We start from the raw sequence: 144179 nt of genomic DNA on the forward strand, positions 1-144179 counted from the left end.
AACTCTGGAACAGTCGCCCTTCACATCAGGTCGTCACCAACACTGGACATTTTTAAAAGCCGGTTGGAAACACATTTGTACTCTGTAGCTTTCAATCCTGACCAGTCTTTATAGTCATTACTGTGTATGTTTCCTATTTTCTCTCTACTCTGTGCAGCACTTTGGCTCAAGCTGTTTTTAAATGTGCTGATAAATAAATGTAGATTTCTTTGAATAAAACAGTGGAGCCGAGCTTTGAGCTCAGTGTGTAACAGTGTGTGTGTGAGAGCCATGTAATGTCCATGTGTGCATGCTGACTGTGCTGCTCTGACCCCCCTCCTCCTTTCAGGGTGGAGCCTGCTGGAGTCCGATGGTTGAGACCAGGTCTGAGGAAGTGTAAGTGTGTTTTTAATGGGATTCATGAAAACAAAGCAGCACACATTCAACCATCTTCATCATGTCAGGAGTCATCATCAAAGTGTCAATCAATGAACAGATGATGGATCAATAACTGCAGCTGGATTGTGTTTGTTCTCTCCATCAGATTCCTGTCAACTCACAATCGACACAAACACAGTGAACACAAACCTCCAACTGTCTGACAACAACAGGAAGGTGACACGTGTGGAGGAGGTTCAGTCATATCCTGATCATCCAGACAGATTTGATTACTGGTCTCAGCTGCTGTGTAGAAATGGTCTGACTGGTCGCTGTTACTGGGAGGTCGAGTGGAGAGGAGACGTTTTTATATCAGTGAGTTACAGAAGCATCAGAAGGAAAGGAGGCAGTTATGACTGTGTGTTTGGATACAATGATCAGTCCTGGAGTCTGTACTGCTCTCATGATGGTCCTCGTTATGTCTGTCACAATAACAGAGTAACATCCATCTCCTCCTCCTCCTCTGTCTCTAACAGAGCAGCAGTGTATGTGGACTGTCCTGCTGGCACTCTGTCCTTCTACAGAGTCTCCTCTGACACTCTGATCCACCTCCACACCTTCAACACCACATTCACTCAAACTCTTTATCCTGGGTTTATGTTCTTGTCTCCTGGTGCCTCAGTGTCCCTGTGCTGAGTGGAGTGTAAAGAGTGTCTCCTGTTACAGAAACACTCTGACTGTTGAACAGATAGTTCAGTCTGTACATGTCTGTCTCTTTCACTCACAAACACGTTTTCAGATTCATGGATTCAATCAGTTGATGTTTGAAACTCTTCTAAATGATTCCTTGTAAACTTCTTCCTCTTCAGTCACAAACAAACAGGAAGTGATGTCACATGTGTTCCTGTCCACACAGCAGAATGAGTCTATTGCTGACAGTGATGTACAAACAGAGTGAGCATTTCTGAGGCCCAAAATAAACTGAGTAGTTCACTGAATGAACAATGGACTGTGAGCTCAGTTCCTTCATCATTAGTATGGATTATATATGTATATGTATTATATTAGTATCATATATATCAGGTGCTGCTGCTTTCAGTCATTGTGCAAATGTGCTGTTTGTAAGCTTGTAAAGCTGCAGTCAGCTGAGACTGAAGAAGTCACCTGATCAGTGAGCAAACGTTTCTGAAAACGTCCAGATGAACAGAATCAACCTTTTGGGATCAGCCAGCAATGCAGCATCATTGTTGTTCAGCTTCAGAGGTTTGCAGGAATGAACTGATGACCAGAAACAGCTGCAAAGTCCAAGAAAATACCAGCTGGAGTTCAGCTGCATTTGAAGAAGTCAAAGAAAAGTAAGGATGGCAAAGGGCGACGTTTTCTTCCAAAGAGCTGCAAACATGGTCGACGCCTCATTAGAAGAATCATCTGGACATTTGTGAGGAACTCTAACCAAGAAAGCAACGTCACACAGATCCAACAGACAGTTTCCATGACTGCAAGTGTTGAGTGGAAAAATGCTACATTGCATTATTGCATCCTCTCACCACAGGAGGCGCTGTTGGCACCACTGATTGCTGATCAGCTGTTCTCTGATGATCTGATTGATACTGTGAATAACGGGACTCACTGAACTCTGTGACACAGTGAAGATTACAGAGTTTAACTTCACCCTTTAAGACTGACCACAGAACCAAGTCCGCCAGAGCTTTTGTTATATTTTTACATGCTGTGGAGCCATTTGTGGGAGCATTTCAAGTTGCTATACATCAATACAACTGTTATAGCCCTAATTTTAATAATATGTATGCATTAAGTCCATAGTAACTACATAAACTGCAAAAAAACCTCTGCTCATCCATCTCTGTGTGTATCAGGATACATTTGGTTCATAATACACAGAAAAATCAGAGTTATTACCTGTAATAAATGTGAAAGATTCCTGCAGTGATAACCAGGCAGGACTGAAACACATCCAAGCTGTCACCACGGTAACAGCACCGCCCATCCACAGGTGAGGGGAGGAGCAAAAAGAGGGACTTTGACCATTTTATACTAAAAACACTGAACTAATGTTTCTAATATGAAACAAATAAGCCCACATTAATGTGAGCGTTTATTAAATAATAATAATGATGATTTCCTCCTGATCTCATTTCCACAGCAGAGAAAACTGTGGTGTATATTGAGGTGGAGGGTGTGGTCTGTGGCTCAGGTGTAGAGTGAGGGTGGGGTGCACCACAGCAGCATGCTGGGACTGCTGAGGGTGGAGGAGGGAGTGATGATGACATCAGAGCTGCAGCACAGAGACCAGTGAACACACAGTCTGTTCATCTTTGCATAGATACAATATACAGCACAATATTGAATGACAGACACGCTGTGGGAGCTTCCACAGATACACTGACGTCAGCATCCAGAGTCCTCCTGCTGCTCCCCCCTCAGAGCCCCGTGATCAGCACCAACACATTCAGTTAGATGACAGAGTCCAGCTGCAGCTAGAATCAGCTCCCCTCTGTGAACAACAGCACAGCGTCAGTGTTTCACACTCAGTGAAAGGAGGAAACAGCAGAAGAACACCATGTGTGCTACGTTTCCCAGGACACACTACAAACTGCACAAATACAGAGCAGCACGTGGAAGGACCTGGAGCTGCATTTACAGAGCTGCAGACAGCGTGATGTCCTGTATGGACAGGTGGAAGGAAGCAAGTCCTCAGCTGGAACACTCGTGTTTGTCCACAGACAGGAAACACAGCAGGAAACTTCCTCACAGAAGTGCAGCTCATGGATAACACACTTCCTGTCAGTCAGAATGAGGCTGCAGCCAAACACAGAAAGGTGTTTTTGTCCAGATGAGCCCAGAGAAGAAACACGAGTGTTCACAGACATCAGAAGCTCAGAGAGGTGAAACATGAGGTTGGAGTCCTCGTCAGCATCCAGAAGAGCTGCTGTGAAACCCTGAGTACTCATGACAGACTCTGATGGCACAAACACATCATGATTCAAACAGAAAGACAAACATGGAGCTCCTGATCCTCCTGCATGAGAACAAGCTGACATGAGCGCTGTGTCTGAGAGTGTCTCCCTGTCACAGTGACAATAACACAGCTGCTGCTCACAGTCATTAAACTGACCTGAGGTCAGCTGTGCTCCTTACATATGAACCATGTGACCTCACATCAGTGCTGTGGATGACTGTAGTCATAGAAGAGTAGAGCTGTAGCAGGTGGTGTGAGGAGGAGGTGGTGTATTCTAGTTAACGCAGTACTGAAACACTCCAGCAGAGGGCGCTGTTAAGTCCTTATTGTAACACAGTTACTGTGTGCAGTTAGACTTCATACATAATCTGCACTTATTTCCATCAGACATGCTGTCAGGAAATGATTGGTTTCTATTGATTCTACTTCCTGTTGACTCGTTTGATGACAGTGAAACAATCACAGCTGATTGTGTGATGATGTAAACTGTCACTGTTACATTCAGTGTGTGTGACATAATGTTAGTGCAGGCTGATAACAGCCTGGTTCTGTTAGAAACACATGAACGTGTCCATAGATCAGTGTGTGTTTAACATGAGAGCTTCAGCCCTGCTGATGTGTTAAATAAAGACATGCAGGAAAACTGATGAGACTCTGAAATAACTCTTTATATTTATAATGTAACTCTGCATCAAAAGAACAACAAAGGATCCCAGACAGGTTTCTGTGAACAAAGACCATTCTGATGTTTCTGTGTTTCTAACACTTTGACATTATTAGTAAACAGACTGCAGTGAGCAGCATTTATAAAGAGCTTCTATATAAAGATATGACAGCTGTTTGACAAGTTTATCACTCTGTGTTTGGACCTGATCAGTCCAGCTGTTTACTTGAAACATGTTCATTTACCTGTTCTGTTATATTCATGTTCTTGTCTCTGTTGAAAACACATTTTAATGTCCCTCAGATTTTTCTCCCAGATGAATAAATATAAAAATGACACAAACTGACTGCAGCTACTTTTTGTCCTTTCTGTCAAAAACCTTCATGTGACTCATGAGAGACACGTTTCAGCTGTTTGTGACAGATCAGAGGCCAACAAGTCATTTATAACACTTTCCATCATTGTTTAAAGTTCTCAGTGTTTCTGTGTTGCTGCGTATAGGATCTCCCAGCATCATCACTGTGCTGTCCAATCATTGTGTGCGAGGTTACCCTTATAGTGCGATGTGTGTTTGCACAAAGAGAAGCATGTGTGTCAAATATAAATAAGCACAGAACAGAAACAGCTGCTCGTTTCTTCTGTTTAGAGTCAAGTTAGTGTTTTGTGTCTTTGTTTGAGGCCTGATGTCGAGCAGAGGTGTGTGTAACTGCACTGGTCTGTTATATGTGTGAAGTGTGTGCTTCTCTTCAGCATCATCTTTGTCACTGCTGATTCCTTTGTGTCATCATGTGTTGAGAAGAGAGAACAGTTATAACGGAGGAGCAAAAGGAAGCCCTGAAATCTGCATCAACAAGGAAGTGTTGGCTCACCAGTGATCCCAGCAGAGCCACTGGTTTGGCTCCAGTTGTTCTAGATTCAATGATGTTGTTGCTACAGATACATGTCAGCATCTTTATTGAATTTTATATGAAGCAGAAATGGTGTCATTAGGAGAAGAAGAGGAGAACAAGTCCGGCGAGGAGGCAGCAGCTCTTAAAGATGAAACAGCAGCTCAGCCCTGAGCTCAGAGAGCTGCACATGAAAAAGCTCCTCAAGCAGATCCTGTCAGAGGTTTGTCATCAACAGGAGGAACTGTTCACATCATAGGATGAAGATGCTGTCAGCTGGATGAAGAAGGTTATTTAATGCAAACGTTCACACTGAAGTCAAATTGTTGTCGTGTTGAACAGATTCATGTACTGATCGTCTCCAGAATGTTAGAAGAGCTTCAATGAATCATTAGAAACAACTTACAGCTGCACAGCTGTGTCAAACACATCTGTGTGTCATTGTGGGATTGTTGTGTTTCTACATGTGACACACGTCTAAAACATGCACACAATCTGAACACAAACAGGGACTCATGTGTTCCCACAGCCAGATGCTGAGAGCCATTTCCTTGTAGTCCTGTGTCTACATACATGAACCATTAGATGTTATTGGAATGATTGTCAGCTCTGATAGTTTCATGTGTGTTTAGCTGGACGCTGTTTGATCCTCGACATGTTTAAAGGTGTCCAGTCCTGAGACACTGGGGCTGGAAACAGCTGTGATGTCATTGGACTGTCACACAGACAGAAGTGCATGAAGTGAGCAGCCGAGGAGCCGCTGATGTTTTGGATTCAACAGCATTTGAAAGGTCGACACAGACACATTTGCACACAGAAAGCTGAATCTGTCATATGCCACAGTGAACTCACTGTTCAGTGTTTTTCAGGAAGCTTCTTAACTGCCTCTGCTGCCAAACAAGCAGCTGATGTCCTTGAGAAGAAGCTGAAGAAGTCTTCAACAACAAATACAGGAAGTGGACTTTCAAATACTAGATTCACTTTAGACTCACAGAGAAATGACTCAACCAGCTGTGTTTGACTCTATGAAAGGTCAGTGTGTGTCTGCACACAGACTGTTGTGTTGGACTGTTATTCAGTTGTCTGCTGAATGTTTTCAAATGTCTGCATCTCAGCTGTGATGAGGCTGGGGGTCATGGGAGGCCACCGTAGCAGCCTCTTCAACATCATGACATCATCATAAATGCTGCTGGACTGTCTGATGGGCTGACGGTGAAAAAGCCGTCGGGAAGGAAACAGAAGACATTTCAGAGGCTGCAGCAGATTTCTTTGATTCGGGGCCTTTTTCAGCTTTATTGGACAGAGCAGTGAAGATAAGTGACAGCAAAGCAGAGAGAAAGGGGGCGTGGCCCGGGTCAAAGCCAGGCCAGCTGCTCTCCACCTCGTGGTCACCTGCTCATCCTAGTGAGCTCCACCAGCAGCCCTTTCACACACTTTACACTGTCAAACACTGTGTGTGGACCTCAGCTAACAACAGGCTACATTTAAGTCTGGACTACATGCTTTTATATTGTTTTTATTCCATCAGCAGCTCAACATCATGAGCAGCTTTGACATAAAGACATCAAACTCAAGCTGACTTTAAACTACTTTTAATACAGGGGCTCAAAAACAACAACATCTTTATTATATATCAGGACAGAAAGTCATTTCATCTCAAAGGGAAACAGCTTTATTTGGAATAACCAGCACTATCAACTGGTTTGGGATCTCCACCAGTTTCATGTCTTTGCAGCTTCTCCAACAAAGTTCCTGTAAAATCAGCATGTTTGTCTTTATTGGTTTGATAGTGATTGATTATTCAGTCCCAATCTGCTGTCATCGAAAGAACAAAATGATGTTTCTATGAGTCACAAAGCTCCAGATGTTGTCGGCTTCACAAAGAAAACAAAGAACTTAAACACAAAGTGTTTGGAGCCAAAATGTTCCCAAGCTGCTCTTTTTGAAATGGCAGAGGTACAGTGGTGTCTAACAGCACACTGTGGAAGGCAAACATGTTATTGTTGGATGAAACTTCATGAATCCTTTGTAGATTTGAGCTGTTGGAGCCTTTCTTTTCTCTTCAGGTGTACAGATGCTGAGGAGGCAGGTGAAGCAGGTGGAGCTGTTGTGATGCTGGCAGAGGGTGTGTCTTAGTAACTCTGTGAGGCAGAACTGGATCCAACATTGTGGATGTGTTGATGTTGGAGCCATTAAGAGTCTCTGGCCACACTGTAGGATTTCCCTTTGATCCACTGTGGGGGCATTTTGGAGTCTGTCAGTGAAACTCTTCATGTTTGTGTTTGACTCCAGTTTATAGAAACAGAGAAATGTGTCATGCTTTTGTTCGGCCTCCACAAATACACACATTTGTTCATTGGTTGGACTTTTTGGAAGGAGACACATTGAAAACCATGTTAATAAGATCTTGTTGTTTCCTGTGGATCCGACACAGAGAGTGGACTTCAGACAGAAAGCGTGGAAGAGATTTTAGAGGCCGTGTGTGGCAACAGGAAGTTTCTGTGTGTTTGCTGATCTTACATGTGGAAAACAACACGTGATGTTTGTGAAGTTCTACAATGATCATTGTTCTCACAGCATTTTGAGTGGGAACAGTTCAAACTGGGAGTAGTGGGAGTTATTTACTGATTGAAACAAGCTGAATGTTTCTGTGACGATGAAGATCAGCAGCTCAGCTGATCAATGAACTGACATCTATCAGTCGTTTCATGAGATGAAGTCATCAGCAGACATTTGTTCTGACTGTGTGATGAATGTCAGAACGTCAGGGCTCTGCTTTAGTCACTGCTTGATGATCATTGGCTCATTGTTGAATCCAGGGCCCAGTCTGACCTCTGACCTTTGCTGCAGGTCTTCTGTGTTATCTCCACTTTCATGTCTGATCTTCTGCTGTATCGTCCAAAATAAACATCTGGATCATTTCCAACACTTCAGCAGATCTTTAGTTTGGGCAGTGCAGCACAGAATAACACATATTGTACTATACTGCCCACTTCCTGATCTTATTGGATCTGTGTGTGAGGTTGGTGAAGGAAACACATGTTTACTGAGTGAGTCGCTGCCATTAGGAACTAGTTTTTATATCACAGCCTGGAAATCACACAGGACCATTTCTGCAAGTGAAAAGTCGTCATTGGAGGAAAATCATTGTGTAGTTTGTGCGACTGAAGAATTGTCCCAACTACATGTGCTGCTGACCTTTGCTTTAGGTGCACAGAGGAGTCTGTGGGAACATCCAGAACTGAGGCAGTGCTACAGATGCTTCAAATAAAGTGGTGTATTATCCATGTTTTCTATGGATCACATCCAGTATCCTGATCTAACGAGCCCCCTTTTTGTGGATTTTAGAGCCTCTGACTTTTGCTGCGTCTCATTTCAAGCACAAGAGCAAGAAGTGGATGAAGAAATGGGGCGAGTGGGGTCAGTGTGGTGCATGTCAGCTGTGCTCACACATGCTTTCACAAAGAACATGTGTGTTCATCGGCAGCATCAAGGTGCACTTTAGTCTTCATAATAATAAAGTATTCTGACTTTATTCTTCTGAATCCTCACAGTCATGTTGCAGCTCTGCTTTGCTTTAAGAAAATGTTCTACCAGGATGTTACTTTCCTAAACGTGTTCTCCAAATGTTCCAAAGACTTTGTTCTAAGTAGTTCTACATGATGAAACATCCACACTAAGTTTAAGAAGGACACACAAACACCATCTGTCCTTTCATCATGTGTACAAACGTGTTCAGATGTCAAATGTACCGTGAATGGATGTAAATGTGGATCGTTCCAATAAAATGAGACAGTTTTGTAAGTGGATCCCAGTTTGAAGTTCATTAAAACCTATAAGAACATGTTATTCAAACCAATTTTATCCAACAGGAAGAAGCATCAGGGGAACAGGAAACATTCAAACATGTTTACTGTAAGAACTGCACAAAGGAAGGAAACACAATCCTACACACGAGCACTTTAAAATGGACATTTAGCTTTTCAAACATCAGGGAGCTGCAATAACAACACTGTGCCCATTCTGATCAGACTGAAAGATTTATAGAGATTTATCCATGTGCTGGAAAAGGATTTGATATCAACATAGATGCAGATTAGCAGCAGCATTTTCTTCATATTGATTTAGAGTTCAGTACCAGGAATATGTAGAATTAACATCTGTGTGCATGACGAGTGATGAAAATTCAAAGTCAGGCTTTCAAAGGATGTCAGAATTGGTGTCTCTATCTGTGACTGTCCCAGAGGAACCTACCTGAGGGATTATTACAGATCTGTCTATATAGAAAGACTTGCATTGATTCACAGTGTACAATTCTTTCTAATCTATTAACATCTTCCTCCAAATCCTGTTTCTGCTGTTTAATGACATATGTCTGAATACAGACAGTGGAAAAATGTCAGTTTTAGTTTTACTGGATCTCAGTGCAGCATTTGATACAGTTGACCACAACATATTACTCAAACGACTGGAGAACTGGACAGGTCTTTCAGGAACTGTACTAAACTGGTTCAAAACATACTTAGAAAACAGGAAATACTTTGTATCAATAGGTAACTTCACATCTGAGCAGACAAGTATCACATGTGGAGTTCCCCAAGGTTCCATCTGGGGACCCTTTTTGTTTAACATTTACATGCTCCCACTGGCACAGATTATAAAGAACAACAAAATAAACTATCATAGCTATGCAGATGACACACAAATATATATCACAATGTCACCAGGAGACCAAGGCCCCGTACAATTTTCTCCAGCTAAACAAAACAAAACTGAGGTAATAGTCTTTGGCGCCAAAGAAAAACGATTACAGGTCACCAGAGAACTTCAATCTATACATCTAAAAACCACAAACCAGGCGAGACATGTGGGTGTAGTGATGGATGCAGACCTAAACTTAGAAAAACACATTAAGACAATAACAAAATCAGCTTACTATCGCCTCAAGAATATTTCAAGGATAAAAGATCTGATGTCTCAACAGGACCTGGAAAAACTAGTCCATGCATTCATCTTTAGTAGGCTTGATTACTGTAACAGCATCTTTACAGGTCTACCTAAAACATCAGTCAGACAACTACAGCTCATTCAGAACTCTGCTGCTCGAGTCCTCACTAAGACCAAAAAAGTGGACCACATCAGTCCAGCTCTGAGGTCCTTACACTGGCTGCCTGTCCGTCAGAGGATAGACTTTAAAGTTCTGATGCTGGTCTATAAAGCTCTGAATGGTTTAGGACCAAAATACATCAGTGACCTCCTGACCCAGTATGAACCTTCCAGATCCCTCAGGTCATCTGAATCCGGTCTTTTATCAGTTCCCAGAGTCAGAACCAGACACGGAGAAGCTGCATTCAGCTTTTGTGCTCCTTATATCTGGAACAAACTCCCAGAAAGCCTCAGATCAGCTGAAACACTCAGTTTATTTAAATCCAGGTTGAAGACTCACCTGTTCTCAGCTGCATTTGAATAAAGCACCAAATCCACACTTTAAGCTTAAATTTCAAAACTTACATTTAACTACTGATTTTATCTACTGTTCTGATTTTATCTGTTTTGATTTTATATACTGTTTTGTTTGTTTGTTTGTTAATTAGTTAGTTAGTTTATTTGCTTGTTTTAATCAATTTTAAATCATGCTTTTTATTTGTTTTTGTTTCTAATGTCTCTGTAAAGCACTTTGAATCACCTTGTTGTTGAATTGTGCTATACAAATAAACTTGCCTTGCCTTGCCATCAGAAGGGCTCAAACCTCCTGCTCTTTCTACTGGACCATAAATTCTACTTTATGATCATCTTCAAAAATAAAAACGTGAGTTTATTTGTGAACTCTGTGAAATGTGTCTGATGTTTAGTTTGAACCAATCCTGTGTCAGCTGCAGCCACATCATTGCCACACATACAAATGGGTGCGTTCCTGTTTAGACCTGCTAGCTGTCAATGGGCTTCATTCCATTTCAGACTGCCGGTGGTCGGCTGTGATCTAAACTCAACATGGCTCCTGTGTTAGAAGAGCCTCTGATTTTAAACTTTGCACATTTAATAGTTTCTTTCCAACACTGTGGAGCTACCAGCCCAGTATATGTAGCCACAGTAGATGGAGTTATCAAGCTGGACTGACAAACATCAGGACTCATGTGATCCCTACATGTGGACCTTTCACAGATGGATCCAAGTGCAGATTCAACTCTGCATTACATTTGACTTCAGCTGTTACACACTTTCTAGCTGTGTCACTTCCTGCTTTTTGGATCAGATAGTTTATTCATGTCCACAAATGTTTGGCTGCATGTTTTTATCATCTATATTTCCAGTCTTCATACAGCTGATATTTCATGTGAACTCCAACCTGCCAGCTGCCATCATGTTTTCAGGGTTCATTCAGTGTTGAAATGTAGGACAAACAGCAACACATGTTCTCTAAATGTTTGCTGCAGTCATTTTACATGAAGCTGATACTACATGAGACATTTTCCATATTTACTGTCTTTGAACAGAGAATAATAAAGCCATCAAACATATACAGGCTGTGCAAATACAAACTTCTGTGGTGCATTTGATGACCTGCAGAGGAGAACAAGTCGGGCTTTTCAGCCCTAACACAACCTCTTTGTTCTCAATACTACAAAACCTTCAAAGGCTGATATGCAAGTTTGCATGAATCACCAACACAGTTGTGTTTGTTTCTAGTATAATTATAAATAAACTGATCAAATATCTGCTGACTGATTAGATCCAGTATCTATTACAGATGAACTGGATATCACAGCATGTTGTTAATCCGTCATATCAAACTAAACCGTGTTGCTGGTGTAAATATCCTCCAATAAAGTCAGATGAGGGCTACTGTTGCCAGGTAACGATGATGTCACACTGGATCTTCTGATCTTTAGCATCGTAGCGCTCGGAGTCTGATGTTGGCTCATGTGTTGTTAAACACCAACATGACGTTCTACTAGTCAAGGCCTCACCTTCACCCACTGATGCTGATCACACAGACCCACTAATAGAACTGTTTTATCAGGTTTATGCAGCAACAGCATTAATGTCACATTTAATCAGACCACATTTACATTACAAGCCCACTACAACCATATGGAACTCCAAAGTGTTCAAAATTAAATAAATAAATAACTCATGATGAAATAAATAACTATGTGAATAAATAAGACACAGATATGTAATGTGAGAATGATATTGTGAAATAATTGAACACATTTTGAAAAAAAGCTCATTATTGTGAAATATATTGCATTCTGCTATTTACCGTATTTTCACGACCATAAGGCGCACTTAAAAGTCTTAGATTTTCTTCAAAAAGTACGGCGCGCCCTATAGCGCAGTGTGCCCTTTGTATTGTAAGGAGGACGTAGTAGAGAACACCATGAGAACGCTAAAGGGTGAAGTGTGTGCGTTGACTTTATTGCACATACCTGTATAAAAGAACAGGTATGTGCGTTATGCAGGACACCGTTGTTTTAACAACCCTGAAAATGGCAAAGAGACACGCTTACGAAGCACAGTTTAAACTGAAGGCCATCAGCTACGCGGAGGAACATGGAAATCGAGCAGCGGCGAGAGAATTTAAGATTAACGAATTGATGGTTCGCAAATGGAGGAAGCTGGAAAACAAGCTCCGGCAGGTCAAGAAAACGCAGCCGAGTTTCCGCGGACATAAGGCGATCATCGAGCAAAGAACGAGCGGGAGAAGCGTTTCGACGGTCACCATTCGGCTAAAAGCAGTTTCACTTTCACTTTTTATGAAATGGTGCCATTTTTCCATCCGGACCAGGACTACGGTAGCGCAGCAACTTCCAGCGGATTATAAGGAAAAGCTGGCCATCTTCCGCTCCTACTGCAGCAAACACATCGGCGACAAACACATCCAGCGATGGATGACCGATGGAGACCACAGTTTCACCAAGAGTGGAAGGCAGCGCCGGGCGAGTTACGCCACAATTTGCCAATGGATTGTAGATGCTTGGGCTAACATGTCTGCTGGCACTGTTGTTCGAGCTTTCGCAAAAGCCGGCATCATTTCCGAGGAGCCGTACGGCACGGAAAGTGACTCTGACAGTGAAGAAAGTGAACCTGGCATGTTTGATGGAGATTTAGCGCAGCTGTTCAATTCAGACACAGAGGATGAGGACTTCGATGGGTTTGATTGATGATAAAAATGTGAGTACCAAACTTTGTTTTGCTCCTGCTTTATTTTTAAATACGCACACTTGTATGCTTGTGTGTTGTTGATGATGACGATTACTGGTAATAGAAATGTGAGTAAGGTACCGAACTCAGGTTTGCTCCCGCTTTATTTTTAAATACGCATACGGTACTTGTATGCGGCCTATGATCCAATGCGCCTTATGTGTGTGTTAAATACAGTAATGGCACACATAACTGAGACTGCGCCTTTTAGCACAGTGCGTCTTATGGTCGTGAAAATACGGTAAATTTACTTATTATTGTGAAATATTATTTCATGATCATTATTTTTCACAATAACAGAGATTATTCCTGAGGCATTTTATTTATTCCCAGCCATTTTTAATCCAAAATGTCCTTTTTTTCAAAGTCAGTCTTTATTTCAAAATCCCGTTTTTCCCAATGGCCTATTTATTTCATTATTATTACACATTATTTGACCACGAGCAATCTTTTCTGGTTTGACGCCGTTTTTGTAGCCAGAAACCAGCTCTCTCCTCGGCTTCCTCCACTACACGCTTCCCCCACGCCAGTCTCCTCCGTCACTATAAAGGGGAGAGTCATGAGCTCCATCACCTGTGCCGTCCAATGTCCCGCCACCAGCCTCCACTGCAGCAGGCCAGAGACCACACCCCTGCCACAATAAGTAAAAGTATATCCTTGCTGTACCCTTAATGCTAAATATGCTAAATTAACCGCTGCCTTTGCCCCTTTGGGATTATTCTTATGTCACTGGGATGTTGACCTTTGACCTTCACATTAGAGAGATGGGCAGACATAATTAGTGTATGAATTTTAAAGTAACAGGTAATAAAGAGAGTGTAACAAATGTAGTCAGGTTTATTACTCTGTATCACACATGAGTGCCCGAGGGAGGCGGGGCTGACTGGGGAGACACAGGAAACAGAGAGACAGGGCTGACTCGACATGAAACGATGAAACGTGGGACACGGGAACAGAAACTAAACACAGGCTGAAATGAACACTGAGGGAGGGAGAACTAAGATTACTGAGAGCCTGATAAATAAGAAGAACAAAAACCAAGAAAAACAAGAGTCAAAGAAAACCAAAAACACAAAGCATTGGGCCAGGACCCACTGCTGTGACATTTATATGTGATAAAAACATTAAAAACTGCTCAGATGTTGAAATCTTTCTACGTATACTTTAGGTTCAGCTCTCCAGCCTGGCATTTGGTTAAGCATGATTCAAACATTTGATTTTGTTTAACTGGTTTTAATTATAGTTACTTTTTGTGAACATTTGTTGCAGCATTTAAAAATACATCATTTATTTTCAAACTTTTATTTGATTTAGAGCATCATATTTGACCAACGTAAATGTTTTAATTTCATATAAAATAACTGAAGCAGTGAACTAAATATCTGAAATCTTTCCTTCCTTAAAAGTTATAATCCTACTGTCACAGGCTGGGTCTCCGACCCAGCACTTTGAGCTTTCTTTGTATTGTTCTCATTTTTTGAGATGTTGTTAGTTTTGTGGTATTTCCTATTTGCCTTTAGTTTAGGCAGTTATTGTTCCTGGGTTTTCTGTTTGAGTTCTTGCATTATTCATCACGTATTTGGTATGTTAAGTTTGTATTGTCATGTCTAGTTTTAGTGTTTCCTGTTTTATTCTGACAGTGTCATGTGTTCTTTGGTCATTGTATTTAGTTTCACTCCTCCTGGTCCTGTCATTAGATTCATGTCAGTCAGCTGTTTCCTCATGTGTCGCCACTTCCCCTGATCACCTCATGTCTGTATTTAAGCCTTTTGTTTTCTTCATGCCATTGTCAGTTCGTCTGTTTATTCTCACCAGAGTCATAGTCATAGCCTGTTTATTTTTCCACCTCGGTCATAGTTATAGTTTTTGGTCTTAGTACCTTTAGTGTTTTGTTTCTTAGTGTTTTGTCAGTTCAGTGTTTTGTTTCTTAGTGTTTTGCCTGTTTGCTTTGGTCTCTTGGTTCATTTCCTGCCGTCATCGCAATAAAGGTTCACTTTTCTGTTAATCATTACTATTCCTCGTCATCATCTGCTTTTGGGTCCTGTTTCCGCACACATCGGCGCACCCCGCCGTGACAGAACGAACTGACCAGTCATGGACCCAGCGGATTCTGCTCTCACCGAGTGTCTGGAGGAGACTGCTCGGATCCAAGCGATCCTCGACCGCTTCTTTACAACGCCCGATTTGAAGAGCAAGCTAGTAATGATCAACGCTGCTGAAGCTATTATGGAGAGGGATCCCCGCCTTCTCCAGCTCCCGGACTCACCTGCCATCGTTGATGCCTTTACGAGGATAAAGGAGATGCTGCAGGCCCAGGGACTGTCGAGTCAGGAAATGGCTTCCAGCACCCACCAGTCACAACAACCCCACAATCAGTCATCTCCATTGCTGCCTCCGGAACCTGAGTGTGTTCGTGTCGGTTCGCTGAGATTCGCCGCAGCGTCACCACCTCTCAGCTCACCAGTTTCCACGCCCTCATCACAGTCTCGCCATACTCCTGTCACAGTTCAGCGCGAGGAAGCGCCGCACACCATAGACTTGGACGACGACGAGCGCCAGTCTATATTCTGCGCTCTCTTGGAGGAGGAGCTCCGGTGGAAGCCGTGGCTCATTCCGGAGCACGAGCACTCTTTCCGGGGAACTCGACTGGCTCTCGGGGGACCTCGGAGTTACCAGGGACTTCCACCCATCGCTCCGCCGTCTTCCACTCCTAAGAAAAAGCGGCGTGCGCGCCACCGACGCTCCGTATCACAAACGCAAGTGAGTGATTACATTTTGGCTCCTCATGTTTTCTCTCAGGAAGTTGTTGAAATTGACACTACTTTTCCGGTTAATGAGCCCGGCTATACAGAGACTGTTTGCCCTGGAAAAGCTAGCCATCAGGCTCAGCTAAGCTGCTGTGGTACTGCTATCCAGGCCGGTCTGGAGCCAGAGACGGAGGTACAGCTGGTGCGGCCAATTTCAGTGTCAGCCGGAGGGCCCGGGGAGCCCGTCCGGCCTCATGTTTCGTCTGCTGGAGGTTCAGGAGAACCCAGCCAGCTTCATGCTTCATTTGCTGGAGGTTCAGGAGAACCCAGCCAGCTTCATGTTCTGTCTGCTGGAGGTTCAGGAGAACCCAGCCAGCCTCATGTTTCGTCTGCTGGAGGTTCAGGAGAACCCAGCCAGCTTCATGCTTCGTCTGCTGGAGGTTCAGGAGAACCCAGCCAGCTTCATGCTTCATCTGCTGAAGGTTCAGGAGAACCCAGCCAGCCTCATGTTTCGTTTGCTGGAGGTTCAGGAGAACCCAGCCAGCTTCATGCTTCGTCTGCTGGAGGTTCAGAAGAATCCAGCCAGCTTCATGCTTCATTTGCTGGAGGTTCAGGAGAACCCAGCCAGCTTCATGTCTCGTCTGCTGGAGGTTCGGGAGAACCCAGCCAGCTTCATGTCTCGTCTGCTGGAGGTTCGGGAGAACCCAGCCAGCTTCATGTCTCGTCTGCTGGAGGTTCGGGAGAACCCAGCCAGCTTCATGTTTCGTCTGCTGAAGGTTCAGGAGAACCACATCAGCCTCGCCATGTCCAGCCTCACGCCACGTCTGCTGGCGGGCCCGAGGAGCCCGTCCAGCCTCACGCCACGTCTGCTGGCGGGCCCGAGGAGCCCGTTCAGCCTCATGCTTCGTCAGCTGGAGGGCCTGAGGAGCCCGTCTGGCCACCTTCTGCTTCACCACCTGTGGCTGCCTCACTGTCACCTGGTTCTGCCTCTGCTACGCCAGGACCAGCTCCAGCCTGTGCTTCGTCAGCCGCAGCTCCAGCCTGTGCTTCGTCAGCCGCAGCTCCAGCCTGTGCTTCGTCAGCCGCAGCCTCAGAGCCTTCGTCCTCACCTGGTCCGGCTTCAGCCTCAGAGTCTTCGTCCTCGCCTGGTCCGGCTTCTGCATCAGCTGCTCCTGCTCCACCTGGTCCGGCTCCGGCATCAGCTGCTCCTGCTCCACCTGGTCCGGCTCCGGCTTAAGCCTCAGAGTCTTCGTCCTCGCCTGGTCCGGCCTCGGCTTCAGCCTCGGAGTCTTCGTCCTCGCCTGGTCCGTCCTCGTCTTCAGCCTCGGAGTCTTCGTCCTCGCCTGGTCCGTCCTCGTCAGAGTCTTCAGCCTCGCCTGGTCTGTCCTTGTCAGAGTCTTCAGCCTCGCCTGGTCCGGCCTCTGCCTGTGCTTCTGCTACGCCTGGTCCGGCCTCTGCCTGTGCTTCAGCGTCACCTGGTCCGGCCTCAGCCTCTGCTTTAGCGTCACCTGGTCCTGTGCCCTCCAAGCCTCGGCCGGTACGCCTGACACTTGGGCGCCGCCGCCGCCTTCCGCACGGCCGGCCACCTGAACTGTTTCTACGCCGTTGCCGTCCGCACGGTCGGCCGCCTGAACTGTTTCTACGCCGTTGCCGTCCGCACGGTCGGCCCCCTGAACGGTTTCCATGTCGCCACCTTTGCCGTCCGCACGGTCGGCCCCCTGAACGGTTTCCATGTCGCCACCATTGCCGTCCGCACGGACGGCCCCCGGAACTGTCCGACCATGGACTTCTGTGCCGTCGGCCTCCGGGCCGGCCCCCTGATCACATGAACTATGATTTTCTGGACCGTCACCCTCCGGGTCGGCCCCCTGAGGAGTCATGAACTGTTCCCTGCGCTCCTGTGATTTTGATGGACGTTTTGTTTTTGGGTTTTTTTGGCCTTGTTTCTGGCCCTCCGTCCTGGACCCCCACCGCCCGCCCTTGGTGGGTTGTTTTTGGTTTTGTTTTTCGAGGTTTTAGGGCGTCTGGAATCCGCCCTTGAGGGGGGGGCTCTGTCACAGGCTGGGTCTCCGACCCAGCACTTTGAGCTTTCTTTGTATTGTTCTCATTTTTTGAGATGTTGTTAGTTTTGTGGTATTTCCTATTTGCCTTTAGTTTAGGCAGTTATTGTTCCTGGGTTTTCTGTTTGAGTTCTTGCATTATTCATCACGTATTTGGTATGTTAAGTTTGTATTGTCATGTCTAGTTTTAGTGTTTCCTGTTTTATTCTGACAGTGTCATGTGTTCTTTGGTCATTGTATTTAGTTTCACTCCTCCTGGTCCTGTCATTAGATTCATGTCAGTCAGCTGTTTCCTCATGTGTCGCCACTTCCCCTGATCACCTCATGTCTGTATTTAAGCCTTTTGTTTTCTTCATGCCATTGTCAGTTCGTCTGTTTATTCTCACCAGAGTCATAGTCATAGCCTGTTTATTTTTCCACCTCGGTCATAGTTATAGTTTTTGGTCTTAGTACCTTTAGTGTTTTGTTTCTTAGTGTTTTGTCAGTTCAGTGTTTTGTTTCTTAGTGTTTTGCCTGTTTGCTTTGGTCTCTTGGTTCATTTCCTGCCGTCATCGCAATAAAGGTTCACTTTTCTGTTAATCATTACTATTCCTCGTCATCATCTGCTTTTGGGTCCTGTTTCCGCACACATCGGCGCACCCCGCCGTGACACCTACTTAAGTTATAGTGCAAACGCTTAAGCAACAAATATACTTGATGCTAATTAATTAATATTTCCCTTTGATGTTGCAACTATGCGGTCACTTCTGTCTTTAAACAAAATAATATTTTCCAGTTACAGAAATCATAAAGTCCAAACTACACTGAAAAAAATATGTTGTTGGATTTACTTAATTCAATGGTGGACATTTGTTGCACACAGATGTTTTGCTTTGGCAGCAACTTAAACAATTGAGTTAAATTAACACAATTTATTCAAGTTCAATAAGCCTGTGAAATTTGTGTTGATAAAATGTGACTTAAACATGTTTTGATGAAGTAATTTGAGCTCTTGGAATATTTTAATCCTTCACAATTTTCTCACTTTATCCCAACACCATTCAATAACTTTTACCCAATACTACTTGGTCACTTAAATACTACATGTTATCTTCAAATTACATTTTGCTATTATATTCTAGTATCAAATACACAATTTTCAAATGGAGGCCTTATAACAGATTATATTGTTCTCTTCCAAGATGGTTGCTGGCATCCACCAGTAACCTTTCAAAACAAAATGTCTAATTTCACTGCATTGACAGTAGGTAAAGAATTAAACTGACATTACTCCTCCACTGAATCTACATAAATCAACAGTTAAATAATGTCAGTTCTTCCGTGTTCTCTGGAATCAATCACAGCAAAGAAATTAGACTGTTTCTTTTGAAAAATGTTGGGAAAGAACAAATCAAGATCAAAAATCAAGATTCAGTTAAACAACAATTATAACTAAACAATTTGAGATAATGTTAGTTTCCATTAACATTAAATTAGGTTACTGAATTGGCAAACACCTTCCTATTAACATTACCCATTTTACCCCAATAACTAAAGAAATTAGCACTTGCAGGTCAAAACCTTTATTCAAGAGATGCAAAAATAACATTGATACAGTGACTGTCAAAAATTACAGCACTGATCATACTGTGACATGTTGGTTCAAAACAGCACACTTAGAAATATTCAACGTTCTTTACTTCAACTGAATGAAACTGAAAACACCATTTCACACGACCCATATGGGATATTTAGACTGTATAACTGTTCACGCTACATCTCTTCACTAGTAAAAGAAAGAAAAAATACAAAGAGAAATTTAAAAATGCTGCCAAAATGCTGCACAGAGCAAAAGGAAAAACAAACAACAACAAAAAAATGGCCCTGTCCTCATGGCAGTTGCAGTGTATATAAAAATGAACCCTGCGATCTGTTCCTGGAATTGAGCTTCAAAAATGCAGCAGAACAAGTGTGAGATTTAAATGTCTTCTCACCTAGAGCTGATCACCTTGCATGCATAACAGTGAGCTTTCCTTGCAGGAGCAGTTTTGTCTTAGTTGTGAGCTTTTCTTGTACCGGACTCTGCGCCCCAATTTTAGTGTCAGACCACACCTTCAGAGTATTCCATCAACAACAACAACAACAACAATCTTTATTTATAGAGCACATTAAAAGCCAGGGGCATGCCAAAGTGCTTTACATGAAACAATAAAACAATAAAATGATTTACACTAAAACATCAGAGTCATATAAGTGTGGGATTATGTTCACAGGTAAAAACCACTAATAGGAATAATCTATAGCACACAGCTATAGCAAAGTAGAACTGTACCATCATACACAGTGATAGAGGACATAGGCTACGCAACAATAAAATAATAAAATAATTAGCACTATAACGTCAGAGTCATATAAGTGAGAGATTATGTTCACAGGTAAAACCACTAATAAAATAAACTATAGCACACAGCTATAGCAGAGTAAAGCTGTAAAGCTGTACCATCAAACACAGTGATAGAAAACATTGACAGTGCAGGACAACGCAAAACAACCAGACACATTAATAGAACAACTCACTAGAAGCAAGGCGAGAATTTAACTAGTAGAAAAAGCAAGTTCAAACAGATATGTTTTAAGCCGTGATTTAAAAGATTGAATAGAATCAGACGCCCGGATGCCAATCGGGAGACTGTTCCACAGCTCAGGTGCAGCTAGAGCGAACGCTCGATCACCTCTAGACTTCAAGCGAGATCTGGGCTGAACCAACAATAACTGTGAGGAAGATCTTAAGGCCCTCGTAGGAAGATATGAATTTAAGAGATCCTTAAGATAACTTGGCCCTGTGTTATTAGTAATTTTAAAAGTAAACAACAGAATTTTAAATTGAATACGAAATTTCACAGGCAACCAGTGCAGATCAGCAAGGACGGGAGTGATGTGAGCAAACTTCTTAGTTTTAGTTAGAATGCGTGCAGCGGCATTCTGGACTGTCTGTAATCTATGTAAAAGGGTAGAGTGGAGACCATAATAAAGTGAATTACAGTAATCTAGTCTTGACGTAACAAAGGCATGGATAAGCTTTTCCAAGTCATTGTGCGGGATGTAGTGTTTGGCCCTGGAAATAAGGCGAAGTTGGTAGAAACTAGATCTGACGACAGCAGATACTTGTTTATCAAGTTTAAATGAGCTGTCAAGTAGCACACCCAGATTCCTAACAGTGTCAGGGAAAGAACTAGTGAGAAAACCAAAAGCATCATGAAGTTTGGCACAAAGAGCGTCACTGCCAAAGATCATAATTTCAGTTTTCTTATCGTTAAGGATAAGAAAATTTGCCAGAAGCCATTGCTTGACCTCACACATGCACTCTCGAAAGTTACTCACGGACATAGCTAGATCATCATTCAGCTCAAAATAGATCTGGATGTCATCAGCATAATAGTGAAAGGCAATGTGGTATTTCTCAAAAATGACACTTAAAGGAAGCATATACAGTGAGAACAGGGTAGGGCCTAGCACAGATCCCTGGGGGACACCACAGCAAACAGGTACAGCGGAGGAGGAGGAGGTGGCCAAGTGAACCGAAGAGAGCCGATCGGAGAGGTAAGATTTAAACCAATCCAAGGCAGCGCCCTTGATGCCTACAGTGTGCTCTAGTCTCGCCAATAGTATGTTATGGTCAACCATGTCATCAGAACCAACCACGACGCAAGAGGAACACTGATGACGTGCAACCCTATGACCCAATCTGGGGCAGTGATGTACCAGCGGAGTTCAAGTTGTGGACCACCGGACAGAAGGTCCTGCACTCACTGTTCCCATGGGTCGGAACTGGAAAAAACACGTTAAGAATTGAGACTCTTGACTACCGATTTGGACTTTTCCTGAACAGCTCAACAAAGATAAATAAGGCTCAGAATGAGGAAATCGACGCGATCAGAATAGTGGTCATGCAACACAGGGTCGCCCTGGACATGATTCTCGCTGAGAGAGGGGGCCTCTGTGTCTTATTCAACACCACTTGTTGCACCTATATCCCGGACAACGTGCACTCCTTGACCATGACCACTGCCCTAGACAAGTTGCGACAACTGAGTAATGCGCAGCAACAAGACTATGTCACGAACAATGAGGACTGGCTGACCTGGCTGCTGAGTGGCAGCTGGAAGACCCTCGTGATAAAAGGACTCGTACTGATAGGAGTTCTGCTTCTATTATTGTGCTTGTTTTCTACATGTATCCTACCATGCATAAGATCCATGATTGACAAAATGGTACAGGCCACAGTAATTACCTATGTTGGACTGCCACTAGAAGATGAACCGGATGAAGAAGATTTAGTATAGAAACACACACACACATACTGAATGATGCTACAATTGAAAATGTTATAATCAAGTGATTGTTGGCTGATAATAAAGTATGATTAAGTGAAAAATATTAACATCAGGAGGGGATGTTAAAGAAGAAACGCTTTTATGAGTTTTATGTTGCATTAAAGTACATGTTCATATTTTACTCTTAATAGGAAAAGAACAAAATGTACTACTCGCTCTGTTTATAGAAAGAGGAAGTTCACCCTATGATATTTATACGAACTTAGAGACACACACACACATATGCAAAATTAGAGGAAACTGCTATGCTTGTTTCACCCTGCTATAAATAATAAACGACTACTGCAGCTCGGTGTGAGTCCTCTCTGAGCCCTCACCCGTGCAGCACGTTAACCATCTCCAAGTGTCTCAGTGTTGTTTATTCACCTAACTGTTTGATAACTGTAAATCTCTGACAACAGTTTATTTATACCATCTTCACGTGAACACATTCAAGAACATAACAGATGAAGAAACATTAAAAACTTCCACACTACATGAAGCAAGAAAAATAGTTTATTCCTTTATGTAGAAAAAACAGAAACATCAAACATCTCCAAGACTCTCTTTGAAAGAACTAAAATCCTTTGTTCTCATGGTCCAATCATGAGTGAACTCCCCGATGAAGCCTTGTGTGCTAAAACATGTCAGAGTTTTAAAGGTTAAACATGAGTTTCCAAAACGTTTTGCTGGAGAACAATGAACTATTTGACTGAGTTTCAATCATTTACAGACGAGCAAAACCAGGACAGAGAAAAAAGGACAAAACTGACTCAGTAAAAAACAGAAAAGAAGATCCCATGTAGATCTGTATTATGTAGAAGTTCAGCCCAGCAACCAGTTCAGTTCAACACAAGTTTAAATGATTCTATCTGAACTCTGTGGAGCCTGATCTCAAGCTTTTTGAGTCCGACACAGAAACCAGAGGATCTTTCTGTGTCTTCAGATTCACTGTGATCCAGTGATGGGAGTGATTTCAGCCCTGAGTGATCGCGCTGATGTTTGCACAGAGCAGACAATGAGGTGAATGTTTGGGCACACTGGTCACAGCTGTAGTTTCCTTCCATGTGTGCACGTTCATGAATGTTACGATGACCTGACTGTGAGAAGCTTCTCTCACAGTAGATGCACTTGTAGAGTCTCTTTCTGGTGTGGATCTGTTGGTGTCGTCTCAGGTGATGTGGAGCTTTAAAAGTCTTCTCACACAGGTCACATCGATAAGGTCTCTCCTCAGTGTGGGTAAACATGTGTTGTTGTAACTGTGCGTCTGTTGTAAAGTATTTGCCACACTGTTCACAGCAGTACACATCATGTCTGGTGTGAATGCGTAGGTGTGTATTTCGGCTCCCTCTCTGGCTGAAAGTTTTTCCACAGATGTCACAGCTGTACGCCTTAATTCCAGAGTGGGTAACTAGATGACTCTGTAAGTGGCTACTGCGAGTAAAAGCTCTGCCACACTGATCACAGCTGTACGCTTTAACTCCACTGTGGATGAGTTGGTGTGTTTTTAGGGAACCCTTTGAGGAAAAAGACTTTCCACACAAGTCACAGCTGAACGGACTCTCTCCAGTGTGGATGACCTGATGCTGTTTTAGTTTAGCCCTCACAGTAAAACCCTTCCCACACTCGTCACAGCTGTATGGCTTAATTCCAGAGTGGGTAACTAGATGCCTCTGTAAGTGGCTACTTTGAGTAAAAGCCTTCCCACACTGATCACAGGTGTATGGCTTAATTCCAGAGTGGGTAACTAGATGATTCTGTAAGCTGCTACTTTGAGTAAAAGCTCTGCCACACTGATCACAGCTGTACGCTTTAACTCCACTGTGGATGAGTTGGTGTCTTTTTAGGGAACGCTTGAAGGAAAAAGACTTTCCACACTCGTCACAGCTGAACGGTCTCTCTCCAGTGTGGATGACCTGATGCCGTTTTAGATTAGCCCTCACAGTAAAACCCTTCCCACACTCGTCACAGGTGTGTTTTTTCTCTCCCTTTCTTCTGTGAGGTTTGTCGGCCTCCTGAGAGCGCTGACTTCTGGCTCCATGTTGGTCCTGCAGTGACAGAGATACAAACAGAGGCAGTGAGTGAAATGCAGTCGTGGAACAAACTCAACCTTCAAACTCCATTAACACTAGTTTTAAACCTGAAGGTGGAGCGTGGCACCAAACACCACTTAAACCCCCGGAGAGCAGCCATTTGGCTTTTAGCTAGGCTTTAGCTTCAGACAAGTGGAAGCTAAATGGGCTAGTCATTCATATGTATATTAGGTTGTTACCTGGGAATTCTGGAGGGAGGGGAGTGGGGGTGTGTGATTGAGGGGGTGGGGGAGTGGAGTGTTTCAGTTTTCCATCTTAGGGAGAAATCAACACACATGGGTGTATGTCCTTTGTTGCTGACATTTATTGATAAAAACAGTACAAAAAACCAACCATTTGTACACATATTTACAAATAATAATAAAAAGTGAGTGAGTACATTTCAACATTTTCAGCAATCACTCACAATCCTAGCACTGCCATGGTATCTGTAGTCTGCATTTACCACATGTGTATCTGTTGCAGTGAACACATCGCACAGTGGCATGATTGTTCTTGCATTTGTGTTTGACCTGACACGTGGCTCTTTTTCCAGGGCTCGGTGTGGAGGGTTGTGTCCAAAGCAACTGTTCTTTTCTTGCCTTCTTCGCAGCTACATGAGAGTGAGCCAACTCTGTTGCAAGCTCCACCAGGAAGTCCACCCGTCTTTCCTTCATCCCGGTGCATGCTTGATACAGCACATGTGCATTCAGTGCTGCCATGTCAATCATGTTATAAAACACGGCAACTGGCCAGCGCCGTGTTCCTCTGCGGACAGTGTACTCCCGAACCATCTGGTCCATCACATCCACGCCACACTTTGTTTTGTTGTAAAGGGTGACTGTGTTTGGCTTCCTTTTGGTAGTGTTATCAGTCTGAACCACGCTGTGCATGCTGCTAAGAATATAGACTGTCTTCTTCCGTTTGGCCGCATACGCCGTCAGCGTGGCAGCAGAGGTTGAAAACACCTAAGAAATAAGATAAATTGTTTTTTCCATAGCCCTTTTACACACAATGAAACACATAAACATAGAACCACAAAAGACCTGCAACATACCTGAGTGGTGAATTCACCACTCAGGTATGTGTAAGTGTACACAGGTAAGTGTAAAAGGGCTATGGAAATAACAATTTATCTTATTTCTTAGGTGTTTTCAACCTGGCCAGTTGCCGTGTTTTATAACATGATTGACATGGCAGCACTGAATGCACATGTGCTGTATCAAGCATGCACCGGGATGAAGGAAAGACGGGTGGACTTCCTGGTGGAGCTTGCAAGAGAGTTGGCTCACTCTCATGTAGCTGCAAAGAAGGCAAGAAAAGAACAGTTGCTTTGGACACAACCCTCCACACCTAGTCCTGGAAAAAGAGCCATGTGTCAGGTCAAACACAATTGCAAGAACAATCATGCCACTGTGCGATGTGTTCACTGCTACAGATACACATGTGGTAAATGCAGACTACAGATACCATGGCAGTGCCAGGATTGTGAGTGATTGCTGAAAATGTTGAAATGTACTCACTCACTTTTTATTATTATTTGTAAATATGTGTACAAATGGTTGGTTTTTTGTACTGTTTTTATCAGTAAATCTCAGCAACAAAGGAAATACACCCATGTGTGTTGATTTCTCCCTAAGATGGCAAACTGAAACACTCCAAGTTGGTGACTTTTGGAGATTTATTTCCCTGGATGATTGAGAATGCATCAAGATGAAACACAAAAGGGAAGTTCACAGCTTTTAGCAGCTCCCCCACCCCCTCGTTCACACACCCCCACTCCGCTTCCCTCCAGAATTCCCAGGTAACAACCTAATATACATATGAATGACTAGCCAATTTAGCTTCCACTTGGCTGAAGCTAAAGCCTAGCTAAAAGCCATTTGGCTGCACTCCGGGTTTTAAAGGTAGAAAGGTAGAAGCCTGGGACTCCTAGTGTTTTAAAGGTCTCTTAACCCCACCTGCTGGTAGTTCTAACACATTACATCCAACCTGCTGTTAAAGATAATTCATGACTGTTCAAACACTAAAATCATGCCCATCCCTCCTGATTGTGTACACACACACACACACACACACACACACACACACACACACACACACACACACACACACACACACATTATTTTATAATTTAGATTATTTTGTTGTTTCCTATTACATATTTCTATAATTTGTATAGATTTATACAGAATTATTCAGTGATAATAAATCCTATGTTTGTTTATTCTAAAGGAACCCCGTTAGCTTCCACAACAGATGTTGCTCGTCTTCCGTCAAATACTCACATAAAATATTACACAATAAAGTGGATTCAAGATATCCACATAATTTCACTCTTACATCCACAGTGACGTTTCACAATTGTTCAAATATAAGCAATCAATAATAATAATAATAATATCAATAACATTGAGGCACATTACACAAATTTCAAAAACAAATCATGTCTTACAATATTTACAACAACTAAAAGCTCTGTAAATCGGCTTTTAAGTGTTCATTGAAGTTTTGAATAATTCTCTAATTTTTTAAGGCAACTTATTCCACTTAAAAGTTGCTCTAAATGTAACAGTTTTACAAAACGTTACTTTTAACTCGAGCATTAACTAAATTGCAGCTTGTTGAAAACTGTGTAATATGATGATGTATTTCATCTGGATACTGCAGCTGAGCAGAATAAATGTGGTGTGTTTAACAGAATTGCTTTCTTTAGAACTACAAGTAAGCCATAGAATATTTTAGCCTGTACAGGAAGCCAAGAAAGGTTATTATGCATTTTATCAATATTAGTATAGTATGAACATCTTCACACATCTGGACGCCTTATTCTGGACTAACTGAAGTCTGTTAAGATCTGTCTTATTAGCTGCTGACCAAATGATTGAACAATACTCCAGATGAGACATTACTAGTGCATTAATGACATCTTTCATAATGAAGAAGTGATACACAAAGAGCATTTCATAGCCATAGCTATGCCTTGTCGGCAGAGTTATGTGACATTAGTGATGTTTGTACTTTCAGCGTTAACTTGGTTTTAAAGCCTTTAAAATATACGCCGTTCAATAGTCGACCTTAATCTGACAGAGAATGTGATGATTTTGTGGATAATTAAAGTCAGTCATATATCCACAAACACAACAAGCTGAAAGTCAGTGATGCTGCTCGGTTTGCAGTCCTGAACATCACGGCACAAGCAGGATCCACTGCACTGTTAATGTTAGCTGTGTTATATTGCTGCCTCTGTTCGGTGGTGTCGAGCCAAACGCACTTTAACGTGTGTTTGAACGAGCTGACGGTTCACTCGTTAAGCTGAAAGAAAGATGCTTTAATCACAGCAGTCACACATGTGTCCACTGCACCATCTGGAACTCTTCTTGTTTACACTCGTAATAACACAAACACTAAATCCTGCTTCTCTGGTGCTGTTGTGTAGCAGTGTGTACACCTGAGACTGTCACCTGTCTGTCTGTCCTGCACTCTCTCTCTGTTTCTTTCTCTCTGATTGTGGAATAAAAGTATGAACATGTGTTTATAAGTTACACTTGTGTTTGAATCCTGCAGCTTATCACACATTTGATTTCCATGTGTGACGACTGCAAGTGTCCAGAGTGAGGACAGACTGAGGGACCCACTGCTGCACATCATCTGTGAGGCTTTGCAGCCCTGATGATCCACCAGGACAAACTCAGCAGTGTGTGAGGAAGAGGAGGAGGAAGAGCCAGCAGCAGCTGACAGATGGAGAGAATAGACAGACTGTTCCCTGTTTGTGAAGGACTGCTAGGAAAGTTTAACATGACTGTCTGTGCTGAATCAGTCTTATTAGGTAATGTTCAAATAATGTGATCATCCCAGTGTTTTCAGTGTGGGAGAAAGTACTCAGGGCCTTCAAGTTACACACTATGAAAGGCAGCAACAAGTTTAATGTTCAGAAACCTAAAGTCTGTATCAGCAGCAGGATGGAGCTAAAAATAAATGTTGGTTTCAGTTCTATGAAGCTTTGAGTCTGTGAAGGTTCTCAGTCATCCAGGTCATCGTAGTCAAAGGAGCTTGCAAAGAAAAGCGTCTGGACTTCTTTAAGTTACTTGAAGACGTTTCACCTCTCATCCGAGAAGCTTCTTCAGTTCTCTCTCTTCACTTGCATACCCACCATGGAGGCCGAGGAGACTGTCAGAAAATGACTACAAGAAGACAGCTCCTTGGAGGACAGGACCAACTTCACAGCCAATCAGATTTGCACCCTGTTAGACCTCTGCCTCACCACTACATATTTCAAATACAACGAAGGCTTTTACAGACAAAAACATGGCTGTGCCATGGGCTCCCCCGTGTCACCTATTGTAGCCAACCTTTACATGGAGGAAGTGGAAAGGAAGGCTCTTGGCTCTTTCAAAGGAAGAGTACCCAGTGTTACGTTTCGGTGTGTCAGTGTTTTGTTTTTGCGTGACTGTTATGTATTTCCTGCTTTACTTTGAAAGTCTGTGTTATCTTAGTGTGTTCAGTTTACATTTTCCCTGTCTCGTCAGTTCTAATTTGCCCCAGCTGTGTTTCCCTCCTGTGGTCCATTCCCTGATTGCTCCTTCTATGTATTTAAGCCTTGTGTTTCAGTATGTCATGGTCGCGATCTCCCCCGTGTTGTAAATAGTTTGGTGTTTTTGTTGTAAATAAATAGTCTGTTGTAAATAGTTGTGAATGGGTTTGTTAATATTTTCATTTGAGACACCTTCGTTTTGGGATTTTGGTGGAGGGCCTTCGTGGTTTTATTTTCCTTATTTTTATTTTCCTGCGTTGCACCCCGGTTGCCTAGGCCGGGGTGTAACATATGGGGGCTCGTCCAATCGCTGGAGGGTCCGAGGGCCGCTTCAGCCTCCGTCTGTCTTCGCTGGAGGGCCCGGGGACCGCTTCAGCCGTCCGCCGTCGCTGGAGGGTCCGAGGGAGGGACCGCTTCAGCCGTCTGTCTTCGCTGGTGGGTCCGAGGGGCCGCTCCAGCCTTCATCCGCCTTCGCTGGAGGGTCCGTGGGACCGCTCCAGCCTCCGTCTGTCTTCGCTGGAGGGTCCGTGGGACCGCTCCACACTTCATTCGCCTTCGCTGGAGGGTCGGTGGGACAGCTCCAGCCTTCATTCGCCTTCGCTGGAGGGTCGGTGGGACAGCTCCAGCCTTCATTCGCCTTCGCTGGAGGGTCCGAGGCACCGCTCCGGCCTTCGTCTGCCTTTGCTGGAGGGTCCGAGGCACCGCTTCAGTCTTCGTTTGTCTTCGCTGGAGGGTCCGAGGCACCGCTCCAGCCTTCGTCTGCCTTCGCTGGAGGGTCCGTGGGACCGCTCCAGACTTCATCCGTCTTCGCTGGAGGGTCCGTGGGACCGCTCCAGCCTCCACCAGCCTTCATCCGGTTTTGATCAAACATTTCACTTGGGGTTACATGTTTGATTTTTGGGTAGGGGGAAATGTTACGTTTCGGTGTGTCAGTGTTTTGTTTTTGCGTGACTGTTATGTATTTCCTGCTTTACTTTGAAAGTCTGTGTTATCTTAGTGTGTTCAGTTTACATTTTCCCTGTCTCGTCAGTTCTAATTTGCCCCAGCTGTGTTTCCCTCCTGTGGTCCATTCCCTGATTGCTCCTTCTATGTATTTAAGCCTTGTGTTTCAGTATGTCATGGTCGCGATCTCCCCCGTGTTGTAAATAGTTTGGTGTTTTTGTTGTAAATAAATAGTCTGTTGTAAATAGTTGTGAATGGGTTTGTTAATATTTTCGTTTGAGACACCTTCGTTTTGGGATTTTGGTGGAGGGCCTTCGTGGTTTTATTTTCCTTATTTTTATTTTCCTGCGTTGCACCCCGGTTGCCTAGGCCGGGGTGTAACACCAGCCACTGGTACAGATATCAGAATCAGAATCAGAATACTTTATTGATCCCTGGGGGAAATTATTTTTTGTTACAGTGCTCCATTTTAAACCAACATTAAGACAAGACAGACAATACACTAACTAAGAATAGTACAATATATACATATATATTCATACATACATACATAAGTCACTTATAAATAAATATTTGGAAAAGAAACATGTGTAGTTGTAGCAGCAAACTGTGTTAAGTGGATGCGTTGTACAGGGAGATGGCCACAGGCAGGAATGATTTCCTGTGTCGTTCAGTGGTGCTTTTCGGTAATCTCAGTCTCTCACTGAACGAGCTCCTGTGACTGACCAGCATGTCATGGAGTGGGTGGGAGGTGTTATCCAACATTGTCTTTATCTTGGACAGCATCCGCCTCTCCGACACCACCTTGAGGGAGTCCAGCTCCATCCCCACAACATTGCTGGCCTTACGGATCAGTTTATTAAGTCTGTTGGCATCTGCGACCCTCAGCCTGCTCCCCCAGCATGCAACAGCATAGAGGATCGCACTGGCCACCACAGACTCATAGAAAATCCTCAGCATTTTCTGGCAGATGTTGAAGGACCTCAGTCGCCTCAAAAAATAGAGACGACTCTGGCCCTTCCTGTAAAGTGCTGTGGTGTTTTTAGCCCAGTCCAGTTTATTGTCAATGTGTACTCCAAGGTATTTATAGTCCTCCACAATGTCAACACTGACCCCCTGAATTGAAACAGGGGTCAAGTGTTTCCTGGTCTTCCTGAAGTCCACGATCAGTTCCTTGGTCTTTGCCACGTTGAGCTGCAGATGATTCTGCTCACACCACGTGACAAAGGAGTCGATCACAGCCCGGTACTCTGTCTCATCATCCCTGCTGATGCATCCAACCACCGCAGAGTCATCAGAAAACTTCTGAAGATGGCAGGTCTCTGTGCAGTGGCTGAAGTCTGTGGTGTAGAGGGTGAAGAGGAAGGGGGAGAGGACAGTCCCCTGTGGTGCCCCTGTGTTGCTAATCACCTTGTCAGACACACACTGTGGGAGACGTACATATTGTGGTCTTCCTGTCAGGTAATCAACAATCCAGGACACCAGAGAAGCATCCACCTGCATCGCTGCTAACTTATCACCCAGGAGGGTCGGCCTGATGGTGTTGAAAGCACTGGAAAAGTCAAAAAACATGACCCTCACAGTGCTCGCCGGCTGGTCCAGATGGGTGTAGACACGATTGAGCAGGTAGATGATGGTGTCCTCTGTTCCGAGACGAGGCTGATAAGCGAACTGAAGGGGATCCAGATGTGGTCTTACTATGGGTCGCAGCTGGTCCAGGATGAGCCTTTCCAGGGTCTTCATGATGTGGGAGGTCAGTGCCACGGGCCTGTAATCCTGGGGGCCACTGGGACGAGGCGTCTTTGGTACAGGGACGAGGCATGATGTCTTCCACATCACCGGGACCCTCTGCAGACTCAGACTCAGCATAAACAGTTTATGAAAGACTCCACACAGCTGGGGGGCACAGGCCTTGAGGACAAGGGGACTCACTCCGTCTGGTCCAGCAGACTTGCCTGAGTGAAGTCTCCTCATTTGCATCTCAACCTGGTATTGAGTGAAGGTGATGGGTGGGGGAGGGGTGTCAGGAATCTCACAGGAGGCAACATGTGAAGAGAGAGGCTGGCACAGTGGTGTGGCTCTGGATTCCAGGCTGACTACAGGTGAGGTTGTGGGGGTGGGAGCAGACACTGTGGTGTCGAATCTATTGAAAAACAGATTCAACTCATTGGCTCTATTCTCACCTCCCTCAGCTCCCCTGCTGTTGGTTGGCCTGAATCCAGTGATGGTCTTCATGCCCCTCCACACCTCTCTCATGCTGTTCTGCTGGAGTTTCCACTCCAGCTTCCTCCTGTAATTGTCCTTAGCCTCTCTGATCTTGTCCTTTAGTAACACCTGGACCTTCCTCACCTCCTCTTTGTTGCCCCCTCTGAAAGCCCAGGTGTGGACGACACCTGGGTCAAAATCAAGACACAAGAAGTGGAATCCTTCACTGCGCACATTAACACTGTGGATAAAAACATCAAGTTCACCAGGGAAGACACAAAGGACAACTGTTTGCCCTTCCTGGACTGCACTGTGCACATTGAAGAGAACGGCAACCTCAACATCGAAGTTTACCGGAAGCCCACACACACAGACCAGTACCTCCTCTTTGACTCCCATCACCCTCTGGAACACAAACTTGGAGTAATTAGGACCCTACACCACCGGGCAGAACATGTTCCCTCTCAACCTGAAGGAAAAAAGAAGGAACACACACATGTAAAGGAAGCACTCAAAACGTGCGGCTATCCTAAATGGGCGTTCTTAAAGTCAGCAAAGAGGCACAGAAAAGAAGATCAGACACCAGCGAAGGAGGATAAGAAGGACAGACGCAACAACATTGTCATCCCCTATGTAGCCGGTGTATCAGAGAAACTCAGGAGAGTTTTCTCCAAGCATGACATCCCGGTGCATTTCAGACCCAGCAACACGCTCAGACAAAAACTGGTTCACCCAAAAGATAAAACGCCAAAACACAGACTTAACAATGTGGTGTTTGCTGTACAGTGCAGCGAGGAATGCCCAGACCTCTACATTGGAGAGACCAAACAGCCACTTCACAAGCGCATGGCACAACACAGAAGAGCCACCTCCACAGGACAAGACTCAGCTGTCCATCTGCATCTTAAGGATAAAGGACACTCTTTCGAGGATGCCAATGTTCACATTTTGGACAGAGAGGACAGATGGTTTGAAAGCGGAGTGAAAGAATCATCTATGTCCACTGTGAGCGACCATCTTTGAACAGAGGCGGGGTTTACGACACCAACTCTCTGCCATCTATAATCCAGTTTTGAGATCCCTTCCCAGACGCCTTAACGCCCACTCACATCCTGGGCCATCTGACCTCAGGAATTCGCATGATAAGGTGGGGCCAGGTTTCACAATGAACACACCTGAAAGTCTGGCTGATTGGGACCCACACCCAGTTTCACACCTTGGCTCAGGCGATTAGAGGAGGGGGGTCCTTTTGTCCCTCTGTGGGGGGTCACTCCCACTAGGTTTATATCTGGGACTCTCCACCATTTGACCTTAGAACTGAAGAAGCTTCTCGGATGAGAGGTGAAACGTCTTCAAGTAACTTAAAGAAGTCCAGACGCTTTTCTTTGCAAGCTCCTTTGACTATGAAGCTTTGAGTATTTTGGATCAGCAGCTGCTGTGTTTGTTGCATCATATTGCTGTAACTGTTTATATGCTTTATATATTCTGAGCTAAGTTGATCTATAGTGTTACATCATATTCTATAAGGATGTTATGTGTTTGTAGACCTTCTGCCCAGTTTGACCCATTTAGCAGAAGTCAGCCTGTTTAAGGCTCTGATATCTATTCTGTGTGACTTACAGCAGTTATGACATGGTCTGATTTTCTCACCCAATAAAGGAATATTTCATATATCAGTCTACTCTTCATTCTATCAGACACAGTTATCACAGCTCCTACATTTGCTTTTTACACATATATGTAAGCATTGAGCCAAATTTAGTAATGCCAACAATATAATAACTATAATATTGGCCATATTATATTTACATTACCACAGTGAGGTGACTTTAGTCTCATGAACAACATCAGCTAATTGTTATTTACAGCTAATCTTAAACGACTGTTCAGCACAGAAATGAAGCCCAACAATCATGTTTTACAGTCCTGTGGTCTCAGCCTCAGATACTCATCAAATCACACAGAGCTCATGTAGAAACAAATGAACTAAATATGTTCTCCTTCATTTCTGTCAAACACAGCTGTATGAAACGTTTCCAGCTGTTAGTACATAAACACATAAACAACAGCTGGTTGTTTCAGTGAAAATACATTGATGGGTTTTTAATAAAGTTGTGCAGCTGTAAAGTATTTTGTCTGGTGTCAATTCTATCGTCAGCTACATCGTTATGGCAAATGTTCAAATGTATATGGTGATAAATATCTTTGGTCATATGGTCCTGCTCTGTCTGTCACCTTCTGTGTTGAGCTCATTGTTTCCTCTGTAGTGGCTGAGCTGAGTCCAAGTAGCTGAAAATGTTCCTCTGCTGCTCCGTCAGACTCTCCTCCTCCTGCTGATCAGCTGGGACACAAAACAGATCTTTGTTAGGCCCCACACTGCACTGAAGAGTCAAAGTGTCTCATATGTTCATCTGACAAGTAAAAGAACACATTTTTGTTTCCCGAGGTGGGCAACTTGTTGGAAACAAACACAAAAGGTTTGAGCACTGATACCTCCCATTGCTGGCATTGAAAGATGCAACGCCAGCAATGTGGATTGGTTTGAGTCTTGACAATCCACATTGCTGGCATCTTTCAATATGTTTGAATGCACCAGTGTAAGTGCAGCCACTCAGACTCAATGTGTTCATAGAAACAGGTGCAGATGTGTCACGAGTTCATCCAGCAGTAGCTATGGCACTTGGCCACAGGGGGCAGCAGTGGACTGACCTGCATTCGAGACTGCTCCAGCTGCTCTGTGACAGTCAGTAGATCTGCTACAAATTGCAGATCATATGCAAGTTTTGGAAATGACATTATAAATATTCCTAACTTAGCCACGGCAGCCATGTTGATGTATTACCTATATTGGCTGAAAATGTTCATTTGCAGAGAAAAGACACAGGCAGACTGTGCTTACAGGACAACAACAACAACAATCTTTATTTATAGAGCACATTTAAAAACCAACGGCATGCCAAAGTGCTTAACATAGAACAAATTAACACAAGTATAATCAGAGTCATAAAAATAAAAGTGTAGAATTATGTTCACAGGAAAAAGCCACCAATAGAAAAAATATAACTATAGCACATAGCTATAGCACAATATAACTGTGCCATCAACACACAATGGGGATAAGACATACACAGTGCAAATAAAAAGCAAGATAGGAAAATTAGTAAAATAAATCACTGCAGACAAGGCCAGCATTTAACCAGTAGAAAACGCAAGATTAAACAAATACGTTTTAAGCCGTGATTTAAAAGATTGAATAGAGTCAGACGCCCGAATGCCAATGGGAAGGTTGTTCCACAACTCTGGTGCGGCCAGGGCAAACGCTCGATCACCTCTAGACTTCAGCCGAGATCTAGGCTGCACCAACAGTAACTGTGAGGATGATCTTAAAGCCCTAGCAGGACATATAAGCTTAAGAGTTCCTTAAGATAGCTCGGTGCTGTGTTATTAGTGATTTTAAAAGTAAACAGCAGAATTTTAAATTGGATACGGTATTTCACAGGCAACCAGTGCAAATCAGCTAGGACGGGAGTAATGTGGGCAAACTTCTTAGTTTTGGTTAGAATGCGTGCAGCAGCATTTTGGACTGTCTGTAATCTATGGAGGAGGGAGAGTGGAGTCCAAAATAGAGTGAATTGCAGTAATCCAGCCTCGAAGTTACAAAGACATGGATGAGTTTTTCCAGGTCTTTATGCGAGATATACTGCCTGGCCTTAGAAATAAGGCGGAGTTGGTATAAACTGGATCTAACAACAGCAGACACTTGTCTATCAAGTTTAAATGAGCTGTCAAGTAACACGCCCAAATTCCTAACAGTGTCGGAAAAGGAGCTAGTGAGAAAACCAAAAGCATCATGAAGTTTGGCACGAAGGACGTCACTGCCAAAGACCACAATTTCAGTTTTCTTATCATAAAGGATAAGAGTATTTGCCAGGAGCCATTGCCTGACCTCACACATGCACCCTCGAAAACTATTCAAGGACAAAGCTAGGTCATCATTTAACTCAAAGTAGATCTGAATGTCATCAGCATAATAATGAAAAGCGATGTGATATTTCTCAAAGATAGCGCTTAATGGAAGCATGTACAATGAGAGCAGAGTAGGGCCTAACACAGATCCCTGAGGGACACCACAACAGACAGGTACAGCGGAGGAAGAGGAAGTGACCAAGTGAACCGAGGAGAGCCGATTGGAGAAGTATGATTTAAACCAATCCAAGGCAACACCCTTGATGCCTACAGTGTGCTCAAGTCTTGCCAATAGGATTTTATGATCAACCATATCGAAAGCCGACGATAAATCCAATAGCACTAGGACCGAGGAGCGTCCATTGTCAGCTTTTAGTAGAAGGTCATTGAGAACTCGGAGCAGCGCTGACTCAGTGCTATGATGTGGTTTGAAGGCCGATTGGAATTTATCATTAATGCTATTCTCATCCAGGTAGGCCTGGAGTTGAAGCAACACTATCTTCTCAAGAATTTTGGCCAAGAACGGAAGCTTGGAAATCGGCCTATAGTTCGCATAATCATTATAATCGAGGTTCCTTTTTTTAAGAACAGGCTGAATTATAGCATGTTTAAAGGCTGATGGTACGCAACCAGAGAGCAAGGAAGAGTTCAAAAGGGACAATATACTAGGTCCAATTGTACTAAAACAGTCCTTAACTATACGAGATGGAAGAACATCATATACGAGATTAGTATTGTTCATTTGTTCAACCAGACGCTTAAGAGTAGGGAGTGAAACGGGTTCAAACTGATAGAAGGAAGAGGAACAGTCAGGGGTAAACGCAGGGCCTGTCATTAAAGGAAGAGCAGATTTAAGAGATGAGACTTTATCTAAAAAATAATTTAAAAATTGTTCGCAAAGAACCGTGGAGCACGGCAGCGGCATAGTGGGGCAGGGGTTGACCACAGAGTTAAAAATTTTAAATAAAATTCGAGGATTGTTACCATTGGTAGAGATAATTTTTGAAAGAAAAGCTGCTTTAGCCATTTTGGCAGCAGTTTGAAACTTCAAGCGACTAGTACGTAGGATGTCGTAAGATGCCTGGAGTTTATCTTTCCTCCACCTTCTCTCATCCCGCCGACACGCACGTCGTAGAGCGCGAACAGAGTCACTTAACCAACATTGTGAGTAAGTTCTGGGGCGCTTCATTTTAATAGGTGCCACAGTGTCGAGGATGGAGGAACATGTAGTTAACAGGGTATTGGCAAAATTCTCAACCATATGAGGGGTAAGACAATCTGACGTAATAGATGCAGAATACACAAAAGAAGCAGAGAATTTCACCACAGTATCAGCATTAACAGTACGCACATCACATAATAACGTTACATGTTATTATGTGATGTTACTGAAATCATCATGAATAACAGGAGTGGTGATTCCTGTAACTTTGTGTATATAATTTGGCATTTCTTACTGATGTAGGCCAAAAATAAATACATAAACTGAGCACCAGGGCCCTGTTTCAGGAAGCCGGTTTAGTGCAAACTCTGAGTAAGTATACCCTGAGTTAACGAAAACTCTGGGTTTTCGGTTTCACAAAGCGAGTTCAGCTGCAGCCTGAGTGAGTCACTATGATGACACACTCCGTGAAGCTAACCTGCCCTCTAGCAGGTTTACTACAACTAACCCTGACTGTCTCCGCCCCTTTGTCGGAAACCTGACAGTAGGAAGTGTCGGACATGGCGTGCCACTTCCTTGAAGAGCCAGTAGATCGTGAAGCCCAAATTCTCCGCAGAGCTCTCCGCCGGGAGAGAGTGATCAGAGCGCGTTTGGACATTTTATCATTTCCTGATGATTTTCTGTGCGAACGTTACCGTTTCTCAGCACAATCTATAATTTATTTGGATAACATCCTCAGGCCATATATTACGCATGTGACACATCGCGGACATGCTCTCAGTTCATTGCATATTATTTGTATTGCACTTCGGTTTCTTGCAAACGGGAGCTTTCTGTATAATATTGGTGACGCTGAGCACGTTTCCAAGGCTACCGTCTGTCGGGCAGTCAGGAATGTTACAGTTGCACTGAAACGTCTCCTGTACTCGTCTGTGGTGTTCCCCGGTCACAGACCCACAAGATTTATCAAAGAGGGATGCCACAAAATTGCAGGTATCAGGATGACCAAAACTTAATGTATGATGTGGTGATACTTGGACTACTACTTAAATATTACATTTATTTTCAGGGTTCCCAGGCGTGATTGGCTGTATAGATGGCACTCACATTCCAATCATTGCTCCTTCAGTAAATGAAGGAGACTATGTGAACAGGAAGTCTTTCCACAGCATTAATGTACAGGTACATAGTTCCCTGTAGCATGTCAAACTAACAAATTATTTCATTATAGTAATGGATGCTAATTTGTGTTCTCTGCACTGTGAAGATCATATGTGATGCTGCCAACATTATCACAAATGTGGAAGCCAAGTGGCCAGGCTCTGTCCATGACTCACAAATATTCCGTGAATGTACACTGAGCACAAAATTTGGACATGGTGAGTTGAGAATACTTTAAAATATATAAAGACCAATTGCTTCAGGGACATTTGAACTGAAGTGTATCCTTCTGTCTTAGGAGAGTTCACTGGCTACTTGCTTGGTGATAGGGGGTATCCATGTTTACCCTATTTGCTTACCCCTTACCCTGACCCTGAACCGGGCCCACAGCAGCGATATAATCTGGCTAATTGCAGGACAAGAGCCAGAATTGAAATGACTATCGGAATGCTTAAGGCCCGGTTCCAGTGCCTGCAAAGACTCAGGGTCACCCCAGAAAGGGCATGTGACATTATTGTGGCATGTGTGATTCTTCACAACATTGCCACAATTAGAGGAGAACACTGTCCTTCTGAACCAAACAGCAGTGATCCAAACCATGAACATCCTGACCCTCCCACGGACATACAAGATGGAAGCGCAGTCAGAGACACCATATGTCACAATCATTTCTTTTGACCCATCACCTCAACATGTTGAAAGAAGAATAAACTGATTTTTTGTTCAACTGGCTTTATTGGTCGCCTGTATTTCCTGTACACAAAGTATTAAAAGATGTAAACCTCATAAAGTGTCTCTGTTGCTTCCTCCTCTGTAACAGCTGTCAATGTTTCTTCATTATTTTCCTGTAGTAAAGAAATAAACAACATTGCTGTTCTACTGTAAACTCATATAATCTGTGGAGTATTACTCACAACTGCATGTTGGTCTGGCTCAACAGGAGGCTGCACCAGATGCAGTACACCATCACCATCAACTGATAGAATATGAGGTTTATACAGGTCACTTATAACTTACAAGGGACCAAATGGCAATTAACAAACATACCAAGCACCTTACACTTCATTGTCATTATGCTCTCAAAGACAACCAAGGCTGAGGGAAGGCAAAATCAGTAGGAAAATAACTTCACTACAAAATAATTCATTATGGTAAAGAGTTTATCAAATGAATGAGTAGCACTGCAAAGGTGACTGTGAAGAAAGGATGTATGCACATCATGTATTATTTTGAATTTACCCCCTATGTAGGCACTTGTGTCTTGCGGGGTTATTGACTCAGAGGATGTCCCCACAGAGATGCCTTCGGCCACAGGGCGCCCACTGTTTTGGCTGAGGGCCAACTGCTCAGCCTCTGTGAGTGGTGGTGGTGGAGGACCCCCACCTGTTTTTCGGGCCTCCGCTTTTTTCTGTTGGCTATAACGGGCCACATTTGAGCATACAGAGTAAGCAAATATGTACTTGTAATGTGCTCAGATAATTTCAATAAGTGCTTACAGAAAGAAAATTAATGTAGCCTCTAACTGCAATTGATTTACATGGGACAAACAGACCAAGCACTATGGCTCATAATACAATTACACCTTACCTGTTTGGACTATATTTTTATATTTCATTTTTACTTGCTGCCAGGCACGTTTGGGGCCTGTTGGGTTGCACCTGCGCTCACATCACATCACAAAATAAAATGTATAAAATAACATATAAAATAACATATGATAAAATAACGTGTTAAATGGGTGGAAATCCCTAGATCAATGTTTATATTAACACTCACGCATTGACTCTGTCGGCTATGTTTTGCCATGCATGCTTTTGCAGCTGTGGCTGTGTTACTTTTTTCCGCAGAATTTGCATGTTATCGGCATATGCTGCCATCAGAATTTCGGCCTCAAGCGCTGTGAAATACATTGACCGCGCCTTCTTTCCCTCCGTCTCCATGGTGACTCGCTTAATCTGTGCTCCGCTTATCAGGGCTTTATGTATCCTCGTCCGCGCGCTTCACTTGGGGTTAAAGCAACTCCGCGTTGACTGAACTAATTGTTATCAGCCTTTCTGAAACCGAATATTCCGAGTTGGACAGTTCGGGGTTACTCAACCGTGAGTGTCGTTTTTCACTCTGAGTTTTCCAAACCGGCTTCCTGAAACAGGGCCCTGATGGCTTTGAACTTTTGTTGTCCATCTTCCATTGGTTTGAATTTTGCGCTCCAGTACAAACACAAATCCCCCAACCCGAGGATCAGCACAATTAACCTAACAGACCTACACCTTAGTTCACAGATTCACTTTGTCTAAGGTTGATTTCTGGGATTTCACACAACCCAGGATTCAGATCGTGAATCCATGATGGGCTTGGATTTACATCATTATAAATGAAATGCGCTCTACTTGGAAGCAGCCGGCCCCGCCCCTTTTGACGGGTTGTGTGAGACTTTAAATCATCAAACTGTAAATTATAAATTTAAATTGTTATTGATCCTTTACCCCGAGTCCTAAAGTGTAGATTTATTTTCTTACTCTTCTTATATTTATTGTTTGTTTACTTGCACCGCTGTAACTGCAGCCTCGTCGTCTCGTCTCTCTATATGCTGGACTGTCTGTAGCGGAGATGACAATAAAGTTTCCTTTGACTTCAGCAGTGCGCAGGCGCACCGAGGGCTCTCGCACTCACTTTATAGAATTTAGAAAAAACATCGGTGCAGATTATAAGTCTGTATCATAATATCTGTTTGTTGTTTTTATTTTGTTTTGCGAGTTGGTTATTAGATGCCGCTCCAGCCAGCCAGAGACTCCCCGCCGCCCCGCCCTCTCCTCCCTGTGCCGCCAGCAGCAGGCGCACCTCGCAAATGGAGGGCGCCCTTACTCCCAGCAAATGGCTGATAGAAAACCGATCGGTGCCTACGAATTTCCCAATATGCGCTGGCATGACGTCGGGGAAGCATGGGTACGACCGATTATTTTATTTTTTTCTTGCCCGTGATGCCCCCCCCCACGATGCATTCTATTGGTTTGCACACTTACACACACCCAGCTGTGGTTTCCTGTTTTGCTGGACTCTGGAGAGCCCCGCCTTTAACGCTCTTCTCTCACAGAGAGCAACAGAAAACTTGGAAAAACTCCAGATTGACTGAACTCAGTTCAAAGTTACCTTGACACCTTTAGATGTGAGACGTAGTGATGGTCCGCTTGAAGCTGACGCTCCGGTGCGTGTGTCAGAAAGATCAACGCGCTGCTTCAGAAGCACCGTGTCGAGGCTTGATTCGTTTGGCCAGAGTCACGTGATCAGTGACGTCTGAAGCTTCGTTTAGAACGTACCTTTTTTTAAATCGAACTTTATTGAAACACAATGAGTATACAACATACAAACAGATGAAGTTTACAAAAGAACAGAACATGAACATACAGAACCAGGAGTAAAAAATGATGATATGAGTAGGCGAAAAAAAATCAACATATAAATATTGTTCTGAGAGGCTTTTTGTTGGTTGAGTCTGAAATTGATTGTATGTACAATTCATATCCTTATAAAACGGCAGAAATATGGTGTTTTATTAATAAACTTACATTTATGGATATAAAATAGCTAAAAGTATTAACAAATATTTTATAAAAAACATTTATCATTCTTCCTGGGGAACTTAAAGAAAAAGAATAAAACATTTTCCATCGTAAAGAAAACTCCCTTAAAATATGGACAATAACAAAACTGCTAAATTCTTCCAGAATCTCTGTGTAGAGGAACCAAAAGAGATGTGCCACAGTTTCTGGATGATCCCCACAGAAAGTTCAATTAGTATTTATGTCTCTTTTAAATGTTACCATATAGTGACTGGCTGGGTCACATTTATGAAGAATTTTATATGAGATTTCCTTCACCTTGTTCACAATTAGATATTTATGGGATCATCCAGACTGTCTTCCAGGTGATATCTGGAACATGTCGGTTCCAGTAAGATATTCTATATATGGGAGAGACATGATATCTTCTTGGAATAAACTACGTATTCTCTTATTGCTGTTACCAAGTTCCTGTGAAAAGCAGATTTTTCCCACTGCTGACTCAGCTGGATCAGGGAGAGTGACTGAGGCAGATATTGAGCTGTCAGTGTTTTTATATAACATTAAAGTCCCTGAGGGTATGGCACCAAGCACCATTGAGAATTCCCCAACACTGACGGGAAAATTATATAGTGTAAGGAATTCATTGTAAGTAAGTAGTGCTCCCTCGTTAAATTTTAAAACTTAGTAGCGGCCGCCATTGTTGGCAGCTGAAATTTGGCTGGGCCGCGCTATGAATTCTGGGATATGGTGGGCCACGAAGGACACACCCGACCCATCCTTCAAACTCGGGGGAATGAAGGACGCATTTGAAGGAGTCGAGGAATCGGGACAGCCTTCGTCGCCTGGCTGTGACGTCATCGGCCTTCAAATGCGGCCTCCGGAGGATGCAGCCGACGTTTTGGGACACAGCTTGTGTGTCTTTGTTGGTCATGTGACCTCCCAGGGACTACACATGGAAACGAGCAGTTTAGCTCAAATCTGGCAGGTTTCCATCGTCTGTTTTTGTCCTGATGTCCATGAACATGAACACTGTCCCTGTCAAACACGTCCAGATAATCTGATCCAGTGTTGTTCTTCTTCTGTGGTGTTTGTGATGGAGCAGCAGCTGCTGATCCTGATGTCCTCCACCAAGGGGGCAGCAAATTCAGCTGACTGTCATCATTTATTAAAAAGATGTAACAATGTGACATAATGCAATATAATAGTGTCAGTTACACATTGTGGGTTGCACTGTGGCCAGAATGGACATTACCTCCTGCCTAATGGAAGCTGTCAGCCATCCTGCAACCATGAATTAGATAAGCAGAAGTGAAGGGATTGTCAAAAACAATTTAATAATAAAATGTAATGTGATAGTTGCACTTTATTAGCTCCCCACAATCGTATGAATAATAACCATGAATGCACTGCATGCTCATAGCAAGTTCTTTAGGTTTAAAGTGAGATCCTGCTTTAAAGGGCGCTTCATCTGCTGGGAATGACATGTTTCTTCTAGTATGTAAGGCTCAGCCCATCTTACTGGGACTTACTTTTGTAGATCCACATGCTCTAAACCTGGTGCTCCATGATTGGTGCAGAAGCTTTAAGCTACTATTAACAAATAATGACCATGGACTTAGTTGTTACTACAATAACTTATCATTGAGCAACTTTTAATTTTACTTGTAAAACTATGCAAGTAGAATTGAATGGGGCACAGTGAGCTGAGCACAGGCCCACTCTGTGACACTCAGAGGTTTGTGGATATCATACTGAGAGTATTGGACACAGTGCAGCCAGCTTGCAGCCACTTTCCCACCACTTTAGCACAATGTTTACATGAGACTCAGCCACACTAATGTTCCTGGGCAGACATGTGGTGCAGCATGGCTGATGGCACTGTACCTGCAGCTGTCATGGACAAGAACCACTCAATACCTCACCCAAGCCAAGCCTGTGCTGATGTTGTGATCTGAGACCGAGACACTAACCCAGGATCATGATATGATGTTGTGAGAGTTTCACTAAGAATTAGCTCTGATTACAAGATTTCAATCTATCGTAACTCTAATTTGTATTTACTTCAGTTTGTTCATCTTGGAGCTGTGTGCAGCTGAGGACAGTCTTATTATTACCAGGTGAGGATATGTAACAGCCACAGTCTGTAGAGATGATGTCACCATGGAGTGGTGATGTCACTGGAGCTGCCAATATGTGCTCCAGCAAAAGCTACACCAGAGGGTTGTGCTGTGTAACAGGTTGGTGCAGGTGGTGTTATCTACATTTGAACATTAGGCAACAGTCTCATGAAGACACTTTCTATTGTTCACTAAAGACCAACAATAACAGAGACAAAGGGAGAGCAGCAGAACTAGTGCTAACAATTAGCACTGCTAGCCTGCCCACCAACACCAGCTAATGTTCTAAAAACGATGATCAATGATTTTGCTGTAACGGCTCCAGCTGTCTGTGTCAGGGACACGTTGGAGATGAAGTGAGTGATCCAGTGACAAAGGTTTGGAAAGCTGCAGTCAGCTGAGACTAAAGGAGTCACCTGACCGAGAGACCAAATGTTTCACTGAGAACGTCCAGATGAACAGAATCAACCTTTGGGATAATCTGTTCCACACATCCATGTTTCACTTACTGCATTATATTTCCTCATTGCTGTGCACACAGGCCTGTGGCTTATAACCAACTCCAAGTTCAGACTCAGAGGCTGCTGAAGCTGTTTTCTGGAACAGAGACGTGTTGGATATAAAAGCAACTCTTCTTTATGTGTCAGCACTGAGGAAAGGAGCAGCTTCGTTTCTAAGTGTATGAAGGACTGTAGCAGTGTGTGTGTGAGCTTTATTTCACAGACAGAACCATGTCAAAAACACAACTTCAGGTAAAAACAATACAAAATCAAAGAGTCTGATCAGAAGGATTAAACAGAGGAGTGTGGGACTGTTTTTAACAGACAGCAGGTTAAGCCAGGCTGGAGGAGTAAACTGAGCCTCGGTGTGAGCAGCAGTGTGTTTGACAGGAAGCTGAGATAAACAGTCTGGAGCCCATTTAGTGCTTCATATGAAAGTGTGAGGATTTGAAAGCAAATCTAAAATCAAGCAGGAGTCAGTGTGAGAATGATTTGTGCTTTTCCTCAGTCAGATGCTGGGAGTTTCAGTTCATCCATGTTCAGCGTGCTGTGCTTTGTGTAACAGGAGAATATGACAGTATAAATCAAGTCTTCATGTCACTGAAAGCCTCCACAGTCTGCTATGGAGGTGCATCAGTTTGGATTTACAAGAAGAACATTTCTTAAACCTGCCACAAGATGGCGCTCCAACAGAAGGGATGTCCACAGTGTAACACAGACACACACATACTGTGTGAATGTGTGAGTGAATGGGCTTTCAACACAAGGCTTCTGCTGCTACCTTTAATTACATAATTAGCTAACAAGAACAAACTGTTAATTACCAGCAAAGAACGGCTCCAGATTTTAGCTGCTGACCATTTTGTGAAACGTTGATTACATCAGCTTATTGTTGATTTTTCAACCTTAATATCAGCTGCTTTAAAGGAGCCTCGTTCTCTGGCAGTAACACTTTTCTTCACTAGATGCAGTGCAGGCACAGTCTGTGTTTCTAAACTACACACTAATGTTCATTGTTGTGCAGCTAAATCCTCCCTCTGGATGGGAAGAATCCCTGTCAGGCTTCAAACACCTGGCTTGGTGTTCTGGAGCTAATGTGTCACCTGTGAGGACTCTGAGATGAACACACAGCAGACACTTCAGTTCTCCGTCTGTGTGTCCTCAGTTTCCCAGCATGCCTTGGCTGTGGAGGTGAATGAGGGGGAACATGCTGCTCTGTCAGCACTCAGGTTTCATACCTGGTGATCTCAGAGGACAAAGCGGCGTTACAGCAGCGCACGTTGATGAGACCTGATGCTCTGAACAGTTCAGACTTCAGCCTCACTCTGAGAAAACAAACGACTGACTGTCAGCAGCAACTACACCTGCTCCATCAGTGACGGAGAGAAGAACTGAGACTGAGAGACATACAGCTGCAGGGCAAAGGTCAGAAACGCCCGCTCTTTGTACGGGTCAGGAGTTAGTACTGCAGAGGTCAGAGGTCAGCTTGCTGACAAACCATTTGAAACAGTTTGGAGCTAAAAGCACAACAGCAGAGGAAAGAAGAGACACTGCAGAGATGATGCAAAATATTGTGTTTTGTTCTCAGCTGTCAAAAAGTGTAACACACGTGTTCCAGCACAGCCTTTGTGTACTTTCACTTCTCCATACTGTCCATTGGAAATCCTGTTTGTTACTTTTTGATTTCAGTCCATGTGTCCAAAGCAAACTTCTGTCCCACACTTTCTCTGCTGACTCTTCACCGATGCTCAGATGATCTCAGATGATTTCACCAGAACTCATCAAAATTCGGGCTCCACAGAAACCCAGACGTCACTAAACAAGCGTAACAAGCAAAGTGAAAACTGGTCGTTCAGCTTTATTGACCAAAGATAAGCTCACATGTCACCTCATGACACAGACACTTATTTCCACAGCATGCACGAGGACTGACAATAAGTGTCTATAAAGCCACTTCTATCTGCCACACCTGTGCTTCTGTCATGGTTGCTCTCCTCTCACTCTGTCATTTATCCACAGTCTGCCTCCCTCTGCTCCGTCAGCTGACGTCCTCTCTACACCACCTGCTGTGTTTTATCCTGCAAAAACACATTTAAGAAGCGTTGCACCGAGTAACGGGAGGAACTGCTATAAAATACATTTAAAGGAGGTGGTGCTGAGTGCTGTGACTGGGGTCCCACCACTGACATCACGGGTGGAGGACATGTTGGAAAACTGCTACAAAGTGCTGTGCAGCCAGCAGAGCTTACAGTCTGTCCTGTGTGTCATACAGGCTCTCACACTTAGTGTTTCTGTGACACATTGAAGAGAAGTTTGTGTTGTTCACAGTTGTGCTTGTACTGAGTGACAGCTGACATGACCTAACAGGAATAATGTGTCTGTGCTGAATGAGAAGTAACACACAATGAAGTCTTGATGCATCTCAATCATCCAGGAAAGTGAGTCTGTTGCTTCTGTTCATCTGGACGCAGCGTTTTGTGGGAGAAACGTGTCGTCATCATCAGGTGACGTCTTCAGTCTCAGCTGCAGGTTTCAGTCTTACAAACAGGACATTTGCATAAAGACTGAAAGCAGCTGCAGGAACGATGGGCTGGGAGCTCCGTTCCTTCATCTTAATTATGCAGATTCTCAGGACCATTGATCAACAACCACTGATCCATGTCCATGAGTCCCATTCACAGAGATGTGGGAATGGCTGCAGTCACAGCATGTAAGATGGAAATAAATGAGAAGTATTTAGCTGAAGTGGATTTGATTTATGTTACTTCTTTTTTAACTTGTAGTTCTACATTGGAAGATTATTGTGATATTGAAATATAAAAATACATTTATATTCTATTATTTTCTCAAAATAAGCGTCACACTCGTGGAAGCCGGTGTAGCCGCCGAAACGCCTGCATTTATGGAGACTTTCAGCCCCAGGTAGGCCAGTTATGGATCTTGGGATCCACATTATGTCAGCAGCTGTTCTCCACCGTGAACTGTGTTCAAACAAACACGCTCACGCCTCACAGACGACAGCTTACAGTCCTGTAGAGATAAAGTGACTTCGTACAGCCCCGTCTTCAGTCTTGTGGAGATGATCTCGACGCTTTGGTGGATGTTACTAGCTCCTGTGCAGTATTTTGTAAAGACATGATTATACCCCGTAAGCGCGTTAAAATTTACGCTAACAATAAGCCATGGGTCACTAAAAGTGTCAAATCCTGTTTAAGGAAAAAGAGACAGGCCTTTAAAGAGGGGCTGTTACTGATTTTCAGACAGCTACCAAGGAAATGAAAATCGAGATCTTGAAAGCAAAACAGACAAAAACCTTCTTGAAAGCAAATTTGCTGCAAAAACTTTTGGGTCTGCCTGGACTTGTATGAAAACCATAGCAGGGTTTCAAAACCCCCAGAGCAGCAGTCAGGTCATTTTAGATGTTTTAATTCAGACAGAGATTTTCAAATGCTTTAAACATGTTTTATGCTCGTTTTAGTTCTTCTGATTTCAGCGAGGATATTTGGGAACTGAAACAGAAACTGAGAGATACTCAGCACTTTATCATTGAACTCAGCGATGTTAAAAAGGCCTTTCATACAGTCAATGTGAACAAGAGCCAGGTCCTGATAATATTAGTGGTCGCCTAATTAAATCTTGTGCTGATGAACTCAGGCCTATATTTCAGGTTATTTTTAACAAATCCTTGCAAACACAACATGTGCCCTCTCTTTGCAAAGAAGCAGTCGTGGTTCCTGTCCCTAAATCTAAACGACTTCAGGCCTGTTGCCTCACTTCAGTTGTCATGAAAGTCTTTGAAAAAATCCTCAGAAATGTGATTATGAAGAGACTGAAGGTCAGCTGGATCCAATGCAGTTTGCATACAGGCCCAACAGAGGAGTGGAGGACGCACTTTTGACTTTACTAAATCTGATTCTTAAACATGTAGAGAGTAAAGGGACTTTTGCAAGACTTCTTTTCATTGATTTTTCTTCGGCTTTTAATACAACACAGCCCCATATTTTAATTAAAAGACTTTTAGAACAGTTTGAAATCAGGAAAAACCTGGTGGGCTGGATTTTAGATTTTCTAACTGACAGGTCACACAGAGTGAGAATAAATGGGGTTCTGTCTGACCCAGTGTTCTCCTCCACAGGTTCTCCTCAAGGCTGCGTCCTATCGCCCTTATTATTCACTCTCTATACAAACATGTGTCAGGGCAGACATGAAAACAGGGTCATTATTAAATATGCAGATGACTCTGTTATTGTCAGCTTACTGAAAGAGGGTGAAACTAACCACGGCCCAGTCATTGATGACTTTGTTCAGTGGTGGGAGGAGTCTTATCTCCAGCTGAACATATCTAAAACAAAAGACATGGTTGTTGATTTTAGGAAACAACAAAATGGGCACGGAGTCACTTTAATTAAAGGTCAGAAAATAGAGCAAGTACAATCATATAAATATCTTGGGACCATAATCAATGAAAAACTGAACTTTGATCAAAATTGCAAATCAGTTTGTAAAAAGGGTCACCAGCACCTTTATTGCCTTAGGAAACTTGTTCATTTCCACATTGACCAAAAAATGTTAACTTTGTTTTATCGTTCTTTTATTGAGTCTGTTTTATCCTTTTGTTTGGTGGCATGGTTCGGTCAGACCTCTGTCACAGAGAAAAACTCTCTGAATCAGATAGTGAGATGGTCCAGCCGTCTGATAGGTGAGCCACAGTCTTGTTTAGCCTCCCTGTACTCTGAGCAGGTACAGAGGATGGCTTTATCAATCCTTAAAAATGCTTCCCATCCTCTAAGGGGTGAATTTCAGCTTCTTCCCTCAGGACGGAGGTTTCTATTTCCGAGATGCAGGACAAAGCGTTATAAAAATAGCTTTGTCCCCGTTGCTGTCACTGAATTAAATAAGAACTGTTTTTGATTCGAAATATTAAAGTATGTGTCACAGTGAGTTTTATATATTTACTAGGTATGTGTGTTTTTAAAGGGATGTCAAATGCTGTCATTTTTCTGTAAAGCAAATTTACCTTGCCTTTGGGTATAAATAAAGTTACCTTACCTGCAGACGCTGTGCGCAGAGGTTCAGGAGCAGAAGTCCCGTTGTAAACATATCACGGCAGACCCGACGATGTTTGCATGAACGCGCTTTTTTTAAAAGTCAGGTCAAGGCTCCAAAAGCCCAAAGGCGATATAACAGTTTGTGTTTGCTACATGGATCATTGTAGTTCAGCTTTCCTTTGTTATATTTCTTTAAGAGCTCAAAATGTGTTCATTACATAAATCAAATGTAATTTTCTCTGTAGCACTTCATGGATTTCATAAGCAACACACTGTAGTTGTTCACACAAAGCATAAAGGTAAAAACAATATACACAGTGTTATCTTCATTTTAGATGTCACAAAGTATTTGCGGCTCCCAGTGTTTTCCCGAACCCTGACCCTTTGCGTGGAAACCGGGTCCAAAAGGCTCTTTGGGTGTTAAAGGTTGCTGACCCCTGCACTAGGCCCAACTGACACATATATTTGATTCCAAATACAAAAAATAATGTGTAACCTGCTGGAAGAATGTAGGAGGTTGAGACAGGATCTCAACACTTGGTGTCTGCAACAAAAGACAACAATATGTGGGCCGATCGTGGCTCAAGAGTCGGCAGCTCGTCTTGTAATCGGAAGGTTGCCGGTTCGAGCCCCGGCTCGGACAGTCTCGGTCGTTGTGTCCTTGGGCAAAAAAGCACTTTGGGGTCCTTAGGGACGAGTAAAGCGCTCTACAAATACAGGCCATGTAATGGCAGAAACGTTCTCTAGTGTAAATCCTGACTAGTTCATTAACTACAGATCAGTTTCAGTGAACATTATTCACAGAGGGATCTGAGTTCCTTATACCAGACTCTACAGAAACTGTAACACTGTGCAGCTCTGCGACTCAACAATATGACAACAATGTAACACACACTAGAATCATCAAATAAAGCCCCACTAACCACTAGAACTAGAACTAACTAACTAGCACTGGACACTTGCATATTAGAGATTTCTACCACCATAGGAGGCAGGATATCATCCTTGAACCAGAGCATCCAGCCCTCAATTTCGGACATAAAAAGCGACGTGGCCAGGCATGATAACACTTTGACTGAACTGCAGGACTGTGCCTCGAACCACTCTGACACCATCGCCACTCTCCAGGCCACTGTGGAGCGTTTGTCTGCGGAGGTAAAGAAGTTAGATGAGAGATGTGGAGCTCTTGAGGCACTCCAGGAGGAATCATTTAAGAACTGCAGGAATACCAGAAGGCACAGAGGGACCCAAGATGACTGAGTTGGTTCACACCTGTTGGCGGAGGCGCTATCTCTCGAGGAGAAGCCACTCATCGATCGAGCACATAGAGTGAATCGCCAGCGTCCCAAACAAAGTCATCTTCCTCGGCCCATCATCTTGAGATTGCACTACTACCACATTGGTGAGGAAATTCTGCTGAAAGCTGCAGAGAACAAGAACCTGATGTATAAGGGTTTTTAAAATAAACATCCTCCCAGATTTCCCTCCCTCTGTTGGAAACGCAGAGCCGCATTTGCAAATATGAGAGGAAGACTACGTGGGATGACCGGCGTCAGGTACAGACTGCTATACCCTGCAAAGCTGTTAGTGACCCATGGTGATGTGAGGAAAAGCTTTACCGATCCCAAAGAGACCGTAGACTACGCGGAGAAGCACCTCTCCCACCCACCTTCAAATGTATTAAAAGCAAGGATATATCTATATGTCTAACGCTGACACAGCACTGTGTTTCTTCTTTTCCCTTTATATTCCATGTAAAGGTGAATATGGAGCGTTTATGGAGCTCGTTTATTGACCAGCTGTCAGTTAGAAGGTAAGAGTTACTAGGTTAACAGAGGTTAGCAGTAACAGTACGGGGAAGTATATTGTGTTGTTCTTTTGTTGTTTTTTATTTTATCGTACTTTACTTTGTTATTTTGATTTTACCTGTTGTGAGTGCTTCCCGTAATTCTCCTTTTTCTTGCGCCGCTGCGGCCAGAGTTCACAACATTACATATTTTTGTATCTATAAACAGGAAGCTGACACTCTCCAGACTTTATCAAAGGTGTGAGCGTCACAGCAGAGGCCTTTGTGTCAACGTAGCTGAAGACAAAACACAGAAACACATGAAGGAGATTTTCCTGGCCTGGATTTTATACAAATATTCTGCAGTACATCAAAAATGAAAGAAAACCATTAGTCAACATATGAACATCACCTCTGAAGTTACAGAGCTTTGATTGGAGACACAGCTGAGCGTTTTGCATTTTGTATAATTAATTACATAATTAATTATGTAACCATAATTAAATGGTTACATCATCTTTAAAGTCCCCAGAGATCAGGAAAAGGGCCTGAGGGTGCTGTGTTTGGAGTCTGCTGGTTACAGTGTGCAGGACCTCACAGGCTGCTGCAGCGTTAGCAGAGGGCGGGACATACACAGCTATCATAATCACGTGTGTAAACTCTCGTGGTAGATAGTACGGTCTCATGCTAACCGCTAGCAGCTCAATGTCCTTACAGCATAGCGTCTCTTTGATAGAGAAATGCCCAGAGTTACACCATCTATCGTTCACAAACACAGCCAGACCCCCTCCTCCCTTCTTACCACTCTCCGCTGTTCTGTCATAAGAGGCTCAGCAGCTAAAGCAGCACACCTGGGTCTCCCAGCCTATTAAAAGCAGCCCTTTGCTTCACCTGCTTCACTAAACATTATTATTTTAAGCAGAGTGGTGTGATTTATGTAGGCATTGCTGTGTGACAGGAGGACTTTTCTTGCACACCCACCAAATGAGGGCGCACATGCTTCCACGCCCACTGGTGACTGCACACATCCTTTCAAGGAAGCATTTCATTCATCCCTAACAAATGGAAGAAAACACTGTGCAGCGTGTTCAGGTTTGAACGTGGCCCTGGCCTCTCTCTGCATCCACCTGGCACATGCAACACACATCCACTCCCTGCTGAACTGCTTGTATTTGATGTGTTGAAGTTTTGGTAAAGTTTGAATAAATTCCACTTTATTTATAGGAACATTTCATCTGTGGACTCCTGCTTCCCCTCTCCTTGAGCCAGTTTGTGACGGGAACATGACATAAGAAAAGTAATTTATCCCTTTTTGATTCTGTGTATCTGGCGCTCATCCAGTGAGTTCACACTTGGCAGAAACAGACTGAATTTGTCTGGAGAACTTTGGCTTCAGCCAAGTTAGATAAACACACTGTGTCTCTGTCAAAACAGCAGTGTAGTTGTGGCACCCCTGTGAGGGAATGACCACATGAATATTATTTTGTGTAAAACACTCATGTAACGGGACATTTTTCATTGCTATATGTATTTATTTTCAGTTTCTTTAAGAGGATAGAAAATCCATGTAACAGGGATTCATTTTATGTTAGAAAGCAGTGAGGGCGGAACTTTGGTGCTTGCTCCGGGGTTTCGGGGAGCAGTAAGTGGAGCCCACCTTCCGCTGCTTCCTCAGACACGTTCTGGAGGAAAGCAGAGACGCATCGTGTCTTCCTTACTCTGCTCTTCACCTGCTTTTACAGGTCGGTACACGGTGCTCGCACCGAAAATGTTGTTTATTGTCACCATGGTTACCCACGTTAATGTGAATGGGAGAGTTAAGGCGGTCCGCCAAAGTTATTTATATGTAAACACGGGAGAAAACCAGAGGAGTGTCCCGCGCGACCGCACCGCGAGCCCGCTCGTTAGGTGGAGCGCTCGTGAAGCAGAGTCAGTGCGCTCCTATGCTCTGTGCAAACGTGTTGTAATGCTCCAATCAAATCAGTTCTGTGAGATGTGAATGTTAATAGTTCTGTTAAAGTGACTGAGTAGATTAGCTAGTGTAACACAAGCACTCTGAGCAACTCTGTGTAGCTAACAGAGGCATTCATGGGTTGATTCAACAAGCTGTGTTTCATGATGCACTAAATAGTGATTTTGCCAGTAAATTACTGGAGGGAACAAATGTAATGTATTTACCAATGCTGTTATTGAATAGAACTGTTTAGCCAGTAAGACACTGCAGAAGACAATGTGATGTGTTTATTGATATGATAAAAGGATGTAACTGTTATGGAAAGAAGTGTGAACTTGAGAAACTGAACCAGTTAAAAAGAGTATATTTCACTGATGTTGTGAAATAAGTAAATGTAATTGATGTGAATGAGGAACCAGCTGAACAGTATATTGAAAGCTCATGTTTAGTGTTTTATAGCATTTATTTGTGTGAAATAAATCAGACTCAGACACGTTCTGGAGGAAAGCAGAGACGCATCGTGTCTTCCTTACTCTGCTCTTCACCTGCTTTTACAGGTAACATATTTGTCATCGAGGTCTTCATCCTTGGGACCCGTAACATAATAACTTCTTCATTGTTATACTTCTATAGTTTTCCCATTTTGTGAGCTGTGGATGTGGAAAGTGTCTCAGTGACACATCCACATGAAAACGGCGTTACCTTCGTTCATTTGCACGTCAAATGAACGAGCTGTTTGGACTTTAACGTCACAGCTGATGCTTCGATACTCGAACTCAAGAGTTCAGCTTCCACTCAGAGGTACAAGTACACACAGCAAAGATAAACGTGTACACAAGGTGGAACCCACAAGTGCACAGCTCCAACCAGAGATGGGCAGTAATCCGATTACTTTTTTCAAGAAACGAGTAAAGTGAGGGATTACTATTGCAAAAAAGGTAATTAGATTACTGTTACTTTCCCATAAGCACGCTGCGTTACTGCGTTACTAAAACCGCAGCTGTGTGCAGATGAACAATGGATAATCTATCGAGTGTGGAGAGAGTGTGAGCGTGCAGCGTTTAAAGCGTGGAAGCACTGACCTTACTTTGAGTTTGACTCTGTAAAAAGTGACAAAAACATTAGCATCCGCTGTTCACTGCGTGGGAAGACAACATGCTCACTCACTATGTGTTAATGGGCATGCTTATTTATAACTTTGATAAAATGTCATAAAAATAATTCCATGCCAGCTCACCATTGGTGATCAGGTAGTTTCTGTTCCAGTTCCAGTCCCATAAATCATGAAGCTTGCTGCCAGAAAAGCTTCAAATCTCCTTTGAAAGCTGTTTGTGGTCTTGATTGTGGGAGCTTCAGTTGTCTGACTCCAGCTGCCACACAGTGCTCACTGATATCATTTGCAAAAACCCCAGTGTGACAATATTTATCAGTGAAGCAGAAATCAGGAAGTGACGACTTTTCTTTGAACATTTGCTGAGGCTAAGCTGTGCTTTCTACCACAGTTGGGAATTTCCTGGTTTACAACAAATTATTGTGTCAACACCGCATAAGATTTCAAACTACAGGAAAATCACTGGAGTTATAAGAGGCAGACAACGACACACACACACCACATGCATGCTGTTGCTATTTATTGTGGATTAACCTGTCAAGGGCCAGAACAAAATAATTCTGCCTCAAATACAGGAAATCATAGCTTTCCTGTATTTCCTCCATTGTTGGCATGCTGGTTAGTGCTGTTGCTCCACAGTAAGAAGGTCCTGGGCTAAATTATCCATGAATGTAAACGGCTGTGTGTTTCTATCTGATAGACTGGTGAGCTGTCCAGGGTGTACCCTGCCTGGTAACCTATCACTTCAGGGTTATTTCCCAGCCCTGCTGCAACCAGGATAGAGATAGGAGGATGGTAGTTGTTGTAGACCCATTCAATTTCAATTGAAGGATTAAAATGTTCCAGGAGCTCAACTTACTCCATCTGAACATGTTTCAATCGTGTTTTATGAACACAACATGCAGCTTTACTGAATATGAAAAGGTTGTGTTGATTTAACTCAGTTGTTTAAGTTTCTGCCAAAGCAAAACCTTTGTGTGCAACCAGTGTCCACTATTGAATCAAGTAAATCCAACATGTTTTTGTCAGTGCAAAAGGAGTTACGGTGCCTGTATTCCTGCACAATATTGTCCCGGGAGGGAGGAAAACTTTCTGGTGAAGTTTTGGTTGATTTTTGGGTTTTGCTTGACACTAGGTTGATTTTATCAGTGAGGTTTGGATTGTTTTCTTTCTCTAAGAGAGAGAAAGATGGTTTTATGCTTGGACATGTTTGCAATGGGCCCCAGTATTTGTTACTTTATTAGTATTTTATTGGTTGCGTTTGTTTGTGCTTTTGTTACAGTGCACTGAGATAAGAACATCTGAGAGGTGTGATCCACCGGTGGTGATATTTTGGTATTTTGTGAGTTCCCGATTTAACAAATCAGCTCTTTAATCCAGACCTGAGAGGTTGAACTTTAAAGCGCTATAAAATATTCTTACTGGAAACAGTGGCAAAGTGTTTTTCTCCATGATTATAATGGGCTTGGGAGAAATTCACTTATATGTGACATTGATCACATGAGAAGTCCTGAGCCTAAAAGGATTGCAGCGAGTCAATCCAGTCCAAAAACAAGGAGCTGTTTTCCTTTAAAATGATGACGTCATCTTGCTGGTGATGGAGGCTCGAATAGGCTGCGCGTGAGACTCCATTATCAGCAATATCTGGTATGAATGTGTGTGGATGTATGCATGTGACTGGACTGTGATGGACTGACGACTAAAAGTTTAACTGACTTGATACTGAGACAAAAACGGTGCCGACTTTAGGATTAGTGAATGTCCACAACAATTCACCCAGCCTGTAGAAGAAGGGTGGAGGTTTTGTCTTGCTTTGTTTGTGCAGGAGCAGAAGGATGACAGAGACTAAAGGGGGAGGCTGTAGCTTCACATGAGTGTGAGCTGCAGACTGAACCCTTTGGTTGCTAATGTTGAGTCACTGATGTTTGCATTAAGAAAATTGTGTTTTAATTAAGGTATCACATTATATTGTTGGGAATGTTAAATGCTAAAGTGAAGAAAAGCTTTGATTTCACTCATGACTGAACATGTTATTATTAACCATAGCAGGCCACTGTAAAGAGTCAATTAACTGTTATAGAGGAAAAAAAGGCCAAAAACTCTGTTAATACCTATGAATAACAGGCAATGATAGACTTGTCACATTCAAAATAGAGATATGTAATAACAAACACAGGTCCGTGTCATTTAGGTTCTCCATTGAAATAGTCAATCATTTAGAAAAGTAGAATATATATATATATATGTCTCAACGCTGTTTCTCAATAATATTAAAAACCTAAAAACTATTGTTGTGGAAGATAGAAGTCACTGTGACAGCCCTCTGACTGTGGAGGACGTTTGTAATCCTATTTCTGCACTTAAGGCCAACAAATCTCCCGGCACAGATGGTTTAACTGCAGAGTTTTATGAATCATTTTCTAATCTCCTGGCTCCGTTCTTACTGCAGCTTTTCATAGGAAGTGTAGAGAATAACATCCTCCCTCCTACTCTTACTCAGGGTCTCATAACACTTATTCCAAAGCCAAACAAAGACTTACTTCTTATTGATAATTGGAGACCCATCTGTCTGCTCAATGATGACTATGAGATTATGGCTTTAGTACTTGCTAACAGAATGAAAGAGTTCTTGGACACAATTATCGATGAGACACAATCAGGCTTTATGAGAAACAGACACCTTTCTAAGAACATGAGACTGGTTTTAGATCTACTTGATTACTCTGATTTGGTATCTGACTATAGCTTCATTCTCTTCCTGGATTTTTAAAAGGCTTTTGATACAATTGAACATCAATTTATTTTACACTCTTTGGAAAAATTTGGCATTTTTCTGTAAAGCTATCAAAACCTTGTACACGAATGGCAATAGCTCAATTAAAATGATTAAGACTCCACCCCGAGATTTGACCTGTTATACAAGGAATCAGCACAGCTGATAAGGAGCTCATCATCAGCCAGCTAGCTGATGACACCACACTCTTCTTGAAGAATGCAAATCAAATCCGTCCAGCCCTTAGTGTTATTAGTGATTTCTCTGAGGCATGTTAATACTTTTAGCTATTTTATATCCATAAATGTAAGTTTATTAATAAAACACCATATTTCTGCCGTTTTATAAGGATATGAATTGTACATACAATCAATTTCAGACTCAACCAACAAAAAGCCTCTCAGAACAATATTTATATTGTAACAGTTGCTATTGTAATGCAGTGTATCACCACATGGCGGCGCCTCCTGTCTCACGACTGGTGTCACCCCCTTTTTGTTCTTCTTCGCACTCCTCCTGTAATGGATGCTCCCGTGTGTACGCGGACTAGTGTGCTCTTTAGTAATGTGTGGTAGAGGTAGCACTTTTATTTTTGATATTGTAAATAAATGAGTACTTTTTGGAAAGTCAGAAGCTGTTGCTCATTCGCTATCCACCTGCACACCTCCGCGGCTGGCTTCATCTCCACTGCACGTTACAATATGTTGATTTTTTTCGCCTACTCGTATCATAATTTTTTTACTCCTGGTTCTGTATGTTCATGTTCTGTTCTTTTGTAAACTTCATCTGTTTGTATGTTGTATACTCATTGTGTTTCAATAAAGTTCGATTTAAAAAAAGGTACGTTCTAAACGAAGCTTCAGACGTCACTGATCACGTGACTCTGGCCAAACGAATCAAGCCTCGACACGGTGCTTCTGAAGCAGCGCGTTGATCTTTCTGACACACGCACCGGAGCGTCAGCTTCAAGCGGACCATCACTACGTCTCACATCTAAAGGTGTCAAGGTAACTTTGAACTGAGTTCAGTCAATCTGGAGTTTTTCCAAGTTTTCTGTTGCTCTCTGTGAGAGAAGAGCGTTAAAGGCGGGGCTCTCCAGAGTCCAGCAAAACCGGAAACCACAGCTGGGTGTGTGTAAGTGTGCAAACCAATAGAATGCATCGTGGTGGGGGGGGGGGGGGCATCACGGGCAAGAAAAAAATAAAAGAATCGGTCGTACCCATGCTTCCCCGACGTCATGCCAGCGCATATTGGGAAATTCGTAGGCACCGATCGGTTTTCTATCAGCCATTTGCTGGGAGTAAGGGCGCCCTCCGTTTGCGAGGTGTGCCTGCTGCTGGCGGCACAGGGAGGAGAGGGCGGGGCGGCGGGGAGTCTCTGGCTGGCTGGAGCGGCATCTAATAACCAACTCGCAAAACAAAATAAAAACAACAAACAGATATTATGATACAGACTTATAATCTGCACCGATGTTTTTTCTAAATTCTATAAAGTGAGCGCGAGAGCCCTCGGTGCGCCTGCGCGCTGCTGAAGTCAAAGTAAACTTTATTGTCATCTCCGCTACAGACAGTCCAGCATATAGAGAGACGAGACGACGAGGCTGCAGTTACAGCGGTGCAAGTAAACAAACAATAAATATAAGAAGAGTAAGAAAATAAATCTACACTTTAGGACTCGGGGTAAAGGATCAATAACAATTTAAATTTATAATTTACAGTTTGATGATTTAAAGTCTCACACAACCCGTCAAAAGGGGCGGGGCCGGCTGCTTCCAAGTAGAGCACATTTCATTTATAATGATGTAAATCCAAGCCCATCATGGATTCACGATCTGAATCCTGGGTTGTGTGAAATCCCAGAAATCAACCTTAGACAAAGTGAATCTGTGAACTAAGGTGTAGGTCTGTTAGGTTAATTGTGCTGATCCTCGGGTTGGGGGATTTCTGTTTGTACTGGAGCGCAAAATTCAAACCAATGGAAGATGGACAACAAAAGTTCAAAGCCATCAGGTGCTCAGGTTAGAAAAAAGAGAAAAGATGCAGGTAAGCAGACGTGTGATTGGATAATGGCAGCTCATCCTGAACCAATCAGACTAAACTCCAAACAATACATTATGTTACAGATTTTAATATTAATTAGTCATTGTTACTTGTTGATTTGTCCTTTTCTCATTGTGTGACGAATTATGACGACTGTTTGGTAGCTGTTATTGTCTCTCTCTCTCTCTTCATGTGTGTTTCTCTGGTGAAACAATAGTTTTGTGTTAATGTTAGGGCTGCACGAGTTTGCATAAAATGAGAATCACCATTTTTTGGCTTAGAATTGAGATCATGATTCTGTCATAACAATAAATAAACATAAAACAACAAATGTCTCACGTTTTGTTGTTGCAGCAAAATGTTGTCCTGCTTGAAATTCCGTCTCCACCGTTGCTCGACGCTGCGTGTACAGAGCAGGTAGTGCAACAATAGAAAAATAGTTGCGGGACGGCACTGTGTAGCGTTTGTCTAGGGTGTTGATCGTTTTCCTAAATCCCTCGTTTTGCACAGTGTTGATGGAGCCATATCTTTGGTCAGGTGATAAGTGATAGCCTCCGTAATGTCTTTGTGCCTGCGGGAGTTCGACGTGTATAGGGAAGCGCTGTATAAAGTTCCCGTTATTGATGTTTGGGTGGTTGACCGGGACGGATTTTCTCCTGTCACTTTCTCGTCATCCCTGACATGCTCTCCGTTGTTGTTTCCCTGCTAATTTTAGCATTACACGGCACAGCTTCTGTATCACGTGGTATAAGGCTCCGCCCTTGTCATTTGTTGAGCAGGAAGAGTGAGCGCTTGTTTTCATGCAGAGTACGTCCCGGATCAAAATGTGAAGTTTTACAAATCACCACTTCTTTAGTTAATATCATTTCAGTCTCAGACAATCTCGTTTCTCTTACAGAGGTTGAATGCACCTTCTGCGGATGGTGGTACCACACAGTGTGCGTGGACTTCCCCTGCACAGAAGGCAACTACAAATGCTGTGAATGCTAAATAAACAGAAACAAATGATCCCTGTTGTCTTTGCTTGATGATTGGTTTGAGTCTTGACAATCCACATTGCTGGCGTTGCATCTTTCAATGCCAGCAATGGCAGGTATCAGTGCTCAAACCTTTTGTGTTTGTTTCCAACAAGTTGCCCACCTCGGGAAACAAAAATGTGTTCTTTTACTTGTCAGATGAACATATGAGACACTTTGACTCTTCAGTGCAGTGTGGAGCCTAACAAAGATCTGTTTTGTGTCCCAGCTGATCAGCAGGAGGAGGAGAGTCTGACGGAGCAGCAGAGGAACATTTTCAGCTACTTGGACTCAGCTCAGCCACTACAGAGGAAACAATGAGCTCAACACAGAAGGTGACAGACAGAGCAGGACCATATGACCAAAGATACTTATCACCATATACATTTGAATATTTGCCATAACGATGTAGCTGACGATAGAATTGACAGCAGACAAAATACTTTACAGCTGCACAACTTTATTAAAAACCCATCAATGTATTTTCACTGAAACAAGCAGCTGTTGTTTATGTGCATTAAAGTTATATAAAAATGTAACAGTGCAAATGCAAATTCCTCGCTGACAGTTTAACCAAAAGGCGTTTCCAGTGGAAACTGGCCGACACATCCTGAGCATAACCATGTATAATATCCACTAAACTTCAGAAGAGGTTATACAGTCGTGGCCAAAAGGTTTGAGAATTGCATAAATATTGGAACCTGGAGAAGTTGCTGCTTAAGTTTTTATAATAGCATTTTGCCTGCACTCCAGAATGTTATGAGGAGTGATCAGATGAACTGCATCGTCCTTCTTTGCCATGAAAACGAACTTAATCCCCAAAAAGCCTTACCACTGCATTTCATTGCTGTCATCAAAGGACCTGCTGAGACCATTTCAGTGATCGTCTTCTTAACTCAGGTGAGAATGTTGGCGAGCACGAGGCTGGAGATCATCATGGCTGTATCCCGATTCAGGTTCTGCAGCTTTAAAGTCCTCAAGGGCCGCGTACTCAAAGACCGCTAAGGCCGAAGTGCGAGGCTCGTAGGCTCGTGAAATGGGACGTCTAGCCTCCGTCGCGCTGCCCAGGTTGCCTAGCAACCATGATACTAACAGCTGGAAACGTTTCATACAGCTTTGTTTGACAGAAATGAAGGAGAACATATTTAGTTCATTTGTTTCTACATGAGCTCTGTGTGATTTGATGAGTATCTGAGGCTGAGACCACAGGACTGTGAAACATGATTGTTGGGCTTCATTTCTGTGCTGAACAGTCGTTTAAGATTAGCTGTAAATAACAATTAGCTGATGTTGTTCATGAGACTAAAGTCATCTCACTGTGGTAATGTAAATATAATATGGCCAATATTATAGTTATTATATTAATCACTTCACTCACAGACAAGTATCTGTGACAGTGTGTATACAGATGTATCATATATAAGAGACAAATATTGTTACTTCAGTATGTTGGTACTAAATTTGGCTCAATGCTTACATATATGTGTAAAAAGCAAATGTAGGAGCTGTGATAACTGTGTCTGATAGAATGAAGAGTAGACTGATATATGAAATATTCCTTTATTGGGTGAGAAAATCAGACCATGTCATAACTGCTGTAAGTCACACAGAATAGATATCAGAGCCTTAAACAGGCTGACTTCTGCTAAATGGGTCAAACTGGGCAGAAGGTCTACAAACACATAACATCCTTATAGAATATGATGTAACACTATAGATCAACTTAGCTCAGAATATATAAAGCATATAAACAGTTACAGCAATATGATGCAACAAACACAGCAGCTACTGATCCAAAATACTCAAAGCTTCATAGTCAAAGGAGCTTGCAAAGAAAAGCGTCTGGACTTCTGTAAGTTGCTTGAAGACGTTTCACCTCTCATCCGAGAAGCTTCTTCAGTTCTAAGGTCAAATGGTGGAGAGTCCCAGATATAAACCTAGTGGGAGTGACCCCCCACAGAGGGACAAAAGGACCCCCCTCCTCTAATCGCCTGAGCCAAGGTGTGAAACTGGGTGTGGGTCCCAATCAGCCAGAGTTTCGGGTGAGTTCATTGTGAAACCTGGCCCCACCTTGTCATGCGAATTCCTGAGATCAGATGACCCAGGATGTGAGTGGGCGTTAAGGCGTCTGGGAAGGGATCTCAAAACTGGATTATAGATGGCAGAGAGTTGGTGTCGTAAACCCCGCCTCTGTTCAAAGATGGTCGCTCACAGTGGACATAGATGGATTCTTTCACTCCGCTTTCAAACCATCTGTCCTCTCTGTCCAAAATGTGAACATTGGCATCCTCGAAAGAGTGTCCTTTATCCTTAAGATGCAGATGGACTGCTGAGTCTTGTCCTGTGGAGGTGGCTCTTCTGTGTTGTGCCATGCGCTTGTGAAGTGGCTGTTTGGTCTCTCCAATGTAGAGGTCTGGGCATTCCTCGCTGCACTGTACAGCATACACCACGTTGTTGAGTCTGTGTTTTGGCGTTTTATCTTTCGGGTGAACCAGTTTGTGTCTGAGCGTGTTGCTGGGTCTGAAATGCACCGGGATGTCATGCTTGGAGAAAACTCTCCTGAGTTTCTCTGATACACCGGCTACATAGGGGATGACAATGTTGTTGCGTCTGTCCTTCTTATCCTCCCTCGCTGGTGTCTGGTCTTCTTTTCTGTGCCTCTTTGCTGACTTTAAAAACGCCCATTTAGGATAGCCGCACGTTTTGAGTGCTTCCTTTACATGTGTGTGTTCCTTCTTTTTTCCTTCAGGCTTAGAGGGAACATGTTCTGCCCGGTGGTGTAGGGTCCTAATTACTCCAAGTTTGTGTTCCAGAGGGTGATGGGAGTCAAAGAGGAGGTACTGGTCCGTGTGTGTGGGCTTCCGGTAAACTTCGATGTTGAGGTTGCCGTTCTCTTCAATGTGCACAGTGCAGTCCAGGAAGGGCAAACAGTTGTCCTTTGTGTCTTCCCTGGTGAACTTGATGTTTTTATCCACAGTGTTAATGTGCGCAGTGAAGGATTCCACTTCTTGTGTCTTGATTTTGACCCAGGTGTCGTCCACATATCTGTACCAGTGGCTGGGTACTCTTCCTTTGAAAGAGCCAAGAGCCTTCCTTTCCACTTCCTCCATGTAAAGGTTGGCTACAATAGGTGACACGGGGGAGCCCATGGCACAGCCATGTTTTTGTCTGTAAAAGCCTTCGTTGTATTTGAAATATGTAGTGGTGAGGCAGAGGTCTAACAGGGTGCAAATCTGATCGGCTGTGAAGTTGGTCCTGTCCTCCAAGGAGCTGTCTTCTTGTAGTCATTTTCTGACAGTCTCCTCGGCCTCCGTGGTGGGTATGCAAGTGAAGAGAGAGAACTGAAGAAGCTTCTCGGATGAGAGGTGAAACGTCTTCAATTAACTTAAAGAAGTCCAGACGCTTTTCTTTGCAAGCTCCTTTGACTACGATGACCTGGATGACTGAGAACCTTCACAGACTCAAAGCTTCATAGAACTGAAACCAACATTTATTTTAGCTCCATTCTGCTGCTGATACAGACTTTAGGTTTCTGAACATTAAACTTGTTGCTGCCTTTCATAGTGTGTAACTTGAAGGCCCTGAGTACTTTCTCCCACACTGAAAACACTGGGATGATCACATTATTTGAACATTAACTAATAAGACTGATTCAGCACAGACAGTTATGTTAAACTTTCCTAGCAGTGCTTCACAAACAGGGAACAGTCTGTCTATTCTCTCCATCTGTCAGCTGCTGCTGGCTCTTCCTCCTCCTCTTCCTCACACACTGCTGAGTTTGTCCTGGTGGATCATCAGGGCTGCAAAGCCTCACAGATGATGTGCAGCAGTGGCTCCCTCAGTCTGTCCTCACTCTGGACACTTGCAGTCGTCACACATGGAAATCAAATGTGTGATAAGCTGCAGGATTCAAACACAAGTGTAACTTATAAACACATGTTCATACTTTTATTCCACAATCAGAGAGAAAGAAACAGAGAGAGAGTGCAGGACAGACAGACAGGTGACAGTCTCAGGTGTACACACTGCTACACAACAGCACCAGAGAAGCAGGATTTAGTGTTTGTGTTATTACGAGTGTAAACAAGAAGAGTTCCAGATGGTGCAGTGGACACATGTGTGGCTGCTGTGATTAAAGCATCTTTCTTTCAGCTTAACGAGTGAACCGTCAGCTCGTTCAAACACACGTTAAAGTACGTTTGGCTCGACACCACCGAACAGAGGCAGCAATATAACACAGCTAACATTAACAGTGCAGTGAATCCTGCTTGTGCCGTGATGTTCAGGACTGCAAACCGAGCAGCATCACTGACTTTCAGCTTGTTGTGTTTGTGGATATATGACTGACTTTAATTATCCACAAAATCATCACATTCTCTGTCAGATTAAGGTCGACTATTGAACGGCGTATATTTTAAAGGCTTTAAAACCAAGTTAACGCTGAAAGTACAAACATCACTAATGTCACATAACTCTGCCGACAAGGCATAGCTATGGCTATGAAATGCTCTTTGTGTATCACTTCTTCATTATGAAAGATGTCATTAATGCACTAGTAATGTCTCATCTGGAGTATTGTTCAATCATTTGGTCAGCAGCTAATAAGACAGATCTTAACAGACTTCAGTTAGTCCAGAATAAGGCGTCCAGATTAGTGTGAAGATGTTCATACTATACTAATATTGATAAAATGCATAATAACCTTTCTTGGCTTCCTGTACAGGCTAAAATATTCTATGGCTTACTTGTAGTTCTAAAGAAAGCAATTCTGTTAAACACACCACATTTATTCTGCTCAGCTGCAGTATCCAGATGAAATACATCATCATATTACACAGTTTTCAACAAGCTGCAATTTAGTAAATGCTCGAGTTAAAAGTAACGTTTTGTAAAACTGTTACATTTAGAGCAACTTTTAAGTGGAATAAGTTGCCTTAAAAAATTAGAGAATTATTCAAAACTTCAATGAACACTTAAAAGCCGATTTACAGAGCTTTTAGTTGTTGTAAATATTGTAAGACATGATTTGTTTTTGAAATTTGTCTAATGTGCCTCAATGTTATTGATATTATTATTATTATTATTGATTGCTTATATTTGAACAATTGTGAAACCTCACTGTGGATGTAAGAGTGAAATTATGTGGATATCTTGAATCCACTTTATTGTGTAATATTTTATGTGAGTATTTGACGGAAGACGAGCAACATCTGTTGTGGAAGCTAACGGGGTTCCTTTAGAATAAACAAACATAGGATTTATTATCACTGAATAATTCTGTATAAATCTATACAAATTATAGAAATATGTAATAGGAAACAACAAAATAATCTAAATTATAAAATAATGTGTGTGTGTGTGTGTGTGTGTGTGTGTGTGTGTGTGTGTGTGCATGATTTTAGTGTTTGAACAGTCATGAATTATCTTTAACAGCAGGTTGGATGTAATGTGTTAGAACTACCAGCAGGTGGGGATAAGAGACCTTTAAGGTGTTTGGTGCCACGCTCCACCTTCAGGTTTAAAACTAGTGTTAATGGAGTTTGAAGGTTGAGTTTGTTCCACGACTGCATTTCACTCACTGCCTCTGTTTGTATCTCTGTCACTGCAGGACCAACATGGAGCCAGAAGTCAGCGCTCTCAGGAGGCCGACAAACCTCACAGAAGAAAGGGAGAGAAAAAACACACCTGTGACGAGTGTGGGAAGGGTTTTACTGTGAGGGCTTCACTAAAACAGCATCAGGTCATCCACACTGGAGAGAGACCGTTCAGCTGTGACTTGTGTGGAAAGTCTTTTTCCTTGAAGGGTTCCCTAAAAAAACACCAACTCATCCACAGTGGAGTTAAAGCGTACAGCTGTGATCAGTGTGGCAGAGCTTTTACTCACAGTAGCCACTTACAGAGGCATCTAGTTACCCACTCTGGAATTAAGGCATACAGCTGTGACATCTGTGGAAAAACTTTCAGCCAGAGAGGGTACCGAAATACACACCTACGCATTCACACCAGACATGATGTGTACTGCTGTGAACAGTGTGGCAAAGAGTTTACAACAGACGCACACTTACAACAGCACATGTTTACCCACACTGAGGAGAGACCTTATCAATGTGACCTGTGTGAGAAGACTTTTAAAGCTCCACATCACCTGAGACAACACCAACAGATCCACACCAGAAAGAGACTCTACAAGTGCAGCTACTGTGAGGTATGTATTTATATTGTTATCTTGTCATTTTAGCCTGACTGTTTGGAACAACTCTGCTCATTAAACTGTGTTAGCATGTTAGCAATTCTACTGCATGGAAAAGCAGCTCTGAGTGATTATTCAGATTTTCCTTTCAGTTATGATTTTAGTATTACTGTAGTATTATGGTGGTAGTATTGTAGTTATTGCAGCCCAGTAAACTGAGTGTGTTAACTGAAACAGTCAAATGTAGTTGGACGTCTGCAGAGATGCTCTTTATTTCAGGCGACGTTCAGGATACAAATGTTGAAGGACTGACTTACACTGTCTTTGTGTCTTTGTTTAGAAGCAGAGCGACACAGATGGATCCAGTTCTCAACCCTGTCATCACTGTGGTGGTGGGAAAGACTTTCATTGTGACCTCTGTGGAAAAACTTTCAGTTGGCAAGCTGCCCTTAAAACACATCAACGTAGACACACTGGAGACAAACTGAAATACTGCAAAGAATGTGGGAGAAGCTTCACCACACCAAGAGATTTAAAACAACATGAACTGATTCACAGTGGGGTTAAAAAGCACCTCTGTGATCAGTGTGGGTCATCCTTCACCACTGAAAGTCAGCTTAAATCACACAAACGAGTCCACACAGGAGAGAAACCACACAAGTGCAGACACTGTGAGAGAAGCTTCTCACAGTCAGGTAATCGTAACATTCATGAACGTGCACACATGGAAGGAAACTACAGCTGTGACCAGTGTGACAAGAGCTTCAGGAATCTCAGTTCATACTCTGCACACAAACGATCCCACGTTACTAATAAACTGTTTCACTGTTACCAATGTGCCCAAACATTCACCTCATTGTCTGCTCTGTGCAAACATCAGCGCGATCACTCAGGGCTGAAATCACTCCCATCACTGGATCACAGTGAATCTGAAGACACAGAAAGATCCTCTGGTTTCTGTGTCAGACTCAAAAAGCTTGAGATCAGGCTCCACAGAGTTCAGATAGAATCATTTAAACTTGTGTTGAACTGAACTGGTTGCTGGGCTGAACTTCTACATAATACAGATCTACATGGGATCTTCTTTTCTGTTGTTTTACTGGGTCAGTTTTGTCCTTTTTTCTCTGTCCTGGTTTTGCTCGTCTGTAAATGATTGAAACTCAGTCAAATAGTTCATTGTTCTCCAGCAAAACGTTTTGGAAACTCATGTTTAACCTTTAAAACTCTGACATGTTTTAGCACACAAGGCTTCATCGGGGAGTTCACTCATGATTGGACCATGAGAACAAAGGTTTTTAGTTCTTTCAAAGAGAGTCTTGGAGATGTTTGATGTTTCTGTTTTTCTGAAACCACCTGAAAGAAAAACTATTTTTCTTGCTTTATGTAGTGTGGAAGTTTTTAATGTTTCTTCATCTGTTATGTTCTTGAATGTGTTCACGTGAAGATGGTACAAATAAACTGTCCTTTCAGCTTTAGCTCCTAATTTATTCATTATTTATGGTTGTAGCACAGCAGCCGTCTCTTGATTAACACATGGAGGGCTCGGGATCTGATGGTGTCGTCTCCCTAATTTGCCCACTCAGTAAATCTCACTCATGGCCAAGAAATTGAAATAAACCTTGTTTCCCTGCTGGATAGTGATCCACTGTAACTCTGCTCCTCCTTCCTGTTTAGGATTTCTGTGGCTGAAGTAAAATTCCCTCCATCCATCACTTATCCCAGCTAACCCAAAGTGAAATAAAGTTTTGCTGGTCTTAAAAAAGCATTACAATAATGGGCATTACCAATGCAAACTGAATGATACAGAAGATGAAAGAAGAGACTTTGATCAGTTAATAAAGCTCATGATCTGGATTCATTGTGGCTGCTACACAGATACTTCTGGGTCACTTCTCTCAGTTAGGAACCTTCCTCACCAAACTGACTGTTGGACCACACCCCTGGTTTCATGAGAAATTGTTTCAGCCATGATTTCTCTTCCTGTATTTCAGAGTAAAGACTGAAGTGACAAATGGAAGCATGTTTAAAAAACACAATGTGAGAGAGACGTTGAGGTCCTTAGAAGTTACCCTGGGTTTTTCTGTCACCCTGCTAGATGTTACACACCTTGTTATTGGACTGATTTCTACTGCTGGACTACTCCTGCGGAGAGTAACAATACTCTTACTAATTAGCTCCCTTTCACACCTTTGGGGATATTTATTTTTGTGTTTGCAGCGCTGTGAGCCAGAACAGCGAGAGAAAAATCTGCAACAGCGACGAGCCGAATGCTTACGTGAATCGCAGCAGCTGCACATGTGCTACGCTGAATTAGAGGATATCTTTGCTCTGGATTTCTATTTCTACTCTTTCATTTCTATATGATTCTTCTTGCATCTAAACAAAGATGATTCAATTTGCTAAATGTTGATGGCTCTTCGTGCTCAGGTGTAAATGAGACGTAATATTTGCTCTTGGTTTGGTTCTCCTGTACAGAACCTTGCAGTACAACAGAAACCTAAAAACATTATTTGTAGTTGTTATTCTTAGTTGTTCTGCTGCCTAAATACCACAGGGTCTGATTATGAAGTTATTGAGCTGCACATACGTTACGACCTGCTTAAGTTCGAGGTCACAGCGTCTGTAGAGCAGCTGGAACATAATGAAGTCTACAAGGTTAAAGTTTTCTCTTCAGTTATTGTTCTTTCTGCTGCTTGGTTTGATGGATCTGAGAGCTTTTGTTTTTATTATTGTTATTATAATTATCATTAATATTTTACTCTCTAGAAGCTTTAAAATAGTGTTTGCGTTTGAAAAAAATTGATTTAAGAATTGAACAGAAACATCTGTCCTTCTGAAAATCGCCCAAAGGCACGGAGACAAAGTCAAAGGATGCAACCTGTAACTTTCTCTTCCTTCATGTCAGGACCATCATCCATGATTTATATAAAATGCATATAGCAACAGTAGCACTTTAGTTTGGACTTTATGATTTCTGTAACTGGAAAATATAATTTTGTTTAAAGACAGAAGTGACCGCATAGTTGCAACATCAAAGGGAAATATTAATTAATTAGCATCAAGTATATTTGTTGCTTAAGCGTTTGCACTATAACTTAAGTAGGATTATAACTTTTAAGGAAGGAAAGATTTCAGATATTTAGTTCACTGTTTCAGTTATTTTATATGAAATTAAAACATTTACGTTGGTCAAATATGATGCTCTAAATCAAATAAAAGTTTGAAAATAAATGATGTATTTTTAAATGCTGCAACAAATGTTCACAAAAAGTAACTATAATTAAAACCAGTTAAACAAAATCAAATGTTTGAATCATGCTTAACCAAATGCCAGGCTGGAGAGCTGAACCTAAAGTATACGTAGAAAGATTTCAACATCTGAGCAGTTTTTAATGTTTTTATCACATATAAATGTCACAGCAGTGGGTCCTGGCCCAATGCTTTGTGTTTTTGGTTTTCTTTGACTCTTGTTTTTCTTGGTTTTTGTTCTTCTTATTTATCAGGCTCTCAGTAATCTTAGTTCTCCCTCCCTCAGTGTTCATTTCAGCCTGTGTTTAGTTTCTGTTCCCGTGTCCCACGTTTCATCGTTTCATGTCGAGTCAGCCCTGTCTCTCTGTTTCCTGTGTCTCCCCAGTCAGCCCCGCCTCCCTCGGGCACTCATGTGTGATACAGAGTAATAAACCTGACTACATTTGCTGCACTCTCTTTATTACCTGTTACTTTAAAACTCATACACTAATTATGTCTGCCCATCTCTCTAATGTGAAGGTCAAAGGTCAACATCCCAGTGACATAAGAATAATCCCAAAGGGGCAAAGGCAGCGGTTAATTTAGCACATTTAGCATTAAGGGTACAGCAAGGATATACTTTTACTTATTGTGGCAGGGATGTGGTCTCTGGCCTGCTGCAGTGGAGGCTGGTGGCGGGACGTTGGACGGCACAGGTGAGGGTGATGGAGCTCATGACTCTCCCCTTTATAGTGACGGAGGAGACTGGCGTGGGGGAAGCGTGTAGTGGAGGAAGCCGAGGAGAGAGCTGGTTTCTGGCTACAAAGACGGCGTCAAACCAGAAAAGATTGCTCGTGGTCAAATAATGTGTCAATCACCTGTGAATCAAACTGTGTGTGGCTCAGTTCATGTCACAGTGTTGTTTAGTATATCTTCACTTGTCTCACTCTCCTTCTGTTCTGTCCATCAGGACGATCCTCAGCGCTTACACAGATCCTCCATCGATGTTTTGCATCCAATCAGTGATCAGTTCTACGAGGAGGCCTGGATGTTCACCAGCGCTCGCTACACCTCCATCTACCAGAAGGTGAGTGTACTCCTTTGTACTCAGATTAACATTTTATTTCTTAAAATACATTTTCATATATGAGCTTTCTATTATTTCATGGGCCATTTAATCAATATTAAAATTACAAGCATATCAACAAAGGTGAAGCTGGTTTTTTCCACTTGCTGTCACACAGTCATGGAGGAATACAATAAATACATAATCAGTCATAGATCCTGAACAATGACATTAAAAGAAAGTCTGTGGCTCTAAAAACTAAACAGTATAAAGACATGCTCCAAGCTGCTGTTTCTCTCCTACTCCTCTAGGTTTTCCACTGTCGGCCATCCAGCGATGCTGGAGGGCTACCTGGCCAATGCTGGCCTACACAAAGAGGTCCCGGCTCGGAGGAGCTGAAGAAGATCCTTGCCTTCCTCGTCAGTTTCCTCTTCAGTTCCTATCCCAACAAAACCTTCTTGCACCTATTAGCTCCAAAGAGGCTATGGTGCCCGTGGAGGTCTGGACCTGAGGCCTGTGCTCATCACGTGGATAGAAAACACTCTGACACCATTCTGGAGGTCTGATGGGACTCTGACCAAAACACAGATGAAATAAAACTTGTGGCTGGAGCTTTTAAAATGACTTTTTCACCTCATAGATTAATGCTCATGATTGCATGTTAGCAAGACAGCATCTCCCCAAGGTGAAACTCTCAGGAGACATTTACTCTTAAACTGTAATCTGGTTGAGACTACTTGAGGAGATCTTAGTAGCGAGTATGTGGATTTAGTCTCTTCACCAACAGCAGACAGACCCATGCCAAGAAAGCAGACATGTTCTCAAAGAAAGCCGAGAGCAGAGATTGGAAAAAGCTAAAAAGAAAAAGCTGCAGCTTCAGACGACTATCTGCCTGTAAGGCTGAAAAAGTCCAGTTACGCTCTATTTTGGAAAAGCTCCCAGTTTTGGTAACCTGGACTTTTATTTCCCCTCTTCTGCTACAGATGTTGACTGTGACCTCAGAGGCCAACTGGACCACACAGCTGCAGCAGGAGTGAGGGAGAGGAGTCTTCATCCAGCTTCAAAGAAAACATCCAGGTAAAGTGACGTGGATCAGTGGATAAAGCCGTCTCCACTTTAAAGGAGATCCTCTGAGAGAGAGACTCTCTGAGCCATTTTAGCCTCAAATTATAGGACTTTATAGTACAGCAACACTTTTAAAGGACAAAAATAACATAAACTGTGACTGTAACACAAACAAAGTATTGCATGTGTTTTTAAAAGTGTTCCTCCGATGGGCAGGATATCACTATTAGACTGTCCCACCAGCCAACTTCAACAAGAGACCACAGCAGCATTCAGTGATCAGCACAGATGTTCCTCTAACACTCAGCATCTGATCCCTGTTGGTCTGTGTGCTTCTGCTTTTGCTCAGTTAGAAACCCTGCAGCAACCCCACCCAAAACTGTGTCTTCTTGTTGGCCTCAACGTTGAAGTGTCAAACGTCCAACATCTGGAAAGGAAACCACGCCAGTGTACTGTGATGTTTCACCAACATGTGGCAGACGCTGGTCCTGCCTTTCATGCTGACATCAGCAGAGAGCCCCGCCTACCTCAAAGCCTCCCCTGTCATGTATTGATCAGGATGATTATGAAGATGAGCGAGTGCAAATAAGACTGTAAAAGTCCACGAGCAGAATGTTTGGATGCTTTCTAATGATTCATGAATATCATGAGAGTGTTTGTGTGTTTTGTCTTTTCTTTGCTGACGTTTGTTACTAACAAAGACAATTTACGCTCTGTGTGTGTTTTCATCCTTACCAGCCGCACTCTAACTGCAATGAAGGAAACAAACTGTAGAAATGGTCGACTCAGTGACTTCATAAAATATTGAAGTGGTTCAGGTAGAGCCAGTTTTTAAATGACCATGAACACTGAGCGTATTGTATCTGTACAGCATGTTTTTCTATTAGACAGATTTGTAACAGAGGCCTTGCTCTCAGTAAGTTTGAAATCCTTTTCTGATTTCTTTTGTAATCTCTGATCTTTGTGTATCCTGCTCAGTTTGCATGCTGCCTGTAGGAGTTTCTGTCTTTGTATTTGAAGAGAATTCATTGAATATACTCAGCTGCTTCCCTTTGGTGCCTCACACATCACTGAAGTTTTTCAGTGTCCAGTTATTTGTTTTTAATAGCTGTTTGAATTCTCTGTATGTTTGACCCTGTAGACTGTTTAATGGACTGCTCGTCTTCCTGTTTGTAACCACTGCCTGTTTAGGACTAAAGATTTGGATTTTTGACTTGAACACAGCCTCTGCGTGTCGTCCCTTTGTGTCCTCGTCCTCTGTGTCACAGATGTTTCCATGATAATAACACAGCTTTCCCACAGTGGCTTGCAGCAGCATTTATTCACAGCACATTTGAGAAAGGTTCAGATTAACTCGATGAGTTTATATTCAGAATGATTCTGACAGTGGGCCACTGTGAATTGTGATCTTTCATCAGGTCAATGTTTAAGTTCAGTATTTCAAAGCAGGAGCTATGAACAGTCATCATGTTGGCATTAGAATTATTATTATTAATCATTATTAATAATGTCGTTACTCATGTATAACTTTGATTAGTATACATGAATTTTATCAATAGTCAAAATAATGAATAATTCATGTATAACTTTTATTGTGTTTTGTATATTAATTATATTTAAATAGAGATGTTGACCCTGTCTCTACAGTAGCATCAGTGTAACATACATTATTGGTCCAAGCTGTCATAAATGGGGAGCCTGATCCTTTATTATGAAAACATGACGAGTATTTTTCTTGTCAGTTGGGAAGAAGTTGGTCTTTTTTTCCTTCTTTTTGCTCAGTTTGTCTTTTCTTTGATAATTGAAACTCTGATCAAACCTACTCATGTTCACAGCATGTAAAAGCAGCTGACAGTCCGTGGCATTGTTGTTTGTAGAGGTGCAGTGTAGTGGGAGCATAAATCAAAAGAAAACAGTAACATTTATGTAATAAAACATCTGAATGAAAATGAACAGGCCCTTTATGAACTTCAAAGGGATCTGAAAACAACACTTTTTAAAAGAGTATCTTGGGGTGTAGGTGGTCAAAATAGAAAACTGAGCTGAGACTCTAAGTTCAATCCATCCATTGGTTTTTACTTAGGAGGAAGAAATGTCAGGCTGGTGCAGGCTGGTTAGGTGCATGTGGTTATCTTTACCTAAATGAGTTCACTTTGTGGCTGCCATGTTGGGCAGAAGTACCTGTCCCCTGTTAGGCTTAGTTAGGCTGTTCTCTTCTAATCAGACAAATAAGGCGATGACTTTCTGCGAACAGTATTTCTTATAACTCAGCAGTATAATGCATCATAAAACAATATCATTCATTCACAATAAATCAGCAGTCTAATGCAAATCAGTTTAATAAATGCAATAGTTATTACCTTTAGGTTATTACCTTTAAACCTTTAGGAGAGCCGTCTCTGTGCTGTGGTTCACCCTAAAACCAGACTGGAATATCTCCAGGATCTGTCTATCATTCAGAAAATCAGTAATCTGAGTAAAAACAAGTTTTTCTAAGATTTTACTTAAAAATGGTGAGTTGGATACAGGTCTGTAGTTATTAAAATCATTACAATCCAAATTGCTCTTCTTCAGAAGGGGCCTCACCACCGCCGTTTTAAAGGCAGCAGGGAAGACACCCAACTGAAGAGAGCAATTCATCATGTATAAAAGCTCAGCCTCAAAAAATCCATAAAGTGTTTTAAAGAGTGAAGAAGGGATTGGATCTAAAAGACATGTGGTGGGTCTCACTGTGGAGAAAACTTTCTGCAGGTTCTCAGCATTAACCAGGACAAAGCTGTCCAGTGTCTCCTCAGGTACAATCGAGCCCTCAGATGTATTTAAAATCATATCACGATTAGATAAAATATCAGATCTGATGGCGCTGATCTTTCCTCTGAAGTGGTCTGCAAACTGCTCACAGAGCGAGTCTGTGGGGTTCTTTGGGAGCTGTTAAAATCAGGGTTAAATAAATGATCTATGGTGGAAAAGAGGACCTTGGGATTATTTTTGTTTTTACTGATTATTTTGGCGAAGTATGAATTTCTTGACTTCCTTAATGTATTATTGTACATTTTAAGTTGCTCGCAAAATATTTGATGGTTGATAGTATTTTTATTTTTCCTCCACCTCCTTTCTGCTGTTCTGCAATTTCTTTTGAGTTTTTTGACTTCTTCGTTTCTCCAGGGTGATGCATGTTTTACGTTAATCTTTTTGGTGGTGAGTGGAGCAACGGAGTCAAGGCTTTTCTTCAGTTTGCTGTTGAAATAACTAAAAATCAAATCGCAGGGTGCAGGTAAAATCACAGGGGGGCATTTGACTAAAACCCTGGTAAAATTTGCAGCCTCTTCAGAGGTTAGATAGCACCTCCTCACAGGTCGCACCGAGGTCTTCCGCTGAATAAAACCGGTGATGTTAAAAAACACACAGTAGTGGTCAGAGACAGCCAAGTCAACAACAGAGGACACGCTGGTGGACAGCCCATGGGTGATGACCAGGTCCAGAGTGTGTCCTCTGTTGTGAGTCGGCTGCGTGACGTGCTGGATAAAATCCAAACAGTGAAGAATGTTTAAGAATTCTTTTGCTGCAGGGTCAAAAGGATTATCTATGTGCAGGTTAAAATCACCGGTTAAAATTATCATGTTATATTTTGAGTGTATGTTTGTTAAAAATTCAGAGAATTCCTTGATAAAAGCAGCGCTGTCTTTAGGTGGTCTGTAAACTATGACAGATAAAACTGGAGGGCTGCTGAAAACAATAGCATGGAATTCAAAAGTGGTAAAATGATCAAATAAAATTTGTTTGGTGGTGAGTGTGTTGTTGGCTAAAGATGCAGTCTCACCACCTCTCTCACCACTTCTAATAGAAAAAGAGAAATTAAAATTTGGTGGGGAGGCCTCAGTGAGAACAACTGGTGCATCTGAACCCAGCCATGTTTCAGTTAAAAATAAACAGTCAAGTTTATTATCTAAAATTAAATCATTAATAATAAAAGACTTGTTCGACAGAGAGCGGACATTTAAAAGTGCCATGCTGATTGAGACTGGTGGATTTTTGACAATAGAGTTGGATGGATGTTGATATTTTTGAAGAGGCCAGAGGTTATTAATAATTTTGGAGTTACTGGATTTATGATAATTCTGTTGCTCTCTGTTTGTGATTATGACGGGTATTGTGTTGACTGTGGGAGAGAAAGGTCCTAGTCCAGAGTTTTGTGTATTACTGTTAAAAGTGGAACAAATATAGGAGCTGGGACCAAGGGGACATCAGTCAGTAGCAGACGGATCAGCAGGTAATGTCAGTTTGGGGTAGTGACAGGGCGGTGTGCGGCAGTGCTGTACGCCAAATGCCAAATTGGCGGACAGCAAACGGCGTCCCCAGGCGTTGAGGTGGAGCCCGTCTGCCCCAAAAAGATGCCTCCTCTCCCAGAAGGCATCAAAGTTGTTAATAAAACCCAAGCCGTGGGAGACACAGGCGGAGGAAAGCCAGGTGTTAAGGCTGAGCAGCCGGCTGAAACGGCCTATCCCTCTGCCACAGGTGGGGGTGGGCCCAGAGATAAAAGCACTCACCTGCAACTGACCAAGGAGGCTGAAGAGTTGGAGGAAGTCCAACTTCAGCAGCTCAGATTGCTGTTTGGGGATGTCATTGGTGCCGATGTGGATGATGAGCCGGTTAACCTGTGGGTGGGATGCCAGAATGTTGGGAATTCTGTCCACTATGTCAACAACAGTGGCTCCCGGGAACAACAGCGTGAGCGCCACCCTCATCCGCACGTTCCTGATGATGGAATCCCCGAGGACCAGCGTGGAGAGAGGAGGTGCCACCGGGGGCTGTTGGCCATCTGAGACGCCCGCGCCGCGACACCGGAGGTGTTCAGATGGAGATGCGCCAGCCGGACTGCGTGAGTGACTCCCAGGTTTAGCTCTGACTCTACGCTCTGCTGAATCCTTTGAACCTGCTGATCAGTAAAGCTCTACGTGCTGCAGCAGATTGACCTCATCTGTGTTCACAGGTGTGGACCTCAGCGCTGAGGTGCAGGAGACTTTCATTCAGTTCTCCCTGCAAACAGCATCCAGCCTGGAAATACTGTCATCTTTCCCACAAATGGTGCTCTTATCTCAGAGAAGAAGTCTGATGTAAATAACTGCAATCAACAGTGATGTTCTGCACAGATCACTTTTCCATTTTGCTCTCTAGATGAGTCCCAGCTGCCTGACCTTGTGTCCAGGTGATCGTCTCACTGAGGAGCTTTTGTTCTGAAAATCTCACGTCCATCACCTGTTTCCTTTTTACTATCTCTGCTCTTTCTTTATTCACAATGCTCATAATATCACACAATTATATTCATCACCTGCATGTTTTTATCCAGCTGCTGTTAGAACCAAACAAATAAAAGGATGAAAAGCCTGAAATCCTTTGATTTATTACATTTGAAACAAATATGAGAGCATCCCTAACAGCACAGCTGAGACCTTTGTTTTAATCAAGCCTTTGTATCGACACACTTGTAAAGATTCATATACAAAACATAATAGAATAAATCAATATAAAATACACATAATCACAAAAATGCAGCCATGTTGTGAGTTTGCATCTAAAACATGCATGTTTCCCTTTGTACAGGCAGATTTACAGCAGACAAAGCAACACGCTGATCGACTTTGACCGCTGCAAAAACAAAATACCCACCAAGTCTGAAGTCGATCAGAGGAACTGTTGACAGACTGACAGACAAACAGATGCTTGATTCATTAGTGCGATTAAATGTTCTTCTTTAGCAGCATCACTTCATGTGTTTGTGTTCCAGGAATAAAGGTCTGTTTAAACTGGACGTCTCCTCAGCATCACTCGTGCTGTCATGGTTTCAAAGCTGTGCAGAAAGAATCTGAGGGATGATACAGAGGTGACCAAAGTTACAAACATCCAGCTGTGCTGCAAATGTTTGCAGAGCTCCAAACTCTTTGGCTTTCTGCAGAGCAAGTATGGAAGAAGCACCTGAGCTAACTTCAGTTTAGACGATATGAGGAAAAATGCTGCTTCCCAAAGTTTCCTACAAGTATCCAGTTTATATTTAGAGAAGCGAAGGCTCTTTATCCTGACAACTACTCCCTGGTGGATCCCTGTCCTGTGACAGCAGCAAAGACTGTGTATCAGTGTCATCAAAGCCACTTCAATAACCAGTGTTTAAAGCTCTCTAGCAGATGGACTTCAGTGGCAGCAGCCTCTGTCTGCTGTGTACAGAAGGTTCTCTGATGAAGCACACAGCAGATGCTGCACTACAACAGCAGCAGCAGCTCAGCTTCAGTTTGCTTCGACGCCCTTTTTGACCTGTGAAACAGCAGAAAATGAAACATTTCAACACCCGTTTGTTAGCGTGAGCTATTCTGCTGTTTTTCATCATTTCACAGGTGAAATAAAATCACATTTACTTCCTGTAGGAGTGATCGTGTCCAGCCTGACTGAGACCATGTGCTCCATCCTGCACAGGTAATAAACCTCTGACATGAAGGGCTGTCAAGTAGTTTTAGACAAATGGGGGTAAAAGAGACGTTAAAAGCTTAAAGAGAAACTACATTTTCTAAGAACTGTCTGACGTTCACCTCTCACACAGTGGATACGATTCTGCCGCTGCAGGAATAATCTTTGTGCTTATGAAACTGTCCATGTGTTTGCAGAAAATGTCACATGTTCAAAGCCATCCCAGCACCTGGGGTTTGTATAAGTGCAGCTGCTGGTGGGGAGATAGTCTCACTCTTCTATATAAAGAGTCACCAGGCAGCAGATCTTCATCTGTGATCTCCTCCATCATCACGTCTTCACTCTTCAGCAGCTATGGCTTCACTTCGTGCCCTTCTGGGAGTGGTGCTGTGCTCCTCATGGTTTCTGCTTCTGCCTCAGGCCGACTTTGATTTACAGAGTCATCCATAATATTTTTTATTTTACTGCCCATCTATTTTCATACAAATGTCTCCGTCTTATGGAAAAGGGGTGGAGCTTATCCAACGAGGACAGGCAGGGCCCCCCCAGACAGTTTATCAGTCTATACAGGAGGCTGACCTTTGCAACATGTACTTCTATAATGACTTCACCATTTAGGTTATTTGGTTATGTTTCACCCTGGATTTTGTGTGATAATATTTATTTTGTCCACTGATTTAAAAACAACAAACTATATGAATATAAAACAGAGTGAACAACAAAACATCAGCTTTGGAAACTTTGATGTAAAATTCTGCAATTGTTTTCTCAGATATGGCATAAATCAAACTAACATACATCAGTGTATTATTAATGCGCACACACACACACACACACACACACACACACACACACACACACACACAAACACACACACACACACACACACACACGTGTTACAATAAACAGCTCTTATGCTTCTGTATGATTCTCAGTGCTTTCCATTTGCGTGTCCACAGGTTGCTGTAAGTGGTGCTTGACTGCAGTTTGCTCTCATTTCAAGTGGTTTGCTGTCACAAAGCCAACAGGAAGTCCGGCCATGGTTGAGCCAACTGAAGATGGGTTGAAGGTGGCGTCCTCGTTTCCTCTGTGAGTGCGAGAGGACAGACAAAGCAAACACCGTTTGGACAGCATTAAAATATTTACACTGATGATTAATGTTGTGTCTTTGCACCTGTAGCGATACATGTTGGAAAATGGAGACTTTAGCCACCAAGACTGACGTGCCTGGAAACTTCCCTGTGAGTACGCCCACAAAGACAGGAAACAGTTTAGCCACCGCGGTTAATCCTCCATCATCATCATCCAGTATTTTTCACATCTTTTCTTCTGCTGTTTCCCTTGTTGTCAGTCACGGGGTTTGTGACTGAAATGCGTGTGGTCGACGGGAAGCCTGACGAGTACGGCCTGAATCATTCCATCAACACCGGACGGAGTGAAACCTTTGTTGAAAACAGATTATATGGTAACGTTGCATTTAGCTTCAGTAAACTGTGAAGTTACAGCAGCAGATTTACATCACGTGGCTTCACAGGAAGTAGTCTGGACCTCAGCGCTGAGGTTCAAGCAGCTCTGCTTGCAGACGGCATCCTTCCTGAAAATGTTCTTCATCTTCCTAAAACCAGAACTTTTACATTGGTGCTGAAGTTCTATATAAAAACAGCCTGAAATACAAAGTGATGTTGTGCACTGATTACCTCACACTTCCCATGTTTCCTTCTACAGAGGAGTGTCCGCCTGAGTGTTTTGTCTGATCTGTTGTTGATCGTCTCATTGACACTGCATGCAGATCTGACACCAGGGCTGGACTGGGACAAAAAATGGTCCCGGGCATTTTGACTGGAGACCGGCCCCCCAGGTATTAAAGGAAAAACCATGAAGCCTTTGAATGAAAACAAACGCTGTTGTCACAGTGATGGACGCTGTCTTGTTGGTATACATGCATCAGTCTAATAAACTTAAACCTGCACCATCCTCCCTGTCCTGGTATTCTAAACAGGAAGTAGACTGTTGCTCGAGTTAACCTCCTGAACATCTACAACACACGGTGGAAACCTGAAATTAAGACAGAGACTAGAGGTGAGACATGATCATTGCTGATTACTGATGACAGATTTAGATATATTTTCATAAACCTTTCATTTGCCACATCAATAAACAGCACGGCAGGGCAAAATATGTTTTCTAACATGGCAACCTTTAAAAAGTGAAAGGAGACAGAAAGACAGCTGAGAAAGAATCAAACTGACTTTTTGATGCATTTTACACACAGTACTGGTGCAGAATCTAGAAAATGTGGGAAACACTGGCATCATATGCAGTACTTACTTCTGAAGAAATTATGATGGGACCCTAAAAAATGACTATGTACAATAATGGATTTCTATACATTTTACATCAGATGAAAACGTTTGTTGTAAGATTCAGATAATTATTTATTAAAAGTGAGACATTTTAAATGAGAACAAGAAAGAAAAGTATTTCTTTGTGCCCCCCTCTCCCTGTTAATGCCCTACCTGCCCCCCTGGCAACACTTTGCTAGACCCGCCCCTGCACAGTTACCAGCTGTCAGCTACACAAAAAGGATCCTGGTGTTATTTGTCTCTCAGAAACAGTTCATAACTTCAACTCATTTTTGTTTTGTCATGTTTTGTTCTTTACATTGTCTTTCTTCTATATAATTGTTAAACATTTAATAAATATGTCTACAAAAAGATTTTAAAAATCAGACATTTCACACAGACACCCAAATGATTTCTGACTGATGAAGGGGGCTGAAGGTGCCCTGCTCTTGCCCAGCTTCTGCTGCTCTCTCCCTGCTCACTGTCAGCAGCTGGCAGCCTCGGTCCTGCCTGAGACTCTTCATCTATCAGTGCCAAAGAATATGGGAAATAGCAACGCACAACATGCACATTACAAAACAAGCACATGAATCAGCATTACATTCATTAGTGAAGTGCTGACGTTCGTTCCTAAACTTTGGGCCTTAATTAACATCACTGTGAACTAATGTTTGCTTTGCTTCTTAACCAGTGAAGCAGCGAGGGGCTTTCTGAGGTTCCTGCTCGTAAATGCCCAAAATGAGTCGAGTATTTCTCTGCAACTACAAACTCTGCTTTCATCAGAGGTGTAAATATTACAGCACTGTGTCAGAGTCACTGAGGCTGGAACACAGAAAAAGGAAGTAGATGTATTTATTTTTAGGCTTTATTGCCTGGAACCACTTTAAAAATACGCTTTGGGTCACAATTAACTGCAGAAACCAGGAATCCACATATGAACATTATCTGTGCAGAGATTTATGCTTCTGAAGGTAAACAGTGAAAACTTGCAGCACTAAATGCACAGATAGCCAGGCGTTTCACATTTTGGGACCATCTGCCAGTTTTCATTTCTTAGGTATTGAAGAGCAGAAATGATTGAATTTTATTTACATGCTTAAAAATGTTTGCTTTTGAATATTATTTGAAGAATTACCCACACACTCAGGCACTGTGGGCCTGTTTCCCTTTGCACAACCGAGTGTTGGAAACGGGCCTTTTCTCTTTAAACTCTGAGGGGCTGTAACTTTGGCTTCTATTGGCAGATTTGCATGATTGACCCTCTTTTTAAAATAGTTTTAGCCAAGAGAATCAAGCTAACATCACTGTTTTTACGTCAGCTCACGTCACACGAGCTGTTTCAAGAAAAGTCCTCCTGTCACACAGCAATGCCTACATGAATCACACCACTCTGCTTAAATAATAATAATAATGTTTAGTGAAGCAGGTGAAGCAAAGGGCTGCTTTTAATAGGCTGGGAGACCCAGGTGTGCTGCTTTAGCTGCTGAGCCTCTCATGCTAGCCTCCATCTATAAGCTGGGATCACAGGAGCACTGCAGTCCTGACTAGATCAAGGATTGTTATTCATGCAGGTGACAAAAGTTTACATTCACAGAGTCATAGGATTGAGCCTGGTTTGAAAAGCAGCTGTTTAATGCAGCTGCTTAGAGTTCACACACAGTAGAAGAATCAGACTTGAGTCACATTTCAAACACTGGAAAAATACTCAGCAAGTAACAATGAAAACAGCACAGACTCAGTATATCCTGTTCAGTCCTGTGTTTGATATGAATGTGCTGTTCAGAGAGGATCTCATGTCCTCTTTTACAAAGCCTTTGTTTCATGATGTTTGTGTATAAATGAATGTAGGTGTGTTTCTAAGTGTGAAGGAGCCCTGGGAGAAAAGACTGAAGCTTGTGCCAAAGAACAAACAGGAAAGAAAGATCAGCATTAATGAAGACGAGCACAGAAGGAGCCCAAGCACGTGTTGCTTTTTCAGATTTCTCTAAAAGTGTGTGTTCATTTGTTCCATCCTTCACAACAAACAACAGCTGACAGACACACATGCACTCTGTGTCACTTCACAGGGGCTGATGAAAGTGGACACAGTAAAGGGAGAGCTGGACCTGCTCTACACATCCTGCACTCTGTTAACAGACTTTATTCTGCAGCATCAACAGATAAAAATATATGAAGATATAGAAACGTTTAACATTGTGACTGTTCACATTAGTGAAGCTGTTACTTTGCTGCCAGGTGGGAAAAGAAGCCTAAAGCTGAGTCTGATTAAACATCTGCTGCACCAGAGAGTTTCATGGCCCTGCTTTATCCTGTGCTTGCTGACCACCTCGTCCTGAAACCTCTTCATCATCCTCACAGTTGTGTGAAGAAAGAGGGAAGCAGGTGGAAACCATCTGTGCTGCTGTGTTCACTTGTGTGTGTGCGTCTATGGTCATATCTAATGTGTACCTACAGACAAACACAAACACCTGGCATTGCACAAGAGTCTCTATGGAGCAACCTGCAGATGTCAGAGATGTGATTAGAGGGTAAAGTGGACTAGTGAGAGCATCTATGTTGTTGTTGTCTGCTGGGGGACAGCATCAGCTCCAGAGATGCATCAGGATCAGCAAACTAATCTGCAAGGCTGCAAGTGTCACTGAAGGAGTTTGAGTCAGTGAGGGACTCAAACTCACACAGCTGGTCAAGAAGGCTCAGCAGCTGCTGTATTTCCTGAGGAGGCTGAGGAAATTTGGTATGTTGGCCAAGATCCTCAGCAGGTTCTACAGCTGCACTGTGGAGAGCAGCCTGACAGCTGCATCACTGCATGGTACGGCAGCACTACTGCAAACCGCAAACGCCTGCAGAGAGTGATAACAACTGTGGAGAAGATCATCAGGACCCCGCTGCCCTCTCTGCAGAGCAGCTACCATCACAGAGTCCAGAGGAGAGACACACCTCTGCCCTCGAGACGAAGGTTCAGAAGTGTGAAATGTAGAACATCCAGACTCAACAACTCCATCTTCCCCACTGCTATCAGACTCCTGAACAGCTGACCGACCTCAAACTGCAGTTTGCACATCAGGTCACTTTGCACACTAAGTTCATTTTGCACATTAAACTCCATGTACATCCATGTACATCGACATCTGCAGACCACACGTGTCTTCAGTTACTTATTTGTACTTATTTGCAGTTATTTATCTTTTTATTTTATTTTTTTAAGTTATTTTTTATCCTTATTTTATCTTTTTATTTATTCTTATCTTGTTCTTTTAACCATTATCTAACTTGGCATTGTGCACGGTGTGTTTAGATTCAGTTTAAATTCAGGGACACGGAGCCCCTGTTGATCCTCTACCTAATCACACGAGCCACAGTGTGAGAACGGGTGTGGGTCACAATCAGCCAAGGTCTTGGGTGAACCCATTGTGAGATCTAGCCCCACCCCATCATGTGATTTCCTGTGATCAAATGTCCCAGGATGTAAGTGGGCGTTAAGACGTCCATGTCCCTCTTCAAGCAACTTAAAGAAGTCCAGACGCTTTTCTTTCCAAGCTCCTTCAACAACATCATTCATAGAACAGCTTCCAGCTTCTTTTGCTCGGCTACAGTTTGGATGGATTTGCATTTAAAGATGCAACAAGACTAAAATGGTTAGGGTCAGGAGGTCAAAGGTCAGAGCTCCTGTGGGTCTGAGGGCGGCCTCACGCTGGAGAAGGATGAAGGAGTCTGACCTGAGCCAGTGTTTGACATGAACACATCAGCACTGCTGTCAGTGAGCCTAACGACAGCCGTTAGCATCATTTCAGTGTTTCAGTCATAAAAACACTTCCTGTCTCTGTGGTGGTTACAGTGACATCATGCAGTTTGTGCTTTGACCTCCAGAGGGCGACAAATCAGCACAGACAGAGAGCTCCATTCAAACTTTGCTGCCATCAGGAATAATTCTTCAAATATAATCATCAGTGTTTGAGCAGTTATGATATCAGGGACAATCTAGACATGTGTGACAATACTGAACATGTCACATGACACACCTCAAACATCATGTGATCCACTCTCAGTCTGCACTTTCATTCATGACTTCAACAGGTTGAAATGAGCTTTGAAGAAACATCAGTGAAATAAATCTTTCATGGATTCATGTGAGCAGCAGATGAACTTTGTACCAACAACATCTTCAATAACAGAGTCTGAATGAAGCTCAGGTGTTGATGCTGCTCACTGATTGGACGCTTGGTTTCAGCTCTGCTCTCAGTCTTTACTGCACAGGTGAAGGTAGAAAGTGTGACTGGATCTATAGACTGGAAACAGAGAAACATGCTGAACATTTGAAGCTTTGCAGCAGAAATGTTCATGTTACAAATACAGCAGAGCTGATCTGGGATCAGTGTGTTCACTAGTGATGTGCGATACCACTGATTTCCTTTCCGATCCGATACCAAGTAATATTCAGGGTGGTATCGACGATACTGATCCGATACCGATACTTTGTACAAAACGGATTTTATTTATTGTATCTCAAATTATAGCGTCATAATGATTACAGGACATCAGAATACCTTCTTCTTATCACTTAATAATGCAGAGTTCATCATATAGAAATAAAAAAACTAAAGTTGTGTGCTATTTGAACACCTTGCCTGCCTGGAGGACTAAAGGACTCCGTGAGAGACTCTCACCCTAGCAGCACCTGTCCCTCTCCTCCTCTTCAGTTCGCCTCAACATACGCTCGTCATATTTTGTGATATGATTTACTCTGAGGTGTTTGACAAGGTTAGTGATGTTGCCACAACCATACATGCCAACCCTCCCGATTTTTCCGGGAGAATCCCACCTTTCTCCAGATTTTCCACCCGGACAACAAAGTTGAAAAACCATATCGCAGAATTCATAGTGCGGCCCAGCCAATTCCAGTTTCCAACAATGACGGCAGCGACTTAGTTTTAATATCACTCTTATTTCTCTTTCTGGGTCGCAAAAAAACTTTTAACATATTTTCAGGTGAGAATGTAGATGTGTAAACTTCAAATATCTGAGCCGACCGACACATCGTCTTCAAACCCCCGCGGTTTTTCACCACTCGGGTTAAACATGATGTACAAGTCACTTTGATAACTTAAAAATGTTCTTGTTTGGCTTTTTCAGTGTTTTATTTGTTCGTGAGTAAATCGGTTTGGCTGAGATTAAAGTTATTAGATTAGATTAAATTAAATTAAACTTTATTATTCCCTCGGGAGGGTTCCTCCGGGGTTTTCACACAGCTGAATAAACGTCAAACAGAAAACTGATTAAACAGAAGAGTTTACGTCAGTGTCCGGTTATATTTTAGACAGCAAGGAGCAGACGGCAGAGTTTCACTCCACCGAGGGAGCTCGTGACGTACTACCCGGCTTTCTTTAGACCGCGAAGGCCGGTCCTCAGGTGGAAGCAGCCTCTGAATTTGGACACCCCCGCTGTTTCCGGGCCGGCCAATAATAACGGTGACATTTAACGTATTTTATCCGATAAATAAACCCTGTAAAATATATTTATCCGCCCAAACAGCCCTTTTGAATGTCTCCCTAATTCTGAGGTCTCAAGGTTGGCAAGTATGGCCACAACACCTCACTTTTTTTTGCCACATTTATTGCAAACCACGGCTCAGCTGTTTGTGGAGGTAAAATACATCCGCACAATTACGCTCAGCCATTGTTGTGAGTGCGCACGCCAAGGGGCTGCGAGACATTTATACAGCCGTATTTCGCACATGACTATGAAAGGCGGAAGAGGAAGTAGTTCCTTTGAATGTAGGCAATCCGAATGTTATAGTTTCTTTCCACTGTGTTCCTGTTAATGATAAACTACAAATTTACTCTAAATTACTAAAATATCGATATTTTAATGTGAGAATCGATTCTAGAACATAAATGATTGGTATCGGAGGAATCGATATTTCAGGATCGATCCGCACATCACTAGTGTTCACACCTGCAGCTACAACAAGGTTTCATGTCTCCACACGTCAGCATGTGAACTTTACTCTGACTCAGTCTGAGCAGTCAGACGGCATATTTTTAAAGTTAACACATCAGCACACACAGAGCTGAGCCCCTCCCACCTGTGCTGAGTTTCAGGTGGAGTCCCGCCTCCTTCCAGGAAACAGCTCACCTGTGTGTCCGTGTTTAGTGTCCAGGTGTGGAGTGGAGCTTGTTGTTGGTGTGTGAAGAAACTGTAAGTTTGCTTTGTTTCCTCCTTTAACAGTTTGTCTTTAGGAACTTTACTGTTTGTTCAGCTCGTGTTTGATTTCTTCACACAACAAACTGTGTGTGTTTGTATTTCCGGTCTCTCCATTAAAGTCAGTGTGTAATGTTTCCTGGCTAACATCAGCTGTGTGCAGCTTAGTTCAGCACAAATCTGCCGCTCCATAGTTCACGGTAACGGACTCACAGCTGGACCAACGAGGCCGAGTGTGTCCGCCACTCTGAGCTACGTTCGTGTTTGTGTACTTGTAGTTTGTACTTTGAGTTCACTCAGAGCCCACAGAGGACGCAGCGTACGTGATGACGTCACAGCCCTTTACCTCCTTTACTGTCACTGTGATTAATATTTACACACGAGACACCTGCAGAGCTCTGACGCTAAGCTAGCACACAGCATGCTAACACTAAGCTAACGTTCAGCTAACACTAAGCTAGCCAAGAACCCAGAGTGAGTTAAAGCTGAGTAAACACTGACCCCAGACCAGCACCGTGATAAAGTGAGCTGCTGCTGCTGAACTTGAACAGGTAACAAAGTGATGAGCAGTCAGGCTGCAGGTTTCTACCTGTTCATGTTTCTACAGTAGAATCACTTTGAAGTGTCTTTGTGCTGTTTCATCTTTGATTTGTGTTCATAAACACTCAGAGAAACATCACGTGACCTCATCAGGATCTGTGTTGGTGTGTGGGGCTGTACCTCAGCTTTATGTTGTTACATGCTCATTTGTTCATTTTAACATCAAAGTAATGTTATGAGGAGTAATGAAGTAACGTACTCCATTACTTTTAATCAAAGTGTTCTGTGTAATATGTGTAATAATGACTGTTTTGAGTAATGACCAACACTGATCACAACAAAGAGGAAATGCCTCCAACATGCACAAACATTTGAGCCACAACATGTAGTTAATGTGCACAAATGTCTTTGATATGCTGCTCAGTGATGGTGGTGACTGTCAGAGCAGAGCTACTGAGAATCAATAAGTAATATCAATGATGGGATCAGAATCACTAAATTCTTCTCATCCCTGTCAGTATCATACATGTGCTGTATAATGTGATAAATGTAGAGGTGCTGGCTGTTCTCTCACTCTGCTGTTTAGCTGTAAAGGACGCCTCCCTGCCTTTGTCTCATTCATGACCTTTAATAGTCTCTTCTAACATGCAGAGATCTGTATGATCTGTTTCATAGAGTCTAACCAGCCTGTACAGGTAACAACAACAGTCACTGCATCACTGACACACAAACGTCATCTCTGTCAATAACAACATTCATACATGGAATAAAAACACATCAGTGGATCATTGCTGGAGCTGATGTTTGTGCTCCTGGTGCAAAGGCTCTCAGTTTCCTCCTTGAAATAACATCAGTGGTGGGTCAGCGACATGCTTTCTTTCCCTCTCAGGTTTAAATATCTGGGACTCTCCACCGTTTGGTTTTACAGCTGAAGAAGCTTCTCTGATGAAACGTCTTCCAGAAACTTAAAGACGTCTCTTTTCTCTCCAAGCTCCTTAGATCACATGACCTGGATGACTGAACCTACAGACATATTGACCTGGTTTCATGGTCACATGACAGGTCAGAGGTCAGCGACTGTAACTCAGTTCCTCCTGTTAATGTGAACTCACTGAGTGTTTGTGGTTTACCTCTCAGACTGACTGAAGATGATGATGGAGGAAGAGGAGGACAGAGCAGAGTCTGCAGGGTCCAGCTGTCCGTCTGTGAGGAGTGACGAGTCCAAAGGTCAAAATCCAGAGTTCAGTGGTGAACCTGGAGCAACGAGGTCAGAGAGCTGAACTCACTGAGTAACAGAAATAATTCTGCACTGACATTATAATCAGTGTTGACTCTGGTTGATTGTCTGACTGTGTTTGTGAGCTGAGAGGAAATGAAAATGAGTTTGTAACAAAAATCAGTTTTGTCCAGTTTTCCTGTAAAAAGCTGAACTCTAATCTAAGAGGATGTTACTGACAGGAAACAGCTGCATTATCTGCAGTCTGTGTGATCACAGCTGCTTCAATCATGTTTGTGTCTGCAGAGGTCAGAGGTCACAGTCTGCAGGGTCCAGCTGTCCGTCTGTGAGGAGTGACTGGTCCAAAGGTCAAAATCCATACTTCAGTGGTGACCCTGGAGCAACGAGGTCAGAGAGCTGTGATGACTCCTTTACATGTTTGTGTTTCCTGGATAAATATGACCTGAAACATCCTCAGATTGTTACAAAGATTCATTAAAAAGAAAACAATGAAAGAGAAAAGATCCAAATGTTCGACTTGGTCATTTGCTGTTTGAGGACAGTGATGCTCATATCTGTGGGGAAAGTGTGACCTGAGTGGGTTCATGTTTGTCTTTAAAGAACAGAGCTGCTCTGATTCTCTTTGTGTCTGATCTGTTAAACAGTCTGAGAGGTCACACAGAGACCCAGCAGCTAAAGCCTGGATCATACTGGCTGCTGTTACTCCATCAGGACAACACTGAACCACAGTGGTGTGGATGTAGTGGATAAATCCCACCATACTGATGCTCAGAGTTAACCACAGGGAACAAAACCAGATGTTACCTTCAGATTGTGACCTTTGGAGTGGACGATGCAGATTTCAATAGAGAATAAATGTTGTTGTTTTTCAGCTGTGAAGAAAGAATCTAATTTTCTGAACTTAAGAATTTATGATGCTGGAAACAACATGGAGACTATAACACAACATTTCCACTGTGTTCATAGAATGAATGTAAAACTGTCAGACATTCATTAAATATGCAAAATGTCTACAGAAGCATCAGAGGGTCAGACGTGAAGCACTCAGTGATTTTGATCAAATGACTCATCAGTTATTGATCTGTACTACACTGATCTACCACGTTAGTAAAGCTGGTGTTCTGGTGGTGGAGGGAGACTCGGATCATGTTCTGGTTTTGGAGCAGTGATCTGCTGATGGTTCAGTTTGATGAGCTTCTTCAAAATCATCCCTGACATCACCACTGAAAGGACGTCCATGAAAACAGACTGAAAATTACTGATATGTTCACAATCTGAGAGTTTAAAACTTGACAGACTTGATTCAGATGAAGTTATTTGAGCAGAAACTCCTGGATCTTTATCCTGTGTGGATCTAATCCTTCATGGTTCCTCCACAGAGTGGAGCAGCAGAGCTCAGAGGTTCCCAGTGGTCAGTCTGCCCAGCAGCATCAAACACAGCTGGACTCCATATTTATGGTCTGTACATGTACAACAACTACTGTTACATCTGTTCTGTTCACAGTCATCTCCATGCTGCTCTTTGTAGACCAGTGGATCGTCAGTGTGTCCAACATGGATCTGATGTTTGGCTCCATGATTTCAGTCTGATTGGCTCATTCATAAATATTCTGTTCCAGCTGCTGGAGGACAACATCATCACTTTTGTGAAGAACGAGCTGAAGAAGATCCAGAAGGTTCTGAGTCCAGATTACCCAGAATGCTTAGAGAGTCAGAGGAGCAGCAGCAGAGAGGCGTTTGTGAAGATCACAGTGGACTTCCTGATGAGAATGAAGCAGGAGGAGCTGGCTGACCGTCTGCAGAGCAGTAAGAGGATTTATCTAAAGATTTAAGCTGCTGGATAAATGAACATTTTCCAGAGATGGAAGATGGAGCAACATGTTTTAAAGATTAGTTCTTTTTGGAATTGAGTGTTTATTTTTCTTCTCATTCAGAGCTTCAAGCTCCAGTTTGTCATCGTAACCTTAAATCCACCCTGAAGAAGAAGTTCCAGTGTGTGTTTGAGGGCATCGCTAAAGCAGGAAACCCAACCCTCCTGAATCAGATCTACACAGAGCTCTACATCACAGAGGGAGGGACTGCAGAGGTCAATGATGAACATGAGGTCAGACAGATTGAAACAGCATCCAGGAAACCAGACAGACCAGAAACAACCATCAGACAAGAAGACATCTTTAAAGCCTCACCTGGAAGAGACGAACCAATCAGAACAGTGCTGACAAAGGGAGTGGCTGGCATTGGGAAAACAGTCTTAACACAGAAATACAGCCTGGACTGGGCTGAAGACAAAGCCAACCAGGACATCCAGTTCATATTTCCATTCACTTTCAGAGAGCTGAATGTGCTGAAAGAGGAAAAGTTCAGCTTGGTGGGACTTGTTCATCACTTCTTTACTGAAACCAAAGAAGCAGGAATCTGCAGCTTTGAAGACTTCCAGGTTGTGTTCATCTTTGATGGTCTGGATGAGTGTCGACTTCCTCTGGACTTCCACAAAACTACAATCCTAACTGACCCTAGAAAGTCCACCTCAGTGGATGTGCTGCTGATAAACCTCATCAGGGGGAAACTGCTTCCCTCTGCTCGCCTCTGGATAACCACACGACCTGCAGCAGCCAATCAGATCCCTCCTGACTGTGTCGGCATGGTGACAGAGGTCAGAGGGTTCACTGACCCACAGAAGGAGGAGTACTTCAGGAAGAGATTCAGAGATGAGGAGCAGGCCAGCAGGATCATCTCCCACATCAAGACATCACGAAGCCTCCACATCATGTGTCACATCCCAGTCTTCTGCTGGATCACTGCTACAGTTCTGGAGGATGTGCTGGAAACCAGAGAGGGAGGACAGCTGCCCAAGACCCTGACTGAGATGTACATCCACTTCCTGGTGGTTCAGGCCAAAGTGAAGAAGGTCAAGTATGATGGAGGAACTGAGACAGATCCACACTGGAATAAAAAGAACAGGAAGATGATTAAGTCTCTGGGAAAACTGGCTTTTGATCAGCTGCAGAAAGGAAACCTGATCTTCTATGAATCAGACCTGACAGAGTGTGGCATCGATATCAGAGCAGCCTCAGTGTACTCAGGAGTGTTCACACAGATCTTTAAAGAGGAGAGCGGACTGTACCAGGACAAGGTGTTCTGCTTCATCCATCTGAGTGTTCAGGAGTTTCTGGCTGCTCTTCATGTCCATCTGACCTTCATCAACTCTGGACTCAATCTGCTGGAACAACAACAAACAACATCCAAGAAATCTAAATTATTTAACAAACTAAAACTTCAATCTCTCCACCAGGGTGCTGTGAACAAGGCCTTACAGAGTCCAAATGGACACCTGGACTTGTTCCTCCGCTTCCTCCTGGGTCTTTCACTGCAGACCAATCAGACTCTCCTACGAGGTCTGCTGACACAGACAGGAAGTAGCTCACTGACCAATCAGGAAACAGTCCAGTGCATCAAGAAGAAGCTCAGTGAGAATCTGTCTGCAGAGAAAAGCATCAATCTGATCCACTGTCTGAATGAACTGGATGATCGTTCTCTAGTGGAGGAGATCCAACAGTCCCTGAGATCAGGAAGTCTCTCCACAGGTGAACTGTCTCCTGCTCAGTGGTCAGCTCTGGTCTTCATCTTACTGTCATCAGAAGAAGATCTGGATGTGTTTGACCTGAAGAAATACTCTGCTTCAGAGGAGGCTCTTCTGAGGCTCCTGCCAGTGGTCAAAGCCTCCAACAAGGCTCTGTGAGTAAATCTGTGATCATGTTTATTTTTAAAATGTTGATTAAAAGTGGTCATAGATTTCTTCCATGACAGATCCATGTCCTAAAACCATGAGACAGCGTAGTTGTATAGTATAAAAGAAAAAAGGAGAACTTTTGACCACAATATTGTAACTTGAATGAACTTTTGATACAGCCTTTAAACATAAAATTTATGAACAGAATCGGTGACAAAGGGCAGCCCTGGTGGAGCCCATCACCCACCGGACTTATTACTATCCAACGTATTGCCGGCTATGCCAACCAAGCTCTTGCAATGGTTGTAAAAGGATCGAATGGCCATAAAATGTTTCTCAGTTTTATTATTTTCAGTCACATCTGTTTTTGATTATTAACTGAATATTTTAAAATTCAGGCTTTTTATGTTATACAAAACATCATATTTTCTTATGATGTCTTGTATTGATTCTGAAGGAATAGTTTTCATCAGTATCGTAGATACCAGCCTGAATTTTACTTTGTATTGGATCAGAAAGGAAATCAGTGGCATCACACATCACTTACAGCAACTTCAGTACCTCTTCATTTTAATAAACTGGGGGGAGTTGCACCAAGATTCAGTATGAGATAAAGAATTATTTTTAACTGTAAGGTTGGAGAAATCTGTTGTTGGAAATTGGAAGAACAGGTCATCTTAAAAATCACTGCATTGTAGTTTTATTCAGGCCCCTTCAATCTGTGATCGCTGTTGCTTTGCATTGTAAATGCTACTATTACAAAAGTCACAAATATTAGTGTATGTGTGTGTTGTTGGGTAATAAACCAAAAGAACAGAATCTACCAGCACCTCACTGATTTCTGCTTAAAAACAATAAAAAAGCAATAAAGCTCTGATTTGTTTGGTTGATCTTGTCTCCCTTCCACCTTGATTTCAGACTGAGTGGTTGTAACCTGTCAGACAGAAGCTGTGAAGCTCTGTCCTCAGTCCTGAGCTCCCAGTCCTCCCATCTGACAGAGCTGGACCTGGGTAACAACAACCTGCAGGATTCAGGACTGAAGCTTCTGTCTGCTGGGATGAAGAGTCAATACTGCAAACTGGAAACGCTGAGGTCAGCTCAAGCAATATCGATTTTTTTTTCATCAATTAACATCATTTAATCAATTTCATTTGGAAAAAATTAACAGTGTTTATGTTTTGTTTTTTTAATGAATCCATGCAAGTCACAGTAAACTGCCACATTTGTCTTTTGTAACATGAGGCAATAAGGATTCCAGCATGTCCTGAAACAGTGTTGAAATATTGTAAATGTAGTAGCTCCTCATGGCACCATGAATATACTTTAACACAAGTGTTTCATGTCTTCTTGTCATCCTTTCTTCAGACTGAGTGGCTGTAACCTGTCAGACAGAAGCTGTGAAGCTCTGTCCTCAGTCCTGAGCTCCCAGTCCTCCCGTCTGACAGAGCTGGACCTGGGTAACAACAACCTGCAGGATTTAGGACTGAAGCTTCTATTTTCTGCAGTGGAGAGTCCAAAGTGTACACTTGGGATTCTCAGGTCAGGATTCAGTCTTTTCTGATGATGATTTAAAACCTGAGTCAGGTCGATAAATGGCTTACTCATTTACAACAGACATGATTTGTCAAATCACCTTATATCTAACCCAAAGGTCCTGTGTTTTACTACTTTGATTTTTTAGTAAAACACAGGACCTCTTAATATTTATCTAAGAGACCATATATAATTTTTTTCCCTGGATCATGTGTGTACCCTCCTGGTTGGAGCTCCAGCAGCCTGTATCAGTGAATGGGACTTTAAATGAAATTGCTGCCCCTGTCAGGAAGAGGTCTGAGTGACACACAAAACAGAAAATATGAGCACTGCATGTGTCTGAGGCTACTCAGATACAGACCTGAATGAGACACTAACTTTGTCTCTGAGAGATAACTTTTATTATTAAATACACTTCATTTCTCATCTGTGTAGAGAATGTAGAGTTTGACATGCTAATATTACAAAATGAAAAATCACACTGAGTCACAAAGAAATTGTTTTGGAGTATTTATGGTTCAGCTGATGAAATTGTTCAAACAAACCAGTAATTTACACCGAAACAGCACAAGTGAAACTTTTTCGAGGGACTTACACTAAGCTTGTCCTGGTACACCTGTAGAGCCCAGCTTCTATGGACCATGAGCTTAAGTTCTGTGCTGCTCTGATTTATTGCCTGTGTTGTCTTTCAGTTCAGCTTTGTCGAGTCTCTGGTAGGTTTTCTTTTACATGACCTGTGTAAAAACAAAACAGGAAACACATTAAGCTGAAGTAAGATGCACAATTTGAAAAATGGGGCACAAAAAATGTTGCTGCTTTCTGGAAAGTGCGTCTAAGAAGACCCAATGGAGAAAGTGAAGAGAAAAATCAAAGATTAAGAAGAAGAAAATGGCAGAGGCAGTTTCTCTTGGACTGCCTGCAGATGGGGTGAGACTCTAGAAACAGGGATGATTGGAGAAAATGCAAAGAGGCCATAGGATAAACCAGGAGATGAATACTCTGGTGTTCTGGGGATAGTGGGAGTGAGAGGGAGAGATGCCAGTAAATGATTTCAAGGATAAATTTGAGAGAATCAGAGCTAAGAAACCAAAGCAAGTGGGGAACTACAAACATATGGACAGACTCATAATTAGGCCAAAGACACATTAAAGCAATTATTACAGGTTTAGAAACAGGGATGGATATGAAGGAGCTTAGCATGAATTTGCATTGAGGAAAGAATAGCAACGAGCATCAGAGGAAACAGTTAGGAAAACTAAAAGGATGTACTGGCAGGAATACTGCAGTACTTTAGGAAGAACTACCGTATTTCCCGGACTACAGAGCGCACCTGAATATTAGCCGCACAAGCTAAAATCAGGGGAAAATCCTGTTTTGTACATACATTAGCCGCACCTGACTAAAAGCCGCAGGTGTTTCAATGTTGACTTATCATATGTAAGAGAATATGCGCAAAGCGAATTGTCAGGAAAGAGATGGCTGTTTGGAGACACACCCCTTTTATTAATATTTTGAAAAACAAGTTATGGTACATATTTGCATAACTTTTTAGGTATATGTACAAGTAGCGGTAATTACAAGTACAAAACATGTACTGTGCTTCATAAATGAGTAACAAATGTAGTACATAACAATAACCTACAGCACACCAGAACAATTGATTCGGACTACCTTTTAGGCTCAGGTGCAGCGACACGGCTTTAACAAGAAGAAAAGTCAGTCATTCACCACCATCTTCCTGCGCACTAAAACCACCAAAGTCCTCTTCTCCAGTGTCGGAAACAAACAGGCTCAGGGTGGCTTCGTCATCCACTCTCAGCTTCTTTCTTTCGTTGTCACTTTCAAAAACAAAGAAATCCTCGTTGTCAGTGTCAGAGTCGAACACCCTCAGAAGGGCCGTGGCGGTGTCCTCCTCTCCATCATGCAGCATTCAGCCCTTCGAAATCTGTTGGTGATCGTGGATGTTTTCACACTTTTCCACGCTGTCAGAATCCAATGGTGGAGTTGGGCATAACTTGCTTTTTGCAAGTTTATCGCCGCTCATCATCCAGGCCTCCAGCTGAACGGGTAGCGCTACTTTGAAGTTTGTTTTTCACGCTACCTCGTACTGCACTACGTTGCCTGACGGATGGACATGTGACCAACATACCACTCTTGAACCCCAATCCTTCCGCCAGGCAACGTAGTGCCGTACAACAGCGGAACAAACAAAACAAATCCGCTCATGGACAATCCATAGAAAAGCCGCACCTGACTAAAAGCCGCAGGGCTCAAAGCTTGTGCAAAAAGTAGCGGCTTATAGCCCGACAATTACGGTACACCAGTTCAGAATGTGTGGAGTACAGTTAAGAACATGAATGCAGACAGGAAACAACAGCAGCTGTTGTAAAGTAAATTCAAACTCCTTTATTAAATGCAGCTGGTTGAGTTGAAAACAATGGAGAATGATTGTGTTACGTTGTTTATTCTCTATAGAAATGGAGCAGGAGTGCATGCAGAGCTGGACGTGGGCTGTATATACATGCGTGTATCTGTTTTGTCTGTGAGCAGAGAAAACAAAGCGCTGGAAATGTCATATTGAAATGTTAAATCAGGAAAATCCTGGAGAAGAGGATAGTTCTAATGTTCAGTTTGTAATGTTGAATTCAACACAGCTCTTAAATGCATAAAAATGACTTCACCTGACGTCAGACTGAGCAATCGGATTAGCTACTGATATTGATTTAACCCTTTAAGACCTACCATAGAACCAAGTCCGCCAGAGCTTATATTATATTTTTACATGCTGTAGAGCCATTTTTGGGAGCATTTCAAGTTGCTATACATCAATACAACCATTACAGCCTAAATTTTAATAATATGTATGTATTAAGTGCATAGTAATTACATAAATTGCAAAAAAGTGCAATAAACTACAAAAAAATTGAAAATCGTTTTTGTTTTTTTAACATATATTTCTAGTTAGAGAAATTTAAGAGGCTTATCCCTCAAAACTGTAAATACAAAAAAGTTGCACAAAATAGTTTCCCACCTCAGGAAATTTATTTTGAGTGCCTTCATAGTTTTATTTTTGAAATACACCAATTTTTATATACTGCAGGAAAAACGAAAATAAATATTATACTGCAAATTTGCAAAATAACAGCATATGCATCAAAATAAACTATTTCCAGCAGAGCAATATGAGTCCTAAGCATATGTGGAAGGAAACTGTAACCTAGGACAAGCTGATGGCATAAGATGTAAATACAACTCCTCAGGTTTCATATGCAAAAAAAATTATTGCGCTAGCTCACGTGATTAAGATAAGATAAGATAGAACTTTATTAATCCCTCGGGTGGGTTCCTCTGGGAAATTCGACTTCCAAAAAGCACAGCAACGACCGAAGTTACAGTTACAGAATTGTTATATATATATATATATATATATATATATATATATACACACACACACACACACACACACACACACACACACACACACACACACATATATAAATACAGAGACAAATATAAATAAAATATACAAAGGGGATAAATAGAATAAATAGGAATAAAAATAAAAATACAAGTGAATTGCACATTTCAAGTATTGAGTCTATTGCACTGTTGACTATTTACAAAAGTATTGCACAAGGTATTGTACAGTGAGGTGAAGAGGCACTACAGCTTAGTTGTTCCCCCCTCCTTTGTCCTCCTGTTTCCCCTCCCTCTCCCCTCCAGAGAGGAGTTAAACAGTCTGATGGCGTGTGGGACAAAGGAGTTTTTAAGTCTGTTAGTTCTTGTCTTGGGGAGAAGCAACCTGTCACTGAACAGACTCTTCTGGTTGTTAATGGCCGTGTGCAGAGGATGCCCAGCATTGTTCATAATGTCCATCAGTTTCTTTAATGTCCTTTTCTCTGCCACTGTCACCAGAGTGTCCAGCTTCATGCCGACCACAGAGCTAGCCTTCCTGATCAGTTTCTCCAGCCTGGATGAGTCCTTCTTTGCTGTGCTGCTCCCCCAGCACACCACAGCATAGAAAAGTACTCCAGCAACCAGTCCAGTTTATTGTCCACCCACAGCCCGAGGTACTTGTACTTGTTGACCACCTCCACCTCCTCCCCCTCTATCTGAACCGGCAGTGGACCTTCTGTGGACCTCCCGAAGTCCACAACCAGTTCCTTAGTCTTTGAGGTGTTGAGTTGAAGGTGGTTTGTGTGACTCCATGCGACAAAGTTCCTCACCAGACTTCTGTACTCCTCTTCCTGATCATCCCAGATACACCCCATGATGGCTGTGTCATCTGCAAACTTCTGAATGTGGCATAATTCAGAGTTGTAGCAGAAGTCAGAGGTGTACAGGGTGAAGAGAAGAGGGGACAGCACAGTTCCCTGTGGTGCTCCTGTGCTGCTGACCACAGTGTCAGACGTGATGTCCTTCAGCCTGACGTACTGTGGTCTGTCGGTGAGGTAGTCGGAGATCCAAGCCACCAGGCAGGGGTCCACCTCCATCCTGTTCAGTTTTTCCTGAAGCATACAGGGCCGGATGGTATTAAAGGCACTGGAAAAGTCAAGAAACAGTATCCTGACCGTGCCTTTTCCCCCATCCAGGTGTGAGTGGGCTCTGTGTAGGAGGTACAGGATGGCATCCTCCACTCCGACACCCGCCTTGTATGCAAACTGTAGTGGGTCCTGGGCATGTTGTACCTGTGGTCGGAGGAAGTTGAGGAAGAGCCGCTCTAGAGTCTTCATAAGATGTGACGTCAGTGCCACCGGTCGGAAGTCATTCAGCTCATTGGGCCGGTTCTTTTTGGGGACCGGGACGATGCAGGATGTCTTCCATAGGGCGGGCACTCTCCCCAGTCGCAGACTGAGGTTGAAGACTCGTTGTAGCGGCTCCCCAAGTTCAGCAGCACATGCCTTTAGCATCCTAGGACACACCTTGTCTGGGCCTGCTGCCTTTCTGGGGCGAAGCTTCCTCAGTTGCCTCCTGACCTGATCCACTGTGACACTGGGAGATGTTTGGGAGGAGGGGAGGGGGGGAGATGTCTTGCTGCTGAGAGAGGGATTCGAGGAGGGGGGTGTCATGGTGTCAGGAAGGGGGGGAAGCGAGGGAGGCTGGGGGGGGGGGTTGTGGGCTGGTCAAACCTGTTGAAGAAGTTGTTGAGTTCGTTTGCCTTCTCCACAGTCCCCCCCACTGTGCTTTTCTTGGTGTTGTGGCCTGTGATGGTTTTCACACCATTCCAGACCTCCCTCATATTGTTCCTCTCCAACTTCTGCTCCACCTTCCTCCTGTAGGTGTCCTTTGCTTCCCTTACAGTGCTACCGGGATTTAAAAATAGTTGCGCAAAACGGAGTGTGCCCACTCTGACCAGTTTTAAAGGGTTAAAGCAAGAAAATATGGTATTAGCATTAGATGCCAATTCCTATTAACCTTAAATTAGCATTACCTGCTAATGGCAGTCTACTTAGCATTAACTCCTCACTAATGTAATGCTAATTCACATCAAATTATCTTTAGCTTTAGCATTAGCTGCTAGCTTCAGCCTACCTAGCACTAGCTGCTCACATTGTTAAAAGGGAAGAGAAAACGATATTAGCATTAGCTTGTAATAATTATTCACCCCTAATTAGAATTAGCCACTAATGGCAGCATACTTAGCATTAACTCCTCACATCGTTATAATGCAAATGATAATAACTTGCATTAAATTAGACTGCTGTTATTAGCTAATGCTATTTAGCAGTAGCTGCTCACATTGCTATAAAGCAAAGGAAAACGATATGAGCATTAGGTTCTAATGCGTATTTGCCTTAAATTAGACGTAGGTGGGCAGCACGGTGGCACGATGGTTAGCACTGTTGCCGCACAGCAAGAAGGTCCTGAGTTCAATTCCACCATCAGGCCGGGGTCTTTCTGTGTGGAGTTTGCATGTTCTCCCCGTGTTTGCGTGGGTTCCCTCCGGGTACTCCGGCTTCCTCCCACCGTCCAAAGACATGCAGCTTGTGGGGATAGGTTAATTGGATAATCCAAATTGCCATTAGGTGTGAATGTGCGAGTGAATGTGAGTGTGAATGGTTGTCTGCCCCTGTGTGTTAGCCCTGCGACAGACTGGCGACCTGTCCAGGGTGTACCCCGCCTTTCGCCCTATGACAGCTGGGATAGGCTCCAGCGCCCCCCGCGACCCTGAAAAGGATAAGCGGAAGCGAATGGATGGATGGATAGACGTAGGTGCTAATGGCGGACTACTTAGCATTAGCAGCTCAGATGTTGTAATGCTAGGAAAAAGAGTGTTAGCATTAGCCGTTCACAATGTTATAAAGTTAAGGGAAATAGTGTTAGCATTAGCTACTCACATTGTTAAAAAGTGTTAGCATTAGTGCATAATGCTAATTCACATCAAATTAGCATTAGTTAATAACGGCAGCCTATTTAGCATTAGCAGATAATGTTGACCTTGGCCCACTGGAAAAGTTCAGAACTAAAGATTTAGGAGTGTTTCTCGATAGCTCTTTCTCATTTGAGAAACAAATGAATTCTGTTATTAAAACCAGCTGTAAGGTTTATATTGTTGATTGTCATTTATGCTTAGAAATATTTACTCATATATGCTTAGAGTTGTATAATCGATTGCATGATGATAGAGGTTTGATCCTGAGTAGTCTGTAAAGACTCTGTGTGCCTTCCAGAGTGCTCTGGCATGCACACACCACTTGGGGCCATGAGAGAGGTCGTACCCTCTCTTACTGATTTATGGTGTAGGACAGGGGTCTCAAACTCAATTTAGCTGGGGGCCGCTGCAGGCAGAGTCTGGGTGAGGCTGGGCCGCATTAGGTTTTCTACAAGAAAGGCATGGTTAAAAAATTCCAATCTTCTCAAATCTCTTTATTTTTATTTTTTAACACAAAATGTGAAAAATGAATAAACAAATTAAGAATTAATAAGAAAATAAATCAATCTGTAATACATAAATAAAATAATAATAAGATATTTTTAGTCAGTGAACTTATGTGTTTCTTTCAGTCTTCTATATCTGCTGTATTTAGATTGAAATGTCTGTATTAACAGTTCTATAACCTTCTTCTGAACATGAATGGAACACTGGAGAAAATGAACTGTTCTTCTGAACATGGCTTCTCTTGCCTACTCCTTGCTGCTAGAGACCTGGCAGCGTTTCCTCTCGCATAGCCGAGCCAGATTTGGCCTGAGGGAGGAAGCAGTTGCGACCCTCAGTATGTCTTGAAGATGATCATCCGTAAGTCTGGACCTGTACTTGGACTTATTGAAGTTCAAAGTGGAGAAGAGCTTTTGGCACAAGTATGTGCTACCAAAAAGGCACATGGTCCGCTTGAACATTCGGGAAAGCCGAGGGAAACTAGGGCTCAATTCTCTCAAAAATTGTCCAAGCTTGTCTGCTTTTCCACTCACCTCCCTGAACTTTGCTTTGAGTTCAGAGTTGCACTGCAGCTCAATGAGCTCCATTTGAAGCACAGAAGGGGCATCTTGCACATCAAAGGAGAAGGGGTCCGCAAAAATGTGAAAGGTGGCTCTGTGTGTCTTGAAGTCAGCAAACCTGTGATCAAATTCCTCCTGTAGCCTCAAAGTGACATCAACATACTCGTCAGCACTGAATGGTGTGCCTGCATCCACGAGTGCCTTGCATGCTGGGAAATGGCAAAGGTTTGTCTGAGAGAGCTGAGGTTTCCAGAGCGCCAGTTTTGTGGAGAATGCTCTCACGTTGTCATAGGCAGCACTGACAAGTTGCCCCTGGCCTTGTAACGTCTTGTTCAGTACATTAAGCTCATGTGTCATATCAACAAGAAAAGCTGAGTCCATGAGCCATTTGGGATCAGTTAGCACAGGAACACTAACTCCATCCTTCTCCATGAAGGCTTCACTTCTGCTCTCAACTCAAAAAGTCTCTTTAATACATTTCCCCTGCTGAGCCAACGTACCTCAGTGAAGTTGAGCACATCCCCATATTCTGACTCCATTTCCTCTAAAAAAGCTCAGAACCTTCGGTGCTTTAAGCCCCTGGATCTGATTTGGTTGATGCATTTCACAACAATAGACATCACATTGTCAAACTTCAGGCATTTGCTGCAAAGGACCTGCTGATGGATGATGCAGTGCAGAGCAATGGCCTCCTCCACGCCTTCCTCTTCCAGTTTGTTTTGTGCCACCAGTCCATGTTTCCTCCCTGTCATTGATGGCGCTCCATCTGTTGTTATTCCAACAAACCTCTTCCATGGCAAACCAACATTCTCAATGGCATCACACAGCTTGTAAATATCTGCTGAGCGGTGGTCTGGCCATGCATTGGAATTACTGTGAGCAGCTCCTCCATCACTTCAAAACTGTCATCAACACCACGGACATACATTGGGAGCTGGGCAGTGTCGGTGATGTCTGTGGTCTCATCAAGAGCGACTGAGTATACACTGAAACATTTGGCTTTCTCACACAGTTGGTCATAAATGTCACTTGACAGGTCAGAAATGCGATCTGCTGCGGTGTTGGCAGAAAGGCTGATGTTGCTAAACTGACCTTTCTTTCCCGGACAGACTATATTTGCAGCCTGCAATATGCACTTTTAGACAAATGCACCTTCTGTGAATGGCTTCCCTGCTTTAGCAATCATCTCACTAACCACGTGGCTCCGACTGCTGCATTATTCTCTTTGGTTGCTTTCTTGGAGAAATCTTGCTGCCTCAGTAGATCTGTTTTAAGACTGGCAACCCGGTTCGCTCTCTCGTCTCCCTGGTATTTTGCATCCAGCTCAGCATGTCTAGTTGTGTAATGACGTTTCAAATTGTATTCCTTGTGCAGCGCAACTTTCTCTGTGCAAATAAGACAGGTCGGGGTGCCCCTGTGCTCAACAAAGAAATATTGCATTTCCCACTTTTCCTGAAATTGTCGGTGCTCATCACCAACCTTTCTCTTCACCGCAGGCTTTGAAAAAGACATGTTTGGGGCTATGTGACATTTATAATTCTACTTGGTGTCACTGTCGCATTGAAGTTTCAATCAAGCGTTTAGCCGACGGACGGGGAACGTCTCAACGCGTAGAGAACGTCATTTCTGCTTCTTTTTCTTGCAACCGTAGCACGGCGATCGGCAGATAAAAAGCCGGTAGCAGTTGTTACGAAATCAGTTTTACCCCGGTTCTTTTTATTCCTCGAGCATCCAGAGATGGCACCGGACTCAGTAGTCATTTTTACAAAATCTTTATTCATCTTCATTTAAGCATGCACTTCTAGAAGGGAAGATGAGGCCGGTGTCCCTCTGCAAAAATCTTCACCCCTTTGTTAGTTACAGCCAGCTTTATAGAAGTGACCCCATTATAAAACCCCCTACGGTGTGCTGCAAACTCTGTCTGTGTCTATGTGCACGAGCACGTGAATGCCTACATGTGCACGTTCCCACGTGTCTATGTGAGTGTAAAGTGTCATACATTATCAAACTAACATTACATTTTCATATTAAGGTGGGGCCAAAAACTATCGTCCTGCGGGCCACAATTGGCCCGCGGGCCGCGAGTTTGAGACCCCTGGTGTAGGAGGACACCTACTCTGTGTCTGGTTAAGTATAAGAGCCCTTTGTTAGGGGGACCGCTGGACTCTTAGCACCAGCTTTGGGGTCACAGGGTCACATCTGGAACACACACACACACACACACACACACACACACACTATGCACAGACTGGTACTCTTTGTTCATACCTGTGTAAGACGTCATAATGAACTTGTGCATATTCATGTAAGCTCAATAAAGAGCAGTGTTACGAGGGAGCAGACGAGAGCGACTGAGGTCAAGTGAAGGAACGGCGCTGTCACAGTTCTCTCCCTCATCAATTGTCTGGTTCCAGCGGTGGGTCTGTGCTAGACGACCCATCACCAGCTTTTTCCACTGGTTACCAGTACGTGGTAGAATCCACTTCCAGATCTGGTTGTCTTTAAATCTGTGAATGGATTGGCTCCATCTTATCTCTCTTTAACAAAAGAATCCAAGTGGAGCCCTCAGGTCTGCAGATAAGCAGCTTCTGACCAGAACTAGACGTAAAAACAGAGGTGAGCTTTATCGATGGCTGCAGCCAAACTCTGGAACAGTCGCCCTTCACATCAGGTCGTCACCAACACTGGACATTTTTAAAAGCCGGTTGGAAACACATTTGTACTCTGTAGCTTTCAATCCTGACCAGTCTTTATAGTCATTACTGTGTATGTTTCCTATTTTCTCTCTACTCTGTGCAGCACTTTGGCTCAAGCTGTTTTTAAATGTGCTGATAAATAAATGTAGATTTCTTTGAATAAAACAGTGGAGCCGAGCTTTGAGCTCAGTGTGTAACAGTGTGTGTGTGAGAGCCATGTAATGTCCATGTGTGCATGCTGACTGTGCTGCTCTGACCCCCCTCCTCCTTTCAGGGTGGAGCCTGCTGGAGTCCGATGGTTGAGACCAGGTCTGAGGAAGTGTAAGTGTGTTTTTAATGGGATTCATGAAAACAAAGCAGCACACATTCAACCATCTTCATCATGTCAGGAGTCATCATCAAAGTGTCAATCAATGAACAGATGATGGATCAATAACTGCAGCTGGATTGTGTTTGTTCTCTCCATCAGATTCCTGTCAACTCACAATCGACACAAACACAGTGAACACAGAGCTCCAACTGTCTGACAACAACAGGAAGGTGACACGTGTGGAGGAGGTTCAGTCATATCCTGATCATCCAGACAGATTTGATGGTTGGCCTCAGCTGCTGTGTAGAAATGGTCTGACTGGTCGCTGTTACTGGGAGGTCGAGTGGAGAGGAGACGTTTCTATATCAGTGAGTTACAGAAGCATCAGAAGGAAAGGAGGCAGAGACTGTGTGTTTGGATACAATGATCAGTCCTGGAGTCTGTACTGTGATTATAATGGTCCTCGTCATGTCTGGCACAATAAGATACAAACATCCATCTCCTCCTCCTCCTCCTCCTCCTCCTCTGTCTCTAACAGAGCAGCAGTGTATGTGGACTGTCCTGCTGGCACTCTGTCCTTCTACAGAGTCTCCTCTGACACTCTGATCCACCTCCACACCTTCAACACCACATTCACTCAAACTCTTTATCCTGGGTTTTATGTCTGGTCTCCTGGTGCCTCAGTGTCCCTGTGCTGAGTGGAGTGTAAAGAGTGTCTCCTGTTACAGAAACACTCTGACTGTTGAACAGATAGTTCAGTCTGTACATGTCTGTCTCTTTCACTCACAAACACGTTTTCAGATTCATGGATTCAATCAGTTGATGTTTGAAACTCTTCTAAATGATTCCTTGTAAACTTCTTCAGTCACAAACAAACAGGAAGTGATGTCACATGTGTTCCTGTCCACACAGCAGAATGAGTCTATTGCTGACAGTGATGTACAAACAGAGTGAGCATTTCTGAGGCCCAAAATAAACTGAGTAGTTCACTGAATGAACAATGGACTGTGAGCTCAGTTCCTTCATCATTAGTATGGATTATATATGTATATGTATTATATTAGTATCATATATATCAGGTGCTGCTGCTTTCAGTCATTGTGCAAATGTGCTGTTTGTAAGCTTGTAAAGCTGCAGTCAGCTGAGACTGAAGAAGTCACCTGATCAGTGAGCAAACGTTTCTGAAAACGTCCAGATGAACAGAATCAACCTTTTGGGATCAGCCAGCAATGCAGCATCATTGTTGTTCAGCTTCAGAGGTTTGCAGGAATGAACTGATGACCAGAAACAGCTGCAAAGTCCAAGAAAATACCAGCTGGAGTTCAGCTGCATTTGAAGAAGTCAAAGAAAAGTAAGGATGGCAAAGGGCGACGTTTTCTTCCAAAGAGCTGCAAACATGGTCGACGCCTCATTAGAAGAATCATCTGGACATTTGTGAGGAACTCTAACCAAGAAAGCAACGTCACACAGATCCAACAGACAGTTTCCATGACTGCAAGTGTTGAGTGGAAAAATGCTACATTGCATTATTGCATCCTCTCACCACAGGAGGCGCTGTTGGCACCACTGATTGCTGATCAGCTGTTCTCTGATGATCTGATTGATACTGTGAATAACGGGACTCACTGAACTCTGTGACACAGTGAAGATTACAGAGTTTAACTTCACCCTTTAAGACTGACCACAGAACCAAGTCCGCCAGAGCTTTTGTTATATTTTTACATGCTGTGGAGCCATTTGTGGGAGCATTTCAAGTTGCTATACATCAATACAACTGTTATAGCCCTAATTTTAATAATATGTATGCATTAAGTCCATAGTAACTACATAAATTGCAAAAAAACCTCTGCTCATCCATCTCTGTGTGTATCAGGATACATTTGGTTCATAATACACAGAAAAATCAGAGTTATTACCTGTAATAAATGTGACAGATTCCTGCAGTGATAACCAGGCAGGACTGAAACACATCCAAGCTGTCACCACGGTAACAGCACCGCCCATCCACAGGTGAGGGGAGGAGCAAAAAGAGGGACTTTGACCATTTTATACTAAAAACACTCAACTAATGTTTCTAATATGAAACAAATAAGCCCACATTAATGTGAGCGTTTATTAAATAATAATAATGATGATTTCCTCCTGATCTCATTTCCACAGCAGAGAAAACTGTGGTGTATATTGAGGTGGAGGGTGTGGTCTGTGGCTCAGGTGTAGAGTGAGGGTGGGGTGCACCACAGCAGCATGCTGGGACTGCTGAGGGTGGAGGAGGGAGTGATGATGACATCAGAGCTGCAGCACAGAGACCAGTGAACACACAGTCTGTTCATCTTTGCATAGATACAATATACAGCACAATATTGAATGACAGACACGCTGTGGGAGCTTCCACAGATACACTGACGTCAGCATCCAGAGTCCTCCTGCTGCTCCCCCCTCAGAGCCCCGTGATCAGCACCAACACATTCAGTTAGATGACAGAGTCCAGCTGCAGCTAGAATCAGCTCCCCTCTGTGAACAACAGCACAGCGTCAGTGTTTCACACTCAGTGAAAGGAGGAAACAGCAGAAGAACACCATGTGTGCTACGTTTCCCAGGACACACTACAAACTGCACAAATACAGAGCAGCACGTGGAAGGACCTGGAGCTGCATTTACAGAGCTGCAGACAGCGTGATGTCCTGTATGGACAGGTGGAAGGAACCAAGTCCTCAGCTGGAACACTCGTGTTTGTCCACAGACAGGAAACACAGCAGGAAACTTCCTCACAGAAGTGCAGCTCATGGATAACACACTTCCTGTCAGTCAGAATGAGGCTGCAGCCAAACACAGAAAGGTGTTTTTGTCCAGATGAGCCCAGAGAAGAAACACGAGTGTTCACAGACATCAGAAGCTCAGAGAGGTGAAACATGAGGTTGGAGTCCTCGTCAGCATCCAGAAGAGCTGCTGTGAAACCCTGAGTACTCATGACAGACTCTGATGGCACAAACACATCATGATTCAAACAGAAAGACAAACATGGAGCTCCTGATCCTCCTGCATGAGAACAAGCTGACATGAGCGCTGTGTCTGAGAGTGTCTCCCTGTCACAGTGACAATAACACAGCTGCTGCTCACAGTCATTAAACTGACCTGAGGTCAGCTGTGCTCCTTACATATGAACCATGTGACCTCACATCAGTGCTGTGGATGTCTGTAGTCATAGAAGAGTAGAGCTGTAGCAGGTGGTGTGAGGAGGAGGTGGTGTATTGTAGTTAACGCAGTACTGAAACACTCCAGCAGAGGGCGCTGTTAAGTCCTTATTGTAACACAGTTACTGTGTGCAGTTAGACTTCATACATAATCTGCACTTATTTCCATCAGACATGCTGTCAGTAAATGATTGGTTTCTATTGATTCTACTTCCTGTTGACTCGTTTGATGACAGTGAAACAATCACAGCTGATTGTGTGATGATGTAAACTGTCACTGTTACATTCAGTGTGTGTGACATAATGTTAGTGCAGGCTGATAACAGCCTGGTTCTGTTAGAAACACATGAACGTGTCCATAGATCAGTGTGTGTTTAACATGAGAGCTTCAGCCCTGCTGATGTGTTAAATAAAGACATGCAGGAAAACTGATGAGACTCTGAAATAACTCTTTATATTTATAATGTAACTCTGCATCAAAAGAACAACAAAGGATCCCAGACAGGTTTCTGTGAACAAAGACCATTCTGATGTTTCTGTGTTTCTAACACTTTGACATTATTAGTAAACAGACTGCAGTGAGCAGCATTTATAAAGAGCTTCTATATAAAGATATGACAGCTGTTTGACAAGTTTATCACTCTGTGTTTGGACCTGATCAGTCCAGCTGTTTACTTGAAACATGTTCATTTACCTGTTCTGTTATATTCATGTTCTTGTCTCTGTTGAAAACACATTTTAATGTCCCTCAGATTTTTCTCCCAGATGAATAAATATAAAAATGACACAAACTGACTGCAGCTACTTTTTGTCCTTTCTGTCAAAAACCTTCATGTGACTCATGAGAGACACGTTTCAGCTGTTTGTGACAGATCAGAGGCCAACAAGTCATTTATAACACTTTCCATCATTGTTTAAAGTTCTCAGTGTTTCTGTGTTGCTGCGTATAGGATCTCCCAGCATCATCACTGTGCTGTCCAATCATTGTGTGCGAGGTTACCCTTATAGTGCGATGTGTGTTTGCACAAAGAGAAGCATGTGTGTCAAATATAAATAAGCACAGAACAGAAACAGCTGCTCGTTTCTTCTGTTTAGAGTCAAGTTAGTGTTTTGTGTCTTTGTTTGAGGCCTGATGTCGAGCAGAGGTGTGTGTAACTGCACTGCTCTGTTATATGTGTGAAGTGTGTGCTTCTCTTCAGCATCATCTTTGTCACTGCTGATTCCTTTGTGTCATCATGTGTTGAGAAGAGAGAACAGTTATAACGGAGGAGCAAAAGGAAGCCCTGAAATCTGCATCAACAAGGAAGTGTTGGCTCACCAGTGATCCCAGCAGAGCCACTGGTTTGGCTCCAGTTGTTCTAGATTCAATGATGTTGTTGCTACAGATACATGTCAGCATCTTTATTGAATTTAATATGAAGCAGAAATGGTGTCATTAGGAGAAGAAGAGGAGAACAAGTCCGGCGAGGAGGCAGCAGCTCTTAAAGATGAAACAGCAGCTCAGCCCTGAGCTCAGAGAGCTGCACATGAAAAAGCTCCTCAAGCAGATCCTGTCAGAGGTTTGTCATCAACAGGAGGAACTGTTCACATCATAGGATGAAGATGCTGTCAGCTGGATGAAGAAGGTTATTTAATGCAAACGTTCACACTGAAGTCAAATTGTTGTCGTGTTGAACAGATTCATGTACTGATCGTCTCCAGAATGTTAGAAGAGCTTCAATGAATCATTAGAAACAACTTACAGCTGCACAGCTGTGTCAAACACATCTGTGTGTCATTGTGGGATTGTTGTGTTTCTACATGTGACACACGTCTAAAACATGCACACAATCTGAACACAAACAGGGACTCATGTGTTCCCACAGCCAGATGCTGAGAGCCATTTCCTTGTAGTCCTGTGTCTACATACATGAACCATTAGATGTTATTGGAATGATTGTCAGCTCTGATAGTTTCATGTGTGTTTAGCTGGACGCTGTTTGATCCTCGACATGTTTAAAGGTGTCCAGTCCTGAGACACTGGGGCTGGAAACAGCTGTGATGTCATTGGACTGTCACACAGACAGAAGTGCATGAAGTGAGCAGCCGAGGAGCCGCTGATGTTTTGGATTCAACAGCATTTGAAAGGTCGACACAGACACATTTGCACACAGAAAGCTGAATCTGTCATATGCCACAGTGAACTCACTGTTCAGTGTTTTTCAGGAAGCTTCTTAACTGCCTCTGCTGCCAAACAAGCAGCTGATGTCCTTGAGAAGAAGCTGAAGAAGTCTTCAACAACAAATACAGGAAGTGGACTTTCAAATACTAGATTCACTTTAGACTCACAGAGAAATGACTCAACCAGCTGTGTTTGACTCTATGAAAGGTCAGTGTGTGTCTGCACACAGACTGTTGTGTTGGACTGTTATTCAGTTGTCTGCTGAATGTTTTCAAATGTCTGCATCTCAGCTGTGATGAGGCTGGGGGTCATGGGAGGCCACCGTAGCAGCCTCTTCAACATCATGACATCATCATAAATGCTGCTGGACTGTCTGATGGGCTGACGGTGAAAAAGCCGTCGGGAAGGAAACAGAAGACATTTCAGAGGCTGCAGCAGATTTCTTTGATTCGGGGCCTTTTTCAGCTTTATTGGACAGAGCAGTGAAGATAAGTGACAGCAAAGCAGAGAGAAAGGGGGCGTGGCCCGGGTCAAAGCCAGGCCAGCTGCTCTCCACCTCGTGGTCACCTGCTCATCCTAGTGAGCTCCACCAGCAGCCCTTTCACACACTTTACACTGTCAAACACTGTGTGTGGACCTCAGCTAACAACAGGCTACATTTAAGTCTGGACTACATGCTTTTATATTGTTTTTATTCCATCAGCAGCTCAACATCATGAGCAGCTTTGACATAAAGACATCAAACTCAAGCTGACTTTAAACTACTTTTAATACAGGGGCTCAAAAACAACAACATCTTTATTATATATCAGGACACAAAGTCATTTCATCTCAAAGGGAAACAGCTTTATTTGGAATAACCAGCACTATCAACTGGTTTGGGATCTCCACCAGTTTCATGTCTTTGCAGCTTCTCCAACAAAGTTCCTGTAAAATCAGCATGTTTGTCTTTATTGGTTTGATAGTGATTGTGTAGAGTACACCCAGCACAGACACACGCACACACAGGCAGGTATAGCCAACTTCCACGTTTATTGATATATTTGTATTTTGACAGCTGACTCAGTCGCACCGTCTGACAGCTCGAGCCCAGCTGATCTCCCCTGGCCGCTCCTCCTCGTCTCACTATAAACACAGCGGAGGAGACCATCATTAGTCCATAAACAATATCAGCTGTTCTTACCAGCCTCGCGGCGCCGCCCCGTTGAGCCTTCCGCTCCACTCCTCCCCTGCAGCTGCGCCCGGGGCCACGCCTCCGCCACACACCCCCACCGCCCGTTCGAGGCCGGGGAGCCGTCCGGCCGAGCCAACTCCCCCCCCCGCGAGCGAGAGAGGAAATCGGCCACTGCCATCTGCGCCCCCGGCCTATGGATCACCTTGAACTTAAAGGGCTGCAACGCCAGATACCACCGGGTGATCCGGGCGTTGGCATCCTTCATGCGGTGGAGCCACTGCAGCGGGGCGTGGTCCGAACAGAGGGTGAATGAGCGTCCCAGGAGGTAATAGCGCAGGGAGCCGACCGCCCACCGGATGGCCAGGCACTCCTTCTCCACGGTGCTGTACCGGCGCTCGCGCTCTGCCAGCTTCCGGCTGATGTATAGGACAGGGCGGTCGGCCCCCCTTACCTGCTGGGACAAAACGGCTCCCAGCCCTCTGTCCGAGGCGTCAGTCTGCAGAACAAAGGTGATGGAAAAGTTAGGAGTGTGAAGCAGCGGCTCCCCACAGAGAGCCTTTTTCGCCTGCACAAACGCCGCCTGGCACGGCCCCGTCCACTGGACCAGATCCGGGGCACCCTTTCGAGTGAGATCGGTCAGGGGGCTGGTTAGCTGCGCAAACCCCGGCACAAAGCGACGATAGTAACCCGCCAACCCCAAGAACCGTCTCACCTCCTTTTTCGTCCTGGGGCGCGGGCAGGATGCGATAGCCGCCGTCTTCTCCACCTGTGGACGCACCTGCCCGCCCCCCAGGTGGTACCCCAGATACTGCACCTCCCTCCGTCCAACCGCGCACTTCTTCGGATTGGCCGTGAGCCCCGCCCCCCTCAGGGACTCCAGGACCGCGGCCACCCGCAGCACATGCTCCGCCCAGGTGTCGCTGTGGATGATCACGTCATCCAGGTAGGCGGCAGCATACGCTGCGTGCGGACGCAGTACCCGGTCCATGAGACGCTGGAAAGTGGCCGGGGCCCCGAACAGGCCGAACGGAAGTGTCACGAACTGGTACAAACCGTACGGAGTGGAGAAGGCCGTTTTCTCCCTGGCCTCGGCAGACAAGGGAATCTGCCAATAGCCCTTGGTTAAGTCCAGTGTCGTGAAAAAGCGGGCCGTGCCTAACCGGTCCAGGAGCTCGTCGACCCGAGGCATGGGGTAGGCATCAAAGCGTGACACTTCGTTCACCCTGCGATAGTCGACACAGAACCGTATAGACCCATCCTTCTTCGCCACCAGAACGATGGGGCTGCACCAGGCGCTGTGCGACTCTTCTATTACTCCCATCCTCAGCATTTCCGCCAATTCCCTCTGCACGATTTTTCGCTTGTGCTCCGGGAGCCTGTAGGGCCGTGAACGCACCGTCACGCCAGGCTGCGTCACGAAATGGTGCTCGATGAGGGACGTCCGGCCGGGCAGGGGGGAGAACACGTCCGCAAAACGCTGTTGTAACGCGACAACATCCGCTCTCTGGGCCTGTGTGAGATGGTCATCACAAGGGAGGGAGGCGGGAACGACAGAATTTGGCACCTCCGGCCCCAACTCATCTCTCTCCTTCACCAAGCTCACCAGAGAAGCGGTTTCGACCTCTCGCCACAGTTTGAGGAGATTGAGGTGATAAATCTGCGTGGCTCCTCCCCTGTCCGACCGAGCGACCTCATAGTCCACGTCCCCGACTCGCCGTGTGACCACAAAGGGTCCTTGCCACTTGGCGAGCAACTTCGAGCTGGAGGTAGGGAGTAACACAAGCACTTTATCTCCCGGTGAAAATTGCCTGAGCCTAGCCCCTCTGTCATACAGGCGTTGCTGACGCTGCTGAGCCTGGAGCAAATTCTCCCGTGACAACCTCCCCAAAGTGTGGAGTTTTGCTCTCAGGTCCAACACGTACTGAATCTCATTTTTGGCGGGGCTCGGACCGTCCTCCCAGCTTTCTTTAATCAGGTCGAGCACCCCACGTGGCCTCCTGCCGAACAGCAGTTCAAAGGGAGAAAATCCCGTGGAGGCCTGGGGCACCTCCCGCACTGCGAATAACAGAGGGTCTAGCCAGTGATCCCAATTGCGTTCATCCTCGTTAATGAACTTCCGAATCATGGACTTTAAAGTCTTATTCAGCCGCTCCACCAGCCCATCAGTCTGAGGGTGGTAGACGCTGGTCCGAATAGATTTAATGCCCAGTAATTCGTACAGTTCCCGCAGTGTACGAGACATAAACGACGTGCCCTGGTCAGTCAGTATCTCTTTCGGGATTCCGACTCGGGAGATGACCTGAAACAGTGCCTGCGCCACACTCTTTGCAGAGATGGTGCGCAGCGGAACTGCTTCCGGGTACCGCGTTGCGTAATCCACCAGGACTAACACAAAGCGGTAGCCGCGTGCACTCCGGTGAAACGGCCCGATGAGGTCCATGCCGATGCGCTCAAACGGGACCTCAATGAGGGGGAGAGGGTGCAGCGGCGCCTTCGGTATGGCCGGCTGGTTAACAAGTTGGCAGTCCGGGCAGGACGCGCACCAGCGGCGCACATCCGCTCGGATGCCCGGCCAATAAAATCGGGCCGTTATTCGCTCCAGAGTTTTCTCATAGCCCATATGCCCTGCCATGGGGTTATAGTGGGCCGCCTGGAAAAGCGTTGCCCGGCGGCCCTGCGGCACCAACAACTGGGTGTGTGTTTCCTCTGTCTGAGTGTCACGACTCACTCGATATAATCGGTCGTTTAATACGACGAAACGCGGGTAGGTCTGCGCGGCCTCAGGGCGCACCACGTGACCATCAATAGCCATCACTTGGTCAAAGGCTGAGCGTAGGGTGCCGTCACGAGACTGCTCCAGTGGGAAATCGCCCATGGGGGACACTTCCGGGGCCGGCGGGACGTCCCGTGAGGGACCCGCCAGCTCCTCCCCCCCGGAGTCGGTGTCGGACGACCCCGCGTCACCGCTGAATGCCGCGCACACGCTACACCCCGCTTCCGGTCGTGATCGCACCCCCGCGTACTGCCCCAGTAGCTGATGAAACCCCGGCCAATTGGTACCCAGAATCAGGGGGTGCGACAGGCGCGGGCTAACCGCCGCCGTTACTCTATGCGTTTTGCCCTTATACTTTAATAACAGCGGCACAATGGGATACCTGTGAACGTCACCATGCACACACCTCACCTCCACCCATTCTGCCTCCAGCAATGCCCCGGGGCGAACCAAGCTTTGGTGTACGAGGGTCTGCGTGCAGCCCGTGTCCACCAACGCCTGGCGTATACCCCCTCGAGTCCTTACCGGAATACTGTATGTCCCTCCTGGACCGGGGGAGGGTGCTGGGGCGCCAGCAACACGAAACACCTGCCCCACTTCCATAAGCGGACACTCCCTCCTCAGGTGCCCCGGCTGCCCGCACTTCCAGCACTCCGGCCCCGGCGTCTGTGCTGCTCTCCGTGGCTCGGGGGCGGCTCCACTTGGCTCGGCTGCCCTGGACGGCACCAACGCCGCGAAAGGGTTAGTGGGGCTCAGCGCCGGCAGCCGCTCTGCCTGCCCTGGTGCCGGCACACGGCGTCTCGGGGCCGGCACTGGGGCCTGTTTGTTCGGCCTCCGTCCGGCGTCCCCGGGTTCCCCTGCTCCAGCGGCAAGGTGGTCTTCCGCTAGCGTCACCGCTACCTCCAGGCTCGCGGGCCGGTGGCACCGGACCCATCTCGCCGTCTCCGCTGGCAATCCCTCCGTGAACTGTTCCAGCACCACCTTGTCCACCAGCTTCGTCTCGCCCTCCGATGTTCCCGGTTGCAGCCAGCGAACCGCCGCGTCGCGCAGCTGCCGGGCCCAGGCGAATGGTCGGTCTGTTGTGGCCAGCCGACAGGCCCGGAACCGCCGGCGATGGTCTTCGGCGGTGAGCCCCAGCCTGTCCACCACCGCCCGGCTCACGTCCGGGAAGCTGCTCCTCGACGCCGGAGGCAGACTCAGGGCCGCTGTTTGTGCCTCCCCAGACAGCAGGGGGAGCAGCCGCGGAGCCCACTCCTCCCGCGGCCATTGGCAAGCCTCCGCCGTGGCCCGGAAGGTCTCCAAAAAAACTTGTGGGTCGTCCCCGTCCCCCATCCGGGGCACCGACACCGACAGCGGCAAGGGCTTCGGCGTGGCAGCGGCCCCGACCAGCCGTTCCAGAACTTGCGTCTGTCGGTCCGTCTGCTCCCGCAGCGCGGCCAGGTGGGCACGCTGGTCGGCCGCCTGATCCCGGCTCATCGTCGCCATCTCCGCCAGCATCTGCGCCAAGAATTGCAGAGGCTGGGCGGGTGGCGTGGCCTGTGGGTCGGACATGTCCCCACCGGCACTCTTCCTGGGTTTCGGCACCACTTGTAGAGTACACCCAGCACAGACACACGCACACACAGGCAGGTATAGCCAACTTCCACGTTTATTGATATATTTGTATTTTGACAGCTGACTCAGTCGCACCGTCTGACAGCTCGAGCCCAGCTGATCTCCCCTGGCCGCTCCTCCTCGTCTCACTATAAACACAGCGGAGGAGACCATCATTAGTCCATAAACAATATCAGCTGTTCTTACCAGCCTCGCGGCGCCGCCCCGTTGAGCCTTCCGCTCCACTCCTCCCCTGCAGCTGCGCCCGGGGCCACGCCTCCGCCACAGATTGATTATTCAGTCCCAATCTGCTGTCATCTAAAGAACAAAATGATGTTTCTATGAGTCACAAAGCTCCAGATGTTGTCGGCTTCACAAAGAAAACAAAGAACTTAAACACAAAGTGTTTGGAGCCAAAATGTTCCCAAGCTGCTCTTTTTGAAATGGCAGAGGTACAGTGGTGTCTAACAGCACACTGTGGAAGGCAAACATGTTATTGTTGGATGAAACTTCATGAATCCTTTGTAGATTTGAGCTGTTGGAGCCTTTCTTTTCTCTTCAGGTGTACAGATGCTGAGGAGGCAGGTGAAGCAGGTGGAGCTGTTGTGATGCTGGCAGAGGGTGTGTCTTAGTAACTCTGTGAGGCAGAACTGGATCCAACATTGTGGATGTGTTGATGTTGGAGCCATTAAGAGTCTCTGGCCACACTGTAGGATTTCCCTTTGATCCACTGTGGGGGCATTTTGGAGTCTGTCAGTGAAACTCTTCATGTTTGTGTTTGACTCCAGTTTATAGAAACAGAGAAATGTGTCATGCTTTTGTTCGGCCTCCACAAATACACACATTTGTTCATTGGTTGGACTTTTTGGAAGGAGACACATTGAAAACCATGTTAATAAGATCTTGTTGTTTCCTGTGGATCCGACACAGAGAGTGGACTTCAGACAGAAAGCGTGGAAGAGATTTTAGAGGCCGTGTGTGGCAACAGGAAGTTTCTGTGTGTTTGCTGATCTTACATGTGGAAAACAACACGTGATGTTTGTGAAGTTCTACAATGATCATTGTTCTCACAGCATTTTGAGTGGGAACAGTTCAAACTGGGAGTAGTGGGAGTTATTTACTGATTGAAACAAGCTGAATGTTTCTGTGACGATGAAGATCAGCAGCTCAGCTGATCAATGAACTGACATCTATCAGTCGTTTCATGAGATGAAGTCATCAGCAGACATTTGTTCTGACTGTGTGATGAATGTCAGAACGTCAGGGCTCTGCTTTAGTCACTGCTTGATGATCATTGGCTCATTGTTGAATCCAGGGGCCCAGTCTGACCTCTGACCTTTGCTGCAGGTCTTCTGTGTTATCTCCACTTTCATGTCTGATCTTCTACTGTATCGTCCAAAATAAACATCTGGATCATTTCCAACACTTCAGCAGATCTTTAGTTTGGGCAGTGCAGCACAGAATAACACATATTGTACTATACTGCCCACTTCCTGATCTTATTGGATCTGTGTGTGAGGTTGGTGAAGGAAACACATGTTTACTGAGTGAGTCGCTGCCATTAGGAACTAGTTTTTATATCCCAGCCTGGAAATCACACAGGACCATTTCTGCAAGTGAAAAGTCGTCATTGGAGGAAAATCATTGTGTAGTTTGTGCGACTGAAGACTTGTCCCAACTACATGTGCTGCTGACCTTTGACCTTTCCTTTAGGTGCACAGAGGAGTCTGTGGAAACATCCAGAACTGAGGCAGTGCTACAGATGCTTCAAATAAAGTGGTGTATTATCCATGTTTTCTATGGATCACATCCAGTATCCTGATCTAACGAGCCCCCTTTGTGTGGATTTTAGAGCCTCTGACTTTTGCTGCGTCTCATTTCAAGCACAAGAGCAAGAAGTGGATGAAGAAATGGGGCGAGTGGGGTCAGTGTGGTGCACGTCAGCTGTGCTCACACATGCTTTCACAAAGAACATGTGTGTTCATCGGCAGCATCAAGGTGCACTTTAGTCTTCATAATAATAAAGTATTCTGACTTTATTCTTCTGAATCCTCACAGTCATGTTGCAGCTCTGCTCTGCTTTAAGAAAATGTTCTACCAGGATGTTACTTTCCTAAACGTGTTCTCCAAATGTTCCAAAGACTTTGTTCTAAGTAGTTCTACATGATGAAACATCCACACTAAGTTTAAGAAGGACACACAAACACCATCTGTCCTTTCATCATGTGTACAAACGTGTTCAGATGTCAAATGTACCGTGAATGGATGCAAATGTGGATCGTTCCAATAAAATGAGACAGTTTTGTAAGTGGATCACAGTCTGAAGTTCATTAAAACCTATAAGAACATGTTATTCAAACCAATTTTATCCAACAGGAAGAAGCATCAGGGGAACAGGAAACATTCAAACATGTTTACTGTAAGAACTGCACAAAGGAAGGAAACACAATCCTACACACGAGCACTTTAAAATGGACATTTAGCTTTTCAAACATCAGGGAGCTGCAATAACAACACTGTGCCCATTCTGATCAGACTGAAAGATTTATAGAGATTTATCCATGTGCTGGAAAAGGATTTGATATCAACATAGATGCAGATTAGCAGGAGCATTTTCTTCATATTGATTTAGAGTTCAGTACCAGGAATATGTAGAATTAACATCTGTGTGCATGACGAGTGATGAAAATTCAAAGTCAGGCTTTCAAAGGACGTCAGAATTGGTGTCTCTATCTGTGACTGTCCCAGAGGAACCTGCCTGAGGGATTATTACAGATCTGTCTATATAGAAAGACTTGCATTGATTCACAGTGTACAATTCTTTCTAATCTATTAACATCTTCCTCCAAATCCTGTTTCTGCTGTTTAATGACATATGTCTGAATACAGACAGTGGAAAAATGTCAGTTTTAGTTTTACTGGATCTCAGTGCAGCATTTGATACAGTTGACCACAACATATTACTCAAACGACTGGAGAACTGGACAGGTCTTTCAGGAACTGTACTAAACTGGTTCAAAACATACGTAGAAAACAGGAAATACTTTGTATCAATAGGTAACTTCACATCTGAGCAGACAAGTATCACATGTGGAGTTCCCCAAGGTTCCATCTTGGGACCCTTTCTGTTTAACATCTACATGCTCCCACTGGCACAGATTATAAAGAACAACAAAATAAACTGTCGTAGCTATGCAGATGACACACAAATATATATCACAATGTCACCAGGAGACCAAGGCCCCGTACAATTTTCTCCAGCTAAACAAAAACAAAACTGAGGTAATAGTCTTTGGCGCCAAAGAAAAACGATTACAGGTCACCAGAGAACTTCAATCTATACATCTAAAAACCACAAACCAGGCGAGACATGTGGGTGTAGTGATGGATGCAGACCTAAACTTAGAAAAACACATTAAGACAATAACAAAGTCAGCTTACTATCGCCTCAAGAATATTTCAAGGATAAAAGATCTGATGTCTCAACAGGACCTGGAAAAACTAGTCCATGCATTCATCTTTAGTAGGCTTGATTACTGTAACAGCATCTTTACAGGTCTACCTAAAACATCAGTCAGACAACTACAGCTCATTCAGAACTCTGCTGCTCGAGTCCTCACTAAGACCAAAAAAGTGGACCACATCAGTCCAGCTCTGAGGTCCTTACACTGGCTGCCTGTCCGTCAGAGGATAGACTTTAAAGTTCTGATGCTGGTCTATAAAGCTCTGAATGGTTTAGGACCAAAATACATCAGTGACCTCCTGACCCAGTATGAACCTTCCAGATCCCTCAGGTCATCTGGATCAGGTCTTTTATCAGTTCCCAGAGTCAGAACCAGACACGGAGAAGCTGCATTCAGCTTTTATGCTCCTTATATCTGGAACAAACTCCCAGAAAGCCTCAGATCAGCTGAAACACAGTTTATTTAAATCCAGGTTGAAGACTCACCTGTTCTCAGCTGCATTTGAATAAAGCACCAAATCCACACTTTTAAGCTTAAATTTCAAAACTTACATTTAACTACTGATTTTATCTACTGTTCTGATCTGTTTTGATTTTATATACTGTTTTGTTTGTTTGTTTGTTTGCTTGTTTTAATCAATTTTAAAGCATGCCTTTTATTTGTTTTTGTTTCTAATGTCTCTGTAAAGCACTTTGAATCACCTTGTTGTTGAATTGTGCTATACAAATAAACTTGCCTTGCCTTGCCATCAGAAGGGCTCAAACCTCCTGCTGTTTCTACTGGACCATAAATTCTACTTTATGATCATCTTCAAAAATAAAAACGTGAGTTTATTTGTGAACTCTGTGAAATGTGTCTGATGTTTAGTTTGAACCAATCCTGTGTCAGCCGCAGCCACATCATTGCCACACATACAAATGGGTGCGTTCCTGTTTAGACCTGCTGGCTGTCAATGGGCTTCATTCCATTTCAGACTGCCGGTGGTCGGCTGTGATCTAAACTCAACATGGCTCCTGTGTTAGAAGAGCCTCTGATTTTAAACTTTGCACATTTAATAGTTTCTTTCCAACACTGTGGAGCTACCAGCCCAGTATATGTAGCCACAGTAGATGGAGTTATCAAGCTGACTGACAAACATCAGGACTCATGTGATCCCTACATGTGGACCTTTCATAGATGGATCCAAGTGCAGATTCAACTCTGCATCACATTTGACTTCAGCTGTTACACACTTTCTAGCTGTGTCACTTCCTGCTTTTTGGATCAGATAGTTTATTCATGTCCACAAATGTTTGGCTGCATGTTTTTATCATCTATATTTCCAGTCTTCATACAGCCGATATTTCATGTGAACTCCAACCTGCCAGCTGCCATCATGTTTTCAGGGTTCATTCAGTGTTGAAATGTTGGACAAACAGCAGCACATGTTCTCTAAATGTCTGCTGCAGTCATTTTAAATGAAGCTGATACTACATGAGACATTTTCCATATTTACTGTCTTTGAACAGAGAATAATAAAGCCATCAAACATATACAGGCTGTGCAAATACAAACTTCTGTGGTGCATTTGATGACCTGCAGAGGAGAACAAGTCGGGCTTTTCAGCCCTAACACAACCTCTTTGTTCTCAATACTACAAAACCTTCAAAGGCTGATATGCAAGTTTGCATGAATCACCAACACAGTTGTATTTGTTTCTAGTATAATTATAAATAAGCTGATCAAATATCTGCTGACTGATTAGATCCAGTATCTATTACAGATGAACTGGATATCACAGCATGTTGTTAATCCGTCATATCAAACTAAACCGTGTTGCTGGTGTAAATATCCTCCAATAAAGTCAGATGAGGGCTGCTGTTGCCAGGTAACGATGATGTCACACTGGATCTTCTGATCTTTAGCATCGTAGCGCTCGGAGTCTGATGTTGGCTCATGTGTTGTTAAACACCAACATGACGTTCTACTAGTCAAGGCCTCAGCTTCACCCACTGATGCTGATCACACAGACCCACTAATAGAACTGTTTTATCAGGGTTTGATGCAGCGTCAGCATTAATGTCACATTTAATCAGACCACATTTACATTACAAGCCCACTACAACCATATGGAACTCCAAAGTGTTCAAAATTAAATAAATAAATAAGTCATGATGAAATAAATAACTATGTGAATAAATAAGACACGAATATGTAATGTGAGAATGATATTGTGAAATAATTGAACACATTTTGAAAAAAATGCTCATTATTGTGAAATATATTGCATTCTGCTATATAAATTTACTTATTATTGTGAAATATTATTTCATGATCATTATTTTTCACAATAACAGAGATTATTCCTGAGGCATTTTATTTATTCCCAGCCATTTTTAATCCAAAATGTCCTTTTTTTCAAAGTCAGTCTTTATTTCAAAATCCCGTTTTTCCCAATGGCCTATTTATTTCATTATTATTACACATTATTTGACCACGAGCAATCTTTTCTGGTTTGACGCCGTCTTTGTAGCCAGAAACCAGCTCTCTCCTCGGCTTCCTCCACTACACGCTTCCCCCACGCCAGTCTCCTCCGTCACTATAAAGGGGAGAGTCATGAGCTCCATCACCCTCACCTGTGCCGTCCAACGTCCCGCCACCAGCCTCCACTGCAGCAGGCCAGAGACCACACCCCTGCCACAATAAGTAAAAGTATATCCTTGCTGTACCCTTAATGCTAAATGTGCTAAATTAACCGCTGCCTTTGCCCCTTTGGGATTATTCTTATGTCACTGGGATGTTGACCTTTGACCTTCACATTAGAGAGATGGGCAGACATAATTAGTGTATGAATTTTAAAGTAACAGGTAATAAAGAGAGTGTAGCAAATGTAGTCAGGTTTATTACTCTGTATCACACATGAGTGCCCGAGGGAGGCGGGGCTGACTGGGGAGACACAGGAAACAGAGAGACAGGGCTGACTCGACATGAAACGATGAAACGTGGGACACGGGAACAGAAACTAAACACAGGCTGAAATGAACACTGAGGGAGGGAGAACTAAGATTACTGAGAGCCTGATAAATAAGAAGAACAAAAACCAAGAAAAACAAGAGTCAAAGAAAACCAAAAACACAAAGCATTGGGCCAGGACCCACTGCTGTGACATTTATATGTGATAAAAACATTAAAAACTGCTCAGATGTTGAAATCTTTCTACGTATACTTTAGGTTCAGCTCTGCAGCCTGGCATTTGGTTAAGCATGATTCAAACATTTGATTTTGTTTAACTGGTTTTAATTATAGTTACTTTTTGTGAACATTTGTTGCAGCATTTAAAAATACATCATTTATTTTCAAACTTTTATTTGATTTAGAGCATCATATTTGACCAACGTAAATGTTTTAATTTCATATAAAATAACTGAAACAGTGAACTAAATATCTGAAATCTTTCCTTCCTTAAAAGTTATAATCCTACTTAAGTTATAGTGCAAACGCTTAAGCAACAAATATACTTGATGCTAATAAATTAATATTTCCCTTTGATGTTGCAACTATGCGGTCACTTCTGTCTTTAAACAAAATAATATTTTCCAGTTACAGAAATCATAAAGTCCAAACTAAAGTGCTACTGTTGCTATATGCATTTTATATAAATCATGGATGATGGTCCTGACATGAAGGAAGAGAAAGTTACAGGTTGCATCCTTTGACTTTGTCTCCGTGCCTTTGGGCGATTTTCAGAAGGACAGATGTTTCTGTTCAATTCTTAAATCAATTTTTTCAAACACAAACACTATTTTAAAGCTTCTAGAGAGTAAAATATTAATGATAATTATAATAACAATAATAAAAACAAAAGCTCTCAGATCCATCAAACCAAGCAGCAGAAAGAACAATAACTGAAGAGAAAACTTTAACCTTGTAGACTTCATTATGTTCCAGCTGCTCTACAGACGCTGTGACCTCGAACTTAAGCAGGTCGTAACGTATGTGCAGCTCAATAACTTCATAATCAGACCCTGTGGTATTTAGGCAGCAGAACAACTAAGAATAACAACTACAAATAATGTTTTTAGGTTTCTGTTGTACTGCAAGGTTCTGTACAGGAGAACCAAACCAAGAGCAAATATTACGTCTCATTTACACCTGAGCACGAAGAGCCATCAACATTTAGCAAATTGAATCATCTTTGTTTAGATGCAAGAAGAATCATATAGAAATGAAAAAGTAGAAATAGAAATCCAGAGCAAAGATATCCTCTAATTCAGCGTAGCACATGTGCAGCTGCTGCGATTCACGTAAGCATTCGGCTCGTCGCTGTTGCAGATTTTTCTCTCGCTGTTCTGGCTCACAGCGCTGCAAACACAGAAATAAATATCCCCAAAGGTGTGAAAGGGAGCTAATTAGTAAGAGTATTGTTACTCTCCGCAGGAGTAGTCCAGCAGTAGAAATCAGTCCAATAACAAGGTGTGTAACATCTAGCAGGGTGACAGAAAAACCCAGGGTAACTTCTAAGGACCTCAACGTCTCTCTCACATTGTGTTTTTTAAACATGCTTCCATTTGTCACTTCAGTCTTTACTCTGAAATACAGGAAGAGAAATCATGGCTGAAACAATTTCTCATGAAACCAGGGGTGTGGTCCAACAGTCAGTTTGGTGAGGAAGGTTCCTAACTGAGAGAAGTGACCCAGAAGTATCTGTGTAGCAGCCACAATGAATCCAGATCATGAGCTTTATTAACTGATCAAAGTCTCTTCTTTCATCTTCTGTATCATTCAGTTTGCATTGGTAATGCCCATTATTGTAATGCTTTTTTAAGACGAGCAAAACTTTATTTCACTTTGGGTTAGCTGGGATAAGTGATGGATGGAGGGAATTTTACTTCAGCCACAGAAATCCTAAACAGGAAGGAGGAGCAGAGTTACAGTGGATCACTATCCAGCAGGGAAACAAGGTTTATTTCAATTTCTTGGCCATGAGTGAGATTTACTGAGTGGGCAAATTAGGGAGACGACACCATCAGATCCCGAGCCCTCCATGTGTTAATCAAGAGACGGCTGCTGTGCTACATCCATAAATAATGAATAAATTAGGAGCTAAAGCTGAAAGGACAGTTTATTTGTACCATCTTCACGTGAACACATTCAAGAACATCACAGATGAAGAAACATTAAAAACTTCCACACTACATAAAGCAAGAAAAATAGTTTTTCTTTCAGGTGGTTTCAGAAAAACAGAAACATCAAACATCTCCAAGACTCTCTTTGAAAGAACTAAAAACCTTTGTTCTCATGGTCCAATCATGAGTGAACTCCCTGATGAAGCCTTGTGTGCTAAAACATGTCAGAGTTTTAAAGGTTAAACATGAGTTTCCAAAACGTTTTGCTGGAGAACAATGAACTATTTGACTGAGTTTCAATCATTGACAGACGAGCAAAACCAGGACAGAGAAAAAAGGACAAAACTGACTCAGTAAAACAACAGAAAAGAAGATCCCATGTAGATCTGTATTATGTAGAAGTTCATCCCAGCAACCAGTTCAGTTCAACACAAGTTTAAATGATTCTATCTGAACTCTGTGGAGCCTGATCTCAAGCTTTTTGAGTCTGACACAGAAACCAGAGGATCTTTCTGTGTCTTCAGATTCACTGTGATCCAGTGATGGGAGTGATTTCAGCCCTGAGTGATCGCGCTGATGTTTGCACAGAGCAGACAATGAGGTGAATGTTTGGGCACATTGGTAACAGTGAAACAGTTTATTAGTAACGTGGGATCGTTTGTGTGCAGAGTATGAACTGAGATTCCTGAAGCTCTTGTCACACTGGTCACAGCTGTAGTTTCCTTCCATGTGTGTACGTTCATGAAGGTTACGACTACCTGACTGTGAGAAGCTTCTCTCACAGTGTCTGCACTTGTGTGGTTTCTCTCCTGTGTGGACTCGTTTGTGTGTTTTAAGGTCCCTTGCAGTGGTGAAGGATGACCCACACTGATCACAGAGGTGCTTTTTAACCCCACTGTGAATCAGTTCATGTTGTTTTAACTCACTTGGTGTGGTGAAGCTTCTCCCACATTCTTTGCAGTATTTCAGTTTGTCTCCAGTGTGTCTACGTTGATGTACTTTTAGGGTCTTTTGCCGACTGAAAGTTTTTCCACAGAGGTCACAATGAAAGTCTTTCCCACCACCACAGTGATGACAGGGTTGAGAACTGGATCCATCTGTGTCGCTCTGCTTCTAAACAAAGACACAAAGACAGTGTAAGTCAGTCCTTCAACATTTGTATCCTGAACGTCGCCTGAAATAAAGAGCATCTCTGCAGACGTCCAACTACATTTGACTGTTTCAGTTAACACACTCAGTTTACTGGGCTGCAATAACTACAATACTACCACCATAATACTACAGTAATACTAAAATCATAACTGAAAGGAAAATCTGAATAATCACTCAGAGCTGCTTTTCCATGCAGTAGAATTGCTAACATGCTAACACAGTTTAATGAGCAGAGTTGTTCCAAACAGTCAGGCTAAAATGACAAGATAACAATATAAATACATACCTCACAGTAGCTGCACTTGTAGAGTCTCTTTCTGGTGTGGATCTGTTGGTGTTGTCTCAGGTGATGTGGAGATTTAAAAGTCTTCTCACACAGGTCACATTGATAAGGTCTCTCCTCAGTGTGGGTAAACATGTGTCGTTGTAAGTGTGCGTCTGTTGTAAAGTATTTGCCACACTGTTCACAGCAGTACACATCATGTCTGGTGTGAATGCGTAGGTGTGCATTTCGGTACCCTCTCCGGCTGAAAGTTTTTCCACACTCGTCACAGCTGTATGCCTTAATTCCAGAGTGGGTAACTAGATGCCTCTGTAAGTGGCTACTTTGAGTAAAAGCTCTGCCACACTGATCACAGCAGTATGCCTTAATTCCAGAGTGGGTAACTAGATGACTCTGTAAGTGGCTACTTTGAGTAAAAGCTCTGCCACACTGATCACAGCTGTACGCTTTAACTCCACTGTGGATGAGTTGGTGTTGTTTTAGGGAACGCTTCCAGGAAAAAGACTTCCCACACAAGTCACAGCTGAACGGTCTCTCTCCAGTGTGGATGACCTGATGCCGTTTTAGTTTAGCCCTCACAGTAAAACCCTTCCCACACTCGTCACAGGTGTGTTTTTTCTCTCCCTTTCTTCTGTGAGGTTTGTCGGCCTCCTGAGAGCGCTGACTTCTGGCTCCATGTTGGTCCTGCAGTGACAGAGATACAAACAGAGGCAGTGAGTGAAATGCAGTCGTGGAACAAACTCAACCTTCAAACTCCATTAACACTAGTTTTAAACCTGAAGGTGGAGCGTGGCACCAAACACCTTAAAGGTCTCTTATCCCCACCTGCTGGTAGTTCTAACACATTACATCCAACCTGCTGTTAAAGATAATTCATGACAGTTCAAACACTAAAATCATGCACACACACACACACACACACACACACACACACACACACACACACACACACACACACACACACACACACTTTTATAATTTAGATTATTTTGTTGTTTCCTATTACATATTTCTATAATTTGTATAGATTTATACATAATTATTCAGTGATAATAAATCCTATGTTTGTTTATTCTAAAGGAACCCCGTTAGCTTCCACAACAGATGTTGCTCGTCTTCCGTCAAATACTCACATAAAATATTACACAATAAAGTGGATTCAAGATATCCACATAATTTCACTCTTACATCCACAGTGAGGTTTCACAATTGTTCAAATATAAGCAATCAATAATAATAATAATAATAATAATATCAATAACATTGAGGCACATTACACAAATTTCAAAAACAAATCATGTCTTACAATATTTACAACAACTAAAAGCTCTGTAAATCGGCTTTTAAGTGTTCATTGAAGTTTTGAATAATTCTCTAATTTTTTAAGGCAACTTATTCCACTTAAAAGTTGCTCTAAATGTAACAGTTTTACAAAACGTTACTTTTAACTCGAGCATTTACTAAATTGCAGCTTGTTGAAAACTGTGTAATATGATGATGTATTTCATCTGGATACTGCAGCTGAGCAGAATAAATGTGGTGTGTTTAACAGAATTGCTTTCTTTAGAACTACAAGTAAGCCATAGAATATTTTAGCCTGTACAGGAAGCCAAGAAAGGTTATTATGCATTTTATCAATATTAGTATAGTATGAACATCTTCACACTAATCTGGACGCCTTATTCTGGACTAACTGAAGTCTGTTAAGATCTGTCTTATTAGCTGCTGACCAAATGATTGAACAATACTCCAGATGAGACATTACTAGTGCATTAATGACATCTTTCATAATGAAGAAGTGATACACAAAGAGCATTTCATAGCCATAGCTATGCCTTGTCGGCAGAGTTATGTGACATTAGTGATGTTTGTACTTTCAGCGTTAACTTGGTTTTAAAGCCTTTAAAATATACGCCGTTCAATAGTCGACCTTCATCTGACAGAGAATGTGATGATTTTGTGGATAATTAAAGTCAGTCATATATCCACAAACACAACAAGCTGAAAGTCAGTGATGCTGCTCGGTTTGCAGTCCTGAACATCACGGCACAAGCAGGATCCACTGCACTGTTAATGTTAGCTGTGTTACATTGCTGCCTCTGTTCGCTGGTGTCGAGCCAAACGCACTTTAACGTGTGTTTGAACGAGCTGACGGTTCACTCGTTAAGCTGAAAGAAAGATGCTTTAATCACAGCAGTCACACATGTGTCCACTGCACCATCTGGAACTCTTCTTGTTTACACTCGTAATAACACAAACACTAAATCCTGCTTCTCTGGTGCTGTTGTGTAGCAGTGTGTACACCTGAGACTGTCACCTGTCTGTCTGTCCTGCACTCTCTCTCTGTTTCTTTCTCTCTGATTGTGGAATAAAAGTATGAACATGTGTTTATAAGTTACACTTGTGTTTGAATCCTGCAGCTTATCACACATTTGATTTCCATGTGTGACGACTGCAAGTGTCCAGAGTGAGGACAGACTGAGGGAGCCACTGCTGCACATCATCTGTGAGGCTTTGCAGCCCTGATGATCCACCAGGACAAACTCAGCAGTGTGTGAGGAAGAGGAGGAGGAAGAGCCAGCAGCAGCTGACAGATGGAGAGAATAGACAGACTGTTCCCTGTTTGTGAAGGACTGCTAGGAAAGTTTAACATAACTGTCTGTGCTGAATCAGTCTTATTAGGTAATGTTCAAATAATGTGATCATCCCAGTGTTTTCAGTGTGGGAGAAAGTACTCAGGGCCTTCAAGTTACACACTATGAAAGGCAGCAACAAGTTTAATGTTCAGAAACCTAAAGTCTGTATCAGCAGCAGGATGGAGCTAAAAATAAATGTTGGTTTCAGTTCTATGAAGCTTTGAGTATTTTGGATCAGTAGCTGCTGTGTTTGTTGCATCATATTGCTGTAACTGTTTATATGCTTTATATATTCTGAGCTAAGTTGATCTATAGTGTTACATGATACACTCTCAGAAATAGAGGTACGAGAGAAGAACATTTTTGTACCTATAGGAACATTTTTTTTAAATGTTCCCTTAAAAGTACATTACTGGTCTTTAAAAGTTTCAATGTGCTTTGAGGCAGCAGCCAAGAAAGCTGTAGTCCGCGTCTGTGAATACCCATGTGTACACCTGTGTGCATACCTGTGTGGATCAGCATGCTTGTATTCCAAAGGTTTCTCCATGTTATGATCTGCTAGGGAGTGTGGGGAGCCACAGCCCCGTCCTTTAGGGCATTAAGCAGGCATGGAGGAGATCAAAACTCCAGACATCCAGAGGCCCCCAGAACACAAGAGACCAAGGAAGACCCACAGCTGATTTCACCAGAACTCATCAAAATTCGGGCTCCACAGAAACCCAGACGTCACTAAACAAGCGTAACAAGCAAAGTGAAAACTGGTCGTTCAGCTTTATTGACCAAAGATAAGCTCACATGTCACCTCATGACACAGACACTTATTTCCACAGCATGCACGAGGACTGACAATAAGTGTCTATAAAGCCACTTCTATCTGCCACACCTGTGCTTCTGTCATGGTTGCTCTCCTCTCACTCTGTCATTTATCCACAGTCTGCCTCCCTCTGCTCCGTCAGCTGACGTCCTCTCTACACCACCTGCTGTGTTTTATCCTGCAAAAACACATTTAAGAAGCGTTGCACCGAGTAACGGGAGGAACTGCTATAAAATACATTTAAAGGAGGTGGTGCTGAGTGCTGTGACTGGGGTCCCACCACTGACATCACGGGTGGAGGACATGTTGGAAAACTGCTACAAAGTGCTGTGCAGCCAGCAGAGCTTACAGTCTGTCCTGTGTGTCATACAGGCTCTCACACTTAGTGTTTCTGTGACACATTGAAGAGAAGTTTGTGTTGTTCACAGTTGTGCTTGTACTGAGTGACAGCTGACATGACCTAACAGGAATAATGTGTCTGTGCTGAATGAGAAGTAACACACAATGAAGTCTTGATGCATCTCAATCATCCAGGAAAGTGAGTCTGTTGCTTCTGTTCATCTGGACGCAGCGTTTTGTGGGAGAAACGTGTCGTCATCATCAGGTGACGTCTTCAGTCTCAGCTGCAGGTTTCAGTCTTACAAACAGGACATTTGCATAAAGACTGAAAGCAGCTGCAGGAACGATGGGCTGGGAGCTCCGTTCCTTCATCTTAATTATGCAGATTCTCAGGACCATTGATCAACAACCACTGATCCATGTCCATGAGTCCCATTCACAGAGATGTGGGAATGGCTGCAGTCACAGCATGTAAGATGGAAATAAATGAGAAGTATTTAGCTGAAGTGGATTTGATTTATGTTACTTCTTTTTTAACTTGTAGTTCTACATTGGAAGATTATTGTGATATTGAAATAGAAAAATACATTTATATTCTATTATTTTCTCAAAATAAGCGTCACACTCGTGGAAGCCGGTGTAGCCGCCGAAACGCCTGCATTTATGGAGACTTTCAGCCCCAGGTAGGCCAGTTATGGATCTTCGGATCCACATTATGTCAGCAGCTGTTCTCCACCGTGAACTGTGTTCAAACAAACACGCTCACGCCTCACAGACGACAGCTTACAGTCCTGTAGAGATAAAGTGACTTCGTACAGCCCCGACCTGCAGACGCTGTGCACAGAGGTTCAGGAGCAGAAGTCCCGTTGTAAACATATCACGGCAGACCCGACGATGTTTGCATGAACGCGCTTTTCAGCATCTCTTTATTGACCACTTTACACACACGGTTGCTGTGCGCACACAGCCGGCTGTAGCTTTGCAGCTCACAGCCCGACACACACCAACAACAGCAGAGAGAGCACAGACGTTAAGGCGTGATTGCGGGTGCCGCTCAGGTGCGTCCGCCTCCCCTGCAGCGGCGCTGCAGACCACGCCCACCACACGCAGTAACCAGGTAAAATACATACTTAGGCAGAATTTTGCAAATATCTATTTTTCATTTTGTAGCAGCATAGAGCTTTTTTCCAATTATTTTTTAAAAGTCAGGTCAAGGCTCCAAAAGCCCAAAGGCGATATAACAGTTTGTGTTTGCTACATGGATCATTGTAGTTCAGCTTTCCTTTGTTATATTTATTTAAGAGCTCAAAATGTGTTCATTACATAAATCAAATGTAATTTTCTCTGTAGCACTTCATGGGTTTCATAAGCAACACACTGTAGTTGTTCACACAAAGCATAAAGGTAAAAACAATATACACAGTGTTATCTTCATTTTAGATGTCACAAAGTATTTGCGGCTCCCAGTGTTTTCCCGAACCCTGACCCTTTGCGTGGAAACCGGGTCCAAAAGGCTCTTTGGGTGTTAAAGGTTGCTGACCCCTGCACTAGGCCCAACTGACACATATATTTGATTCCAAATACAAAAAATAATGTGTAACCTGCTGGAAGAATGTAGGAGGTTGAGACAGGATCTCAACACTTGGTGTCTGCAACAAAAGACAACAATATGTGGGCCGATCGTGGCTCAAGAGTTGGCAGCTCGTCTTGTAATCGGAAGGTTGCCGGTTCGAGCCCCGGCTTGGACAGTCTCGGTCGTTGTGTCCTTGGGCAAAAAAGCACTTTGGGGTCCTTAGGGACGAGTAAAGCGCTCTACAAATACAGGCCATGTAATGGCAGAAACATTCTCTAGTGTAAATCCTGACTAGTTCATTAACTACAGATCAGTTTCAGTGAACATTATTCACAGAGGGATCTGAGTTCCTTATACCAGACTCTACAGAAACTGTAACACTGTACAGCTCTGCGACTCAACAATATGACAACAATGTAACACACACTAGAATCATCAAATAAAGCCCCACTAACCACTAGAACTAGAACTAACTAACTAGCACTGGACACTTGCATATTAGAGATTTCTACCACCATAGGAGGCGAGATATCATCCTTGAACCAGAGCATCCAGCCCTCAATTTCGGACATAAAAGCGACGTGGCCAGGCATGATAACACTTTGACTGAACTGCAGGACTGTGCCTCGAACCACTCTGACACCATCGCCACTCTCCAGGCCACTGTGGAGCGTTTGTCTGCGGAGGTAAAGAAGTTAGATGAGAGATGTGGAGCTCTTGAGGCACTCCAGGAGGAATAATTTAAGAACTGCAGGAATACCAGAAGGCACAGAGGGACCCAAGATGACTGAGTTGGTTCACACCTGTTGGCGGAGGCGCTATCTCTCGAGGAGAAGCCACTCATCGATCGAGCACATAGAGTGAATCGCCAGCGTCCCAAACAAAGTCATCTTCCTCGGCCCATCATCTTGAGATTGCACTACTACCACATTGGTGAGGAAATTCTGCTGAAAGCTGCAGAGAACAAGAACCTGATGTATAAGGGTTTTTAAAATAAACATCCTCCCAGATTTCCCTCCCTCTGTTGGAAACGCAGAGCCGCATTTGCAAATATGAGAGGAAGACTACGTGGGATGACCGGCGTCAGGTACAGACTGCTATACCCTGCAAAGCTGTTAGTGACCCATGTGATGTGAGGAAAAGCTTTAGCGATCCCAAAGAGACCGTAGACTACGCGGAGAAGCACCTCTCCCACCCACCTTCAAATGTATTAAAAGCAAGGATGTATCTATATGTGTAACGCTGACACAGCACTGTGTTTCTTCTTTTCCCTTTATATTCCATGTAAAGGTGAATATGGAGCGTTTATGGAGCTCGTTTATTGACCAGCTGTCAGTTAGAAGGTAAGAGTTACTAGGTTAACAGAGGTTAGCAGTAACAGTACGGGGAAGTATATTGTGTTGTTCTTTTGTTGGTTTTTATTTTATCCTACTTTACTTTGTTATTTGGATTTTACCTGTTGTGAGTGCTTCCCGTAATTCTCCTTTTTCTTGCGCCGCTGCGGCCAGAGTTCACAACATTACATATTTTTGTATCTATAAACAGGAAGCTGACACTCTCCAGACTTTATCAAAGGTGTGAGCGTCACAGCAGAGGCCTTTGTGTCAACGTAGCTGAAGACAAAACACAGAAACACATGAAGGAGATTTTCCTGGCCTGGATTTTATACAAATATTCTGCAGTACATCAAAAATGAAAGAAAACCATTAGTCAACATATGAACATCACCTCTGAAGTTACAGAGCTTTGATTGGAGACACAGCTGAGCGTTTTGCATTTTGCATAATTAATTACATAATTAATTATGTAACCATAATTAAATGGTTACATCATCTTTAAAGTCCCCAGAGATCATGAAAAGGGCCTGAGGGTGCTGTGTTTGGAGTCTGCTGGTTACAGTGTGCAGGACCTCACAGGCTGCTGCAGCGTTAGCAGAGGGCGGGACATACACAGCTATCATAATCACGTGTGTAAACTCTCGTGGTAGATAGTACGGTCTCATGCTAACCGCTAGCAGCTCAATGTCCTTACAGCATAGCGTCTCTTTGATAGAGAAATGCCCAGAGTTACACCATCTATCGTTCACAAACACAGCCAGACCCCCTCCTCCCTTCTTACCACTCTCCGCTGTTCTGTCATAAGAGGCTCAGCAGCTAAAGCAGCACACCTGGGTCTCCCAGCCTATTAAAAGCAGCCCTTTGCTTCACCTGCTTCACTAAACATTATTATTTTAAGCAGAGTGGTGTGATTTATGTAGGCATTGCTGTGTGACAGGAGGACTTTTCTTGCACACCCACCAAATGAGGGCGCACATGCTTCCACGCCCACTGGTGACTGCACACATCCTTTCAAGGAAGCATTTCATTCATCCCTAACAAATGGAACAAAACACTGTGCAGCGTGTTCAGGTTTGAACGTGGCCCTGGCCTCTCTCTGCATCCACCTGGCACATGCAACACACATCCACTCCCTGCTGAGCTGCTTGTATTTGATGTGTTGAAGTTTTGGTAAAGTTTGAATAAATTCCACTTTATTTATAGGAACATTTCATCTGTGGACTCCTGCTTCCCCTCTCCTTGAGCCAGTTTGTGACGGGAACATGACATAAGAAAAGTAATTTATCCCTTTTTGATTCTGTGTATCTGGCGCTCATCCAGTGAGTTCACACTTGGCAGAAACAGACTGAATTTGTCTGGAGAACTTTGGCTTCAGCCAAGTTAGATAAACACACTGTGTCTCTGTCAAAACAGCAGTGTAGTTGTGGCACCCCTGTGAGGGAATGACCACATGAATATTATTTTGTGTAAAACACTCATGTAACGGGACATTTTTCATTGCTATATGTATTTATTTTCCGTTTCTTTAAGAGGATAGAAAATCCATGTAACAGGGATTCATTTTATGTTAGAAAGCAGTGAGGGCGGAACTTTGGTGCTTGCTCCGGGGTTTCGGGAGCAGTAAGTGGAGCCCACCTTCCGCTGCTTCCTCAGACACGTTCTGGAGGAAAGCAGAGACGCATCGTGTCTTCCTTACTCTGCTCTTCACCTGCTTTTACAGGTCGGTACACGGTGCTCGCACCGAAAATGTTGTTTATTGTCACCATGGTTACCCACGTTAATGTGAATGGGAGAGTTAAGGCGGTCCGCCAAAGTTATTTATATGTAAACACGGGAGAAAACCAGAGGAGTGTCCCGCGCGACCGCACCGCGAGCCCGCTCGTTAGGTGGAGCGCTCGTGAAGCAGAGTCAGTGCGCTCCTATGCTCTGTGCAAACGTGTTGTAATGCTCCAATCAAATCAGTTCTGTGAGATGTGAATGTTAATAGTTCTGTTAAAGTGACTGAGTAGATTAGCTAGTGTAACACAAGCACTCTGAGCAACTCTGTGTAGCTAACAGAGGCATTCATGGGTTGATTAAACAAGCTGTGTTTCATGATGCACTAAATAGTGATTTTGCCAGTAAATTACTGGAGGGAACAAATGTAATGTATTTACCAATGCTGTTATTGAATAGAACTGTTTAGCCAGTAAGACACTGCAGAAGACAATGTGATGTGTTTATTGATATGATAAAAGGATGTAGCTGTTATGGAAAGAAGTGTGAACTTGAGAAACTGAACCAGTTAAAAAGAGTATATTTCACTGATGTTGTGAAATAAGTAAATGTAATTGATGTGAATGAGGAACCAGCTGAACAGTATATTGAAAGCTCATGTTTAGTGTTTTATAGCATTTATTTGTGTGAAATAAATCAGACTCAGACACGTTCTGGAGGAAAGCAGAGACGCATCGTGTCTTCCTTACTCTGCTCTTCACCTGCTTTTACAGGTAACATATTTGTCATCGAGGTCTTCATCCTTGGGACCCGTAACATAGTAACTTCTTCATTGTTATACTTCTATAGTTTTCCCATTTTGTGAGCTGTGGATGTGGAAAGTGTCTCAGTGACACATCCACATGAAAACGGCGTTACCTTCGTTCATTTGCACGTCAAATGAACGAGCTGTTTGGACTTTAACGTCACAGCTGATGCTTCGATACTCGAACTCAAGAGTTCAGCTTCCACTCAGAGGTACAAGTACACACAGCAAAGATAAACGTGTACACAAGGTTGAACCCACAAGTGCACAGCTCCAACCAGAGATGGGCAGTAATCCGATTACTTTTTTCAAGAAACGAGTAAAGTGAGGGATTACTATTGCAAAAAAGGTAATTAGATTACTGTTACTTTCCCGTAAGCACGCTGCGTTACTGCGTTACTAAAACCGCAGCTGTGTGCAGATGAACAATGGATAATCTATCGAGTGTGGAGAGAGTGTGAGCGTGCAGCGTTTAAAGCGTGGAAGCACTGACCTTACTTTGAGTTTGACTCTGTAAAAAGTGACAAAAACATTAGCATCCGCTGTTCACTGCGTGGGAAGACAACATGCTCACTCACTATGTGTTAATGGGCATGCTTATTTATAACTTTGATAAAATGTCATAAAAATAATTCCATGCCAGCTCACCATTGGTGATCAGGTAGTTTCTGTTCCAGTTCCAGTCCCATAAATCATGAAGCTTGCTGCCAGAAAAGCTTCAAATCTCCTTTGAAAGCTGTTTGTGGTCTTGATTGTGGGAGCTTCAGTTGTCTGACTCCAGCTGCCACACAGTGCTCACTGATATCATTTGCAAAAACCCCAGTGTGACAATATTTATCAGTGAAGCAGAAATCAGGAAGTGACGACTTTTCTTTGAACATTTGCTCAGGCTAAGCTGTGCTTTCTACCACAGTTGGGAATTTCCTGGTTTACAACAAATTATTGTGTCAACACCGCATAAGATTTCAAACTACAGGAAAATCACTGGAGTTATAAGAGGCAGACAACGACACACACACCACATGCATGCTGTTGCTATTTATTGTGGATTAACCTGTCAAGGGCAAGAACAAAAGAATTGTGCCTCAAATACAGGAAATCATAGCTTTCCTGTATTTCCTCCATTGTTGGCATGCTGGTTAGTGCTGTTGCTCCACAGTAAGAAGGTCCTGGGCTAAATTATCCATGAATGTAAACGGCTGTGTGTTTCTATCTGATAGACTGGTGAGCTGTCCAGGGTGTACCCTGCCTGGTAACCTATCACTTCAAATGGTAAATGGCCTGTATTTATATAGCGCCTTACTAGTCCCTAAGGACCCCAAAGCGCTTTACATATCCAGTCATCCACCCATTCACACACACATTCACACACTGGTGATGGCAAGCTACATTGTAGCCACAGCCGCCCTGGGGCGCACTGACAGAGGCGAGGCTGCCGGACACTGGCGCCACCGGGCCCTCTGACCACCACCAGTAGGCAACGGGTGAAGTGTCTTGCCCAAGGACACAACGACCGAGACTGTCCAAGCCAGGGCTCGAAGCGGCAACCTTCCGATTACAAGACGAACTCCCAACTCTTTAGCCACGATCGCCCCGATCGCTTCAGGGTTATTTCCCAGCCCACGATCGCTTCAGGGTTATTTCCCAGCCCTGCTGCAACCAGGATAGAGATAGGAGGATGGTAGTTGTTGTAGACCCATTCAATTTCAATTGAAGGATTAAAATGTTCCAGGAGCTCAACTTACTCCATCTGAACATGTTTCAATCGTGTTTTATGAACACAACATGCAGGTTTACTGAATATGAAAAGGTTGTGTTGATTTAACTCAGTTGTTTAAGTTTCTGCCAAAGCAAAACCTTTGTGTGCAACCAGTGTCCACTATTGAATCAAGTAAATCCAACATGTTTTTGTCAGTGCAAAAGGAGTTACGGTGCCTGTATTCCTGCACAATATTGTCCCGGGAGGGAGGAAAACTTTCTGGTGAAGTTTTGGTTGATTTTTGGGTTTTGCTTGACACTAGGTTGATTTTATCAGTGAGGTTTGGATTGTTTTCTTTCTCTAAGAGAGAGAAAGATGGTTTTATGCTTGGACATGTTTGCAATGGGCCCCAGTATTTGTTACTTTATTAGTATTTTATTGGTTGCGTTTGTTTGTGCTTTTGTTACAGTGCACTGAGATAAGAACATCTGAGAGGTGTGATCCACCGCTGGTGATATTTTGGTATTTTGTGAGTTCCCGATTTAACAAATCAGCTCTTTAATCCAGACCTGAGAGGTTGAACTTTAAAGTGCTATAAAATATTCTTACTGGAAACAGTGGCAAAGTGTTTTTCTCCATGATTATAATGGGCTTGGGAGAAATTCACTTATATGTGACATTGATCACATGAGAAGTCCTGAGCCTAAAAGGATTGCAGCGAGTCAATCCAGTCCAAAAACAAGGAGCTGTTTTCCTTTAAAATGATGACATCATCTTGCTGGTGATGGAGGCTCGAATAGGCTGCGCGTGAGACTCCATTATCAGCAATATCTGGTATGAATGTGTGTGGATGTATGCATGTGACTGGACTGTGACGGACTGACGACTAAAAGTTTAACTGACTTGATACTGAGACAAAAACGGTGCCGACTTTAGGATTAGTGAATGTCCACAACAATTCACCCAGCCTGTAGAAGAAGGGTGGAGGTTTTGTCTTGCTTTGTTTGTGCAGGAGCAGAAGGATGACAGAGACTAAAGGGGGAGGCTGTAGCTTCACATGAGTGTGAGCTGCAGACTGAACCCTTTGGTTGCTAATGTTGAGTCACTGATGTTTGCATTAAGAAAATTGTGTTTTATTAGCCATGTTTTAATTAAGGTATCACATTATATTGTTGGGAATGTTAAATGCTAAAGTGAAGAAAAGCTTTGTTTTCACTCATGACTGAACATGTTATTATTAACCATAGCAGGCCACTGTAAAGAGTCAATTAACTTTTATAGAGTGTTAAGGTTCAAAATATTGGGGATGGAAACAAGAGAAAAACCACAATAACAACACTGGTCCGGCCGGGTTGAGTCAAACGATGATTTTAATGATCACACGCGTGGGAGATGGACACTGATGCAGACAGCCTCAAAATCTCAAAATGGTGGAGCATTGCTCAAACTTTTATAGCCTCTGGTGCCTCCACCTTATCATACAAAGAAAAAAAATTAAAAATACAAAAAAAAAATGTGAATTACTAGCAATTAAAGGCTGCACTGCAAATGCTCTCTGTAACATTTCTGTTAAACAAGAAGTCACATACCCAGGACTGTTAATATCCAAAGACCAAAAGTCAAGATACTCGTCAAACTTGTCAAACAGTGTTGGGGAATTCTCAATGGTGCTTGGTGCCATACCCTCAGGGACTTTAATGTTATATAAAAACACTGACAGCTCAATATCTGCCTCAGTCACTCTCCCTGATCCAGCTGAGTCAGGAACTTGGTAACAGCAATAAGAGAATACGTAGTTTATTACGGCGGGGAGTCTCTGGCTGGCTGGAGCGGCATCTAATAACCAACTCGCAAAACAAAATAAAAACAACACAACAAACAGATATTATGATACAGACTTATAATCTGCACCGATGTTTTTTCTAAATTATATAAAGTGAGCGCGAGAGCCCTCGGTGCGCCTGCGCGCTGCTGAAGTCAAAGTAAACTTTATTGTCATCTCCGCTACAGACAGTCCAGCATATAGAGAGACGAGACGACGAGGCTGCAGTTACAGCGGTGCAAGTAAACAAACAATAAATATAAGAAGAGTAAGAAAATAAATCTACACTTTAGGACTCGGGGTAAAGGATCAATAACAATTTAAATTTATAATTTACAGTTTGATGATTTAAAGTCTCACACAACCCGTCAAAAGGGGCGGGGCCGGCTGCTTCCAAGTAGAGCACATTTCATTTATAATGATGTAAATCCAAGCCCATCATGGATTCACGATCTGAATCCTGGGTTGTGTGAAATCCCAGAAATCAACCTTAGACAAAGTGAATCTGTGAACTAAGGTGTAGGTCTGTTAGGTTAATTGTGCTGATCCTCGGGTTGGGGGATTTGTGTTTGTACTGGAGCGCAAAATTCAAACCAATGGAAGATGGACAACAAAAGTTCAAAGCCATCAGGTGCTCAGTTTATGTATTTATTTTTGGCCTACATCAGTAAGAAATGCCAAATTATATACACAAAGTTACAGGAATCACCACTCCTGTTATTCATGATGATTTCAGTAACATCACATAATAACATGTAACGTTATTATGTGATGTGCGTACTGTTAATGCTGATACTGTGGTGAAATTCTCTGCTTCTTTTGTGTATTCTGCATCTATTACGTCAGATTGTCTTACCCCTCATATGGTTGAGAATTTTGCCAATACCCTGTTAACTACATGTTCCTCCATCCTCGACACTGTGGCACCTATTAAAACGAAGCGCCCCAGAACTTACTCACAATGTTGGTTAAGTGACTCTGTTCGCGCTCTACGACGTGCGTGTCGGCGGGATGAGAGAAGGTGGAGGAAAGATAAACTCCAGGCATCTTACGACATCCTACGTACTAGTCGCTTGAAGTTTCAAACTGCTGCCAAAATGGCTAAAGCAGCTTTTCTTTCAAAAATTATCTCTACCAATGGTAACAATCCTCGAATTTTATTTAAAATTTTTAACTCTGTGGTCAACCCCTGCCCCACTATGCCGCTGCCGTGCTCCACGGTTCTTTGCGAACAATTTTTAAATTATTTTTTAGATAAAGTCTCATCTCTTAAATCTGCTCTTCCTTTAATGACAGGCCCTGCGTTTACCCCTGACTGTTCCTCTTCCTTCTATCAGTTTGAACCCGTTTCACTCCCTACTCTTAAGCGTCTGGTTGAACAACTGAACAATACTAATCTCGTATATGATGTTCTTCCATCTCGTATAGTTAAGGACTGTTTTAGTGCAATTGGACCTAGTATATTGTCCCTTTTGAACTCTTCTTTGCTCTCTGGTTGCGTACCATCAGCCTTTAAACATGCTATAATTCAGCCTGTTCTTAAAAAAAGGAACCTCGATTATAATGATTATGCGAACTATAGGCCGATTTCCAAGCTTCCGTTCTTGGCCAAAATTCTTGAGAAGATAGTGTTGCTTCAACTCCAGGCCTACCTGGATGAGAATAGCATTAATGATAAATTCCAATCGGCCTTCAAACCACATCATAGCACTGAGTCAGCGCTGCTCCGAGTTCTCAATGACCTTCTACTAATGGCTGATAATGGGCGCTCCTCGGTCCTAGTGCTATTGGATTTATCGTCGGCTTTCGATATGGTTGATCATAAAATCCTATTGGCGAGACTTGAGCACACTGTAGGCATCAAGGGTGTTGCCTTGGATTGGTTTAAATCATACTTGTCCAATCGGCTCTCCTCGGTTCACTTGGCCACTTCCTCTTCCTCCGCTGTACCTGTCTGTTGTGGTGTCCCTCGGGGATCTGTGTTAGGCCCTACTCTGTTCTCATTGTACATGCTTCCATTAAGCGCTATCTTTGAGAAATATCACATCGCTTTTCATTATTATGCTGATGACATTCAGATCTACTTTGAGTTAAATGATGACCTAGCTTTGTCCTTGAATAGTTTTCGAGAGTGCATGTGTGAGGTCAGGCAATGGCTCCTGGCAAATACTCTTATCCTTAATGATAAGAAAACTGAAATTGTGGTCTTTGGCAGTGACGTCCTTCGTGCCAAACTTCGTGATGCTTTTGGTTTTCTCACTAGCTCCTTTTCCGACACTGTTAGGAATTTGGGCGTGTTACTTGACAGCTCATTTAAACTTGATAGACAAGTGTCTGCTGTTGTTAGATCGAGTTTATACCAACTCCGCCTTATTTCTAAGGCCAGGCAGTACATCCCGCATAAAGACCTGGAAAAACTCATCCATGCCTTTGTAACTTCGAGGCTGGATTACTGCAATTCACTCTATTTTGGACTCCACTCTCCCTCCTCCATAGATTACAGACAGTCCAAAATGCTGCTGCAGGCATTCTAACCAAAACTAAGAAGTTTGCCCACATTACTCCCGTCCTAGCTGATTTGCACTGGTTGCCTGTGAAATATCGTATCCAATTTAAAATTCTGCTGTTTACTTTTAAAATCACTAATAACACAGCACCGAGCTATCTTAAGGAACTCTTAAGCTTATATGTTCCTGCTAGGGCTTTAAGATCATCCTCACAGTTACTGTTGGTGCGGCCTAGATCTCGGCTGAAGTCTAGAGGTGATCGAGCGTTTGCCCTGGCTGCACCAGAGTTGTGGAACAACCTTCCCATTGGCATTCGGGCGTCTGACTCTATTCAGTCTTTTAAATCACGGCTTAAAATGTATTTGTTTAATCTTGCGTTTTCTACTGGTTAAATGCTGGCCTTGTCTGCAGTGATTTATTTTACTAATTTTCCTATCTTGTTTTTTATTTGCGCTGTGTATGTCTTATCCCCATTGTGTGTTGATGGCACAGTTATATTGTGCTATAGCTATGTGCTATAGTTATATTTTTTCTATTGGTGGCTTTTTCCTGTGAACATAATTCTACACTTTTATTTTTATGACTCTGATTATACTTGTGTTAATTTGTTCTATGTTAAGCACTTTGGCATGCCGTTGGTTTTTAAATGTGCTCTATAAATAAAGATTGTTGTTGTTGTTGTCCTGTAAGCACAGTCTGCCTGTGTCTTTTCTCTGCAAATGAACATTTTCAGCCAATATAGGTAATGCATCAACATGGCTGCCGTGGCTAAGTTAGGAATATTTATAATGTCATTTCCAAAACTTGCATATGATCTGCAATTTGTAGCAGATCTACTGACTGTCACAGAGCAGCTGGAGCAGTCTCAAATGCAGGTCAGTCCACTGCTGCCCCCTGTGGCCAAGTGCCATAGCTACTGCTGGATGAACTCGTGACACATGTGCACCTGTTTCTATGAACACATTGAGTCTGAGTGGCTGCACTTACACTGGTGCATTCAACATATTGAAAGATGCCAGCAATGTGGATTGTCAAGACTCAAACCAATCCACATTGCTGGCGTTGCATCTTTCAATGCCAGCAATGGCAGGTATCAGTGCTCAAACCTTTTGTGTTTGTTTCCAACAAGTTGCCCACCTCGGGAAACAAAAATGTGTTCTTTTACTTGTCAGATGAACATATGAGACACTTTGACTCTTCAGTGCAGTGTGGAGCCTAACAAAGATCTGTTTTGTGTCCCAGCTGATCAGCAGGAGGAGGAGAGTCTGACGGAGCAGCAGAGGAACATTTTCAGCTACTTGGACTCAGCTCAGCCACTACAGAGGAAACAATGAGCTCAACACAGAAGGTGACAGACAGAGCAGGACCATATGACCAAAGATATTTATCACCATATACATTTGAACATTTGCCATAACGATGTAGCTGACGATATAATTGACACCAGACAAAATACTTTACAGCTGCACAACTTTATTAAAAAGCCATCAATGTATTTTCACTGAAACAAGCAGCTGTTGTTTATGTGCATTAAAGTTATATAAAAATGTAACAGTGCAAATGCAAATTCCTCGCTGACAGTTTAACCAAAAGGCGTTTCCAGTGGAAACTGGCCGACACATCCTGAGCATAACCATGTATCATATCCACTAAACTTCAGAAGAGGTTATACAGTCGTGGCCAAAAGGTTTGAGAATTGCATAAATATTGGAACCTGGAGAAGTTGCTGCTTAAGATTTTATAATACAGATTTGTACTTTATTTCAGATTGAACCTTTAAAGGGGCATTTCTGGACTTTTAAACACCAGTATGTTCCTATAGACCAAATATTTAAAGACCAAAAATGTTCTTCTCTCTTCTCTCCCCTTGTTCTCTCTCGTATTTCTGAGAGTGTATCATGTAACACTATAGATCAGCTTAGCTCAGAATATATAAAGCATATAAACAGTTACAGCAATATGATGCAACAAACACAGCAGCTACTGATCCAAAATACTCAAAGCTTCATAGAACTGAAACCAACATTTATTTTTAGCTCCATTCTGCTGCTGATACAGACTTTAGGTTTCTGAACATTAAACTTGTTGCTGCCTTTCATAGTGTGTAACTTGAAGGCCCTGAGTACTTTCTCCCACACTGGAAACACTGGGATGATCACATTATTTGAACATTACCTAATAAGACTGATTCAGCACAGACAGTTATGTTAAACTTTCCTAGCAGTCCTTCACAAACAGGGAACAGTCTGTCTATTCTCTCCATCTGTCAGCTGCTGCTGGCTCTTCCTCCTCCTCTTCCTCACACACTGCTGAGTTTGTCCTGGTGGATCATCAGGGCTGCAAAGCCTCACAGATGATGTGCAGCAGTGGCTCCCTCAGTCTGTCCTCACTCTGGACACTTGCAGTCGTCACACATGGAAATCAAATGTGTGATAAGCTGCAGGATTCAAACACAAGTGTAACTTATAAACACATGTTCATACTTTTATTCCACAATCAGAGAGAAAGAAACAGAGAGAGAGTGCAGGACAGACAGACAGGTGACAGTCTCAGGTGTACACACTGCTACACAACAGCACCAGAGAAGCAGGATTTAGTGTTTGTGTTATTACGAGTGTAAACAAGAAGAGTTCCAGATGGTGCAGTGGACACATGTGTGACTGCTGTGATTAAAGCATCTTTCTTTCAGCTTAACGAGTGAACCGTCAGCTCGTTCAAACACACGTTAAAGTGCGTTTGGCTCGACACCACCGAACAGAGGCAGCAATATAACACAGCTAACATTAACAGTGCAGTGAATCCTGCTTGTGCCGTGATGTTCAGGACTGCAAACCGAGCAGCATCACTGACTTTCAGCTTGTTGTGTTTGTGGATATATGACTGACTTTAATTATCCACAAAATCATCACATTCTCTGTCAGATTAAGGTCGACTATTGAACGGCGTATATTTTAAAGGCTTTAAAACCAAGTTAACGCTGAAAGTACAAACATCACTAATGTCACATAACTCTGCCGACAAGGCATAGCTATGGCTATGAAATGCTCTTTGTGTATCACTTCTTCATTATGAAAGATGTCATTAATGCACTAGTAATGTCTCATCTGGAGTATTGTTCAATCATTTGGTCAGCAGCTAATAAGACAGATCTTAACAGACTTCAGTTAGTCCAGAATAAGGCGTCCAGATTAGTGTGAAGATGTTCATACTATACTAATATTGATAAAATGCATAATAACCTTTCTTGGCTTCCTGTACAGGCTAAAATATTCTATGGCTTACTTGTAGTTCTAAAGAAAGCAATTCTGTTAAACACACCACATTTATTCTGCTCAGCTGCAGTATCCAGATGAAATACATCATCATATTACACAGTTTTCAACAAACTGCAATTTAGTAAATGCTCGAGTTAAAAGTAACGTTTTGTTAAACTGTTACATTTAGAGCAACTTTTAAGTGGAATAAGTTGCCTTAAAAAATTAGAGAATTATTCAAAACTTCAATGAACACTTAAAAGCCGATTTACAGAGCTTTTAGTTGTTGTAAATATTGTAAGACATGATTTGTTTTTGAAATTTGTGTAATGTGCCTCAATGTTATTGATATTATTATTATTATTATTGATTGCTTATATTTGAACAATTGTGAAACCTCACTGTGGATGTAAGAGTGAAATTATGTGGATATCTTGAATCCACTTTATTGTGTAATATTTTATGTGAGTATTTGACGGAAGACGAGCAACATCTGTTGTGGAAGCTAACGGGGTTCCTTTAGAATAAACAAACATAGGATTTATTATCACTGAA

The 144179-nt window shown here is 43.2% G+C and overlaps 6 protein-coding genes across 14 annotated transcripts in view; 4 read left to right on the forward strand and 2 right to left on the reverse strand.

The window, feature by feature from the left end:
• The window catches only part of LOC309702424 (protein NLRC3-like), a 26674-nt gene extending 25015 nt beyond the window's left edge, over nucleotides 1-1659 (forward strand). Inside the window, exons 9-10 of the mRNA XM_082527142.1 lie at nucleotides 329-375; nucleotides 524-1659. Coding sequence (XP_082383268.1) covers nucleotides 329-375; nucleotides 524-1053 — 577 coding nt within the window. The 3' untranslated portion in view covers nucleotides 1054-1659. The remainder of the gene's footprint in view (nucleotides 1-328; nucleotides 376-523) is intronic.
• A 20959-nt stretch (nucleotides 1660-22618) lies between these two features.
• Nucleotides 22619-111242, reverse strand: LOC309702327 (uncharacterized protein). 4 transcript variants are annotated; one of them, XM_082527003.1, is made up of 3 exons: nucleotides 41442-41698; nucleotides 34241-34346; nucleotides 22619-24300 (listed from the first exon to the last, which is right to left on the reverse strand). In XM_082527003.1, exons 2-3 carry the CDS (start codon nucleotides 34256-34258, stop codon nucleotides 23095-23097), a joined length of 1224 nt encoding a protein of 407 aa, XP_082383129.1. In that variant the 5' UTR covers nucleotides 34259-34346; nucleotides 41442-41698; the 3' UTR covers nucleotides 22619-23094. The 4 variants fall into 4 exon arrangements, 2 of the variants coding, with proteins under 2 accessions (XP_082383129.1, XP_082383128.1); XR_014275438.1 differs by lacking the exon at nucleotides 22619-24300 and adding an exon at nucleotides 25558-25626; XR_014275439.1 differs by lacking the exon at nucleotides 22619-24300 and adding an exon at nucleotides 32450-32474.
• LOC309702319 (phospholipase D1-like) lies at nucleotides 57188-72515 on the forward strand. Of its 6 annotated transcripts, none has more exons than XM_082526979.1 (4): nucleotides 57188-58150; nucleotides 60428-60533; nucleotides 65807-66403; nucleotides 66729-67846. In XM_082526979.1, the coding sequence occupies exons 2-4, from the start codon at nucleotides 60516-60518 to the stop codon at nucleotides 67419-67421; spliced, it is 1308 nt and encodes a 435-aa protein (XP_082383105.1). In that variant the 5' UTR covers nucleotides 57188-58150; nucleotides 60428-60515; the 3' UTR covers nucleotides 67422-67846. The 6 variants fall into 6 exon arrangements, 5 of the variants coding, with proteins under 5 accessions (XP_082383105.1, XP_082383106.1, XP_082383107.1 ...); XM_082526980.1 differs by having other exon boundaries at nucleotides 66732-67846; XR_014275429.1 differs by lacking the exons at nucleotides 65807-66403; nucleotides 66729-67846 and adding exons at nucleotides 71666-71759; nucleotides 72097-72515 and having other exon boundaries at nucleotides 57874-58150.
• LOC309702337 (uncharacterized protein) lies at nucleotides 61409-65671 on the reverse strand. Its single transcript, XM_082527019.1, has 2 exons — nucleotides 65660-65671; nucleotides 61409-64098 (listed from the first exon to the last, which is right to left on the reverse strand). Exon 2 carries the CDS (start codon nucleotides 63345-63347, stop codon nucleotides 62340-62342), a length of 1008 nt encoding a protein of 335 aa, XP_082383145.1. The 5' UTR covers nucleotides 63348-64098; nucleotides 65660-65671; the 3' UTR covers nucleotides 61409-62339.
• On the forward strand, nucleotides 86691-94453 carry LOC309702231 (protein NLRC3-like). The gene is made up of 9 exons (XM_082526762.1): nucleotides 86691-86740; nucleotides 88275-88345; nucleotides 88421-88550; nucleotides 88806-88907; nucleotides 89900-89978; nucleotides 90140-90326; nucleotides 90455-92255; nucleotides 93169-93342; nucleotides 93616-94453. Exons 3-9 carry the CDS (start codon nucleotides 88432-88434, stop codon nucleotides 93809-93811), a joined length of 2658 nt encoding a protein of 885 aa, XP_082382888.1. The 5' UTR covers nucleotides 86691-86740; nucleotides 88275-88345; nucleotides 88421-88431; the 3' UTR covers nucleotides 93812-94453.
• Nucleotides 111243-133640: 22398 nt separating the features above from the next.
• The window catches only part of LOC309702251 (uncharacterized protein), a 13639-nt gene continuing 3100 nt past the window's right edge, over nucleotides 133641-144179 (forward strand). The window contains exons 1-2 of the mRNA XM_082526809.1: nucleotides 133641-134310; nucleotides 141613-141718. Of these exons, the coding sequence (XP_082382935.1) occupies nucleotides 141701-141718 (18 nt within the window). The 5' untranslated portion in view covers nucleotides 133641-134310; nucleotides 141613-141700. The remainder of the gene's footprint in view (nucleotides 134311-141612; nucleotides 141719-144179) is intronic.

This window comes from Aulonocara stuartgranti, assembly GCF_965226115.1.
Source record: "Aulonocara stuartgranti genome assembly, chromosome: 3".
Taxonomy (NCBI): Eukaryota; Metazoa; Chordata; class Actinopteri; order Cichliformes; family Cichlidae; genus Aulonocara; species Aulonocara stuartgranti.

Excerpts from the sequence above, each read along its gene's own strand:
- LOC309702327 (XM_082527002.1), bottom strand. The coding sequence starts at position 110,731 with ATGATGGTCTCCTCCGCTGTGTTTATAGTGAGACGAGGAGGAGCGGCC. Across the intron at positions 24,301-110,650 it reads TGGGCTCGAGCTGTCAGACG|GACCAACATGGAGCCAGAAG; the intron begins GTGCGACTGAGT and ends CTGTCACTGCAG.
- LOC309702319 (XM_082526979.1), top strand. Across the intron at positions 66,404-66,728 it reads ACAAGTGCAGCTACTGTGAG|AAGCAGAGCGACACAGATGG; the intron begins GTATGTATTTAT and ends GTCTTTGTTTAG.
- LOC309702337 (XM_082527019.1), bottom strand. The coding sequence starts at position 63,347 with ATGGGCTCCCCCGTGTCACCTATTGTAGCCAACCTTTACATGGAGGAA.
- LOC309702231 (XM_082526762.1), top strand. The coding sequence starts at position 88,432 with ATGATGATGGAGGAAGAGGAGGACAGAGCAGAGTCTGCAGGGTCCAGC. Across the intron at positions 92,256-93,168 it reads AAAGCCTCCAACAAGGCTCT|ACTGAGTGGTTGTAACCTGT; the intron begins GTGAGTAAATCT and ends CCTTGATTTCAG. Across the intron at positions 93,343-93,615 it reads TGCAAACTGGAAACGCTGAG|ACTGAGTGGCTGTAACCTGT; the intron begins GTCAGCTCAAGC and ends TCCTTTCTTCAG.